This window comes from Drosophila santomea, chromosome 3R (genome assembly GCF_016746245.2).
Source record: "Drosophila santomea strain STO CAGO 1482 chromosome 3R, Prin_Dsan_1.1, whole genome shotgun sequence".
Taxonomy (NCBI): Eukaryota; Metazoa; Arthropoda; class Insecta; order Diptera; family Drosophilidae; genus Drosophila; species Drosophila santomea.
Window position 1 is genome coordinate 14,395,590 of NC_053019.2, and position 114,094 is coordinate 14,509,683.

General features: G+C 44.5%; 13 protein-coding genes across 21 annotated transcripts; 6 read left to right on the plus strand and 7 right to left on the minus strand.

Moving 5' to 3' along the window:
* The first annotated feature begins 21,017 nt into the window (after positions 1-21,017).
* LOC120452354 (single-stranded DNA-binding protein, mitochondrial) lies at positions 21,018-22,039 on the plus strand. Its single transcript, XM_039636528.2, has 4 exons — positions 21,018-21,065; positions 21,135-21,222; positions 21,282-21,390; positions 21,696-22,039. Exons 1-4 carry the CDS (start codon positions 21,045-21,047, stop codon positions 21,916-21,918), a joined length of 441 nt encoding a protein of 146 aa, XP_039492462.1. The 5' UTR covers positions 21,018-21,044; the 3' UTR covers positions 21,919-22,039.
* On the minus strand, positions 21,974-22,900 carry LOC120452353. Its single transcript, XM_039636527.2, has 3 exons — positions 22,644-22,900; positions 22,286-22,588; positions 21,974-22,227 (listed from the first exon to the last, which is right to left on the minus strand). Exons 1-3 carry the CDS (start codon positions 22,800-22,802, stop codon positions 22,018-22,020), a joined length of 672 nt encoding a protein of 223 aa, XP_039492461.1. The 5' UTR covers positions 22,803-22,900; the 3' UTR covers positions 21,974-22,017.
* A 349-nt stretch (positions 22,901-23,249) lies between these two features.
* On the plus strand, positions 23,250-28,364 carry LOC120452352 (organic cation transporter protein). Its single transcript, XM_039636526.2, has 3 exons — positions 23,250-23,558; positions 26,465-27,099; positions 27,162-28,364. The coding sequence occupies exons 1-3, from the start codon at positions 23,516-23,518 to the stop codon at positions 28,149-28,151; spliced, it is 1,668 nt and encodes a 555-aa protein (XP_039492460.1). The 5' UTR covers positions 23,250-23,515; the 3' UTR covers positions 28,152-28,364.
* Positions 28,365-28,855: 491 nt separating this feature from the next.
* On the minus strand, positions 28,856-39,989 carry LOC120451936 (protein sarah). Its single transcript, XM_039635957.1, has 2 exons — positions 39,676-39,989; positions 28,856-30,355 (listed from the first exon to the last, which is right to left on the minus strand). Exon 2 carries the CDS (start codon positions 30,347-30,349, stop codon positions 29,471-29,473), a length of 879 nt encoding a protein of 292 aa, XP_039491891.1. The 5' UTR covers positions 30,350-30,355; positions 39,676-39,989; the 3' UTR covers positions 28,856-29,470.
* Positions 39,990-40,086: 97 nt separating this feature from the next.
* Positions 40,087-40,828, plus strand: LOC120451937 (histone deacetylase complex subunit SAP18). The gene is made up of 2 exons (XM_039635958.2): positions 40,087-40,268; positions 40,342-40,828. Exons 1-2 carry the CDS (start codon positions 40,203-40,205, stop codon positions 40,726-40,728), a joined length of 453 nt encoding a protein of 150 aa, XP_039491892.1. The 5' UTR covers positions 40,087-40,202; the 3' UTR covers positions 40,729-40,828.
* LOC120451935 (probable fibrosin-1) lies at positions 40,742-45,826 on the minus strand. Its single transcript, XM_039635955.2, has 3 exons — positions 45,678-45,826; positions 41,159-42,024; positions 40,742-41,091 (listed from the first exon to the last, which is right to left on the minus strand). Exons 1-3 carry the CDS (start codon positions 45,696-45,698, stop codon positions 40,866-40,868), a joined length of 1,113 nt encoding a protein of 370 aa, XP_039491889.1. The 5' UTR covers positions 45,699-45,826; the 3' UTR covers positions 40,742-40,865.
* A 571-nt stretch (positions 45,827-46,397) lies between these two features.
* On the minus strand, positions 46,398-54,990 carry LOC120453573 (organic cation transporter protein). Of its 3 annotated transcripts, XM_039638332.1 has the most exons (7): positions 54,485-54,990; positions 52,451-52,642; positions 48,909-49,308; positions 48,178-48,445; positions 46,968-47,524; positions 46,762-46,907; positions 46,398-46,690 (listed from the first exon to the last, which is right to left on the minus strand). In XM_039638332.1, the coding sequence occupies exons 1-7, from the start codon at positions 54,845-54,847 to the stop codon at positions 46,598-46,600; spliced, it is 2,019 nt and encodes a 672-aa protein (XP_039494266.1). In that variant the 5' UTR covers positions 54,848-54,990; the 3' UTR covers positions 46,398-46,597. The 3 variants fall into 3 exon arrangements, with proteins under 3 accessions (XP_039494266.1, XP_039494264.1, XP_039494265.1); XM_039638330.1 differs by lacking the exon at positions 52,451-52,642; XM_039638331.1 differs by lacking the exons at positions 52,451-52,642; positions 54,485-54,990 and adding an exon at positions 51,546-51,564 and having other exon boundaries at positions 46,399-46,690.
* A 250-nt stretch (positions 54,991-55,240) lies between these two features.
* On the minus strand, positions 55,241-72,288 carry LOC120452832 (organic cation transporter protein). Of its 4 annotated transcripts, none has more exons than XM_039637257.2 (8): positions 68,790-68,944; positions 67,857-68,202; positions 60,078-60,496; positions 59,765-60,011; positions 58,824-59,091; positions 58,314-58,605; positions 57,007-57,333; positions 55,241-56,939 (listed from the first exon to the last, which is right to left on the minus strand). In XM_039637257.2, exons 3-8 carry the CDS (start codon positions 60,480-60,482, stop codon positions 56,784-56,786), a joined length of 1,695 nt encoding a protein of 564 aa, XP_039493191.1. In that variant the 5' UTR covers positions 60,483-60,496; positions 67,857-68,202; positions 68,790-68,944; the 3' UTR covers positions 55,241-56,783. The 4 variants fall into 4 exon arrangements, with proteins under 4 accessions (XP_039493191.1, XP_039493189.1, XP_039493188.1 ...); XM_039637255.2 differs by having other exon boundaries at positions 68,779-68,944; XM_039637254.2 differs by having other exon boundaries at positions 68,772-68,944.
* Positions 72,289-76,043: 3,755 nt separating this feature from the next.
* LOC120452948 (pancreas transcription factor 1 subunit alpha) lies at positions 76,044-77,645 on the plus strand. 3 transcript variants are annotated; one of them, XM_039637429.2, is made up of 5 exons: positions 76,044-76,179; positions 76,604-76,797; positions 76,857-77,127; positions 77,231-77,442; positions 77,498-77,645. In XM_039637429.2, exons 1-5 carry the CDS (start codon positions 76,133-76,135, stop codon positions 77,623-77,625), a joined length of 852 nt encoding a protein of 283 aa, XP_039493363.1. In that variant the 5' UTR covers positions 76,044-76,132; the 3' UTR covers positions 77,626-77,645. The 3 variants fall into 3 exon arrangements, with proteins under 3 accessions (XP_039493363.1, XP_039493364.1, XP_039493365.1); XM_039637430.2 differs by having other exon boundaries at positions 76,857-77,115; XM_039637431.2 differs by having other exon boundaries at positions 76,857-77,100.
* Positions 77,646-77,897: 252 nt separating this feature from the next.
* LOC120452946 (growth hormone-regulated TBC protein 1) lies at positions 77,898-80,385 on the minus strand. Of its 2 annotated transcripts, none has more exons than XM_039637428.1 (4): positions 80,051-80,385; positions 79,726-79,942; positions 79,018-79,649; positions 77,898-78,959 (listed from the first exon to the last, which is right to left on the minus strand). In XM_039637428.1, exons 2-4 carry the CDS (start codon positions 79,752-79,754, stop codon positions 78,628-78,630), a joined length of 993 nt encoding a protein of 330 aa, XP_039493362.1. In that variant the 5' UTR covers positions 79,755-79,942; positions 80,051-80,385; the 3' UTR covers positions 77,898-78,627. The 2 variants fall into 2 exon arrangements, with proteins under 2 accessions (XP_039493362.1, XP_039493361.1); XM_039637427.1 differs by having other exon boundaries at positions 79,726-79,958.
* Positions 80,386-80,673: 288 nt separating this feature from the next.
* Positions 80,674-81,761, plus strand: LOC120452297 (MICOS complex subunit MIC27). The gene is made up of 2 exons (XM_039636432.2): positions 80,674-80,985; positions 81,050-81,761. The coding sequence occupies exons 1-2, from the start codon at positions 80,834-80,836 to the stop codon at positions 81,585-81,587; spliced, it is 690 nt and encodes a 229-aa protein (XP_039492366.1). The 5' UTR covers positions 80,674-80,833; the 3' UTR covers positions 81,588-81,761.
* Positions 81,762-82,246: 485 nt separating this feature from the next.
* LOC120452295 (serine proteinase stubble) lies at positions 82,247-104,468 on the minus strand. The gene is made up of 11 exons (XM_039636430.1): positions 104,400-104,468; positions 104,016-104,338; positions 87,736-87,798; positions 86,396-87,052; positions 85,939-86,138; positions 85,530-85,846; positions 84,392-84,815; positions 83,707-83,896; positions 83,326-83,623; positions 82,912-83,061; positions 82,247-82,856 (listed from the first exon to the last, which is right to left on the minus strand). Exons 3-11 carry the CDS (start codon positions 87,774-87,776, stop codon positions 82,722-82,724), a joined length of 2,412 nt encoding a protein of 803 aa, XP_039492364.1. The 5' UTR covers positions 87,777-87,798; positions 104,016-104,338; positions 104,400-104,468; the 3' UTR covers positions 82,247-82,721.
* Positions 104,469-104,721: 253 nt separating this feature from the next.
* On the plus strand, positions 104,722-105,692 carry LOC120452296 (E3 SUMO-protein ligase NSE2-like). Its single transcript, XM_039636431.2, has one exon. It carries the CDS (start codon positions 104,835-104,837, stop codon positions 105,531-105,533), a length of 699 nt encoding a protein of 232 aa, XP_039492365.1. The 5' UTR covers positions 104,722-104,834; the 3' UTR covers positions 105,534-105,692.
* Positions 105,693-114,094: the final 8,402 nt, after the last annotated feature.

A 114,094-nucleotide genomic window follows, 5' to 3' on the forward strand; every position in this document is an offset into this window, starting at 1 on the left:
TGGCCAGGGTTGCCGTCGCCGCGCCTGGAAAACTCTCTGCGCTTTGGCAACTCTGCCACATGCGCACGTTGTTGTTGCCAGCTTTTCCGTCTCGAATTTTCGTATTTTCAGTTGCTCTGTGGAAAGCCACCAGGCTGGGACACAAGCGGCCGAAAGCCATGGCTCCAATCCCAATACCAAAACTTAGACACCACACTGCTCCCAATGTACCATTCCGCCCCTCCGCTCCCACCGCTCCGCCCAAGCTCCACCTTTTCATCATTTCCTGAACTATTTTAGTGGGCACAACCAACAAACAAAGCCAACTAAACTTAGCTCGGTTCAATTCGGCTTGCTTTAGCTCAGCTCGTATGGGGTTTTCTTGGCTCTAGCCGCCTTGCTCGTTTTCATAAAGTCGATAATTGTGATTGGCGCCTAACGGTTTCTGAACGATGTCGAGTAGATGTATCGATAATATGGTATCTTTGTTGATAAGGGGGGATCGATGCTTTTGTGTTGGAAATCGAAGTTCTACATGTCGTAATGTGTAAGTACATTCCAGTTCATATATTACTTATACGCAACGTTGGCTTTTAACTAATTTTCTTATTTTGGAGTTGCAGACTAAATCAAGATCCTAAACAGATTATTCACGATTCTGTAAGATAATGTGACAAGTACAAGTGAAAGCTACAAGTACTTATATATTTGCAGTCTGAAAGAGTAACAGGGCGTATGATTGATATAGTCAAAGTCCTTATAAAAATGTTTTTAGTCAGAGTCACATATTTCTAAGGATCAGTAAAGAGCAGATGTATGAGTTGTATTAAATGATCTTGAATTACTGTAAACTTAAAACATATCTTAGAATTAACCATCTCCCCAATACAGTCTCCAATGTATTTACTGAAATCTTAAAACATATCTTACAAGTAGCAATCTAGTTATAATTTTTAATGATGATCAAACAAATGAATTTTAAATCAGTTCATAGAGGATCCTAAGTGCTCATATAATTTTTACTGATTGCGAAGGCTGGAGGCGTAACGTCACACCTGATATCGCCGACTTTTATCAGTTGACAGTGAGTCAGGTGCTCTGCAGAGCGAAGCGACCACAGTGCCGAACGACCTTTTGCTGACTGATAAAAGTGGGCGGCTCGGGTGGCTAGGCTCTCTTTCCCCACACACAGTCACACTCACGAGAGAAATTCCCCGCCCTCCGACCCCGACCCCGCTGACTGCTGATTGCTTTGCTTGCTTCGCTGCACTCACGCTCACACACACACACATTGTTGAGGAGAGAGTTGGGTGGCTCTTTGTTTGGCCCAGGTTCTCCCACAGTTACCAACCAACATCGACCTCCACCTCCCTCCCTTCCACTCGCTCTCTCTCTCTCTTTCATGAGAGCTGAGCCGAACGGAGAGCCGAAGTTTCTGCTGCCAAGGCAAAAGCTAAAGCCGCACTTAAAGAAATACGGTGATTAAATTCTTTAAATTGTGATACAAATTTATAAAGTAGAAATACTCTAAATTATATGAAACTTGCTAATAATTTAGACATTAGGAAAATGCTTCAAAATTTTAGAAACATGTTCTTAATTTTTGAAAATGAAGAGTTCGTTTGGCAAAAGTTTTTGTTCAGTGTAATGCCGGATTTCTAGTTTTGTCGTGGTCGCTGCTGCCTCTCCTTCTGTCGCTGCCTCTGCTGGCGGAAAACTCCTGGTCCAAAGGCAGCCAAAACAACCGTCGACGGATGACGACGTTTTCCGACTAACAACGGACGCGCATTTTCCACCGTTTCGAGGCAAGAGCGCATTGAAATTTGTGCGACGCAGCGCAGCCTCGAAATTGGCAAAAGGGGTTTTTTTTGTGGGGATTTGTAAGAGGGGACAGCGCAGTGGTAATAGGTGGCTAGCAGAAAGGGGAGTCGGTTAAAGCTTTAACGATGTTGGCCACTCTGGCGGCTGTGGCATTCATTGTTCGCCTTCGAGCGCCAGGCGGTGAAAATGCCATTTTCACTGAAAATAAATATGACTTCCACAAAAAATAATTCCATAATGTTGCAACTAGAATGAAAAACAGCAGTTTAAAGTTTGTTAGTTTGAAGACAGAGCTCTTAGCAAATTCGAAGACTTCTGGAACAATATAATTTGTTTAAAATCATTGTTTTTCGAATTTTTTTTATTTTCGAAATATTTCAAATGTACCTTGTTAAGGTAAAGTATATTTTTTTCTAAGGACGCTTTAAAATTTAAAAGAGTAATATAGAATATTAAAACGTATTTTATTTAAGAAAAATAAGTTCCCATATGAATGTTTAATCGCGCAGTGTGGCGATGTTGTTGCCGCTGTTATTCATCCACTTTGCGTATCCTTTGGCAGTGCTGCTGATTTGTGCGCAAAACTTTTACAACATCGCAGTGGCAGTGGCAGCGGCAGAAGCAGGAGCACCAGCAGGAACAGAGGAACAGAATCCAAAGTGGCAACAACAGCAACGACAACGGCAACGGCAACGGCCACGGCAACTCGCAACTGGCAACCTATGGCTATGGCCATGGTATCAGCAACATTAACGAGTCTCAGCAGCGACAGCGTCACCGTCGACGAGCGCCGTTGTTGTCGCGTGGTTATTGCCGCCAGTTGCGGCTCTGCTTTGTCTACGAAAGGTCGAAGACGGAGTCTGTGGTCTGTCTCAGTCGCAGCTTCAGTCTAAGGGGACTCAGCCTGAAGTGACAGAGGCACGGGCAGGGGCAGAGGCAGAAACAGGGGGTGGGGCACTCTATCAGTCGCCTATGGCTTTGTCCGCTCTATCAAAAAAAAAAAAAGTTCAAATATGCATTGCCTTGGGTTACGGGGGACAGGTCATAGGAAGGATATAGGATATGTAGAGATGGATGGGGGCATAGTTAGTCAGCCGGAATTTCCGGAAAGTTACAACAGTTTAATAAGACAAGAGGGTATAACGTCTTTGATCAATTGATCACATATGGCATAGAAAGCTAAGATAAAAATAGAAAGAGCATTAAGAGATAGATAAGTTAATATTAAGATTGCTAAGATTATAAATGTATTTCAAGAGTTTAGAAAATAAGATTACTATACTAAGAAGTTGTGGTTGATAGGAGAGATTTAGATTTTATATTCGAAAATATAAGACTCGATTTGTAAAGTAGAAGTGGGAAATGAAATTAGATTTAATAAACTTATTATCCAACATGATCTACAAAAAGTTTGATTACAAACATTTCGGATTGATCTTCCACTGAAAGCCCCTCATATATCCCAGACACATTTTCTATTGCTCAACTTCCATCATTAAAGTCTTAACCGACTTTGCCTACGGAAGCCTTTAATAATTCTGTGTTTCTAATAAAATTCTCTTGATTGCCCGAAATGTTAATCATTTATTGATATTTCATTTCTGCCACAGGCCTTTCTACGCGCTTCTCATGCCCGACTCGAGCCGTGTCCACAGTCCACATCCACATCGCATCCCATGCAGCCCGCTTCTTTCGTTCAGCTGGCTAGCTGGGGGTTGACTGCTCGCTTTGATGATTTTGTTTTCGAGGCTTATCCACCCCACTCTGCCACAGTGGAACCTGGCTTGCATTCACCCTCATTTCAACGTTCGAATCTCCCCTCGTAGAAGTGAAAGAATCTTCCACCAAGGCATATCTGCCACCTGGGATGGGTGGCCATTTGTTGGGGGGATCTCGGAAAAGGATTTCACCTGAGCGCTGGTGGAAAGGCATTTGTCAGAGCTTTCACTGTATGTGCCACAGCTTACACATACATTTGCTGGCCCTTATATACATGCATGACATACTCAAATACATATGCATCTATATGAACACACACACAGAGACACACACACACCTCGGGCATATACACACATCTATAAGTAAGCATATGAAGGCAAACAAAACTGAAAATGCGGTAAGCCAGGGGCGTGGGCGTTTTGGTTGTTGAATAGGGACTTCTATAATCTTTAGAAATATTTGCCTGCCCCAAAAGTTTATCTAAGGCCCCTTGCCTCCCCTTGCAAATAAAAACATTTTTATTGTAAGATGTTTTAATCAATCAGAAACTCAAGCAAATTTAATAATACAAAACGGTGTTATGTTCTGAAACTAACGTAATATAAGCTTGGGTTTGTTTTATTTTGGTTTTGAAACACACAGTTTAGAATTCCCGATATTGACATTTCCAAATGTTCTGGCAACTAAAAGGTTTTTCTACAAAATCATTCAGTTATATACAAAAAAATTAATATGCCTACTTAAGTACTTTAAAAGTAAAAACTAGTAAAAAGTTCAAAGGCGTACTGAAAATATTATCGCGACTGAAATCCCCTTTGCTGTGGACGCCTCTGGTGTTGCTGCTGTGATGCGTTGCCTGCCCTTGTTGTTGTTATTGTCGTTGTTGTATTTTGCCGCAGCAACAACAGCAACGGCAACAAAAACATCAGGAAGAACAACAACGAACATTCGTTTCGTTCGTTAGATGACTGCCTCTGTGTGTATCTGTATCTGCGCCTGTACGTGTGTATATCTGTGTGTATACAGTCCTACATTTCCATCGATTTAATCTATCTGACTACGACATCACCCAAACACACACACACAAACACACACACTTACCAAACCCACCCAAAAAGGGGTGGAGGGAGTCGTAGAGTGGGTTAGTGAGTGAGTCAGTGGGCGAGTGGGCGGGTGGGCGGTTTGGTGAGTTGGCGGGTTCGTCGGTCGACGGTCGACGGTTCGACAACGCCGACGATCCGTACAAATAACGAAATGGCAATGGGGTGTACTTGTACTGCGAATGAAAATGGGATTGGGATTGGGACGAGATGGGAGTTGGGTTCCTCGGAGTGGGAGTGGCAATGGAACTGGGTGCTGTTTTTGCTGGTTGGTTGCTGTTGCCGTTGCTGCTGCCTCTGCCTGTGCCTGTGCCTTTGCCGCTCCATGAGCAGTGACACGATGCTAGGGCACAGTGGGAGTGGGAATCGAAATGGGTCGGAGACGGAGTCGGACTGAGACTCCACTCGGGGACTGGGACTGGGAATGGGAATGGGCCAAATTTCGGTTCGTTTTGGTGCGACTATACGTAGCTCCTAGCTTGGGTTCTGACTATGACTCTGGCTCCGGTTCTGGCTGGTTCTACGGCTTGGATTGGATTGGACCCAGTGCTGTGTGTGGTGCTTTTTGGGCTGAGTTGGAGCCGCATAAATTTCGCTCGTCTAGTTGTCTCTGTGTGGCATTGTGTATGCCGACAACTACGACGGCGCCACAATTGAACTGTCAGTAAGCCGAGTAGGGTATGGGGTATGGGGAAAGGGGGTGGAAAATGATGAAGGGGAGTCGATTGGTGGGCGGGGGATAGGGTCGGTACTGGGACAGAGTGTAACTCATAGTGCTGGAGTGTGCATAGTGTTGGAAAAGCACAAAAGGATTTCCCCCTCCAGCCAGGAAGCGAATAAATTCATGACGAAACTGCAGTCTCTAGTCGCGCGAACTTCTGTGCAGAGCTTAGCCAGAGTTGCCACGTTTCGCTGCGCAGTTCATTAGTGATTCTGAATGTGGATGCTCAGTCATCAATCTGAAGGAAATGCGCACGATATCTGCTCCCCCTTGCCGTGAATGCTTTTTTATATGAATGCTTCTTTTTTTTTGGTCCACGGTGGGGCTTAACTAGGGTTGCCATGTTCATAATGCAGGCAAATAAGCTCAGTGCATCATCAGAATTCAATTACATTAACAAAAAATATGTCTTATAAATGGACAGTCTTACTTGTATCTCTCTTAGAATAATTTTAAGTCAAATGAAAGCTTTGCTCCCAAAATTGTATTTGTATTTGACTCCTGATGAACCTAACTCCAAGGCTTGGTTTTGGTATCATTTTAATTATATTCAGTTCTAAAATGAAATTAACTACTTTTTGTGGGCCAGTCGTCCAGTGTATTCATATATTGCCATGGCGACAACAATGCAACAAAGCGATGCCTTTTGGTTAGAGATGAAGTTTTCCTGCTTGGTGGAGATTCGGAAACGGAGGTAGAGCTGGAGCCATGGCCATAGTCGCATAGTAAAAGTAAGAGCTTTGGGCAGCAGTTTGCTGATTGCCAGGGCAGCTGAGCAGACTCTGAGTGGGGAAGTCTGTGTGCTGAACTCGGGGGTCCCAACCTGAATAGAAGGCACTGTGGGGATGCGATGGTTGGTAGTTGCTACCACTCCAACAACCATGCTGAATTTGGCCAACGGTCACCGATGGTTCAGAACTCTGTACCCTGGACTCTGGACTCCGGACCCAGTCTGAACCGGAGGGGACATGTTGTGAGTTGGCAGGACGATGATGACTATTAGGACGAACAATTTTGGCATACCGCATTTTCTATGGTGATGGGGATGCAATAGTTGCATGTTACGTATACGTACTGTAGTCTTCTGTGCATACGATACGTTTCGTGTGTGTGTGTGTGTGTACGCGCAGACACAAATGCAAATACACAGATACGGATACGGACACCAGTACATAGATACAGATACTCATAAACATGAACACGGACATGTGCATATGAAATACTGAGCACTGCATAGGGAACTCGCACATTATGTTTGCGGCAAGCTCTCGGCTTTCGTCTCTCGATTTGTCCAAAGAATCGAGCTGGGATCAAAACCGACTGAGTTTTGCCATGGCAACGCTCTGTGTTTTTGCTGCTCCGTGGAACAATATAGATATAAGATGGCTCGGAAAGAATTTGAGCTTAAATTCATTTGGCGACAATGGCTTTGTTGTGGCTTAAAGCTAGCTTTCAGGTGGTGGTTTATACATTCTTCTAACGTGTATCTATGTCAGAATTTATTATAAATTTGCAGCTGAGATCAACACGCAGAGTATTTCATTTTACATTGGATGCTTCAATTAAAGTTTCTAACATTTTATGTTTTTTTAGGTTGTAATGTAATGATATACTTTTTAGTCTAACATTTGCAAGCACAACTACGCTGGATTTAAATTCCACATTGATTTTTGTTTTAATAAATGCTACACAGCAACTAGTTCTTCATTTCATCTATTTCATTTTGGCATACATACATTCAAAGACATCCCACATTCGTGAAACAATATTCTCGGCTAATTAGCAATACCGCCAATGTGGCTAACTCCACTTAACGCCATTCTTGTTGTGGCTTTTTAGCCGCAGAAAGAAAGACAAACCTGATTTCGGTTCTGGCCATAAAGGTGAGTTGGGGGGCAGAACCACTTGTTACTCGCGGGGGTCTCGATATATTTTTTCGCGCTGTCGTTTTGGGAAAGCGCCAAAGTCAAAGTGGCCGAAAGAGCATTGAACGTAACACTTTCGCTGATGACGTAGCAGCAGCAGCAGCAGCAGCTGAAGCAGCGGCAACTTTGGGGCAACAACAATAGCAACATCACAAGCACAACAGCAACATTGACTAATGATAGATGGATGGATGGCTGTGGCGGTGTGTTGTTGAATGCTGCTTTTTGGTGGTTTGATGTTGATGGTTTTGAGTGACAGGTTCGCCGGTTGTTCTGCCTGCCCCCTTGTCGCACCTTTTCATTCTCCTGCCACTTGCATACATTACAAAGCGGCAGCAGCAGCAGCAACACCCATAAATAAATAAATAAATAAATAAAAAGCAGCCAGAGGAGCAACAACAGCAAGTCGTGGGGCGGAGCGGGCCGTTTGGGGTCGGTGAGGCAGTAAATTGTTCAAGGTCGCCGCTTGTCTGCTGCTTTCGAGCATGAAAAATGCAAAACAAACGCCGCCGTCGACGTCGACCGCAGCAGCGAAGCTGGCGTCGGAGGTGGCGCTGGGCTTTAGGCGTCTGCAGCGACAACAAAAGTCTGTCATAATTCACATGCGAGTGCCGAGCCCCTGCGCTGCCCCCCTTGGACCCACCCCTCCACCCCTCCAGCCCTTGGCGCCACTTCACCCGCCCACCTAACTCAACGCAACGCGCTCGAAACGGCAGAACCAGACATAGAAGCTTTAGTTTAGCAACGCCAAACAGCTGGAAAAATGTATTAAAAGCAAACGCACTGAGCGGCAACAACAGCCGGAGATTCTGCGGCAGACGACGCATCAACCACCCCCCTGCAGCCCAACAACAGGCCACTCACCACCCTCTTTTGTGGGTGCACTGCCACATATGCACATATGCACATACAAATCCACACGAACATACATACATACATATATATCCTGGGTGAGTTTGGCTTCGCCGGAGTCTGAGTCTGCATACAAAACCATAAATTGAAAATACGCTCTGCCTTCGATGCTTGACGTCGGCGTCAGCGTCGACGTCTCTGCCGCTGCGCTGCGGCCGTCGACGGCAACGGCGACGCTTAAAGGGGTTGGCTAAAGTTTTTCACTTTTCACGGCGGCGCAAAAAAAATAAATAATAAAAACCGAAATTGCTGCCTGCCAAGGAGCGGCTGCAAAAGAAACTTTCGCTTGAAAGGGGATCCGGGGACTTACACAAAGGAAAAAGCTCAGTTAAAAGAATATGTGTTACAATTTGACTACTCAATACTTCCGTATTCGATTAATTTTAAACTGCATCCTTAAAGCTTGGTAAATATTTGCAGGTTTCAGCATAATTTATTCGGTAAATAAACACTGCTACAAAACGATTATTTAAACCCCAGAGCTACAAAATGGTTTATCACTGTACATTTGAGCAGTAAGTTTCAAGGGGTTAAGTTGTTTTAGTTTTAATTAAAATTTAAATTTATGCGTCAATTGCAGAGATCTTGTCCGCACTGCTGCTAAATAAACAGTAAATATTCTCTGCTGATATCACAATCTGGCTAACTGGTAGTGAAAACCAAGCCTATAGCGCCAATAAACAATGCTATATGATATCAGGTATATTCTTAAATGCTTTAGGTACTTTTTTTCCAGTCTACTGAGGAGATATGTGGGGTGAAGGACTTTCCCATCCCCACCCGCTGATTAAGCGCCGCAAGGAGTCGTCACCGTCTGCAGTCTCGCTTGGCATTGTTGTCCTCTGTTGCTGCGGTTTGCCAGACTCAGACCAGAAGGAATTACGTGCGGGGGGCAGGGGGTTTGGCGGTTAGGATCCCCGGGAAGGACGTGAAAGTGATGCAGCGGATGGGGTGGGGGGATGGGTCGGTGTATGATGGAGAGGCGCTAATGCACCACGGGGGTTAAAGGGGAAACCGACACGAACTCCTACACTTCATGCATTTGCATAACTCCTCGACGCACTTTGACAAGTGGCAGGCCAAGTGTTTGGCTTATATGAATGAACAGCCATTGTGTGTTGGTGCTGCTGTACATGTGTGTTTGTGTGTGTGCTGTTTGTTAGTATGTATTTGGGTCACATGCATACACGCACGGGGCCACAGACAGCCGACAACAAGGAGGCGGCAACAGCAGCAGCAGCATCAGCAGGAGCAGAATCATCAGCAGGACACGGCTGGTTCTCGGCCAAATTGCACCGCAACCTGCGGTTGCCTTGGCTGACCTTTCGCACAGCGGGTGATGTCAGTTGGGTGGAGGAAGGTGCGCGGGGTTGCGATGTTGCGGGCAGCGGACGGACGGAAAGCCATCAGTGCCTTCGAGGTGTCATCGCAACTCACCTGCTGCCTGCGAACCCCGAAAACTTTTACCAGGTCAAGTCATTTGGTCGCTTTCTGCGCAAACCAATTAGTGGGTCATGTTACCGAATGTTTACTTGCTGCAATTCGGCCATAAATATTGTTATGCGGGCGGGAAAAGGGGTGTGATGGGTCGGTCCACCAACAGCCGTTTAAAATGCGGAAACAGTTCGTTGAAGGACATACATTGCTAAGCACGGAAAACAAATAGCTAAACAATCTCTAGTGGTTTATTTTGTTTTTAAACCACTGATTCTTGCACCCTTGACTTAACTACATAAAAGTCTTACTGCCTTAAAAATTTTCGCAATGTCATTAAACACTCATCGCAGTGCAAGGGGTTGATTTCGAAAATGAAGTGTCAGCAGGGAGCAGCATGATGATTATCCTTCTTTTATCCGATCTGCGACACAGCTGTCGAAATTATAAAATGGGTAATACTGTTTACTGCTTTTCAAGCGCTCAAATAACGTTGTAAGAACTAAGATGCAGATTTAACAATTAATTATAACATAATATAGCCAGTATTGCAGTTACCTAATAAAGTAGATCACTTGTTATCTGGTAAAAATGTGAAGATTTTAAATCTTGCTTTAGAACTCATTTGTATGAGGATCTCATTGGGTATAATCCAACCATCAGCAGTCAACTATCCGGCATTCCTTCAAGATCACTATTATCCTGACCCCTCATTAAAAATATAATGCTCTTTCGTTCTGCTAGATTGCACTTTGATTCTATTCTTGTGCTTTGCTTTGTTTAGAGCGTCGGTTTTCCCCAATTCCAAACAACAGCTCCAGCTTAAATGCCAGAAATTTAATAAACAATTCTAGTGGAATATATTTTCGGTCTCTGTGCTGCTACCAGCCCGAGTCCTGCAACCCCAAGTCCTTTCCTTGGCCCCATCCCAGCTCGACCTAACATCAATTCCTTCCACCGACCACCTCAGCCCCGCTGCTGGTCTTCCACTTCTTCTACTGCTGCTGCTGCTGCTGCTGCCGCTGCCGCTGCTCCTCCACTGCTGCTGTTTGTATAAAAACAAGGAGGCCAGGATATCAGGGGCCGGGAATAGAGAAGCATTACGACAACACCAACGACAACAACAAAAACAATGTGGATTCTTGGCGTGTTAGACTTTGGCTCGGCAACAACAAGAAATTCGCTTCGAAATGAAACGAACGAAGCAAAGGACGTAGCTCTTCTTCTGCTGCTTTTCGGCTTGCACTTAAAGAAAAAGGTTTATACAATTTCCTTTCTCTTAAATTTCAAGTTAATTCTTTCTAATAATAACGTTGCCTACTTTTCGGTGCGATCAGCCAGTATTCCCTTGATGAACACAGATTTTTCTTAAATTGGGTATAAAATCAGACAAAAACTTTTTGATCCTTGATCGATATGGGTGTTATTATGTTTAAAATGAAAATTGTATGCTCCACTACAGCGACTGTTACTTCTTTGAGTTCCGACTGTGCAATCTATATATTAATCATGCTCGAAGAATTGGTAAAATATCCGAAAGCTCGCTACTGCATTTCTCTCGGTGTGGACACATCCTCAGATTCAGCTTCAGTTCAGCTCGCTTCTATCTCTGCGCATCTCTGTAATCATCATCAACACCAAGGCGAGGCAAGGAACGGAATGGTAAGGCATGGTAAGGCAAGGCAGCCAGGCAGCCAGGCAGTCAGGCAGCCATCCTGTCCTCGTGCGCAATATCCTTGTCGTCCTTTCACAGAGCCGCACACATATATACGAGGCAACTGCGAGACAGACCCGTACACATTTTCCATTTTCGTTTTCATTCTGGCCAAGTCTTCCTCTGCCTGGCTATCCTCGTCGTATCCTTGCCTGCCATCCTTGCCATCAGTGCCTTGCCTTGCCATGCCTTGCCTCGTGCTGAGTCGAGTCCTGAGTCGAGTCCTTGCTGCTTCATTATTTCAGCATGCGGCTGCTCGATGCCTTTTCTATCTGATGGATACGTATACGTACCGTGGGCCACGTTCAGACTGCTGCTGCTGCTCTCCTTGTTGTTGCCGTGAATTTGCAGCATTTTATCCTTCGCTCAAGCATGGCTCTCTGTGTATGTGAGTTGTATGTGTGTGTATGTGTGTGTGAGTGTGAGTTTGTGTCTGTTTGTGCTGACAATAAAAGTTTCGCACACACACACATACACACTCCGGGCAACAAACACACTCACATGAAAGCTTAATGCTTTGTCGCTGTTTGTTGCTGTGTGTGTGTATGCTTACCGGGTATGAATGTGTGTATGGTTGTGTATATGTGTAGCCCATCGAATTTCAGAGCAAGTTCCATTTACCCTATAACCATGAAATCACCAAAGAGGTTCAAAGCGATCCGTTATGGATTTAGTAAGGATGCAAAAACTAAAGATCGTCTGTAAATATTTAGATAACTTCATTTAGTATATGTTTCTTATAAACAGAGGTCTTAAAGTCATTTATGAAATTTTCTTGTGTGCCAAATTAAAAATTATAATACAATAGGATCTTGAAGAAATTACCTTAACTTAAAAAGTCATAATTTAAAAAAATATATTTTATTTCTTTAGTTCGGTTTATTATAGTACTGTCATGCCCTCTGCCACCAAGGGCATAATCCTTTTCGGCTATTCCCATCCTGTGCTGGTGTTCGTTATGCCGACAACGTAGCCCGTGCGGTGGAGGTGGGTGGGTGATGGGTGGTGGGTTGGTGGGTCGGTGGTGCGGTGGTGCGGCTGCCTGACGTGGTGGGTGGCAGGCTTGATTGGGTGGCCGTGGTGATGGCTCTGGTGGGTGGGTGGATGGCATAGCAAGGGCGGCGTGTGGAGTACAGGGAACAGTGGGTGGTTGGTGGCATTGCGTTGCGTTGCTCCTGCCTGTCAGACATTTGGGCTTTGGCTCTGGCTCTGGCTCTCTACCAGCTGGGGGAGGCAGGGCGGACAGGCAGGCAGGCGGGCTGGTTGGACGGGCGGTGGTGTCTGTGGGTCGCATAACGGTTACAGTGAAACTTTTGCCCTATTGTGACAAACAAACGACGGGGAGGGGAGGCCGGGGAGGCTGGCTGTGGGAGGACAAGCGACTGGCATTCACCCTTAGCCGTGCGATGTGCGCCTTGCGCCCGTCCTTTCCCCATTTACCCGCCTCCGCCCCCGCCCCGGGCCGTTGAATAGCAAAGTGAGCGACCGACTGACAGCCGAACCGGCCTGAAATGTGTGCCGCTAAACAGGGTGATTTTTCGTAGGATAATTTAAAGCATTCGCCTTAAATTTCTAAAATAAAACTTACTTAACATTTTCTTTTTATAAATTGATTGCTTTTTTATCCATTATGATATTAATTTATTTACTTTGCTTATTTACCCGTAATGATATAAAACTATTTACTTATGGCTTTTAGAAGACTGTTATTTAGATACAGAAGAACATATAGAAGATTAAGTTAAATGTGTTCATATTTGTTTTAAATTAAGTACTGTATTTTGTAATCATCATTTCTATCACTTCTTGAAACGATATTTCAAAAGTTAACCATTTATCAATTGTCAAGCTGATGTTTTTCTGATCGAGCTCACAGTAAAAGGATAAACTTTAAAGAGCTGTGCTCTAAAGGGTCACCCTCTATGATCTCCCCTGGCTTTTTATGCATTCGCCTGTGCGGCGGTGGAGGCGGAGGATGGAGGGCAGGGCAAAATCTACCTAACAGCAAGGACTGCTGTCCCGTTTTACCCCTACCCCCAGGAACTATTGTTTCTTTGGTTGTACGAAAACTAAATGAATGAGGCGAGTAGTGGGTGGTGATGGTGGTGGCGGTAGCGTTGATGGTGAAGCGTAGCTGATGGGCTAGAAGTGGGTGGCGTGGTCGAGATTGGTTTGAGGCGAAAATATCTGTGTGCGCCAACGGCTCGAAATCCTGCTCGAGGCTTGGTCCCTTCTGGAGGATTTCGACGGCGGCGCAAAAACGCTCCCCAAGGATCGCAGCCTGCGCAGTCCTGATTGAGCCATCGGCTCAAGCTCGCCGCTGGAAAGAGGGCATCACATCACATCGCATCGCATCGAATGACGCATCGCCAACACTTTCAGGTTTTTATCGGCTGTTTCTCTTTCAGATGAAAAAAAAAACTGAACATAAAATGGAATTTTTTCGCGCTGCGTTGTTTGCTTGCCGAGTGACGAACCAAACCTTACCGTACCGAGCCTGAACTCTGGGAACGTCCCAAAAAAATATCTCATGGCAGTACTACACGCAGTTGACTTGGCATTGGTTCAACACCAACGAAAACAACCACAGCCAGTCGATGGGGCTAGGCCCCATTGAGGCGAACCTAAGTGGGGCACACACTCCCAAGCACACACCGCTTGCACACACGTATTGGATTTAACTGTAATTCATGGTAGTACTTCGATGATTTATCGATTTTTGTAATCGATTAAAGTGCATCGTTGCAATCAAATAAAATCAAACAATCAGCAGAATTCAGTTATTGCCTTGAGTTATCGCCGAATTTATGATCTTAAGGCAATGGTAAACTAACTAAAAGAATGATCCATTGTTTAATTCAAATATTATGGCTCTTGAGAGAAATCGATGCAAGTAAAATACAAGGTTATTTAGAATAAATTTAATTTAATTTAAGTTTTAAAGAGAACAATAATTATCTGACGTGTTAAGCAGAAATGTCATTTGAATAGGTGACTCATTTTTGTATATGTACATATCCTAAGTTCGTTATTATACATATAATTTTATAGAATAAAGTTGGTTAAATGTGCGACTGCACTAATTTCCAACACTCGCAGTCTCGATTCGATCGCGCTCTTTATCCTTCCTAAACTGGTATTCGACATGTATTTATGGTGCCTGCTCTGCATCTTATACTAATACCGCCTTCATTTTTAATTGACCCATCTTAAATTTGGAGCAATCGATAGAGAGCACTCTCTATCTTTCCATTGCTTCCCGCCCACCCAGCTCTCTGCCCCAGAACCACCCACTCGCTTTTCCGCAAAAGCTGAGTCCGCTTCTATTTCTGTCCTCCGCGGCGGATCGATGCTTCAAGTTGTGTGTGCGAGTGAGTTTGTTGTTATTGCCGCCGCTGGTTCGGTTTGGTTTGGTTATTTTGGTGGCGTTGCGCAAATGGCAAGTGGTCGTCATCGTCGTCGTCGTTGGCCATGTGCTGGCTGAGAACCAGAACTGAAGTCGCGTTCAGCCAGGCGGAGCCTATAGTTCGAATCTCAAGCTGGAGCTGGGCTCGAGTGTGAGGCACCAGCAGAGACTGAAGTCGCACTCTAAACGGGATCGAGCTGCAATAATAAAGCTTTGCACTGAAAACAATCTTGGAACTTGAATTTAAATCAAGTAAAAAAACGAATGATGTAGTTTTTAACAATACGTGCTTAGTTATGGTAAAAAGTATTGTTTTAAAGTTAATTTCAAGGGAATAAGCTAAAATTATTCAGATTTTCCCGCTTTTCCTTTAAACTTTTGATTTATCGTTTAATTCAGGTTCTATATCTTGAATAGTAAAATAGAATGAAATGTAATTGTCAGAACACAATTAAGCTTGGTTTTGATATAGTTTGACCTTCTTCTTCCGTTTATTATAAAAAAATCTAAAAATACTTCAATAAATTATTCCCAAAAGGATATATCACAGATAAGATAACGAATTATGCAATGATGTCTTAGTTATCATCGTAAATATGCTAATATCTTTCTTTAAATCTTTTATAATCGAAGTCGTCGATCAAGGAAGCTTATATTTTATATATTTTATAAAATACTTGACTTGATTTTTTGCCGTTGTAGATTTGCAGGTTCTAGCTGAAGGCTCAGGGTCGCAGCACAAGAAGTGAAGACAGTGGCTTCGATCTTGGGACAGGAGGCGTCGTGTTGGGTTGTGTGGCTCGGTGCTTCGGTGGTTCGTTGGTTCGGTGGTTCGGTGGTACTGCAGCGGCAAATGTGTTGTCACAGTGGTGTAGTATTTCCTTTATCGCAGCAGAATGAATGGTGGTAGCCGAAGGACGGAGCAGGTGTGAGGGGAATATTTTAGGTATCCGTACACTCGATTGCTGCCCGGCAACGCACCACCCTCCCCACCTTCCCCTCACTTCCCCAGCTGAACCTCTCAGCACTTGGATCGCCCACCGCCCACTCCTTGGCGCTTCATTTCGGCCTGGCCCGGCACGGCACGGCCCGGTTCGTTTCGTTGCGTTCGTTTGTCTTGACATTTGCGTTTTGCCTCTGCCCTCAGCACCAGCGGCCTCCACTCTAAGAGCCCGCCCCGGCCCCACATCCTGCCTCCAGAAGAGGGGACAGTGGGACGATGTGGTTTTTGGTTAAAGAATGCCAGCAAATTAAGGCTAAGATGCGGTCAGCAAGTCGAGTCTAGGAGTTACTATTTTGGGGCTATACCCAGCAGAGCTTACGCAAACAACAGTATATGAGCTCCAAAAATATCTGTAAACAATTGATCATATAGTAAGTCTTCACCTATTAACATGCTACATTATAATATAGAAACAAGGCAAAGGATTATGTATCATCCAGATGCATACTTTTATGAAAACGTATAGTAATAGTTTCTACTAACTATATTCAAATATAGATATTAACTTCCCTATATCATTATTTTTCCACAAAACATATTTTAAGTATCTTAAAAAGTTCATAACTTAGCAGATCTTGGCGAAAACTTTGCTCCACCGTGCAAGGCTTAAGCGAATTTTCGTTTATTCTGATTACAAAAGGCGGCATGGGGGAAGGAAGGACGTTAGGTAGGGAGTGCTATGGATTGGGGCTGGGGACTTGGTTGGGGCACAAATTCCAACTTTACTTTAACTTTAATGTTGGGTCGGGTCGGTCGGTCGGTTGGTTGGTCGGTTGGTCGGATGGTCGGTTGCTTGTCGTTGTTCAACGCCGCTCGCTGGTCGCTGGTTGCTGGTTGCTGTTAACTCTGGGTTCTCGGTCTCGGTCCCGGTCTCATTCGCATTCTCATTCTCGTTTTCCGAGACCGGAGTCTCTGTGTGTGCTGAGACCTCAGAGTAGTCGGTGCGGCAATGACGACAACGCCGCCTTTGCCTTTGCCAGTGACTGCGACTTCGACTATGACTCTGGTACTGGCTCTGGCTCTGGCGATATTCTGTTCTTTCGTTCGGAATACCCTAGGGTCTCGGTGGGTATGCGTAATACGTTGTACTGCTATGGGAGTCTTAATGTTTAATCTTTCATTTCGGGCGTTTCCGTTTGGTCATTGTTTTTGTATTATGTCAAACGCCGTTTTAAAATAGCATTCATTTCTTAGAGTTCTTATTTTAAGGCGCGTAAAATAATTATATATATTTCTTATAAAAAACGTTATTAAAAATAGAGCTCGTGAGAAAATGTTTTCTGTTTCCACTTTATTTGGTATTGGGAAAAATGGTTTTTATATTTTTTTCTAAATTTTACTTTATGTTAAAGAGTTATAGGGATCTTTTTTTCGTAACTATATCATTAGGTGTATGATATATGAATAACGCATCGATCAGTTGGCAAGGGCATGGCCAGTTCGGCGTGAGGACCACCACTTGGAATTCTCGTTCTTGGCCAGGCCCGGTGCCTGGTGCTTGGTGACGGCTGATGTTGCTGCTGCGCTGCCACTGCCGCTGGTTGCAGTTGCAAGAGTCGCAAGCGACGTCCTCGCAGTTGTTGTTGCTGCCGCTTTCATTCAGCTGGTTCGTTGGTTCGTTCATTTGCTGGTTATATATATGACTTTTTTCTTCTTCTTATTTTTCATCAGCGACGCCGTCTTGCCTGTGGTACGGAGCCAGAGCCCGACCAGCCAGCCAAGCTATCCAAGCCAAACCGAACCGAACCGTACCGAGCCAGGCCAACCAACGCCATCGCATGCTTCACCTTCGCCCCACCGCACACACACAGATACACACGCACACACCGGCACTTTGTGTGGCGGCTGCCTTCCCATTCAACTCACCATTCATTCCCCCTTCCTCCATTCACCCCCGTGCCCCATCCTCTTGGGCCACTGCTGTTGGAGTTTCTTGTTTTCTTTCGACGTTTCGTCGTTGCTGCCCCCCATCCACTTGGCCAAGCAGCCAGCCCAGCCACCGTCAACCTTCTGCCCCATCCCCAACCCCATCCACATCCCCATCCGCATACCCATTCCCACAGCCCACTGCGCTGGCTCTTTGCCTTGTCGTAATTTTACTTGGATTTTGTTTTTTTTTTTGTTGTTCGTTCGTTTTCTTTTTCTTTTCCTTTCAGCGCGCTGCTTTCTGCGCTGCCTGCGACTCGGTTTCGAAATAAACTTTAATGCGAGCCATTCGTTCGGTTTTGGGGTCTCAGTTTCTGCTGCTCTGTTAAATTTTCTGGTTAAATTTTGTGCGCAGTCAGCTCGCAATGCAGTTCGAGGCGATGGCTCGATTGGGGCTGCTCGCGGGGCTAAAGTTGCTCAACTTGCTGGAATCGGATGGTTCCGATTCCGAGTTCTGGGGGTTAAATGCTGGGGGTTTCGAGCTGGTTCTTTAAAGCGATTACAGCTGTCGGGCTCTTTGTAATAACAGTGTAATCCAAATGACTATATCATGTCTTTGGGTGCTTAGAAATCATGCAATGGGTAAAGATTTTAGGGCTATTAGGGATTTGGCTTAGTATTTGCCATACCATATTGTAACTTAAGTTTACTAAAATATTTAACAATGCGTATAGCTAAATATATTGTATATGTGACTTTACCATCTTAGCACTTAGGCTGCCCACACATCATTGGGATCGCCCAGAATCCCAATTTCAAGGAGCATATTGACGTTCAAGGTCTTCTAGAAGACTTTAATCCTTTGGCCACCAGGCGCGACTCCTTTTGCGCAGTCTCGCACTGAACAGCAAACAGTGCTGTTGCCGTTGCCACTGACCGCGGCAGCAATGCAAATTGCCGGAATGCTGCTGCCGTTTATAGTTTAACTATACGGGGCACATATGAATTTTGCCATCGCTCGTTTTTTGGCACGCAAACGCACACAGCACGGCAGAGCCAAAGAGCCAAAGAGCCGGCCAACCCAGTCAGCCATCTAGCGAACGTCCTCGACAAGCCCAGTCAGCCAGTCAGCCAGGCCAACGCCAACGGCATCAGCCACAGCAACAGCAACAGCAACATCATCAAAAACAACAACAATAGCAGCAGCAGCAGCAGCAACAACCACTTCAGTACCTCCAACCCGACAACCTCTATAGCCATAGCCATGCCACTATACAATCTGAAAATATAGAAAAAGCAGCGACATTTGGGACGTTCGCTCGTTCGTTCGCTGGTTCGTTGGTTCGTTGGTTCGTTTGCCTGGTACGTTCCGTCGTTCGCTTTTGTTGGTATCGCGGTGCGGAGCGTTCCGAGCCGGAGCCCCAAACACCAGATACAGATACGAGCGCACACACTCGTGCACAGATACAGATACAGATACAGTGGCAGGCCGGCCAGCAACAACACAAACCTCCTATATGAGTGCGCCACGTACATATACGAATGTATATTTTTATATAGAGTCGCAGCAACACGCGCACTGGATTCAACCAACGACGGACACAGTGCTCTGTTTTCGGTCTGGCTACGACTGCAGATATAGATACGGACGGAGGGCTAGAATATATAAATATGGGGTTGGATCTTGTTGGGGGAAGCGTTTCTTGGGGAGCAATCAAGAAGGAAATCTGGGATTTCAAAAAGCGCGCCATTGAAATTGGTTGACTTTAGAATAGGCTCTGGTGGTTTTTCTTAAAAATCTCGAAAGTTTTCTAGTTGAGTTAGCAACTGAAGCTTTAAAATATACCTATATGGGGTGTTATATAAGTATTGGGGAAGAGAAACTAAAATATATTTGAAAATGTAAAAAAAAAGTGAAAAAACTTAAATATAAGAGTCTCAAAAATAATGACACAAAGTTCATAAGTATTACTTGGATCTGATATTACTAATATAATATTCAAACCTTTTAGACCCACATTCGTTGACCCTTCATATACTGCGGTTATTTCAAAAATTCCTAGAATTCAGTTAATTCTGCAGTAACTTATCGCGATATGATTAATAAGTGGTAACCCTCTCCGCAATATCTGCGCAGCATTATATCAGCTCCACAGAATTGCTCGAGTGACGCAGATGGAAGGCAGTTAAGAGACTGGACGGCAGTATGATTTTCTTGGGGCAGCGACACCGATGCGGACTGTGTGTCGTCATCCTCATGGCCTGAGCTGAATTTGAATGCAAAGTCGAGAGTTGCAGAGAGCTCTTGCTGCAATTGCTGCTGTTGCTGCTGCTGCTTGTGACGTTGTCGTTGCTATAGATGCTGCAGCACAAACAACAGCAGCAACAACAGCAGCAACAACAACAGCAACATCGGCTCGAGAGCAATGCGAATATAAAAATGGTGATTCTGTTCTTCCGCTCCGTTTGGGGGACGCCTCTCGGGTGTCCAGGTTTTTATTAGCACCCGACTAACGGACACTTGTCCGCTCGCTCTTCTTCCTCCTCAGCAACTTCAGCTCAAACAAAGCCGCCTGCCGCCGCTAACTGATTTTCGAAAAAGCCAAGATGATGACTACTCGTGGCTGGAGCGGGCTTAAGTTGTCGTTCTTGCATCCTGTTCGAGGTTGTAAAGTTGGAATCTTTGTGCATTATATTTGCGTTATAAGGTGAATGTTTAGCTGGATTCTTCTTCTAGCTGTATACTACTTTTGTTTGTTGTATTTTCTTCAATAAGAAAGTTTAAGTTTAAGTATATACCAAAATAACCTTTTTTACAAAATGCAAACAGTTTACTTTTACAAAAATTTTAATTTAATTTGGTGTATAAATGACAATTACACTGAAAAACCTACATCGTCTAGCCTTTTAAACTTAAATAGATATTAAACCATTAATTTTTCTAGTTTTACTTACATTTTAACATAATTTAAATGAAATTTGTAATTTTTCAATTCAAATCTCCACAGTGGCGCCCTCAGCAGAAGTTTATTTAAATTGGAAACTAAGGAAAATTACCAACAATCTTCTGTGACAGGTTTTCGCTCCACCTTTTGTTTGAAATTAGCAACAAGTGAACGCAGTTGCGCCCCCTTTTGGACCACGATTAAGCTATAGGTTCTTTTGAATTCCGCAAGAGTACAGTGTGCGGCGAATTCGCGCTGGAGTAGTGAATTTATATCTACAAAGCGAATTTATATACTAGAATAATTAAACAATTATTAAAATGAGTTATTACGAACCTTTTTTCATTTTCTTACGTGATGCCATTATCTGGAGAGTGACATCAATATTAGGATAAAAATAATATCGATATGCGATATTTTGTCAATAAACTTACCGCGATAAAAAGATTACTTTTTGTAAATATAATCGATACATCGATATTTGAGTATTACAATCAAGATGCAACACACAAGGCGCATGGTAAGTAATATTATTAATAAGCCGGTAAATTGGAAAGAACAGTACACAAACATGTTTTTATTTTTTTAGCTGAATCCCCTGTTGAGCGGCCTGCGGAATTTGCAGGCACGCGGGGCAACAACAACGACGGCAGCGGCGCCCGCCAAAGTTGAAAAAAGTGAGTAGTTCATAGCTTTAGTTATAAAATTGCATTAATTGTTGAATAAATAACCACAGCTGTCAACACGGTGACCATTTTGGGGCGAGTTGGAGCCGATCCGCAGCTGCGTGGATCCCAGGAGCATCCGGTGGTCACCTTTTCGGTCGCCACACACACCAACTACAAGTAAGTTCCTATGTGTGCGTGTTGCCGCACAGCATGCGTTTGCAACGGAACTTGAGTTCAAATCTCAGAGGAGGCAAGAACAGTTACAGTCTATGCCTCTAAAAAAACTATATAAATGTGGTTAGTTAGTTAGTTAGTTAGTTCATAGCTTTTACCTCCAAGCAAGATCACGCTGAGCTGCTAATTCGGATTTATGTAATGAGTTATTGGAACATGTACATAGTTGTATGTGGGCAATCAACTATAAATCATTGCTACCAGTTCAGTTAAAAAGCGTTAATTAACTGTTTACCATTGCCTTACAGATACGAGAACGGCGACTGGGCCCAGCGCACGGACTGGCATCGTGTGGTGGTGTTCAAGCCCAATCTGCGTGACACCGTGCTGGAATACCTGAAGAAGGGACAGCGCACAATGGTGCAGGGAAAGATCACCTACGGAGAGATCACCGACCAGCAGGGCAACCAGAAGACGAGCACCAGCATCATTGCCGACGATGTGCTGTTTTTCCGTGATGCCAACAACTAAAATTTAAGCCCAGAACACCAAACCTAATCTTAAGCGAAAAGTTGAACTTGCAGCATTGTAAGCATTTATAAAACTCGTTGGATATATTGTGTTATCAGATTACATGCGTAGTTGTATTCCACATACGTCTTTGGGCTTTAACTCCTTGATCTGTTTGTACGGGCACGGAACGTTGAATTTACTTGCATCTTGTTCGTTATAAAGCTGTTTGAACTCCTTTTGAACTTTCGTGACCTGGCTCTGCAGAGTTTCAATCTTCTTTTCCAGGGACTCCAGGGTATTGTTGTGGCATTCAATAAGCTTGGTAACCTGTTGATGGACTCACTTTGGAATCTAAATATATATAACATTAAGTCATCAATCTTACCACATTTCCGGGAATGGCGACCGCGGAGACCTCCTTGTTATACATCTCGATCTCCTCTTTCATCTGGTTGCACTGATGGGCTGTTTTTTCCGTGGACATGAGCAAACTCAGCAAATCCTGATAGGTGGCATGTGCCAAAGGATATGTTTGGCAGCCCACGACCTCAGGACTTGAACAACGCTGCTCTAATTTTGTAACTACTTTCTCCGCCTCGATCAGGTTAGTCTCGTTCTCATTCAGCTCCATTTCCATCTTAAGCATGCTGCAATGAGCTGATCTCAGGGTTTGATCCACGGAAAGTACCTGTTGGATTATGAGAGATTTTTTATTCTGGTTGCCTATTGACTTTGAATCTCACATTTTTGGCGTTGTCTAGGCAAATTTGTTCCTGTTCCTTGAGAAACTGCAACTTGGTGTTGAAATCTGACTCCATTTCAAGGCTATCCTGCATTAAAATATCTGCCAGCATATCCAAGTACAGGAATGCCGACGGATCTGAAAAGCTTGGCTCACACATAATTTTAAAATTTACTTCAGAGGATTTTCGTGTATTTTTATGATAACTAGAAAATTTTGTTTGCCGCAGGGTGTGAGAGAAACCCAAGCTTGCTGGGGTTTGAGTTTCCTGTTCAAAATCGAAGTTTAAGTTCTAACGGATTCCTTTAATGAGCAAGATAAAATATCTTATTTACAATGGTTAATATATTTTCATATATCAAGGATAAGAAATGCATGATGGTTACATTATTCTAGGTTCTAGGATTTAAGAAACCCATTTTAAAGCTCTCACCTACCGTCCAGCAGAGGTTGCTCTTGAGCTACCAACTTTGGAGACCCAATCGAGACATTCGCGATCCACAAGCTCTCTCCACGCGCGAGCTTGGAGCGACCTTATCGCCATACACCATATACCACCATGTGTGGGACCACTCGGGTTTCTCGCTGAGCGCACAGTTCGCAGTTAGTATTCGCCAGTTCAAATGCTGCCGGCGGTCGGAAGAGTTGATAGCTGATCGAGCGCTCCGTTTGTCGTTTTGATTCACTCGAGCACGTTGTTTATCCCGGATTCGTTTTCATCTTCGCGACCCGTAACTATCACTATCAGTAGTACCTCCAGTAGTGGTGCTCCATTCATACGTGCTCCACTTCTGCAGAAGATGACGATTTGTTAAAAAGTAACACCACGCAGTAACTTTCATTTATATCATTGTAATCAATAAATAGTCAAACATGGCTGTGGATTATGTGCTGGAGGACCTGATGGGCAAACTTGGTGAGTATAATGGGCTTTTGGGAAGGAAGACTTTGGAGAGATCAGCTGTTACGTTGCCAGGCGTCTCCATCCCGTGGTGATAAGAACTGGCGTTAGCTTATCATTTTGAGAGGTCTTATCAGCGCTGCAAGCTACTATGGATAATATTCTGTTTGAACGCCAGCCAATGTGGTTTATCGCCGAACCTTCTGTTCTGCTTTTAAAATCTATAATTAATTTTTCCGTATTATGTTTTTAATCTCCGCCTAATCTATCCGGCTGGCCGTCCGTCCTTCAAGTGCTCAAAAGAAGCCGCCTCTAATACTTTTTTAATTGCAACTATTTCTGCTTTATTTTTGCATTTTTTTAATTTAATAAATACTCGAGGCCGCCAAGTGACGGACATTTGTGACAGCTTGATAGAGACTCCACCCTCTTGATCCCCTATGTGTTTGACTATGTGTTATACCATATAATAGTCGACAAACGTTCGTGTGGGCCAAGTTCTGAGCTGGAGGCTGTCTGACACTTGTTGAGCTTTCTTGGTTTTAACACAGTGACGATAAAACGTGTGTGGCTTCTAGCAAGCAAACGAAAACGGGTGGAAATGGGGCGGGTTCTGTCACAAGACTGGGAAGTAGGCTCGTCATAAAGATCTTGGGATCTACGGATATCTGGGTATTTGCTTGTAATTTATTGTGTGTATAATCTAATTGTGCGGCTCAAACATTGCAGCTAGCTTGTGCGGGCTACAAAGTTAAGCCTGTTTATAAAAAGCAGTATGCAAAACAGTTAACAATAATTGTGGGAATACAGTGAGAGATCGATGGATGAAACGTTTTATTTGTCAGGGCTACAAATCACTAATTTCTGAGCAATAATACATACATTTGGTGCCATTGTATTAGATGGAATATAAAATTGGTGTCAACAATTGTACTGAAATTGTCGTTAATTAAAATAGAACAGTTTTTCATAGGCACAATCCGAAACTGGTTTTTTATTCGCACTCGCGAAACCGCAGCCTATAAGAAAGTGACAGGAGAGAGGGAGTAATAATCGCATTAGCGACTTTTTATTCGTAATATATTCGTATACATTTGTATCTGTAAAATGCAAAACCTCAAACTGGTTTGCTCAGACTCAATTGTATGGCAAACCCCTCAGCCATCAAAATTCACATATCGCTCTTTTATTTCTGTTTACTTTGTTGAAGGCCTATTGGCGAATAGCAACTCTAATTACTTCGAATTTGGAGGCGTGTTGCAGTGCTGAGTTCGTGTTTTTTGGCCGTAAGAAGGTTACCACAAAACCAGCAACTTCAAATGACTTTGAGAGCACTTCCACATGTGCTATGTGGGCAGCTCAGAACAGAACTCAATCGACCTTCAGGTGTTGGTAATCGCGGGAAGTGAAAATGTTTAAGTACGGATCGAAAAATAGCGAAGGAAGCCTTAAAGTCGTGACCTACCTCAATGATAAGAATCATAATGTTAGAGCACAAAAAAATCTTAAAAGTTTAAAACAAAATCAGACCTCAAATAATGCAACAGTTGATAGTTTATAATCATAGCATACTTGTGCAATATTATTATAAATATGGCTTCATTCTTTTTAATATTCCGTGCCCTTATCAATCTCACTTATCGCTTCAAGTTTAACCAGCGTAAACAACGGTCCAAACCTGCGCCATATTCATTTTAATGTGCATGTTGGTTTTATACATCATAATAACTGACGACGATCAAGAGAACTACAAACATTCGAACATTGACTGGGCCAAAAACCAATGTCGTATTCAAGGGCCACTTGGCAACAATTTTCTGGTAGTTGTACTGTACGGATGCAATAAATCTGGAGCTACAATAACACTGATATATGATCTACCATTTAGGGGCCTCTGATAATCCACTATGTGTTCCACATTAGTATTTACTATTCCTAGTTTTGTTATCACGATTTTTCGCTATCGATCTCCTAGATTGCGCTCAATTATACGCTGATTATGTCTATTGGGGGCGTAACTGAATTTCATTAGGTGTAGCGTAAAATTTTATAATTGAGATTAATTAATGTCAACTCGGTGACATAATTTTACACTTCACGAAATCGTTTCAATTATGAAAAATGAAAATTCTCAGACGTTTTACTCATGATTTGTCGATGGTAACGTAACAGGGGTGAACGTAACTTTTCATTTGATGGCAAGAGTTTCGCTTAAACGATCAATAAACGTAACCCACAAATCAATTGAAACGGCTGATTGAACATTGGACCGCTCAAGTGTCAAATTCTCGTATCTAGGCTGCATAGTGTCCATGTCGGTAGAAATTTACACAGCCCCTGGCCGCCATCAACGCGATCGCCCTGGACTGACTGACCAAAGTCATAATCGATTCAGTGCATTCTCCCAAGACATCCGAGTCTCTTTTCATGGGGTTCGCAAGCACATAGACTAAACCAAACCAAACTGTGGGCAAATATTGGACGGGCCAGGCGAATGCGTTTCAATTGAAATCGAATTGAATAAATTCCACTTGATTTAATTGCAAAGCCTTGGGCGTGACAACCACGCCAGCGATACCCATTAAAAGTTCCCATCTACATAAAAGTCGGGTGTTTCTTTTGGGTGTCATCTATTGCTGGCTTATTGCTGCTACGTGGTATTAGAATAATGATTTCAGGGAGATACATATATTTTTCAAATTCAATCGACCTATGACGAATAGGAGCCTTTTAGAATAAGTGCAGCTAGAACAACTTTCATTTTCCAAATAACTTAATTTCTTTCTATTATAGTTCATCGCAAAGTGGGTGATTCATGGCTGCTACAGATAATCACTATCTGCTATGTCGCCAAAAGCTCACATTTGCTGTGCGCTCATAACCTTTCCCAAGACATTAATAGTTGTGGTTTCCAATTCCAGGGGAGTTTGGAAAGTACCAGTTCCTGCAGTTCTTCCTGCAGGTGCTTTCCGGCCTGACCGCTGGCATGCACATGCTATCGCTGGTCACTGTGGCCGCCGTGCCCGAGCACCGCTGCTTCATCGCGGGCGTGGATAACAGCAGCTTGTCGGTGACCCCATGGAACTCGAGCGATATTCTGGCCGCCATTCCGCTGAAGCCCACTGGCGAGCTGGAGTCCTGCCTCATGTTCGATCCCACTAGTCCTGGCACCAATACCACCGTCAAGTGCGAAAGTTACGTATACGACACGACGTACTACAAGACCTCGCGCACCATCGACTGGAACTTTGTGTGCGACCGTCGCTGGATGGGGGCCATTGTGCAGACCGTGTTCATGCTGGGCGTGTTCACGGGCGCAGTCACCCTTGGCGGACTCGCCGACAAAGTGGGTCGCAAGACCGTGTTCTGCTGGTCGGCCCTGTTCCAACTGATCATCGGTGTGGGTGTGGCCTTCATTCCCGAGTACTTCTCATTTATGGTGGCGCGCTACCTGCTGGGCATTGTGGGTTCGGCGGGTGCCTACATCTGTGGATTCGTGCTGACCATGGAGCTGGTGGGACCTACCAAGCGTACTGTGTGCGGCATTACCTTCCAGGTGAGGAAGACTTCAATCTCTGTACATGTCTTATTTATACTAATACTACCCAATATTCGTAGGCTGTTTTCGCTGGTGGCATCATGTTGGTGGCCGGTTGGGGAGCACTCATCCCTGACCGCCAGTGGCTGCAGGTGATCTACGGACTGCATGGCTGCCTGTTCCTGGGCCACTGGTGGTGGCTCGATGAATCTCCGCGCTGGCTGTGGATGCAGGGACGTGCCGCAGAGGCGGTGGATATTGTGGCCAAGGGCCTGAGGATCAACGGATCGGGCATTCCGGTGGACAAGGAGTACTATGTGCAGAAGGCCAAGCAGCAGGCGGCGGCCGAGGAAAAATCCAGTTCCGGATTGAGCGACCTCTTCCGCACGCCCAACCTACGGATGAAGACTCTGAATGTGTGCCTCTGCTGGTTCGCCAATTCCCTGGTTTATTACGGACTATCACTCAGTGCTGGCAAGCTTTATGGTAATCCCTACCTGATCCTGTTCATCATGGGCCTCGTGGAGTTCCCCAGCTACATAACCATTGTGTTCGTCCTGGATCGCCTGGGTCGTCGATCGATCACATCCACCCTGATGTTGGGTGGCGGTTTGTGTTGCATTGTGGCCGCCTACATTGCCCAGGGCAGCACCACCTCCACGGCGGTGGTAATGGCAGGAAAGCTTCTCATCGCCGGATCCTTTGCCGTTATCTACAATTACTCGGCCGAACTGTTTCCCACCGTGGTGCGAAACTCGGCCATGGGATTGGGATCGATGTGTGCCCGTTTGTCGGGAGCCCTTACTCCGCTCATTACTTTGCTGGACTCCTTTGATCCGAAGATTCCGGCCGTGCTGTTCGGCGTGGTGGCCCTAATCTCGGGCTTCTGGGTGATGTTCCTGCCGGAGACAATGAACCAGCCTATGCCCGAGTCCATTGAGGATGGAGAGAACTTCGGAAAGGGAGACACTTGGTTCAGTCAGTGTGCTGGTCGCAAGAAGCGCCAGAACAGCGTATATCCCGACGATCCTGAGCAGATGGTGCCGCTCAAGAATATCGAGAGGAAGTAGAACCTAGCCAAAGATGATTGTACCCATGTCCTCAATCCAGTTCAAAGTTCTTGTTACCCTGTGTTTTTTGTTAAGAACTCTACTTTTTCGCCTAGTAGTAAGCTCTAATAGTCTCTATCCATTCCAAGTGAATAAAATGATGTGCAGAATGGGGTAATCCCCATATGTGGATTCACTCATTTCTATTTCTGCGTGTCCCTTTGTTGTTTGTAAGTATCCTTTCTTTTATTATTTCGGTGGTAAAAATGAGTTTAAGATCAATTTAAGTGCTTCATGAACAGTTAGTTGCACTGAATAGCGTTGCCTACTTTTAGGCTCGGTCAATTTAAAATCTACAGTATCATATAACTAAAAGTTCTTTTAATTGCAACTTTCTCTGCGATGAAACCAGTACACCAAAAATGATTTCCTAACTTTTTCCAATTAAAGTTTACACTGCGACCAACACAGCCAATTCGAATTCGCCTGGCCTTGCAAAGTTTCAGTAATTTCCACTCAATTGCACTATCGAATTGCCAATTGTCGACAGGGATTTCCAATGTCAAATCCATAACCCATCGTTTCCCTTTGCCCAGCTGATGTTTTTCCTGCTGCAGCACCCGTCAATTAAAGTTTGTTTAAAGAGATTCGTTTTGGTTCTTCTGTTTTTGTTTTGTTTCTTGTTTGGTAATTCTTTTTTGTATTGTTTGGTACATTTGAGAACATTCATTTCGAATTTGAATATATTTTCAATTTAAATTTTAACTACACATAGGCATATAGATTTATAAACGTATGTAATTATACCGATATCTGATGCGACATCGTTACACCATTTCGCTGGCTTAGAATTATATTAACATTTACATAGATATAGTAGCTTTATATCTGGGATTTCGGATCGCGGTTCTCGGTAGCGCCTCTGTCAGCGATTTCCCTTTGAAGGTACACAGAGATAGAGATATTGTTAGCAGGTATTTGCAATGGCTTAACATCAATATTCTTACACATAGACACACTCAAATCGCGAGATAAACACATCTAGATGCGGTTGCTTGCCAATGAACTTGTATCAGAAGCCAACTGGGGTAAATGCTACGCTTGAAGGAAGGGTGGGAAAGTATGTCGGGTATGGGAGTTCGAGTGCCTAGTAATACAAACATACGAACGTAGCTAAATATATGTATGTGTAAATTAATCACAATTGAATCGGAAAATATTTACAAAAAATACTCAATCAAAGCCCCAACCATCCGCAGAGCATGAGACCCAACCCGTTGCCCCGTTCGTTTGGCTTTAAAACTCGGGTTTTCAGCTATAGTTTCGTCTGCACCTAATGATTATGCCCGTTCCGGGCACTTGGTCTGGACAATTGGCGCCTTCACCTGGAGTCCCGGCCCGGTCTCCGCTAGCATGGCCGTGTGCACAATAATGGCCGGCTGGTCCTCGCTCTGAGGATGTAGCTCGTGCGACTCGCCGGGTGTGAGGCTGGCCAGCGCGGCGAGAAGATCATGGTTGACCAGTGGCTCGCCTTCCTCGCGTGGCTCCCAACCAGCTGGCGGCGAGGCGGGCGGCGAGATGAGGAACTGTTTGACCGGCGCCGGTGGCTGCAGGTTCTTGTTGCTGACGGGTGTCACCGGCTGGGCAAAGTAGCAGGTGATGACCGTCTTCTTGTTGAACTCGTACTGATGCAGCTTGATTCGAGCATTCGCCGCCGCAATGGCGTTGTCATAGTTAACCCGCAGGCGCCGGAAGCTGCGCAGCCACTGGAACGAGGCCGATTCGCTGAATGTGCGGAATAGCTCCTCCATGGCGTGCTTCAGCTCTGGATTGGTAAACACCTCGGAGTGGATGTTGGTCACGATGATCGAGGTGGGTAGGTCGTCGAACGAGTCTGCATCCACCTCCGGCTCTGTGTCGCTATCCACGTCTCCCTCCTTTGGTAGCGACGGATGTTGATTGGGAAGGCCGTCAGCGGCGTTGATGAAGATGTCCTGGTCCGGCGACAACTTGTCTATGCTGCCGCCTCCACTGCTGTTCTGCGTTGACTTCAGTTTGTTCTTGCTTCTGCCGTTGGCGCTGTTGTTGTTGTTGTGATTGCCACGAGGAGTTGTCGGAGTGGCTGCATTGGCCGCTTCAGCTTCGCCAGTGGCGTCAGGAGTGGCCGGATCTGGCGCATCGACGGACGCATTGTTGTTGGACTTGGGCGCGTCGGACATGGCTGGCTGCAAAGCAAAAAAAAATGTTGTTTTTCGTTAAATAGGATAGAAACATGGTGGAATTGGTGTTAATAAGAAGTCTCTCTACCGAATATAGCGCATATCATTCAAGCAAAGTACTCTTGTTCATTATTTACGAAGCATAAACCCTTTTTGTGTTGTTTAACAACTATTTATTGGGGTAAAATAAACGAATTCCTCGTAAAGCTCATTTAGTACAATAAGCTTGTTTTTAATGGCAAATGTATGTGGGAAGTAGCCGCTGTTCAAAGGAGTTATTTTTGTGATAACCATTACTGCTATATTTATGTTATACTCGTACGGCCTTTAATTATAGCCCAACGAGCACGGACTTTACAGTAATTGGATTCAACAAGTCAGTGACATTATCCATAAATAGAACTGTCAGTTGGCTAACCTTCACCTCCAAAACATTTTTAAAAAATTGGTAAACAGCACTCGCAAATTATTTCCACACATACACCGAGGGAGTTGGGCAAACAGCCAGGGTAAACACAGCGGAAGGCTTGGGTTTTTGTTAGCGTATTATATTTGTAATAAATTTGGAGCGCCACGCTACGACAAAAGAATTGCTACCTCTTTCCACGGCAGCCCTTCGAACCAATTACGGTACCAGAGACTACAAACGTGTGCTGGTTCGGGAAGGAGCGGCGGAACTGAAGGAAGTGGGTCTGCGGCAGGCGAGGACTTAAGTATCGACACGTGAAGCCAATCAATAGGTCTACCACGGGGTTGGAGCTCCAAGGGGGATCCCGTGGTGACGCACTGTTGATTCACAATTGCTCTTGATTTTATTGTTATGTCTGCGTGGCACAATCTTTTGGCGAAGGGAAAGCGCCAGACGGGTGATTAATAGTAGCGAAATTTTTATGAATGAATGAATTAGTGAGCAACTGGCGTCAGAGTAAAAATGGTGACGTGTGTCTGCTTCGCACCTGTGACCGCCACGATTCCCATTCCATGAAAATCCAAGCGAACTCTTAGTGGGTTTCATTATAATAACTGCCAGTCGTAGTTCTGGATGGGCGCCCATTTGTATGCTATAAAAATAGCATTCTTCTTAGTGTTTTATTGTGGCCCATGAATCAGCAATATGCACTGAGTTAATTATACGCTGTTTACCCAGCCAGGGTGTTATTTTAGACAAATGCGAATGGGTTCTTGTGCTAGCTTGGCTAACAAAACTGGCTTAGTTTTTGGGTGCGTAATTTGCTAAGTTTTTATGAGTTTCCTTGCAAGGATTCGGCCAACGAGCTGAAAATGTTTGCTTTGTATTTCTTGAATAATTATTTGGGCTTAAATTAAATTCCCGGGAAAATTCAATGGATTTTAATTGGGTTTTTAATTTTATTGGATAACTAGGGTTATTCCTGGCTATCTAATAAAGTAAAAAGTTTAAATTATTGCTTTATCGATGAAAAATGTTTTCTTTGACTTGCTGAATGAAAAGCTGGCAAATAAAGTTATTCTTTTGAAGTGAATTGCTTTTTATTTGATAAAATTGCAATACCACCTTTGTGTTAAGCTTATACTTATGATTTTCTGAAAATAAATAACCACTTGAAGGAATGAGAAGGCCAAGGACAGGATTTTAAAGCTCGACAGACGCGACGCAAAAACCTCATTCCCTCCTGAATTCCCATAGCTGATGCTTTGTTAGTGCTTTCACTTTCCTTTTATGGCAATTTTTTTGTTGACTTTTACCTCGACGCAGAGGAGTAGAGCAAAAAAAACAGCAAGCGGGGTAGCTAACAATAAAAACAAAGGCCAAAAAAGAATCCAACGACGAGTTGATCTATTTCCGGATGATTGATTTCCTTGAAAGGACACACCCACGCAATTGTTACTTTTGCTACCAGCGGCAGTTGGAGATGCGACTGTTGTTCATGACGTGTGCACTTTGTTTGCCGTGGAGCTTGATCCTTATCACAGGAGCAGCAAGGGAACGAGGGCGCCTGTAGGTGCAAGTCAGCATAAACGAGCTGCTGGCATGCAAATCGCATGGGCGCCGTGTGACGTCACCGTTCCTGCACGCAATCCATAAAAAGCAAAGAAAGCGGCCGATAGCGCACTTTTAACTAGACAAAAGTAGCTTTCAGCCCCGCCCACTTTGGGATGGGGGAGGCGCTGCCGTGGTTTCGACATGATGATGAATTGCCTGCCGGTCGTTAGCCAACGACCTTCACTCATTCATAATTGCTGTCATCATTATATCAAGTGGTTTCAACCCCCTCCCTGGGCCTCCTGCTCTCTATCCAACCATCCATATCCATGTAATAATTTGCCAATCCATCCATCCTGCTGCTCATCCCGCCATGTCAGACTTAGCAGATTTTTAGCCATAAGTAGCCCGCATGTGAGCCACCTCAAAGACACGCAAAAGCTCTTTAAATCATTTTAGACGGCCTCCTTGGGCCACTCAAAAAAAACCAGCAACAAAGGGATAAAAACATATTTGTTTACGATTTTAAGCATTGTCTTTTCCTTAAACCTTTCTACTAAATTATTTTATTACTTTCAGAATATGGATCAGAACCTCTGGGACATCCTTGAAACTGTTTAAACTTTTGAAGCGCTTAAATGAGTAAGTTGCTATTTAATTGAAACTCGCATCCCCTACTTAAAATTGATCGGATGTGTGCCAGCGAATACGAGTGAGTGAATTGTGGCCTTATTTACATTATCGTCCCGATTTCGTGACAAAAGGCAAATCCCACGAGTGCGTTTTCCACTCTCCATTACAGCTGATGCTTTTGCTTTTCCTTCTGCTGCAGTTGCAATTTCAGTTTACCCTATTTGAATGCAAATGCAAATAACGCTGGGGGAAGATTAATTTGATTTTCTGCTGAAATTTAAAACTTACTACTGGCAGATACCAGCCGTCTGAGCCAGATATTTGCGATTGATGTAAACCGCCTGGAATTTAATTAAATTGTTCCTAGCCTTTATAGAGAGCTCAAAGCGTAGCTCTGTTATTACAGCTCCTTGCGGTTGCCGGTGGAGGTTTTGCTGCTCATATTTGTGCCTGCAAGTGTCGGCTTCGTTTGCCACATGTCACATGTTGCTGCAACCGGAATCCTTTCAAGGCAACTATAAAAGCAAAAGGTCAGGCGGTCAGTTACTGGTACAGCTGGTACAGCTGGTACAGCTGGCACAGTTCGGTTACTGGTAGTTGGGCGTGTGAAGCGAGTATTACATCAGGAGTTCTGTGGCGGGGCAACACGTGAATCGTGTGCGAAACTAAAGATATTTTGCTGAAAGGTTCGTGAACTAAATTAATTGAATCCTAATTAGTTTGCAACTTTCCTTTGTTCACTGTTCAGCCTGTCCCGGATTGCTTCTGGTGCTGGCTTAGTAATTTCCCACACACGTTGTTAGAAATGCTTGTTAGGAATTTAAACACTCGTATCTATGGACTGCACCTGAAAGTATGCTGTTCTTCCCACTCACTTATACACACCCACACACAAGGATTCCCTGTAATTTAGCTCCACCAAACCAAACCAAACCAACTTTGCTTTCACGGCTGCTGTGGCTGGATAATTACTACCAAAGGTGAAACGTTCACCGAAAGCTTACCCAGCATGGGCGGATTTGCGTGGTAGTGGCACAGCCTTGGTGGGTGGCTGGTTGGGTGGTTGGGTGGTTGGGTTGTTGTGGGTGGAACGGAACAAAAACAGCTGATTGGCAGGACATTGATTGGCCGCATGAGCCATGTGTGTAAAATGCAAAATGCTGAAAGGCTTAGCTTTGGGCTGCAGATCAGCGGGAATTGTGTTTGCTACATTTTGATGATTCGGCTCAATATTCTAGTTTTTACAGATCCTGACATCTTGACGTTCATATGAACATGGGCGGATCGTTCCTGATCAAGAACATATAAACTTTAAACTTAAAATGGTACCCTAGATTTTACTCTGCAAGTAACGAGTATGATAACTGTTTAGGAAACTTAAGTTCAATATTTCAGGATATGCGAATTGTCCAGAATGTCTGGACAGCATAAGTATTTGTCTTACTTCTTAGTAAATGACAAGTTTATAATTGCCATTCAATTACTGAAAACTAAACATTTTCAATGCTAATATCAACGTAACGAATATTCCAACTAATTGTATGGGGAACTGTGTGGACTTGTTTTGGGGAAACATTAGACGAAATCCGTGTATCCATTGGCCAGTTGTTAACCACCTGTCAACCAGTCACAAGGGGCGTCCACGATAACAACTATATAGCTCTGTTTATACTGAGACCTTTGTTGGCTGCGCACAGCATCCGAGGGGAAATCACTGAATTTGCTGAATTTACCTTTGGCATTGCATGACAATATCAGGTTTTCGTAATTACCCGACACTTCCAGGCATAAACTGTTAATTAAATCATTTACACACCGATGAATCGCACCGCAATAGGATTGTAAACACATCTGTACCAAGCATCTGTACCAAGCATACAGCATGAAAAATGGTTTCTTTTTTCGGGGTCAGAAAATTCCTGGCATTTCGATTGACCTTCGACAGAATTGTAAATTCTAATGTGGCCCCCACTCACATACATACCATAACAGCCCATACACCCCCGCCCACTACTTTTACAAATTGGATTGTTATCACTCAAAGTCCTTGGGCGATTCCGAGGAGTTTTCCCTTGCCTCCGACTCAGACTCAAACCGATTCGACCAGCCCCTTTGTTGTCGCCTGTCACTCGCAACTGTGCGGCTCCAACTGCAAATGTATCTGTGTATCTGTGTATCCGTGGGTTTCTGTGTGCGCCCGCCTTGTCAGCGCACTATGGGGAATTTGACCTGTTTTTTTGGCATAAATGTATTTTTTGAAGTGTTTCAAATTTTGAAATTTTTTTTTTTAACATATTAAGAATTGATCAAAGATTTTTAATCTGTAACGCAAATGTTTAATTGACAGTCCACTGTTAAAATTAACAGCTGTAAAGTCAGCTGTTGCAAACACAAAGCACATGCCATCGGAGAGCTTCTTTTTTTAGTGCTTACTAAAATTAATATTTCTTGAACCACAAGGCCTAAACCCATCAAATTTGAAATGAATACTCATTCTTGAGGTGTGTACTATGTGTTTCTACTAATATGTTGCTTAGTTCGTGCGCGTAAACTTAACAATTTGTATATTTATCAAGTGATGTTCTCGTCCAACTTTCAAAATAAAATTTCAACTTTGAATAGAGTTTTAAAAAATTGTTCAAATTTGTTTAGTAAGTGTGTTAGTCCATGCTGTAGAGTGATTAATTCCCTATTTAGAACACATAGGTTTCATTTGCGAATTTTTGCGACTTTTCGCGAAAATTAAATTATTAGGTATCAACCTCTCAATTTTCAATGCGGCCCTCCTAGAAGCGTGGCGCACGCATTGTTGGGCATATCGACGACAGTCTTCTTGAAATTAATCAAGGTAACTTATGGCATGTTTCATAACACTTTTTTGCATAAATAAAAAATATAAATAAATAAATAAATGAAATAAAAAGCTTTATAATACCCGGCCTGGACGGAAGGCAAGGCCCGTTGAACATCATATGAAAACTACTACTGAAACGGCTCTGGCCTTATGACGAACAAAAATGAAAAATAAAAATTTCTTATTTTTCAACGTTAAAATAGATACTGAAAAATATATTGGGTAGAAAAAAAAAAAATCGTAAAGATAGGGGGCGGGGGGCTGATGTGGGCGGTTGTTCGAAGGCGGCGACACGCCCACTTTGCCAAATTGATTGTAAAGGTGTGTATAAGAATAGACAAAAAAATTATCATCGTATCTTAAATATTTTACGAGATATTAATTTATGCCAAAAAAACAGGTCGAATTCCCCATAGTGCAGCGCTTTGACACGAAAATAGTTTGGGCCAACTTGGCTATGCAAAAGCGATTTCTATTAGGAGCAGCCATCGCCGACATGTGCTGCCGAAATTCGCTGATTTGGGTAGGATGAAGAGATTACCAAAAGTTTACAGTGGTTTTTGGTCGCAGCATAAGAATCAATATCGCTCTCGAAGGAATTAAAATTCTGTACAGCGAATATAGCTATAAATCGCTTTTAAGCAAGTGTTATCAGCAGTTCAAGGTTGAGTTCAACCGGTTGAAACCCGCTGGTTATCGTAAATCATGGCCACGGTAGTCCCCTCGATTCGCTTCTTATCGCCACGACCATCCCCACTGACGCACCAAATGGACGTATTTAGACTGCATAGATAACAGTTGGCTATTGTTACTATGGTTAATTGAGACATTTACAGCCCGAGTACCTCAAGTCAAGCAGAACATACGTACGCGAATATATAGTCGAATGGAATCGACTTCGCTGCCAATCAGGCCGAGGTGTTAAGTGAGTTAGGGGCACTTTTGCTTTTGGGACGTGACGTCAGTGCAAACTGCAGCTAGATCCAGTCAAGCCAATTGACGAAAGAGCCGTCGGCAGCGGTCTGTACGTACTCAACTCAATTCATCAATTGGCAAAACGCTGGCAAAAAGGCAGCAAATCGACAGAGCGGCAGGCAAAGAAGCAAGAAAACAAAACAAAACAACATGGAATGGAACAAAAGCAAACGCAAACAGAAATAGCATAAAATGGACAACAGACGCGACAACACAGGCCCCAATCGTAGGGGCAAAAATTATGAGTTGCTTTTATTTTAAAATCGTTTCATTTATTTTGCGTCAGCAGCGCCTTTCAATGAGGAAACGCTGCGTATACATAATTTTCTGGCCACATATACGCACTCGCATATCTTTCGAACGTCGATTCAGTGTTCGATCCCAATCAAAAGCACAGACGAGTGATCTTTCCTTGGCCTTTTGCAGTCTCTTGAGATCGGGTTGTATTTTCTAGTGATTTTGCAGGAGGAAATAGAGTTTGTACCTGCACATTAAAATGTAAATGGTTTTGCTATTCGTCTTATCTTGAAATACTGTGATTTTATAAATTACTCTTTGAAAGTAGTTGTTTACAATTGAGTTTATCAAAGTTATTTTTTCCCCGAGCTGAATTAATCATCTTATTTTTTAATCTTCTATATTTCAAAGTAGGGTAAACAAGAGAACAAAAAACAAATTTAAAATAGATTGTTACACAGCCATTATGCATGAGTAACAACTAACAAATTGCGATATAAAGGAAATAATCTTTAATACTGCTAGAAAGTATAATACAATGTAAGGCAATTAGATGCGCAATTAAAGCTATTTCGTTATTAACATGATTCTATACAATAGTGTTCAAGAACTTAATGGGGTGATACGTTAATAACCAGCCACATTTCTTGGTTATTCCAAATGGGTGCTATCTGCTGCTAGTTCTTGCCAATATCTAATTCTAGATCTCCTTTGAATACGACCTTTTTGGCCATGAAACGATGATTTGCCACTTCATTCACAAGCCATTCACATTAATTTGCCATGATTCTCTTAAGCGTGCACTTTATATGAAAGTCCGAACAGCTGGCTGCAAAATGGAATCAGGGTTGGAAATGGCAAGTAAATCTGTCCTCGCTACAAGCAAGTGGGCCCCACTGGGCATTCGGGGAATAGGGATATGGATAGGAATGGCGTCGGGATTTACACCCAGGTCATTGTGTTGTGTGGCTGGCAGTAGAAACGCCCACGCACACGCCCCTGTCAACTGGCCGGTAAAAAATAGAATCAAATACATATGTACATATACAGAACAGGAGTTGTGGCAAAGCTCGCATTTTATTTGCATTTGTGAATTTATTGCTTTCGGTTACGTCTGTTTCGCCTTGCCACTTTTACAAAAGTCGTTGCTTGCTGCTGCTTGCGGAATTTTTTGGAAATTCGAAAAGATTGGGTTTGGAGCAGTAGCCAAGGGCTTCTACTGTTGCTCAAAGCAATTAATATTTGAGAAAAAATAACGAAAACGAAAGCAGCAGCAACAAAGCGACCGCAACAGTGGCAACAAAACGCCCCCTGCCACACGTCTTCATTTTTCAACCAAGGACTTGGCACGTTTTAAATTCAGCCAGCAGCCAGCAGCCGCAGAAAAGACCACGGACAGTGGGCGGAATTTATTTTCGAAAAACATATTACTTTATTGTTCGCATCTTTACCCACCTCCGCCAATCGAATAAATACGATTCCACTGAAGCCAGTAAGCCTTCACCTCAGAAAGAGTGTTGATTAGCAACAAGACTATAAAGTTTCTAGACATCCTCTTATTTTTGAAGTATTGAAGTTTTTTATGAATGTCGCGAATATCTCCAAGTATTACCATTATAAAAAAAAGTGACTAAAGAAACAGCTTTTATGCATCTAGCTTTTTATTGGACATCCCGACCACAGTGCACTAGTTTCCACAGTATGCGATAACAATAACATCGTCCACTACGTGGTCGTTGCTGGGGTTACGGGCAGTCAGTCACGGTCACGGCTGCAGCCCCTCCGCTCCGGCCGATACGAGTCCTCAGAACAATGGCTGCGGACAGGACGAAGGCCGACGGCCAAGGACGAAGGGGTGGAATTCAATAGCAACAGCAGGAACAACAAGCATTCTGCTCCCACGCAATAGCAGCAGGAATAGTGGCAAAAACAGCTGCTGCAGGATCAACGAGGTGGGAGTGGATTCGAGGACTTTAAAACACGAGCCAACTGAAAATATTCAGACACGCCGAAGCTAAAATACCCTTTTAGAAAGGCGATTTATTCAAGTGGGGGATTTTTCGCTCCTAGTGAATCTTCACTAAATAGTGTGGCTAATCACAATTACTGGTTCTTCCCCCTACATAGGGGGGTCTTTTCCATTTCTCACTTATTTCTTGGTATTTGACTAAACTTCAAAATATGCAAGTTTTGGACGAATTGAGTCCTTGTTGACTCAGAAGCCCCCAGATGAGCACCTTTTCCACACCACTGCAGAAATTTGAACATTTAGAACAACAAAAACAGCCTGGAACTATTGTTGGCAAATGATGGCGCGTGCATAAAATGCGCATATCGAAAGTGGGTGGTTGGGGAGGTGATAATTTTGCACTCCTTGTGATAAAAACAATCCGGTATTTAGCAGCGGCTTATTCCTGAATGTTTATAAACAAATCGTGCGAGAGAGCGTAGGATGGATGGCACAGGGGGTGGAGGGTGGTTGCAAAGGGGGTGACTTTTCGCAGACGCTGCGGCACCAACACAAACAACGCAACGGCAGCACAGCAACAATTTGCACGTAAAACTCAGCTGCTGCTGCTGCTGTTGCCGTTACATAAGAAACTCTTGCAAAAAGTGCAAATCTCAATTCGGTATGCAAATGGACCGCTGCCACAATGTACTCACCGTTTTTAGAAACTATTCAGTGGCGAAATTGCGTTTCTTCTTTTATGCGCCAATAACAAACTGCTCTTTTCCCCCGTTGTGGTGGTTCTCCTCCTTTTTGTTGTTGTGGTTGCAGCTACTGCCCAGCGAAGAATAACTGCTGTTGTTGTTGCGGCAGCGTTAATTTGCAAGTGCACCGCTATTGTTGAATGTTTTTTAGCCGATTGTCAACCCAGTGGAAGCTTCCAGTCTGCGTCATTCGCGGAGACGCGTAGTTTTACGTTCGACGACACAACCGCTCGCAGTGAATATTGTTTTCGGACTAGAGCTGAGAAACGGTAGATTTTGGTACTTCTGGAAACATCGATTGGCCTGAAACTGATAGGTAGGCGACAAGCGGTCACACTTGGTGATGTGCGATAGATTTGTTGCAATCGATTACATATTTATCGAAAAGAGCAAAGAGAAGCCGAAATATTTGGCATTATAAGATAATTTTGTATTAAACCTAAGAAAACAAGTTAAAATAAATCGCAGATCAGGAAGACATGGCCAACGTCGAGTCTATGATTGTGGAGGAAAAGACGCAGGTCAAGCAGATTGACCGCGAAAAGGTTTGTTTGATGCACCGGCCATGTTTACTTCGGTTTTGCTCTAGATATGCTAATACGTTTATGTATTTTTCAGACCTGTCCTCTGCTGCTCCGCGTCTTCTGTTCTACGGGACGGCACCACTCCGTGTCGGAGTATATGTTCGGAAACGTGCCCACCAATGAGCTACAGATCTACACCTGGCAAGACGCCACCCTCCACGAACTGACCTCCCTGGTGCGCGACGTCAATCCGGATACCCGAAAAAAGGGCACCTACTTCGACTTTGCCGTCGTGTACCCCAACTACCGGAGCAATCACTTCCAGATGCGCGAAATCGGAGTGACCTGCACGGGCCAAAAAGGAATCGATGATAACAAGACACTTGCTCAGGCCAAATTCAGCATTGGAGACTTTCTGGACATCTCGATAACCCCACCCAACCGCCTGCCACCCACAGCCAGGCGCCAGCGTCCCTACTGATTCTTCACGTTCATCTATTCTAATCATTTTAATCTTTCACTTGACACTCAATGGAGTATGGACATAATTATAAGTGGAATACAAGTAAGACGAACTACGAGCTGCTTGACTTAAGGGACTATATGTTGTGGGGAGTATCAGTTCCTGTAAATGCCGTTCGGGCGCTTCGACTTCTTCTTGCCCAATTGCGTCATGTCAATCTCCAGACCATTGGGCAGCACAGCGCGATTCTCTTCGTAGTTCACGAACCCGTTCTCTTGTAACTCCTCCTCGTTGTTGCGGTTGTTAGGATCGCACTTGATTCCTGTCTCGTAGTGGTACTCACGTTTGTTGCCATCTGGATCAACGTAGCCATAAGTGCCCCTGGTAAATGAGAAGTTTGGATAAGCATAATGGAAGACAGGAAATGGATCCAATCTGTTCTACTCACTTGGTGATGCAATCGGTTCCGATAAGCTCCTCCTTGAAGGATCCGTCGTCGTTCTCATAGCCCCATGTAATGCTTCCGTCCTCGTTTTCCTCACGCCACTTGCGAATGGTCTGGGAAACGGGCTGGCGGCGGCGCTGCTGCTGCTGGTCAACGTGATCGTCCTGCAGTTGATTTTGATCAATGATGGGACGCGGCTGGACGGGCTTAGGGCGTGGCCTGGACACAGGCTGTGGTGCTGGTGGCTCAGGTCGTAGGACAGCGGCTGACGCTGGTCTCGTTCGAATCACAGCCACCCGCTGGGGCTGTTGAGGCGGTGGTGGTGGCGCTGCTGCAGTGGGAGTAGGTCGCTCCAAGCCGAATCTCTGCGAGCTCTCAAACCGACCGATACCAAAGTCATTGAAGGCGGCGGGACGGTTCAAGGGCGTTGGAATCGAAGGACGTTCGGCGGGGAAGCGAGAAGGAGGAGGCAGGATGGCAGCCGGCTGGGAGTCATCGGACTGGAGGAACTGCTGCACCGGCGAGGGTTGTTCAACGGGTTGTTGGCCGGCCAGGAAGGCGGCAGCTGCCTGCTGAAACTGCGACTGCTGGGCCTGGGCCAACTGCTGTTCCCGCAGAAGATTCGGCAGATATGGCTCCGGCTGCTCATCCTCCGCTGACTCCGTCACAGGACGCGGCTCCTCGATAGCAATGCGCTGCGTCACCGCTGGAAGTATGGTATTCTGCTGGCGTAATGAAGCTCCTGGACGGCGTACTCGCAGCACAGGATGTCGGTGGGGCACTGGGCCAGGTGAAGCCACCGCTCCGGGAATGCTCAGACGCTGGGGATAGTTTTGGGCCTCTGTCAAAGCGAGCGCGCTGCAAATGAGCTGGATTCGGAGGGGAAAAATGTATGTCATTAGTGCATCCCATATGAGGGTCAACTGTGCCAGTTGTCGGTACAAGGCGTTCCAACCGCTTTTGGCGTGCCACAGGTGGCCAATTGGCCACTAGCTGTTAACTTGCTTTTGGCAGTGTCCCTCCTAAATAATTTTTTTTAGGAGCTCATTTTGGCGTGGTGGTTGACAAACGACTTCTTAGAGTTTTCATCACCGCTCTGCCGACTTGGGGGTGGAAAAACCCAAAGAATTTGGTAAATTTATTCGAAACCTACATAATTGGTCAATGGGTTCACAATGGTTCGATGGAAGCGTGTACACATATGTATTGCAAAGAAATATAAAAATGTAAGCTAACAAGTGAGGTAAATAATCTTAAAGCTACATAATACACTACTCTAGACAGAAGTCATAACATTCTATATTCATTGTACCACTGTAAGTTATTTTTGGCTAGAGTCTATTTTTTATTGTAGATATGAAACTATATATATTCCAAACATTTCTCAAACTTTTAGCACTACTAATTATAGATCGAATTCCGGGCTCGTAAAAAGCTCCCCACTTGCAGCCTGACTTTTGTGGCACTTCTTGGTTAACTGCTCAACTCGCACCTCTGTAAACTGGTTTAAAATTTATCAACCGCTTATGAGCAACAGCGATTTGTAGTTGTAACGTTGTGGCGGTGGCAACAACCACAGCAGCAACAACAACTGTGGCAGTACTGTAATGGCTGTAAATGTGGAACATAAAACAAATCGCGATTTCTACCCCGCCTCGCTGCCGATCGATCATAAAAGCCGAGTCCAAAGCCAAAAACAAGCTGAGCCAAAGCCAAAAGGAGAGACCAAAAACAGAAAAAACGAAAACATTTCAGACTTTGGCGTCTGGGTTGCGTAATTTGCATGGCCGGAGTTATGCGGCATGTAGCATGTGGCAAGCACATTGGCCAAAAGTTTCCGGTTCGCGAAAGAAGTCAAAGTCTAGGACAAATGACCGACCGCCTAGTCGTATACTTAATGCTAGCACGACTTTCAGTGTGACAACTTTTAATTAGTACTCGCTGTTGTTGCATAATTCTAAGACGGGTTGAGGGGCATTATTAGTCGGCTTATGGCTTTTCGCCCTCGGTTTCGGTTTCCATCTGGTCACAGATCAGATAACTATTTGGCCCACTTTGGTGTGGTAGCTTATATAAAAGAATTAATGATTGGGGAAGTGAAAAAAACCCAATACGGAATTACGGTTTCCATTTGGGTTCTTGGCAGGATTGGAAACTTAAGTAGGGTTACTAATTGAAATTGTGGTTTTTGCTGAAAGTATTACATTAGCAACATTTTTTTTGTTTTATTTCTTTTGTTTATCTTAAAAAACAGAGTCTTTGACTTTTCTCTAAAGAACTTTTTAAATTTTTAATCTTTGCTAACCGTGCTAATATTTATGATTACAAAAAACCATATATAATACCATAGCCATATACGCTATTATTCCATTAAATTCGATATTAAATAAATATTTCCTTGTGCCTCTAAGCAAAGTTTTAATCTAAACAGTCGCATATAATTCAATTGTTCAAACATAAACAACTATTACCGCTAATAATAATCAATCGAATCAATGAAGCCTTCGGCTCATGCAGATTTTGTTATGCATGCAGTCGACACATTTTTTTTACTATTATTAACCATTACTTTCCTGTATCTGAGCTATTGGCTTTGTTTTTGGTTCGTTTGTGTGTGTGGGGAACCATTCAAGCCAAACATTCCAGTGGCCAGCGGCTTGGCTGGCTGCCCAACTACCTGGTCAAGTGAACTACTTGGCTTAAACATTAATAAAAGCCAGGCCAGATAAAGCAAAAAAGTGTATGAAACTACGCAAGGCCTGGCAGACACTTGCAGCTATTTATTTGGGTGCATTGCTCGGCAGGGGAACTTGATTTGATTTAATTGCTTTTATGACTCCGCCTTGCGTCTGCGTCTCAGTTCAAGGAAACCGAAAATTTCGTAGCCATGTGTAACTGTTCGTAATGGAAGGTGTTCCCAGCTCAAGACCGAAATTGAAACCAAGCCAGGTGAACTTAAGCCAAGCCCAGGTGGAGCTGAATGCAAACGTGGGTGTTCCTCTGGATAGTGAACCATCACCATTATGATGCATCATAAGCATCAGTGAAAGACAACAAAAGATGTTTATGATGCGTGATCATTAGTAACAATAACTTGGCTAAGGACTTCTGGCCCGGCCTTGACTGTCCAATGGCCATTGACCGAACGAACGTACGAGTATGAGCAGCCGAATGAAATCGAAAATATGTCCTATTCCAACCGGGCATTTTTTAGCTCGCTGGACTCGTTGCGCTGGAATAGTTGTCAGTGCACTTTCGAGCCGGCTTCGGTCTGAAATATGTAATACTTTATGCATGTATAAAAGCCTTATTTATGCAGGCATACATATACTCCCATATACCCGTCCATTACGTAATCCCAGCACACTACGCCCAAATGAGTCGCGGTGTGGGCAAGTATCTGTATCTGTCGCTGTAGCTGTAGCTGTATCTGAATCTTAATCTGCAGCAGCGGCAGCCACTGAAAAATGAATGGAGAGTGCGTGCCGAGAATTTGCATCGCCTTGGGTGCGTTTTGTGGATCCCAATCGCGCATAACTAGTTATTAGCTGCGGCACCACCAACGACCTTGATACACATAATCGGGGCTAGCACAAATATGGTATCGTGACGAACTGCCCCCCAACAATACTCCTGTAAATTATGTCTTTCTTGTCATTAACAATTCATTTTCTGGTCCAAATTTTGGCAAGCTCATTAGGCCATGTCCGTAATTTGGCCAAGTCAATCAATCAATCAAGTTAAAGCATGAAAATCTAATTGTAGCCGCTGATATATGGTTTTTCTATACTAATTTTGGAAATTTAAAAAATGTGCGACTTAAGATGTTTACTGTATGATTGATATTTACATAAAATTATTTTGTTTTTTTTGGAAAATTGTTTTATAATAATTTATAGTTTTTAACTATTTTTCTGGATATAATGAAACTAAAAAGACTTTGATAATCTTTGGCAGTACAACAAATTGAACTTAAGTCAATTGTGTGCCAGTTTTAAGAGCCCAATATTCAGGTTAATAATGGAGGCCGGGGGAATTTTGCAAAGTTAAGGCGGAGCTGGGCTTAAAGCCAACAAATGCTCGTTAAAATTTCTGACCCGAGGGCTTGGTTTGGTAATTCCTCAAACGGAATTCTTTGGCCAACAGTGAAAAAAAACAATATATGGGTGATTGTGATTGTATCGCCTATTTATGATGCGAGTTCCTTTGTTTAGATAGATCTTAGGTTTTATGATGCCAAACGAAATGAAATGTCAATTGGCTAGCATTAATTGCTAATTGCATTGCATTGAGCCACAGGTACAGGTAAACACAACTCGCGCACTTTCTATTAAATGCAAATACTCGTAAATATCCAGCAATGTCTCAATCTAAGATAGAGCAGGAGCCTTAAGCTGGCAACCAAACGACCTTGGTAGCTGCATATTTATGATTCACTAGCATGCTAAGGTGCTGACATGACCGAGAACACTAACACTTTTGATCCTCGCTATTGATTGCCTTTGATTCGCGTCCAACTTACCGCAATTAGTTGAATCTTCATGATTGATGTGGACTTGGACTGGGTATCTCCTTTTAACTTTCCTGTCCCTTTGTAACACTTCCGCAACACGAAGAGAATTTAATATTCGGGGAGAACAATCTTATCCACAGGTAAACCTATGTAGTACTTCTTGGCCAACCGTTGATCGCTGAAATGCTGGGCACACCAGGTGCGCAGGCGGCTTTATAGCTCCAGCTCCAACGCCAAACGGAGCTTTGGCCAGCAGCGGAAAATTTATGTGAGGTGTGTGTTTGGCATGGATATGCAATTAATGACCGGGCCAAAAGTGGAGCGCATCTCTCGATGAAGTAACGAAAGTGACAGGGCAGCCTGGTTTTTTCTTTTTTTGCACTCTTTTGTGGACATGAGAATGGTTGGTCTCGAACAGCTCCGGGAACGTGATATAGTTTTAAATTACTTTTACCGTCTTTAACGGCTTTGTATTTATTATTCACCGAGCTGGCAACGCTCGTCCTCAAGCTTAAAGTTGAGACCTACCAAACTAAAGCCTTACCAACGGAGCGTATGCGCAATGGTTGGTGCATCGGCTATGTGTTTAAGCTAGAGGGGCTTCAGGCCCACCGTATTATAGCATTATTTTATAGCAACGTGGAGACCCTTAATTAATTATTATTAGATTCCAAAACACCCAGTACTATAAAAAACGTATTAATTTAGTATTTCATAAAAATACTTCGCTTTTAATGCAATGAAAGTATAAATAAAATCATATGTATATCAACAATATAAAATCAATGTTAATGATAGAATGAGAAGAAACGATTTAGTGCGGGTGCGCAATGTCCCCATAGGTCCAATAAATATCACAGTTAGGCATGTCAAAACGGAAAATCAGCTCTGGTTTCTCTTAAAATTCCAATTCCTATTGCAGCTCTTGGTTATTCCACATCCTTCATAAGGCTGATGGCAACGGCGCCAATCAGGCCACAAACTCCCATCACATTCAAGGGCAGCAGGGGATCAATGTGCTCCTGAGAAGGGGAAATCAGATTGGTAAAATTAAGAACATACAGGTAAACGATTTAACGATTTGAGGACCCACCAGTTGCCAGAGAAAGGGCACAAGGATTAGGGCAATGCCCGATGCCAGGTTGCCCATGCCAACGCCAAAGTTTCGAACTATTGTGGGATATTGCATCGCCGTGTAGGTGGGAATGATGGCGTTGTTGGCTCCAATGAGACACTTGGCTGGGGGAGATTATCATCATATACGGATTGTTAGGTCAAAGAAGTTGAGGTACAACTTACCTATGGTGGCCAGTGCAATTACACCCGTTTGATTCGACACCAAATTCGTGGCTAAGCAGCAAAGCCCAGGCAACAACATGTAACCAATGAGACTTCGTCGGATTCCGACTTTCAAAACCACCAGAATGCTAATGCAAATGGACACGGCCTCCACGGTTCCAGCCACGGCACTATTGATGTAGATATTACCACCCAAATTGCTGAGGTGCAAGGTGAGTCCAAAGTAAATGATGATCAGTGTCAGCCAGATGACCAGGGTTAGGCAAGTGGTGCGCCAGTACTTGGCGCTGAAAACCACCATCAGCGGATTCACAGGGCCACTTGCACTAGGATCCTGTGCATCCGCTTCGACTGCCTTCGACTCTACGCCCGTTGTAGCCGTTGCTTCTGGTGGAGATTGGACTGACCGCGGTACCGCCGCCTCCAGGGTCTTGCGATAGTTGCTGGGCAAACTGTCGCTGGTGCCATTCATTCGGGCAGCTCTCTCAATTAGCCCGCACAGCTCATCCAGCCGGCCCTGTGCCAAAAGCCAGCGGGGAGACTCCGGCAGCCAGAACCTGAAAGGAATGGAAGCGAAAGGGTGGCTTGGTGTTAGAATCAATGTCATGATCCGGTATTTATTGGCTTTAAGGAATTTTTTCATTTCATCTCCAAGGCGGTCAGCTAATGTGGCTTTCTGTGGCCCTCTTGGCACCCGAGGATAAACACTGAGGAATGTCCTGGACGGGGACGGGGCTTCTTTGTCCCTGCCGGAATCTAATTGATCCGACCAATTGTGTTGTGCTCGGTTTTATCTTGTCAATTCATTTACTTGACTGACTGCTGAAAATGTTTACGCTTTGAAGTTGAAATGCGTTCATCTGGGGTTTTAATTCTAAAGTAAGCGGATTTTTAACAGATCTAACGTTTTCTTTTGCCTTTAAAGTAGCTTTGCTATGCATAATTATTTGTATGAGAAATAGTAACAATTAAAGGTCGTAAAAAATGTCTCTATAATATAGCAACTTATACTGAAAGTATGTGTTAATTAGAGGAAGTAGATACATGAGTTTGATTATTAATCAAATTTATTTAATAAATATCATTTACCCATCAGAGCTCAAAGCAAAATGCATAAAGAGACCTCGATTTCCCTTCAACCGATTTTTCAATTACCAAATAAACGCCACACAATGGCACTGCCCCACCCAGGATGCCCCGCAGAACTTACCAAATGCTGAGCATGATTAGCCACGGCCAGGAGATGGCCAGCTGGAGGTGCCGCCAGTCGCGGATGAGGTAGGCCAGTCCGGCGGAGAGGACGTAGGAGATGGCCACGGGCAGAATGTTGAGAATGCCGATTACGGTGCGCCACTTGCCGGAGACCAGCTCCACCACCAGCACGAAGCTCACAACAGTCACGGTCATTGATGCGAATCCAATTATAACACGTAGCGACATGAACATGGCCACCGATGTTGAGAAGGCCAAAATTCCACCTGCAACGGAGAGCAGAGAACCCATGCCAAAACCCATGGTGGCCAAAAAGGGTGGCCAAAAGGGGTGGGGGTGGGCGGAATGTCAGTGGCAAGGTCGGGCACGTAAATAAGAGTGTAAAGTCAATTAAAATCGCAGCCGGGCCAGAGAGCAGGACAAATGCGAACGCAAATGCAGCTGTTAGTCCAGCGATTCACGGACAAAGCTGCATATAAATGACAATTAGAAAGGGAATCCCACTCAAATTGTCATGGTCAAAGGGACACTCGTCCTTCCAGCCCTTTTAATCGGACTGTTGCAATTTCAGCAGTGCAATCTGCACTAGAAAAAAATGGATCCTAATCCGAATATATGTTTTAAGGAAGTAAAAAGGATCTTTAAGCTAAGCTATTTGACTATTTCGAGTAATGCCTCGCCTTATAGAAACATGAATTTAGAATGGGTACCAATGGTAGTAATACTCACCAAACACGCTCTGAATAGTGACGAAAGCCATTAGCGTGTGCCTCCTGCCGAAGCGATCCGATATCCAACCGCTGAGAACAGCTCCCGCTGCTGCGCCCACCAGGAAGCAGGTTTCCACCAGGCTGAGGATGTCGCGTCCGCACACCAGTTCAAATTCCTGCACCAGCGTCTTGGCCGATCCATCCTCGTCGGAGAACTCAAAGTGCCAGCACTGCCGGTAGCCCAGATTTGTGGCATTCTCGGGCCAGTTGATGAGCTGGTTGTTCTCGTAGGTCACCTGGGAGTAGTCCACATCAAGGAGCAGGCAGCCATTGGAGGACTGGCTTATGTTGCGCCATTCGGATACGCCCATCTGCTGGAGGTTTTCCGGTCGGGCACACCAAAAGTCCTTTGGGGCAATCTTTAAACAAAATTTGGTTTTTAAGTAGTTATATTATAGGATTTATTTTTCAATACAGTGCTGCTAGCATAGTTTAATTGTAAATTCATTTTGCCTAATTAATGAGGTCTTATCTTTGTTTTTTAACTAATTGGTAGTGTTTCACAGTGTTATTTTTAAAATTAAAAAAAACTATTACTTGCTGACTGAATTTAGCGAACGAATGAAGCATAATAACTATGTGAACTCTATAAGAGTAGACTTTCATAATAACTTTCATAATAAGACTTTCATAAATAACTCTGCGTATAAAAATCCTATTAAAACACGAAAAATAACCTTTTCTTTAGAATTTAGACTATTAATTCCCAAATGAATTTTGAACGTATTCAAATTCGATTCACGTTTGTAATTACGTGCACTAAATAAGAGATTTCCTCTTTAAAAGCCAACTTTAAAAGCAGCCAATCAAAGCTGGAAAGCAATGATTGAGTGCTTGTGGAGCCATAAATAGAATCGCAGATCGGGCGGCTGGAAAACATTTTGTCGGGAAAACATTTAAATCGGTAGTAAGCCGTTTAAATTTCTTCCGCATGTTGATTGCGGTTAACTCGTAGTTAGTTTGTTATACAGCAGCCCCATTTGTCATTTGGGCTTCGATTGCGAATGTTTCGTGACAGTTAAACACGGCTGAAATTACTGAATGTTGTTACAACACGAACGGCCATCTGATTGATGATCGCATCAATGAAAGCGGCTTATCAATCGCAATGAGCCGAAAAGCTTGTTATCCACCGCCCACTCCGAGACTCCGCCCCATAATCGAACCCCAAAACAACTACGAGTACAACCCACAACAGGTTGATAGCCTCGGCCGACATTGAACGTGCCTCAATGAAACATTTAGTATGCGGTCCGAGGAAATGGATTCAAGTTCAAGTTGAAGTGTAACAAGAAAGCGAAACATTTTCAATAATTGATGGCCGATGAGAGTGGCGGTGCAGTGTGAGTTTTTCCTTTTTCGCACAGGTTTATGCCTCAAATTCGGACGACCGTTGATCGCGTGGCAGGCTCTGATGTCATTTGTGGCAAAATGTGGCAGTTGTTCTGTCGCCAGTCGGTTACATGTCACGTTTCAGGCATTTGCATAGCGACACAGACTCTCGACCAACAATGGATTTCTGCGCCACAACGTGGGCAGCACTCTAGATACGACTTTGGATATGACTCCACGCGGGCCATGTAAATTTCGCTTGATAAATTGGTTTGCAGCTATGCACGAGGTGCACCTGCGAGTGACAGACGGACAGATAGGCACACTGGTTAAGGCTCGAGTTACTCGTGATTCCTACTTTACAATCATATGAAGGTAGCTATTTGTCAGCCGAGTTTCTAAATCGTATTGCCCTTTAATGAGCACTGACTTTAGTCCAGCTTGAGGGGATTTAGCAGGTCAAGCACCCAAGCAGGCCAGCTTTGCATAATAGATATCTCAATCGAGATATGCAACTAAAGGCACGATACGTGACATTACAAAAACTATTGTTTCTAATGAAGTTCTAACGAAGTATTGACATATCCGTAATTGAATGGTTCGGAAAGTTCAGATTGATTTGCATTCAATAGGAAGACGTCAGTGAAGTTTCTTTTCTGAGTCATAAAGATAGTTTCCTGGATCCTTGTCCCATTAAATTGCGTCATTTATAAGAATTTCTCGTCACACTTTTCATTAATGCTATTGGTAAAACTTATAGTTTGTAATTTTCCAGAACACCTTAATAGTATTTTGAACATCTCAAATGATTAAAGAAAATATACGTACTACTTGTATTCTTGTATTTACTTTCCCTTTTTTGACTATTAGGATTAACATTGTCAGGCCTTTAAAAAACAATTCAATAAATCGAATTGAATTGATTTGACTATTGACTTGGGTATAGGAGTATAAACTTACGAGAGATTTCCGATTACACAAAACCGTACTATTAAATATAGTACTAAGCATATGTGGTCTAGGTTCTCATGGGTGATCGTTAACTTAATTGTTACAGGGTCATCTACCGACCCTAGATAGAGAAAGTACTAAACTGCTATTTCAAATCTGAATTTGAATCCGATTTGGTTTCTGCCGCGAATTGGAGACCAGTGTGCCAGACAGAGTGTGGCTTACAAAGGTGTTTCTGAGCATTTTATTATTATTGTTTAATTAATATACTTAGACAGTTAGCGGTCAATATTGGCCTGTGGCAGAGAGTAACCTTTCAAAGGCAACCTTGGGCTGGCTCGAACTCGGAGGAAACCACCGACGCCACCGGCACCACTAGCAACACCAGCACCACCTGATATGGATCAGATGGGAGTGGAAACTAATTGAAAAGTCTTGCTAGTACGGTGGGAAATCGTGTTGTCATGGTGTCGACCGCAGCGCCTAATCCACAAAGCTGTCGTCTTCATAGCAAATAACACAAAAGCGTGCAATTTGCGGACATAGTCAATTAAGATATGGTTATTCGGCACGAAGATTGTTTCAAATAAATATGCCATTAAATCAGTGTAAACAAATCAACGACTTTTGGGGTGGAAAAGTGGGCATATAGCAAACTCGTTTCGGCCTAAGCCAGTTCAAATTTGTTATTACTCCGCAGGCAATTAGTGTGTGTCAATAATTAAGTCAGAAGTGGAACAATTCAGGTGGAAGAGTCCAAGGCGCATTTCAGTCGCATGAGTGTGTTAAAACATAAAGCAAGCCACTTTTATATTTTATATCTGGTTTTTAATAAAACGAAATGGCAAACCTTCAAACCAACCTATTAAATCAATCTTTGTTCAATAAGAGTACAAATATTGTATCTGAAGTTCACGCTACCAAGTTCGCTTAATGAAACAGAAATCGTCATCAATCGAGAGCACGAATACGGGCAACAGGTTTGAGTAGCACAAACACTTGCAATCGCAGTCACTTGAATTCGCGTTATCACGAGAACGCGCTGATAACTGGCATTGGGGGAAGGCACACCATAAAGGCAATAACAGAACCTTGTCAACTACGGTTGCGTTGTAGTTGGCCAGTATTAGTTGGCAGTGGAGGTGCCATGCAGGCAGGCGATGGAGCGCAACGATGGCTAATGTTGTTGGCCAAAGGCCGACGTACCGACCGACTCACCTGGAACACGTAGACGAATATGTGGAAGGTGCAGATGGCCTGGAAGATCGAGAGCAGGGCGCACCACATGCCCTGCCAGGGCGTAAGGCAGCCCAGGAGCCGCTCCAGGAGCTTGGTGTGCAGGTGATCTAGGTTCTCCATGTTCCCATTCGCCAACATGGGCGAGGCCTCGCCCGATCTCACATCCGTTAGCTCCATTGTGGCCCGGTTCGAGGTGCAACCGCTTTCGGCTTGCGTTGCAAGTCAACTGAGTTTAAACGTTGACTTTCGAAAAAGTATCTTATGAAATTCAAATTGATTTCGGATGCAAGATTTGGTAGGTCGGCGTTCTGAAGTGCTCTGAGGTGTTGAGAGCCGAGAGTGCGTATGTCGCAGAGATTCGGCCGTGTCTCTGGTTTTTATGCAGGCGCGGCGTTGTTTCTGATTTCTGTGGGGGACCCTAAGATAATGTCCGAACACAGCGCGATGTTGCGATAGTCAAATTACTTGTTAGCTCCGTCTTCACACCCGGCCAAATGACTCATTAAAGAATCACTTGATGACTTTATAATGTTGTAGACTGTCGACCTTTCCGGGGAGTGCCTTGACCAACTCCTCCCACAAGGTTGATGCACACTCTGCGACGCGTCAATTTCATTTGGAGCATCTGGCCAACACTAGGTAATCTTTATAGAACCGAACTTTCTTTTGGGTTGACGGACGTTATCTTATCTGCGACTGTCTATTTTTGATTGGTTCATGTAAATTCCGAGGATAGTTTTCAAAGACTACATTCTTAAACACTCGCTTATTGTTTGTCTTCCCAAGATAACATATTGGTTATCAACAAATAGAAAGAGGAATACCGACAATCAAATCAGTACCTCCCATGCAATAACTTTTATCAAAAACGCTTATTTATTGCCTATTTCGCTACTAGACAATTGACTCTCCATAAGTGATTAAAAAATACTTTTATATTTCAAGCTGATAAATGGCTTTCACAAACTAGATTGTATCGGAAATGTCTGGACAAATAAAAACTGTAATATTGGGAGATGACAAATCATCTCAGTGTAACTAAGTGTTTTATGAAGTTTTCCAAATGAGCTAACACTTCCTCTCAGTTGCATCACACAACTTGTTGAGCTTGACCAATCCCTATACTTATTCCCCAATTTACAGCCGCTCAAATCGTGTAATTAGCCTCTGCAAAATAACTGTGCTCAGACAATCGAACTTCTTGGGTTCTGTGAATGACCATTGCAATGGCCATTGGTTCTGGCCAAGCTCTATTACCCACCGTTCCGCAGATCGTGTGTGTCAAGGTCGCATGTGGTTTTTGCTCAGCTCCCTTCGATTTGGGTCTACTTTTTCACTACTTTACTTGGAACATTAGCACGATAGCCGATTAGCCGATGATTACGCTGATTACCTGTGGCATCGAAACTTCAAACCATAGGCAAATGATGCACACGCAACCCACACGCCGATAAATGGCTCCTAAGTACCCAGTGTAACAGCCTCCCCGAAAGTTGGTCAAATGCGCTCGAAGGTCGAGGGGCATTTCAAAAAATATTCAAAACAAATTCAAAGCCAAGTGGGGAAAATTGCTGGGCCAAAATTGACATGCGCGCGACTTTAATTGCTGGTCAGCCACCTCAAGTGGCAAACTCTTGAGTGTGTTATCATTTGCTTTGGTCGTACGTTGTTACGGTTACTAGTTTATGGCAAACTCATTTGTTGATAACGCTTTTTAAATCAAGACTCTCTTTCACTTCCCACTCATTGTCAACACCTGTCAGATGATGTACACATCCAATTAGTTGCCTATTATTAATCAATTCACAGAGTTTACAGCTATCAATCAAACAGTTGCATAATGTTTTCTTCCGGTCTAAGTACAAACATACAAAAAAAAATGCGGGAAAGTTTGCGAGGAGGTTGGTGGGTGGGCTTAGGTATCAAAATATTTGATTGCAATGTTTTTGGGGCGACGCAATCAACTGAGCAAGTAACCGCAAATATTTGCCAAGCCATAAAACCGAAACTCACCTGGAAGACAAACATGAACAGGTGGAAAGTGGTGGGCAGCTGGAACAGGCAGAGCAGCAGGGTCCAAAGAAAACTCCAGCGGGTGTAGTGTCCCAGGAAATTCGATATCACATCGCTGTCCACATCCTGGCTGAGATCCCTGCTCGGCGGCTGCTCCCCTTGCTCCGCTGAAGGTGGTTTCTTCAGGTCCTCGGAGTACCGTCGAAAGTCCAATGCTATGACGCTGATTTCCGGAGTCTTTGGGCCCGGCCTTGTTTCGCGATATCCGCCATACAGGTTCGCCTCCAGGCTGCCCCTGCCCTTGTCCCGCGGTCCGCCCACGCAATCGAAATTCAGGGAACCGCGACGCAGAACGCCACTCATACCGACGAGGTGGTTGAATGTACACCAGTAGTATAGACGATATCTAGCGATTTGGCAAGACTCCGAGTTTATTACTCCACTTCGGGCGCCAATCGATCGATAGGAAATAAGTACAAGACCGCGTCGATCGTTAGTATCTCAGCCGTCGGCGTCGATCTGAAACCGTTAACGGTTTGGGGAGCTGTTATAAGCACTCTGTAAATCTGCAAGAGAGCGAAAGCTACGTGCAGGGCATTGCCAGTATCGAAAAGCTCAACTTAAAGCTTGGACTACCCCACGATCAATCGATTTGGCATAGGCGCCTGCGGAAGCTTTCGCTCGACTTGAGTGGGATTCACTTCCTCCAGGACTTTCCTCCATATGAACACAATTGTTTCCGTTTCGTTTTTATTAATTTATTTATTTATGTTTTATTTTGACTCTATAATTGCGTTTGCTTTGGTAATTTTGATTTACAACAATTTTCATAAATTTATGCAAGTGTTTCGCTCAACACTCTAACTTAACAATTAATTTAATGTTGTTTTAGATTCGGGAATTCCGTTTGTTTGCAGCTCAATGAAATCTCTTACTAATGTCAAATACATAACAAAGCTGATATGATCTTAGCGGGTAAGTACAATAGGCAACAAAAAAATAAATGTAAAATAAGCGACAAAATATTGCGGAAAATAATACAAAATACAAATGAGCAACTAGGCAACTAAGCAAATAACAACTTGGTAGGTAAGTACAACAAGTAATTCAACAGGTTGGCTTTCTCTAATTGATTGTTTTTGTTTTTCTCTACATATACATATACATACACAAACGCACACATATCCATATACACATAATTGTATACATTGTTAAATGCATTATATTGAAAATTGATCTGTTCATTTCATATACATATATTCATATATTTGATGGCTCCAAACAGTAAAACTCCTTGTATGTCCTGTGCATGTCCACACACAAACAGACAATATATACAAATCCATAATTGACCGATACTTAGAAACTGATCTGTTGTAAATACGTTTTAGGGTAGACTATGGATTAATTGACTACAATTACTAGAGATTACAAATGGTCGCTTAAATCTGCCATTCTCATTTCTCTGGAAGATTGAGCTGCTCCTCTGCTTATTCATCTCGTATTTGGAAAACATTTATTAATAGACAACAAGAAGACGACGACGAGATTATGCATACGTTGAGATATTGACAAGACATATTGACAACATTATAATTTGTTATTTTTCTTCAAATTTTTGTTTGTGTGAACTTTAATTCGTTTGTAGTTGAATTGGAAATTCCGTAATTAAAGCGCTCTGTATTTACTGGGTAATTTCAAAAATGTTCCTTTTATTGTTCTTCCTAGGGAGGTTCCAATAGCTTCTGGCGCACTTTCATACAAACAAAACACTTCCATTTAAATAAAAATTATAAAATTATAATATAAATATACATAAGCCGTAATAAAATAAATTTGTAAGCTACCATTGCAAACCCTCCCTAAGGTTGGGTCAAATTTATAACCTTCGATGGGAACCGAAGAACTTAAGCTACTTCGAGTGTTTTTGGTAACATTCTGTGTGTTCTGTTCTCTGTTCTGTTTTCAGTACTTAGATTATGACATAAGCTACAAGCCATTGTTAGTTAATTGTTAAGATACATACTCACTACGTGCTACGCAAACAAGGTCCTGCCTGACATGGGACATTCTCTAGCGAATTGGCATTACTCTTGGACATTCATCGAATCGTTACCATACATTTTAGGTGGCTTCAGGCGGTGGATATGTCGGGTGGCGTGGCAGGTTGGGGGTTAAGTGGGGGGCAGAGAGGCAGCAACTGCGTTGGCTACGCTGACTTCTAATCGGCATACTTTGGACCAGCCAAAATACTTTGTTCCTCGGGGGCTGAGCAGGCTAGGATTGGCAATGGCGGTCATTACACCTGCTTGGCGGCACTGGCATTGGCATTGGAGCCACCCTGGTTATCTGTCTTCTGACGCACAGCAGTTTCGGGCAGGAAGAGCACCACAACGCCGCCAAAGATGCTCCAGGCGGTGAGCAGGGTCATCAAGAGATGACCCTCGATCTTGTTCTGAAAGATATACGTTCAGGGTTATGGGTAATCCTTATGGGTATGTCTCCGCAAAAGGAAAACTCACCAGGAGCGATAGGTAAGGAGTGAGGATCAGGGCCAAACCGGCGGCCACATTGCAGGCACCCACGCCCACATTGCGTATGGGCGTGGGATACAGTTCCGCCGTGTACACCGGCATGATGGTATTGCCAGCACTGATGGTGAACTTGCCCATCATCAGGAATGTGATCTTCAGCCAGAGCAGATCCGCATGCCCCTCGGTGATCGCCGCACAGCAGCAGGCGACGCCGGCACAGATCAAAGTGGCGCAAAAGAGCCACTTCTTGCCCACTTTGGTGATGATGTACATGGCCACGGCGATGGCGGGTATTTCGACTAGGCCAGCTAGCGCCTGCGGAAAATATAGATAAAACATAGTATTCAGGAGGGGATGTGGACGAGCAGGGCAAGTGGACAAGATGTCGGCTGGGCGCATTAAATCAGAGCGGCATCAAAGGTGCGCCCGGCGCTGTCAAAATAAATTATGCAATAAATTAGCCGAAAACATCGCTGTCACGCCCATTGTCGACTGCTGGACAGTGCTGAGCAGTTGGCTAGGAGAAGTCAGGAAAAATCGGACAACAAAGTACATATGTGCATCAAGTAAGGAGATGGATTTTTAGCCGATATTTCTAATTTTGTAAGAAACAAAAATGTATATTAAAATTTAAATGTACAGCACAGCTATTATATTATTCATATAAATAATGTTACCTGTACGGAAATTTTAAGACATGACGAACCTAAGATCTTTAGCCCACTTATTCCATTAGCTATTAGTTCCACTCAAAAAAAAACAAACAAACAGACAAGCATGGATTTCTGACTACATTAGATGGTTTAGCGCTTTAAAGCAATCAAATCCCGAACAAATGCCAAACATGCCGAGCATTTTGAACACTCAAGGCCCGCCAGCACTGTGCTCAACATTCTGCTGGCCAACTGCCAGGTGGAAGGGGCTAAGATGGCTGCGGGTGGAGCTGCGACCGCGGCAGGATTTATTTACTATATGGATGGTGGGTGAATGGGCGGTGGGTGTTGGGCAGTAACATCATAATTCGATTGCAAGCACATTTTCACGCCGTCCAGCCAAAGAACACTTGACATCGAACAGACAATCTTTAGTCAGCGTCTGATGGAATTGCTGACAAATCCAATTAGGGGGCCATCAGTTGGTGGACCTCTTGGCCATAGCTAAATGCCTGATTGCTCCTATATGTTGACAAGATTTCGGATGATGATTCCCAGGCCGTCGCCGATGATTTGCCTAAGTGGATTTCCCTGAGCCCAATCTGCGTATACTTGGCACAACTGGAAAGCAGCACAACTCACCGAATTCAAGTAGACATTGCCGCCAAAGGAGCTCATGTTGAGAATAATGCCGTAGTAGACCAGATTCATGGTGAACCAGATGCAGAAGAAGCAGATGGAGATGCGGCGCAGGTAACTGGAACGGAACAGGTAGGTAACATCCTGCGTACTGCTCTCCTGCGTCGGCGGCGTCAGCTGATAGTCGGCGGGTAGCTGGCGACCATTGAACTTGGCGGCCGCCTCAATGATGCGACGCACTTCATCGATTCGACCCTTGACCAGCAGCCAGCGCGGCGATTCCGGCACCACAAACCTAAAGTACACAAGCACCCAAATTTAATCAAAGAAAATTTGGCGCAGGAAACATGTGCGGCGTGAAATATGCCACTCTGTTTATAGTGGGCTACCACCCACGCGCTGTTTTCTTATTTATTCACATGTGTTCACATGTGATCTATAGTATATACACATCTGTCTTCGTGTCATACATTATGCTGTTAGTTTACCTGTCCAAAGCGATCAAAGACTTACCAAAGAAAGCACAGGAAGATCCCCGGAATGCCGATACACAGCTGTAGGCGTTGATAGTCCTGGGTCAGATAGGCCAGGCCCGAGATGATCATGTACGAGATTGGCAGTGGAAACAGGTTGTACATTCCGGCGATGGTTCTCCACTTGCCATCCACATACTCAATGGCCAGGATCAGACCGGAGTAGGTGACCGATACCGACACCAAGCCAAGCAGGGCGCGAAGTGTGAGATAGAGCTCAAAGGAGCTGCAGATATAGAGCCAGAGACCTAAAGAGAATATACAAGGAAAATACACATATACGATTTTCTGATAATTTAAACAAGTTTAGGAAATGGTCAAAGATGAGAGAATACCACGTATACGAACACGTAATCCAAGCCAGTGCTTGAAATTCAATTCTGCAGATAGCAATTGCAATAGCAATTAACTTTTATTAAAGATTTTACATTTATAGTAAATGAAAGTTAGGGTGGTCATAAGTTGAACAGTTAATTAACGCTTTAAGGAATTTACTTGGAATCCCCAGCAGCCTCGCAATCAAAAGCAATTCCGCACACGTGCCCACCCTCGATGCCAGTCCCTCATTAGTAATGTCCTTTCGAATGCAAATTTCAATTATACATTGTGAGAGATTTAATCAACAAGGACAACAAGGCTGCCAAGAGCCAGGCAGCCACAACTGCAGCAACGACCACCTCCACCTGACAGCCCGGCCCCACAAAACCCGCAGAGAGGCACTCGATGTGCTCGTGTTGACCCCCCGACATGGCCAAGTTCACAGTCAACGGAGGAGGACATCGTCAGGGCCAATGTCGGTGTGACTTCCGTATATTCAGGGGTATCCATGAGGTGGGCTGAGGTGGCCATAGTGTGCATGTGTGTGTGTGTGTGTGAGGAGGGGGGTACTGAAATGGCCTTTATGCCTCGAGAGACACTCACCGAATATGGTCTGCAGCACGGCCGATATGAAGAGCATTGTCTTGCGGCCGAACTTGTCCGATAAATAGCCGGAGATAATGCCACCTGTTGCCACGCCCAGCAGGAAGAACATCTCGGCCACGTTCTTCAGGTGTTCCTTCTCGCACACCAGATCCCACTGCGACGTCCAGGTGTTCCCGACATTGTCGTTCGTCTCGTACTCCCATTTCTCGCAGGCCACCAACTTTTTGTCCATCTCCGGCGGAGTCTAAATCAATAGCGATGTATATTAGCAAAGGTTTCTATCCTGAACCACTGGTGTTTAGAGTCTCACCTTCCAGTCTGATGGCAGCGTGGTTTCATTGCTCACTTGACTCCAATCGATACCCTCCCATCGCCGGCAATTGTCGACGGAGCCACTCAAGTTCCGCCAGGTGGCCACTGGCATCTGCTGGAATTGCGCTGGCCGCTGGCACCAGAAGTCCTTGTTGGCCGCCTGGTAGATGGACGAGGATATGTGGAAGGTGTTGGGCACCTGGAAGAGCGACAGCAGCACCGTCATCAGCAACTGCCACTTGCCGTAGTGGCCCATCAGGTCGCCGATCACGTCGGTCTCGTCCTCATCGTCCGCCGGATCCAGTCCGCTCACCGCCGCTGCCGGCGACTGAGGCGTCGCTGTCTGCTGTTTGGGCGGGATGGTGGGGCTGGTGGTGGGAGATGGTTTGGCGGAGTCGTGCATGATGCACAAAGGAACTGAAATGAGAAACGAGACCATGAATCATCAATGAAAGAACTCTAATAGGCTAAATTTTAAGGATCTTTAAAGTATAGGCAATCCTTAATTAATTTGGGGTTAACAAGTTCTTATATTCCTCAAAATATATGTCACGAATATAGTTTGTTTGGTAGTGAAATTAATGATATCATAGGAACTAGTTACTAATGCTTTATTTCTATATCAACCGTTGATAAATAACTGGCAAAGATGCAGATTGACTTAAAGGAACATGCAAATAATCGACTTCTGCGGGCAGGGGAATTAATTTTATTGCCCGTGTCAGGAGCACACAAAGGAGCAATTAGTTAAGTGGTCAGTGACTGGCCATAAACCAACTAGGAGTCGAAGACGGAGGCCAAAGCCTCTCAGAAACAGTCCGAATGCAGTCAAGTCAAGCGGCTCTATTTCATTTATTAGGACAATCCCCCCGCTTCCATCTGCCCCCTTGAAGGGTTCTGATGCCCAAGTCCGAGTCCGGTCATTGGTCAACCTGCGTTCGATGGAATTCAATCACGTTGGAGGCGATTAACTACAGCAGCCGGAGACCAGCAAAGCAAAAGCAAAAGTTGGTGCTGAGCACCGAGAATGGCGAACTGAACTGAACTGAACCGAACCGAGCTAGCACTACAAAGTAAAAGAATAATAGCCAAGATTTAATGTAATTGCGTCGGGGTGGACGGAGGTAGGAGGTAGGAGGAGTATGAGGCGGATGAGGAGGAGTAGGTTGCTCCTGCCATGTTCGTGTCCTTTGCTCAGTTTGCTAGTTGAACCTCTACCCCATCCATTCCGTTCGCATCCTGCCTCCGCTTTGCTCTGTTTGCGTTTTCTTTTGTGGCCACTGACCAGTGGGGCTTTTGTAGCGCATTGGCTTTGTCTGGGATTTGCCCGGAATGGGTCCATATATACCAGATATGGCTGAATTGAGCCCGCGGCCCAAGTAGCCGAAGGTATCAATGCCCGAAAGTAGGCAGCAGGCTGGCAAAGTTTTCGTCTTGAATTAGCCGACTTAAATGTTTAATTCCGTTCAGTTGATTTATCTGCGGGGTATTAGTAAGCCAAATTAAGCAAGCACGCAGCTAAAGGATTTGGAATTATTCAATAAGCTCGTAGTAGACTTACTCCACTATGTGTCACTAAGTAGGATTTTCTTAATCCCGTTTAGGAGTCCACACTTCCGCTAGCTCAGTAACAGCTATCTAATAGTCCAGCAACTCTTGTTTCTTATTAAATCTAAAGTAATTAAGTGTGCCTAAATTATACACAAGTGAATCGTACTCTTTAAAACTATGAGCAATATCAAATCTCTCTTTTCACATGACTTGTCAACAGCATGGATATCACCATGTGTCCCCATGAATCAAGTTCTCGCACATATCAATCAACGGAGCCAACATTTATGGCACAATTCCCGGGAGCCGTTAGTTAAATTTGCAAATGCCCAGGCGCCGGGGGGCGTGTCCAAACCCCCGGAAGAGATATTCCATTTAGGAGGGGACTTAGCATATGTGGCCTGTGGCCAGTGGCCGCCACACCGCATCACAGTGGCTGAGGCAGCAGCAGCAGCAACAGCAGCAACAGCAGCAGAAGCTGCAGCAGTGGTTGTGGCAGTAAAACTCACGCCATACGCCGCACGTGATAAGCAGTTGAGCGCACATTTTCACGCACTTGTAAACAGGAATAAGCGAAGCGTGTCCGCGAAAAGCCGCGGGCTGGAGCGACCACCCACCCGCCCACTCCATCCTATGTCGCCGTTGCCTGGCAGGATAATTAATTATCAATTTTATGGGCCACCCCTCCACCTCCTGGCCAGCTGCAGTTTGCAGTTTGCAGTTGGCTCGAGCTTTTGGCCAGAGTTACTGGGAGTTACTGGGCGGCTGCTGTCGCAGATGCAAGTGCCACTGCCACTGCCACTGGTGTCCGCCGAAGGTCGTCGCTACGTCGCCATGTCGTGTATGTGATGTGGGCACAACGGCTCAATTTCAATGCTATAAACTACGTCGTCGTCGTCGTCGTCGCCGTTTACCTTCAACTCGCGGCGCACATGGCGTATGTGCAATATCATGGCACGCTGAAAATAACGCTAATTGCATTCAGCAGCTGTTGTCGCTCTGGTCACACCCCAGTTGTCCATTCGGGCCCCTATTCCTGCCCAGCTTCCCATTCGCTAGAAATTTGCTGGTATGACAAATCGACAGATTCCTGGTTTGGGGAATTAATCAATTTAATAAACTAATTGGAAGCTGTCGAAGATGAATTAGTCCTATAATTCGTCCCTGCGCAGGCTTTAATTGCAAATAATTGGCGCGCGGATTTAATTGGCTCAACAAAATATTTCGGAAAGTAAGTTAAATATTGAATATGTTATTGTTATCCAATAATAAAATAAAAGATTTTATAGAAGTTAACTGTCTACTTTCTAGAAGTGATGAGCTCTTAAATGTATTGAATTTGTGTTCTAATGTGCACATTAATATTAATGGGATTTATTTATACATTCAAGCGATATATGAATGTTCCACTCAATCAATTGCCTAGCTTAAAGCTAAAAACTGGTTCAAATCGCTCTTTCCTATTTTGTATGCATATCAGAGCCCATTGTACTGCCATAGATAGTACTTTATAGACAGTTTCACACCCCATGCAAATCAAACAGCAATGGCCCATGTAAAATTGCTAATTACGATAACATTGCAGCCATAAATAATAAATTATAATGCCAAGCAAGATCATAAAAGTGCATGCACATCCCGTTCCCACTGGTGGTGTCCACATATCTGCGAATTCCCAGGGAGCTGGAAAAGATCTGGAGGCGGATGCGTCTGGGCGCGATCTCTTGACACGCTCCACCAGAGCCAGGGCGCCTCAATTGAACACGATCCACACAAGCTCCTCTAATAATGATTTGTTTCAATTGAAAAGTCAATGCCAGAGCTCTCTCCCACTAGCCATTAATAATTCGCTTAGCTTTCATTCGTGGTTAATTAAAAATAGCGACGAAATACGGCGCTAAAGACAATTGACAACGGGTGATAGAGAGTGTGCGTCTTTCTTGCTACTCATATTTGCATAGAAATGCGAGAAACTATTACCGCTGGTTGTAAAATATTAATGAATAATAAATTTAATTAGCCGAAAGTGTGTGTGCGAGCGAAGTTTCCCTAGCAATTATGGCGTTTTGTATTTCACACAGATAATGAACACTTTTTTTGGTATTTCCCTCTATGAAATATAAAAACCTACTAAGGGATAATCAAATAAAGATTAAATTAAGTTTTGATGTATATGTTTCGGTATCCGTTGTTAAAGATTTAATAATATGCTCAATAATCAATGTTTATTTGAATTCCAGTAGATTTAACATAAGAATTCTTTCAATACTTTAGCCAGTACCTTACATTTAACTAACTGATCCCCGTCCATCGGAGTTTTTAAGGCAGTTTAGGTAGCACAATGACAAATTGCGGGGGGCTTCCCCAGGCAATTACGACTAGCCGAGTGTAGATAATCAGGAATGCGAAAGAATCTCATAAGCGTCATAGTCACAAAAGCCGAAATGTGCTAAATATTTCTAATACAAAGGCAAGCGTTTAGCTCTGGGGAGCGAAGAGGTGGGGTGGGGCGGCTTTTGGGTGGGTGGCTGCTGCTATGGCTGCTGGCAGGAGAGGCAGACAAATTGCCGCTGTAATTAGCCGTCATGCATATAAAAGTGCATTCACTTTCATGCCATGATAGAAAAGAGAATGGAGAGTGCCGAGGGGCGGGACGAAATGGGTTGGGATGGTATGGGTTGGGTTGGGTTGGTGATGATGATGATAATGATGACGCCTGCATCTGCATTTGTGCAAGCGTGGCTCGGTGACGTTGCCAGCTAATTTGCACATTTATAGGATTTGATTTGTTTATTATGCATTCACCGCTGCAGGGGGCGAAGGGGGGGGGGGGGGGGGGGGAGAGAGAGGTACGTGATGGCGAGCGAGTGCTGCCAAGTGGGTAATAGTAATCTTCAGACACTTGCACGCAGCAACGAGCTGCGCTTCCGTTTCTCCGACAAGTGCCCTCAGTGCGGATGAGCGATGACGATGGCGGCTGGTGGTTGGGGGTTTGCAGGAGCGGGACGACATCCCGCCGGATGATTGCCAGTCATAGTATGGCATTGGCCAGCCCCACTTCATCACTTGTCAGACTTATTGCAGCTGTATGACAGCCGCTTTCGGATAAGTAACATCAGCGCTGCACCACGGGGCGTATGCGCAACGTCTAACGAATTGCATTTAATTCTGCCGGCTTCTGGTTGCTGCCTGCTGCCTGCTAGTTGCCTGTGGCGATAGTAAATAATGGCAATTCAAATTCGATTTACGCCCGCACAACGCACTATTTTCAGTATAAATAATGCCACTTTAACTTTCTATATCGCCGATTTGCGCACGAACGTGCCCGAAACTACCGATAATTGTTCGATCTTCTGATGGGTGAAATTTACGACCTCACGCCTTGCCATTAACACAATTGATTTTGGCACTGGGTAAACAAATTCAAAAACGAATCCATAAACAACACGAATCCGATCCGGCCGCTTGAGCCAGAAAACTAATACGACTAATTTCGAAGTAAATCAGCCAATAAATGAATGAATTTACTCCCAAACCTTGCGTTTTACGGCCATTTTTCCGGAGAAAAACAAATGCAAAGGAAATATACGAATCGACTTCGAATAGGCTGCTTCTCCGTCCAAAGAAAACTTTGACCGTCATTAAAATCCAAATTTCAGGCATCATAAATTTTGAGAAAAACAAGTCTAGCGAATTATTCATATTAAAATTGGTGTTAACATATTTTAGATGATTTTTCGTAAACATGTGTAAAACATTGTTTGAATATACGACGTATAATTTGAAAACCATTGGTATCGTTGAATTCTTACATAATTTTGTCAACTAACTCTCAAACTGAGAAGCACTAAAAACATTCACCTAATGTTTGGCAAATGAAGTCCTGGCCATAAAAAAGAGCATATGTCAGCCATTTTCATATCAATGCGAAAACACATTTGCAACTTTATAGGCCCGGCCAAAGCCACAAAGCCCTCGAACACATTTGATTGCCACAAATTGAAGGCAGCTTGACAATTTTGTGTGATCGGATTTCGTAAAATGGCACATTTTCACAAATTTTCAAATGCCAAAATCATTACAATGAAGTGTGCTCCCCTTCGCACAAGCCCACTCACGAACAAGGATCAAATCAATTCGAATCAATTGCAAAGGCAGCCACAAAGTATTTGAAAGTTTTTATGAGGTGGGCGTTTTGTTTCCACATCTGTGCGTGCATGTGTGCCTGTTTGTCGATATATTATGCAAATTTCAGCTACCTTTGGGTGGCTCATGGCTTATGGCTCATGGCTCATGACTACACCCCGCCTACATCACTCACTCACAAGTAAATTCATCTCAAAACCGTTCATCTGCGGATATCTTTTATTTAGCAAGAATTGCGAGTGGGGCAGCATTTGGGGAGGTGGAGGTGGGTTGGTGGAAACATTGCAATATGGCAATTCCGTTTTGTACTCGTTCACTTTGGAAGGGTCCTTACTGGCTTCCTTCCGCTTGCCGCCTACCGTGCAGCTGCTGCTGGAATGTCCTGCCCAGTTCAGCTCAGTTCAGTTCAGTTTGGCTTGGTTTGGTTTGGTTTGGTTTGGTTGGTTCGGTTCGGTTCAGTTGAGTCCGGCCCTGGCTGCATTTTGCTGTAAACAAAGTCAGAGATGCGATGCACAGGATACAACCGGACTCGCAGCCGGAATCGGTCCAGTGTTGTAGTGTACTACAAAGGAATATAGGTCATCCAGCCATGGGCGAAATTGAGCTAACAAAAGGTATATGGGTACTCCATTTAAAAGTCACATGCTATCCGTCAATAATGTTTACTAGTTAAACAAATATTTTATATTCTGGTAGAAAATTGTTTCCAAGAAAGCTCTTTGGCTCTAAGAGGAAATCTCATTCTACCGAGAAATACTCAAGTGGTCAAACATTTAACCACTGTCAATCAAAACTATACTTTCGCATAGGGTATTTCCCATTTCGTTGACCAGTCTTTTTTTTGGATTCATATTTGGTATCTGTTTAGCTACACTCTTAATGTAAATCCGTATGGATGTCTAAGTGAGTGCCCGCTGCCGATCCATTGTTGTCAACATGAATTCACAATTCTATTTCCATTTGGACTTGTCGGTCGTTGGTGATGGCTATAGGGCCCTGCCCTTGCTCCGCGGCTCGTGTCTTGTTAATCGAATAGCAAATCGTTTGGCAATTTCAAATTTTGCCAGCTAAGCAGTCATCTGCCGCCCCAACAGCCCCCGTCCCCACCATCAACCCCGCCCCTCTACTGTTGGGTCGCGCGCCTTTTTGATTAGAATTTCCATTTCAAAGTGCGCACTGATTTGCTACTTTTATGCGCTTCCAATCAATGGCAAGTCGGGAGTCAAAGCATCCGCCATTAGCATAATCTTACGGCAAGGAGTGGGTGGGCCAGGCGCCAGGTGATTGCCAGCTATGTTTGTTTGCCTGCCCCCCCTTGACCTCCGCACCTGACAGTCAGTGGCGTGCATTGTCAGGACTCCCATGCCCATTGGAATATGCTTGTGAGCTACTCAATATGTTCAATGCTGGGTTATGTGTCTCGTGGCTCAGCCTTGTGGAGTTTTCTATTTCATTTTCACGAGCCCTTTTTGCTTCTTAGCCTTTTGCCTTGAGTGACCTTAAATTGTCAAAGGAAAATCATGTTTTATAAGGTCTCAGTACTTAAAACAATATTTTTTAAATAATGTATAACTATTTTACTAAGGCGATAAGACTTTTCATAGAATCATAAAAGTTGCCAGTGTGCATGTTAGTCGATATGAGCTGGCCACTTTTAAAGACTATTTCCGTTTATGTCATTTATGGTTACCATTAAGGGGGAAATCCTCGAGGCAAATTCGGATCCTTGGAGTGGGATGAGCAAATTCTACCCGAGGGCCTGAAGCTGGCTTCAACAATCTGTCAGGATAAAGTCATTGTCGTTGTCATTGTTGTTATCCCGCTGTTGTTCTTGTCGATGTTGTTGTTGTTGCAAGAGCCAAACAAATAGACTCGGGCGGGGAAGACAAAAAAAACAAAGTCACAGAGGCAGAGGCAGAGCAAGAAGGCAAGGAAAAAAAGGCGCACAAATAAACAAAGGAGAGCAAAGCAAACGTCGCTGGCGGCACGTCCGCGAGCAAGGATGCCAGGACATACGAGTATATTCACACATCCCCCGTTGCCAACGTCGCCAGGCAGCCTGTGTGCGTAATGAGCTTACCTTATGGAGAGACAAAACAAGTTGCTGCGGGTGTTGCTGCTGTGCTGCTGGTGTTGCTGGTGTGGCAGGTTCGGGCGCAGCCAATCCTGCAGCACGCGTCCTGCTGCACAATTGGCAGGGCTGATGGCGACTTCCTAGCGCGTTTCCTGTGGCTGCCTCTCGTTGTTTTGATGGTGTGTGTCTGTCTGTCTTGGCGCGGAAATCCGTCGCACGCTCGTCGTTTTATATTATTTTTTTTTTTGTTTTTTTTCACTTTTTGAATAAATTTACGGCTAGAGGCGCACTAAACGGAAGCTGACACATAAAATGCTGTCTGATTTTACGAGCGTCTACGGCCCTACGTTCTCTAGGGAATATGCGAATATACACGTGGTTAGGTGGGGGAGCACAGCATTTGCTTCGCTACTAATTCGATGCATTTCGGTTATTACTCATACGCAGCGTGGTACGGGGCATGGAAATTGATTCGCGCGCGCGTTTTCCCGTTGCTGAAGCAAGAGCAATTTGCAATTTGGACAACCGTAAATAAGTGACGGCGAGCAGCGGCACTCTAGTAAATAATAACGCGAAATTATAATAACAATAATAGGTTGATATTATGAAATGAAATTTTAAAGCGGTGGTGTGTGGGCTGCCGCTGCCCGCTCGCATTATTTATGGGTTGTCCAAACATTGTCTGGCGGAATTGTCTTTGGGCGGAATCATGAATCTATGTGTTAGCACATCTCAACGGAACTCAGTATATATAGCATGATTGTTGCCACTCGCATTTGTTGCTATTGCTGTTGCTGTCGCTCTTGTTTTATTTATTTAATTTTATACTATGCGCACTCACGCACCCACACCACGGATATCGGGATCTCGGAATCCCAGAATCTCAGAAACACAGAATCTCAGAGTTTTTGATTTTCGGACCTCGTACCGCTCTCGTACCGCTGGTGTTTTGGCTGTTGGCGGCAACAACAACGCTTCCTGCTCTTGATTCGCACTATTTCCTAGGCGCTGATGCTGAAAATGCGATTCGACTGGCGACGGCAAAGGGCGACTGTGGCGACCGTTGCGGCGTTCAAGTTCATCACACAACGACTGACCAAGAGCAACTGAGCGCTCGTCTCCAAAGCGAAGAACTTTTATAACCTTCCCCCCAGCGCCGCCCCCCGCCCAGCCTCACCCTCGCCACCGCCCCCACTGAACTGCGACGCCGGCAGCGGCGTCAGCAGATTCGTTGCTCGGATGCTGCCGCTTGGACCATTCTTTGCCAGCCGACGACGCCGTTGTTGCCTCTTGCGTTTTGTTGTTGCTTCTGCCTCTGCCGCTGCACCTGATGCGCGTTCTCTTCGAACGCTCTCTTAAGCTCTCTTCGTTACTCGATTCGGATTCGCGTGGCGCGCAAAACTGTTGCTGTTGTTATTTAATCGCCGGCACCGCTTCACTCGGCATTACTGCCATACACTACGCCCCACGGGGACTCCCCGGAATATCGAAGCTCATGGAAAAGGTAAAAAAATGTCATTTACGAACTGATTCGCTCGAGTACTTAATGTCCAAATCATTTTAAGATATTAAGTACTTTTTACTACCAAGCAATGCAAAAATTCTATTTAAACATAGTCATAGTTCAAATATTAGCCTGTTAAAATATAATACTATTCCCTTTGCATGAAAGAGTATCCTTTAATACAGCAAAAAATAAATAGATATGTGGAAGTTCTTCCACAATCCCGATTTGTTGACTCCAACCCACAACCTATCAACCGAAATAAGAGTGTTCAGTTTTCGACATCAACAAAGCGTTTTCGCTCCTCCTCTTGCACTTCCGCCTGAGGTGTAATGATATAAATCAATTGATGAAGGAGGAATGACTGTAGTTATATCCGATGTGTAAAGTGCAGTTTGACCGACAGCTGAACAGCAAACGGTGGCGGAGATCGAGGAAAATCGGCGGAGCGTGCCGAAAGATCGCCCGCCAACCGGCGATCAGCGGGTGTTTGGTCCTAATGTATCTATCCGTCAGCGGTCGAGACCAATTTGCCAGATAGATCACATCAAATATGATTCTGACAATTTGTTGACACTTCTGTATGTATGTAGTTTGTGGGGCTTTTGTTTTGTTTCTCGTATTTATTTTGGGGTAGATAGTTGACGATGATTGTTTAATGGCAATTTTCAATGCCTGGTTGTTCTGGGCGTTATAATTATAATATTGACAGAGATCTCCCCATCATGCATATCTCTGCCTCGCTTCTCTTTCGGCAATGGTCGAATAATTGTTGACGGAATTCGGCCACTGAGTGTGCTGCTTTGCGATTGATTTATGACTTCGGGGTCTGTGGGGTGCGCGCTTGTTTATTGTTATTTTGTCTCATTACGCGAAAATTTGTTATTTATTTGCTCAGAATATTACGAACGAAGACTAAGTTGCAAAGGTATTCCCACAACCGTCAAAGATAACAAACAAGAATCTTTGTTCGGCGGCTAAATTGTTGCTAATTGAATGCCATAAATGGTGTTAATTGTAAAGGCAAGCCTGGAGACTAAATTACTATTGCGATATCATTCAACAGTTAACATTATTAAATATTTTCAAAGCGTTATCAGCTTAGAAGTGGAAAATATTTGTTTTCTGTAAGGTAGGTAAGTCAATACTCTGATTAGCAATGTGATTCATTTTAAATATAATTCGACGTAAATGAAATCATGATTCATTCATCCTGTTGATTTCGGAAACGCCCTCATTCTTCTCAATGTTCTTAAAGAAAATATAATAAATTTCTCATCGCCGTCGTAGATTGTCAATTGGGAATTTTGAGTGATTAGACTCGTTAAAATTAGGTCACAAAATATATGAAGTGTTCATAAAAAATGTCGTATATGATGATCGATTGTATGTTGATTTAATAACGTTTATTTTCTAATTTGTATAAATTTTGTATTGTTACAAACATATCAATGATATTATTTAACTCTTTTAGTGTAAAATTGGAGCTCCCACGAGTTGAATGTTAAATAAATAAAATGCCATTGTTTGTTTTGAAATGTTTTATCAGTTTTTATACTTTCTTATTACCTTTCTGTTCCCACCCAACCCAACTTCCCACCCTTATTAAACATTGATTCACAGCTCAAAAATAAGCAGGGTAAATTATCGCATGCGATTTCTTGCCTTGCCTGCTAGAAAAAAGTACTTCCTAATCAATTTAAAACGCTCGTACAATAAAAATCACTATTATTTGCTGTTGTTTTGGTTTGGTTTATTGCTTTTCTAGCGGGGCAAATGGAATGCAAATTGTGCTGGATTTATTTATAATTTCCCAACGACAGAAATAATTTGCTATTGAGTGGGAAATCAAACAACACCGAGCTTTTATCAATGAACCAAGCTGAAATGGGGTGGGGTGTTTTTATATAGGAACAGCAATAAGGGAGGGGCTCGACTTGGTTTGGCTGACAGTCGTATCGGTTTCAATTTCAATTTCAGTCGAGAGTTTTGTTTGCTTTGATTTATACTAATATTCTAATTGGATTGGCGCTACACGTTTTCCATAAATTAAGTGGCATACAAATAATTCGCATTCACATTCGATCGGTGGGGATTACAAAGCAAAGTACGCAGTATGGCAGTATAGCACCCAAAAACCCCTGCATGCCCCTTCCCCCCACAAAAACTCCTTCTATATTGCAACGTGCAAGTGTCACTGATTTATGGCCAAGTGCGAGTAAATGTGTGTGAGTGTGCTGTGCCAGTTAGCTTGTTTTGACCAAGTTAACTGGTTTAATGGCCCAATGGGGAGCAGTGGTGGCAGTAGTGGCAGAAGTGGCATACTCACTTGTCCCGCTCCTGCTCCGTTGACTCCGCTCCTGCGGCGCCAGCAGCGGCAGCTCCAGCTCCATCGACGGGCTGTCGTGGGTTAAGCTCTTGCGTTTGGCCATCGCACTTGCCCGTCGTTTTGTTTATACTTCTTATATTGCCTTTTGATTAATGATCATATACTAATTAGCGAGATACGCGAATTGGCAAGGCCAGTTTTGATTTCAAATTCTATTTCCAGTTCTGGTTCGATTTCTGCACACTCGATTTACGACTTGGCGCCTTCTTCCCGCTCTTATCACGCTCGTGCGGCGCTTATCAAACCGGCATTGGCTGGGTCCCGCTGGGGGACTGTGGGGACTGACTGAGCGACCAGCGGGGCACTAGGGCTAGGGTGCTCGGAATAGGAGCTATTCACTCCGTTGCCCCACATAAATCACGTTCCAATTAACCGAAATTGGCCAGACGTGTTGGCATTCGGTGGCATTACTACTGTCCAGTAGTTCCACAACAATAGCTCAATGGGATCCCCGATAAAACTCGGGATGATCCAGGCACTACGGCGGGATTGGTACTGCCTCTTGGCGCGACGTGTGAACTGAACGGCGAACGGGGGCTAACTGACCGACCAACCGACTATTGGCTGGCTGGCTGGCTGGTCAGCAAAGCCCCCAGAGTCTGAAGCGATTGGCGTCGCCATCGGCTGGGGCTACCAAAATTCACGATTCAACGGCAACATTCCGCCGCAGAAGAGGGTACTGTATGATTTCTCATATGCTTGCAGCACGCCAGAACGAAATCTGGCCAAGTGCCTGGGTTGTTAACACCCCATCAGAAATTCTTTAAAAAATCGTTTCACTTACTGTGGCCTATGCATGTGCCGATCAAAACTGTTAGCTTAAGCGGTCTTTCCTTCTTATCTATTTAAAAGTCAAGCCAAACTCCCCTTTATACGACTTTAAAGCTCCCCCAAAATATTATAAAATGTGTACAAACATAAGAGCAAATTATCATTAAAATTATATTAAATTGTAAGAACTGAAATAATAATTTTAGGAAGTCTAGTATGTTGCAAAGACAATACAGGTACATGAACATAAATTCATTATTTATTTAATTTGTTAGAGTATTTCAACTTCGCCTGGTCCCCAAATGCATTTCGTTTTTCTTGTGTGTACTTTTTTTGCATGGCTTGTTTGTTTTGGTTTTGTTTTACAATTCACAGCAAAAAGAACAGCAGCAAGTTCGTATATTTGGGGGTTCATTAAAATGTATTTACACGTTCATTGATTACTAGTTTCGAACCGAAAGCTCGCATGTTTGCTCATTGAGAAGTGATGTGAAGTGCGCGGGCGACAGCTGAATGCCATATGCCATCCCCGCCTGAATCTGTAAGCCTCATTGAACTCGGTCGGCCATCAATATTTTTCTGTGATTTCAGGTGGTCTTGATGGTTCCGACGTGACAAGATATGCAAATTTCAAAGAAGTGCCCTGAAGTTTGCCAAAACCGAGGTCAGTTTAAATCACCTTAAGCGTAGATATTTTTTGAAATATTTTATTTATGAATTGGCGTAATCTTATTCGTTTAGCCAAGGAAATATAAAGAACCCAAGTTTAAACTTTTGTATTTGCACGCCAGGATGTCACAGAGAATTCGCACTTTAAGCCCCTGAAATAAGCCCTGTATGAAAAGCTCAAACGAAAAACCAGGAAGACAATTTTCCAACCAATTTTCCATTTCAAGCTCCCACGAGAAGCTTTCCGGTTTTCAAGCTGAAACTCACCTCAACAGCCGGCGCCAAGAATGTTTGCTTTTCCCAGGATACTCTGGCACGGCGAATCGAAGCGCATGGCTTCGAATGGCAGGGACTTAGCACGCATTAAACAACATCAAAATAAACAAACAATTTCGCAGACAATTGCTCCGAGGCAGTTTGAAGCAGCCGCAACGAATTGCGGTCGAGGAGCGGAGGGAAATTCGGAGTGGTGTGGGATTATCCTTGCGGAAGAGTGCGCGGTGCTTGGGTGGTGTGCCACCACTGAGATTCACAAACTGGATTGGCTCTGGTTTGGATGCAAGGCGCTAATCGATATGTACCAGACAAAGGTCCTGCGTCCTGCGGCCTGCGTCCTGCCAGTAACTTCAACGGGGATGGCCTGCGGTTGATGGGTGCGTTTGCAACTCCTTGACACCATCAATCTGTTTTCTTTATTGGGCCAGTGTGTGAGAACCATTTGATTCAATTATGCCGACTGACTGATCTCAGATAATCTTTTGGTTACTCACAAAAGAACTCTGTCAGAAGATTTTAAGTTTATGCAGTACTAACATCGATTAGGTTTGAACTTTGATTTAAACTTTAATTTAAACTTTAATTTAAACTTTGACGACAACTTCAGCAGTGCATGCATATACAAAACTAATTTGCTTTTAATCAGTTTGATTAATTGATTGTTGTTATGTGATTGTAAAGCACAACGTTCTAGAGATTAGTTTCACAATATTATTTTAGGAACTTTTTTGGCAGATAGTTATGGTACTAGGTTCCAAGTTCAATCTAAGCTAGTAGGTCAAAATACGAAAGCATTTTTACTATATTTCCACAACTTTCCCACTCAATTGGCCATAACCCTAACTTACGCTTATAACCCTTAGCTAAATTGGCCTGTTCCGTACAGCTTAATACTCTTATATGCAAATCAAATGGGTTTAGGATATTCATTCTATTTATTTTTGGTTTTCCCACAGTTCGTGATTTACACTTCCTTGGGTGCACTCGTTTGAAATGCGATAATTTAATTGTGGTGCGATGACAAGTCCACCTCAATGGGCTTTGGTTAGGGTTAGGGTTAGGATTAGGGGAAGTACCGGTCTGAGGGGCGGCTTTCCTGCGGCAATTGCAAAAGTTAAATTAACAATCGTGTTTACATTGGTTGGTAACAAGATTTCACTTAAGAATGTCAGCTTTGTTCGCGGCACCACATTCATATCTCCAGCTCAATCGGTCCTAACTCGGATGCTGCACAGGATTCGGGCACTTACCCTCCATCAAAGATGATTACTGTCATCAGAGCCCAGAGTTCTGGGTGCGAGGGGTGTGCGAAGTGTGCGCCGACGCGTGCGACAAGCAAATTTGTCTGGTAATGAAAAGGTTTGCGCATCCGCATCCCTGACATATTGCCGGTCCTGTTCTTTTGTTCTGCGGATCGGACTGCTCGGGATTTTCGCGCCTCGGGTTAGGGCACGTGACCAGGTCGCCCGGCTGGGCGGGGTTTCTCCACTTTGACGTGGCTGACGTAGGTAATTTGCGAGCAAACCAAAACATCAAATAAACATAATTCAATTTCAACAATTGCCCCGTGACGACTGTTGTCAAAGACTGCGGCTTCGAGTGGTGCCAGATCCCGATCCTGATCCTGATCCTGATCCTGTTTCCTGTTCTGGTTGGAGTAAATGGGCCGTGAAATGTAGCGACCAGCTATCTGCCTTAGATCTAATTGCTGTGACTCGGCTTTGTCCTCGTCCCGTGGGAATCAAACCTTGGTCGAGCCAAATCAACAGGTCCATGGGCCCCTATATTGTACTCTGATTACTGGCAGATTTCATGGCATAGCTCTTTCCGCAAATGGTTGCAGAAACAGACATTCGAGGGGGAAACAAAACGGCTATCTGAGGTAGGAGTAGACAGCTCCCCCGTCTCCGGAAAGCTCCTCTTGTCCTCCCCCTTCAGCAAAGTGGTGGACTCAAACATGGCGACTTCCTGCTGTGCGAAATATAATGGCAGAATGTCAGAAACAGGTGAAGGATGCACAAAGCGAGTGGAGCTGGATGTTAAAGGGGAGTGGCTGGAATGGAACGATGTGGGTTTATGAGACTTAAGGATGTCCTACAATCAACTAACCAATTTTGGGTCGTAATGAATTAATTCCCAATTAAAATATATTTATTTATTTATTTTGCTTTAAGTTTTTATATATATTAAAACTCCGATTTTTAATAAGGATAGTTTATATAAAACACGTCTGTGAACTGAGATCAGAGTCCTTTCTTCATATTTCCAAGTAGCCGGGCAATTCAACTACCATAATTAACTCGAAATCCAGATATACGCCCTGCAATTGAAGTGTAGCTTGAGGCGAATATGCCCAACGAATTTCCCACAGCATCCGTTCCATTTGCAGGGGCAATCACCCTGTACTTGCCAAGCTCCGCCCATCTAGTAGAGGCCGCACGGTAACTGGCTGCAAGGACGTTTAGGGGTGGAAAGGTCCTGGGCAGAGTTGTGGCATTTCCAATTGGATCTGCGGCAGTATAAAAGGCTCGCAATTCCCGGGAGATGGACTCACTAAAGTTTTAAACTTATTGGACAGCGGAAGTGCGCAGAAGTGTCGAAAAAACTAATAGTCATTCTATATTTTAATTGAAAAAAATTGTTTAGTGATAAAATATTAAATTTAACAAAACAATGTCGCGAAATCAATTACCAGATTCATCGTCTTCGCCGCCCATTAGGTACGGAGGTTCCAAGGAATATTTTTTAAATAAATACTCATATTATTCAGTGATTGCAATTCAACATAAATCCTTGATAAATTTTCAAAATGTTCTTCTGTGCGACATAAACGCCAAATTTATGCAATCTTTATTAGACAAATAACTGAACTAACGGAATTAATTATTTTTGAAAATTTATAATATAACTTTATAATGAAATAATACATATTATTAATATTCGTATATATGCGCAGAAGTGGAGTCACACCCAAAACCTGAATTGACTTTCGTCTGTGCCGTCGGTATCTCGTTTTGATTAAATACACGGATACCAAATGTCTCTACATTTACAATACTTTGTTTTATCATCAAATTTTCAATTATTACCTTTAACAAATTATTTAGTTTTTCCATAAGTAATTCGATGTCTTTTCGCCGACAGCCATTTACCCTTCCACAATTTCGACGACGATCTGATCAACGATTTGCCCTCCTGCATTTATGCGGGTCAGCATCAAGGTGGGGCCGCCACCGGTGGAGGTGGTGGATCAGGAGGTAGTGGTGGCAATTCTGGGCTGAGACTCAGCTCGAACAACCTGCGTCACATCCAGCAGCATTATATGCAACACAGCGGAGGTAAGAGGAAAAATTAATATATTTAAAGACCCCTTGAATATCTATATGAAATCCTTCAGAAAATCTTCTTGACTCCTCCACCAATCCGATGGGGGTGCACAATTCCGGGGGAGCAGCACCCCTAATGTGCAACAGTCCCAGTGCGAGCAGCAGTGGCGGAGGGTGCGGCAACGCAGGATCTGCTACTCCTGGCGGTGCAGGTGGTCCCAATCCCGGTTACGGATCCGTGGGAGCTGCAACGGCGTCCAGCTACAAAATGCAGCGACAAGCGGCCAATGTGCGGGAAAGGAAACGCATCCAGAGGTCCGCCCCAACTGGGTACACCAAATGGTCTTTTCCATTTTACAACTTGCTATTCCACGATCTATACACCACAAGTTATAACTAACAAGCGTTACATTTTTTTTTTTTTTTGATTTTTTGCGCTTTGCAGTAGCATCAATTCGGCTTTCGATGAGTTACGGGTCCATGTACCCACTTTTCCGTACGAGAAACGCCTGAGCAAGATCGACACTCTGCGTCTGGCCATCGCCTACATATCTCTGCTCCGTGAGGTATTACAGACCGACTACGATCCTCTTACCTATGTGGAGAAGTGTCTTCGCGGGGAGATTAAAGCGGATAGGGCTAATTGGAATACGAGTGGTGAGTACGAATTCTTGTCCGAATATCTATGGTCGATAAACTGTTCGCTTCGCAGATCTCACAGCTCGTCTGTCCTGGATCAATTGGGAGAACCTCGGTGTCCATCCGGGTAGGCGTACTCTGCTTACCTCGTTGGCTCTATCCTCGGAACCCATGTGCGGAGCTCATTGCGGAATGCCATAGATTGAGCCAAGAAATTTGAGGCTTAGCCTATCAACTGCTGAAAGCACTTTCCACTTAAGCTTCTGATCACAAGTCTTCCCCTTTGCTTTTGGTCTCCCAATTTAGTTTAAGGCTGTACATATTTCTTCAGTTACTAACAGTTAGCAATAGTATTTTATTTGAAAAGCACCTCGGCTGCACGAAATACAAGACCCGTGTGCCATTAAAGGCCAGTACTGTATCTAAGAAATAGTTATTGGATTTAATGGCTCGCGGGATAATGCATTCACAAATCAATTCCACAAATTATATTTCAGGATAAATCTTTTGTAAATAGTATTGAGTATTGGGCAACCGATTCGACAAACCGACAAACCGGTTGCGGCTAACAGACGTTTTACAGTTAGTCAACTATGTAACAACTTTAAAAGCATTTATATATATAAAAGTAAATACATGTTTCATCTAGACGTAGACATTAACATAGCTTCCTATCAAAGTACATATACTCGAAAATAAATACTTCTTTGATCAACAAGATAACTTAGAACACAAACTGATTGTTGTTGGGCGAAACGAGGGCTAAATGCGCTGCCGATGGTTAGGCATGTGTATATATGTACTTGCTCTATTTGGACTACATGCGGAAGATATCAACTAGAAACTTTTGGCTACTACTCCTACGGCATAGTTACGTATGTAAATATGCGTTTAAACTAATCTGTTCAATTCTGTTCCATTTTAAATTTCGCTTTGGTAACTCGATCAGAATTCGTTGGCTAATACTCGAATTGGCCTTGGCTACTATTGGGCTACAATGGTAATACAAATGCGCGCACATATAGGTATAGGTACTAATTAGAAACGATTACATAATGCACACTCACATAATGAACATAAACACAATGACACGGTTGAACTACGCTCCTAATAATTGAATTTTCGATTGCTTCTCCAATTTGTTTTTGGTTTTGTTGCTGTTGTTTGATCAATTGGTCATAGAGCCCTTTCCACACTGGCTCCTTAGGCCGGATTAAGCACGGCCACCTTGCGTAGGCTCTCCAGCTCGCTTCTCTTCAAACGCAGACTGAACATGGCCTCAACAAAGCCATGACAGTCCGTCACAATGTTATCCTGGATCATGGTGTCCCGGAATAAGTTGGCCAAAGCAGCAATGTCATCGCAGCCCAAAATGGCGTTCTTGTGAGTGACAAACATGGCTAGCGCAGCACGAAAAACGATCTTGTAGCCCTCAGCAAAGACGCAGTCCCAAATACGCAGCACAGTCTCCACGGGCAGCACCTCGGCAAAGATGCAGATGAACCATTTGCTGGCGATCACCGGATAGGGCAGGCCTACAATAAAATAAGTTTGCAACCGATTATGGGATTTGTTCATTAGCGTAAATCGTACCCAAGTTATCCACATGCCGGTTTACGGCGGGAATTCGCCGGATTACCAATTCCCGAAACACGGCCAGATCCCTCAGCAGATTGGCCATGTTATGCGAGTGATACTGCGGCACGATGTTTTCAACGATATGTTTGAGCAGCCAGAAGGACTTCTCCTCATCGTCGGTGACGATCAGCAGCAGGCCGGCTATGTAGTTGAGACCTTGGCAGTAACCCACGTCCCGATTGTGATGAGCGTAGGCGATGAGAATGTTGTACAGCCGCTGCTTCTTCGTATCGAAGTGAATATTGTCGGGGAAGGTACGAGGTAGATCGATTGATATGGAATCGCTGATTTCTTTGTCGAAGGGCTCAATGCGCAGCAGATTGCGGAAGAGATCAGGCGCACGATGCTGGGCGGCGGCGGCGCCTGATATCTTCATCCAGACGTCGGGACGGTACGGACCGGGAATGCCCTTCCGAATGTAACGCTTCAGTTTGGCATCCACCTGGGTGAGATCGGTGTTTTGCTGCAGTATGGCCTCCCATTTCATGCGGCGTCGCGTTAACGTTTTCAGGTAACCATCCATGAACTTTGAGTAGTTTTTATAGTCGAAGTGGTCGCCACGCTTGAAGCCATATTCGTCCACATCGCTAACCACGTGCGGTTCGAATGGGTAAAGATATGCGTAAGTGATAATTATAGCTGTGTATATCACCGACTGCTCACCTGAACTTTGAACTGGGGGTAGCTTCCATATGAACTATTGACTAGAGCCTCTATTGCCGCTCGCAGTGGAGAATTGTGGATTTTACCGTCGATGGCCACGATTTCCTGTCAGCCGCTCGTGGCTCGTGGCATGGCCCCAAAAAAAGTTTTCGTATTCAGCGCACGTTGTGCGGTTACGTCGCTGCCTGTGCCTCTGCCGCTTCTGCTTCTGCTGCAACTGCAACGGATTGAACCTGTTTCAAAAGTCAATAAATATTGCCTTTAACTGGGGGCCCTTCATTTATTTATAAGCCCATTTGGCCTTGGGCGGCACCACCCCGCCTACCTCTGCCTACGCCTCGTCCTTGAGCGTTGGGTGGCCTTTTGTGCGCGCCCACTCGATGTTGTTGCTGTCTCTGCTTCTAAACTGATAACATTAACGGACCGACGGCCGATTTGGGTGGGCGGCCAACGGACAGGTGACAAGGGGGTGGGCGTGGGCGAGTGGTTTGGCTCCGCTTAACGCGCGCTTGCAGGTGGTCGATGGCAGTTTATCTAAGAGTAGTGATTTCATTGAAGATTGCTGGTCCGCTTATCAGTGGGCTTAAGTTTGCTTATTTTTGTTTTTACTGGCGAATAAAATTCGCGTCTTGAAAAGAGTGGCCAGAGTTAGGAACTGCAAAAAAGGGCACAACGCCGAACTAGTTCCTTTCTAGCATGTTTCTGATGCGATATATCGAACTGCTTTGCCATCTATCGCTTAAAATCGTTTCAATATATAGGAAATAACCTGTGATGGAGTTTAAATCCGCATATTATGATTTCAAAAAATATTTCGAAATAGAATTAGTTTTTATGGTTGAATGGTACAATGGTAATAGCGGTGCATGCCGATATATCGGGTAGCGACCACCCACACGTGACAGCTGTTCACTTCTGTTGCACGAATCACCCACTACCCTCATTCATCGTCATACGTCATTCAGTCGCACCGTGCTGTGACAAATTACGCAATGTCTAACAACTGATGTAAAACAAGCAATTTACCCAACAGTTGGCCAAATTCCGTGTGTACACACACTCCGATCGACCCAGCGAGGCAGTTTATCCAGCTCCTGACCACTTCGAGATGCTGCGCAGGACGGCAACGATGGGAATTATGGCGGCGGTGGCCGTTAAAGCGGCTCCCGAGCCCCAGAAACCAGTCGCCAGTGCGCCGGACTGCAGCCTGGTGTGCCGGCCCAGCGACCTGCCCATCTACGGCAGCTTGCGCAAGACAGAGTGAGTGCTCCAATGCAGGGAAAAGATCCCAGTCTAATGAGATACTCCTTTTATGCTTCCGCAGACCCAAGCCAGAGCGGCATCCACCACAGGACTCTGTGCTGCATAAGAACCTGGAGGCCGGAGTACGCTATGTGCGCGAGGAGGTCCAGTCTGGATATAAGGCAGTGGCCGATCAGGCCGGCATTGTCGGCCATTACGTGGAGACCGCCAAAGCACACACCCAGTCCACCATCGACATGCTGAACGAGCCCCAGAACTCGCTGCACCGCAGCGGAGCCATTGTGGTGGGCGGTCTGGCTGGTTTCATCTTCGCCGCCCGTGGAGGCTTCATCAAGAAGGTGGTGTATTCGGGCATTGGAGCAGGAGCAGTGGCCTCCCTGTGCTACCCCCGCCAGGCGGAAGAGAACTGCCGCGTGGTTCTCTACGAGGGCCGTAAGATCTTCGCCGTGGCCTACAACTTCATCAAGGGCGTGAAGCCAGGAGACGAAGTGCCCTTAGAGCCTATTCAGAAGTTCCCGACCTCGCTGGAGGACCTTAAGTACATGGCCAGCGACCTGTACGATGAGGCAAAGGAGCTGATCTTCCCCAAGAAGAAGTAGGAAGTGCCCGCCCCCTGAAAGGGAACTCCTAGTCCACCTCCATCCGGCCGTGAAGTGTGCATCAATTTAAGTTGTATGGAGCTTGAATTCTTTCCGATTATGTGATCAAGCTGAAAGTAGTTATCTCTTTTCTTGTTGCCAGAAATAAATTGGCCTCGAGTCCCATAAGTGAAACCCCGGTTTGTCTTGGCAAATGTGTGTGGGCCGTGGCCAGAACGCGCTCTCACATGAATCTTCGAGTGATTAATTGTGTTGTTGGTGTCAAGTCAAATGTCACGCCAATGAGCTGTTGAAAAGTGAAATCCGGAGGAAAGTGTCGGCTGCGGATGTTTCCCATCCTCCATCTCCCGTCTCCCATCTCCCCACGTGCAAAACCGATTGTGCCAATCATCATCGTCAATGATCATGGCCAGCAGCCGAACATGGCGATGACTGCAAATTGTGTGAATGGTCTTGGCCGTTCATTCGCGGTGCCCTCGAGGGCTGTCATTGGGCTGAGGAGGAAATCGGCGCTTATAGCGATGGGTATCTCGAGCGGAGCAATTCTCCGATTGCGGCACTATTTATTAGACAGTATTTTCATTAATCTTTTATTGCTCTCGAGCTTTCGCATCGCTATAGATAGACTTGTTCTTTGGGCAAGATACAAACAACGTTCGGATGTTTGCATGCATTTGTTTACAATAAATATAGATTTAGTTAATTGTTAAATATTACTACACTAAAATACCAACAACTTGTGGACATGCAAATGACTCCCAATCCCCCCTCCCCAACCCCCGACCCCTTCGGCTATGTACAAATAGATAATCCTATTCGAAATCCGACCGATTTCCATGTTAGACAACTTACGGTGCTAACATTTCGCTAGACTAACTTAGTGGGCGTTGACTGTGTGTGTTTTTGTGTGAGTGTGTGTGTGTGCGTATGTGAGTGGGTGAGTGTGTGAGTGCGGATAGGGGCGTGGCAGTGGCCCACAAGGCCAAGTCAAGGTCTATGCTGTTAAAATTGTTAAATTGAAGCTAACTACGCTTAACATTCCTTTAAGTTAAATCACACAAGACTTATAGCTACAACTGATAAATTAAAACAAATAACAAAAGTCGATCTGCCAACGTCAGTATCTTCTGATCATCATCTGACATGCTCCAGTATCCACGGCGTAAACTTGGAGATTCTCGTACAGACTCCGGGCAAGTTGGCCTCGGCACAGCCAATGCCCCAGGAGATGATCCCGGCCAGAAAGAAGCGTCCATCCTGCGACTTGGCCTGCAGAATACATGTTAGCATATATCTTATAGGGTTACTACAGATTCCATCTTACCTGCAGGGGACCTCCGGAATCGCCCTGACAGGAGTCCTGCCCTCCCGTTTCATAGCCCGCACATAGGAATATATCCGGAATGAACTCCTGGCGACCGGCTCGCATGAACATCGATTTGCAATTGTCGTTGCTTACAATCGGCACGGAGACCTATAAATTAGTAATAGATTAGATAGAGCATTATATTATATAAGCAAATACATTTCGGTCTCGCATTTAATTTTTTTTTTAGGTTTATGCTACAGATCTTTATATCCATGGATGGATGGAAATTCCTTTTTATGATTCTCTGACTGCTCCTAATTGCTAACTCCCCATTAAGAACCACGCCGACAATCTCTTGCGTTCGATTCGCAGCGGTTATCATTGTCGCTGGATTCTAAAAATGGGCCTTAAAGCCGTGTTAACACTCACCTCTTGGAGGACGGAGGGCAGGGTGCCGCCCTCGCTGAGACGACCCCAGCCGGTGACCGTGGCGTTCATGCCAATTAGAAGGCTCTCCGTCTCGGGCAGGCAAATGGGACTGACATGCGGCGCGAATTCGAGCGGCTGCTCCAGCTTGACCAGCGCCAGGTCGTACTCGTACGTGAGGAAGCTATACTTGGGATGCACCACCTTCTTGGCCACCCCGCGCTCTATGTAGGGCAGCTGTTCCTGCACATGCGAGAAGTCGTACTCGCCCACGCGGATGCGTATCTGCGAGATGAGCAGGCTGCAAATGGAAGAGGGAGGCAGGGATTAGCTCAATGTGGATCTGGATCTGGATCTAGTCCGGTTTTGGGCTGATCCACTCACTCGTCCACGCAATGTCCGGCGGTGGCTATCCAGTTCTCGTTGATCAAAGCGCCACCGCAGCGGTGGGTGCTGGAGAATCCAAAGAAGGAGGTGCGCCGCACCGACACCTGCCAGGGCCAACGACCGAAGGCCGCGCTCTTACCGCCCACGATCCGCGTCTCGGGCCGCGCCAAAGTCGGTATTCCGCACTCTGCAATTGCAGCAATAACAAATTGCAGTGTCACGATGGGTGCTTGCGAACTTAGGCATACATATCACTGTATCTTACTATATTTGGGAAACTGTATCTAGAAACCTCACAAATTGATTTTTTAACGTTCTACGGAGTTATTTTATTAAAAAAGAAAACTCTTATCGAAATTTGGCTGCTCTTTTATCATTAATAAACTAACGTAAAACAGTAATGAAAACTTGAGTCAAATAAAATATATATGAATATTAACTATATTTCAATATATGAGTGTCAAAAACAACCAATGGGCAATATAACTGATATTGCTAAGCAACAAAGCTAAAGTCGTGAGAGTTAAATTATATCTTTAAACTATAACCAATTATTTCAGATTTTTGAAAACATATTAATTATGTCTAATAAGCTATCTACAATGACCAAGCATATGTATATTAAACCTTGTTTGAAGGGTACTCTAAATGGCATCGCCAAGTGCAAGGACTAGGTACTTACCGCTGCGAGCCGCCGAAATGGTCTTCACATGGCCCAGAGCTCCGGCGTCGGGGATGGAGGAGTCAGATATCTCGTTGGTCTCGATGCCGGAGGTGGCCAGGACCGGCGGACGGTGCGTAGGCTGCGTTGGCCGTTGGCTGCTGGTGACGATTGCGCTGGTGCTGCTGGAGCTGCTGGAGCTAATCGGCCTGGACGTGGTGGGAGTCTGGCCCGAAGTGGTGGAGGTGCTCGAGCTGGAGATCGCCGTGGTGGGCCGCTGGTAGGGCCTTGTGGGCTTGTTTGTCGTGGTCCTCCTCGTTGTGGTCGCTGGTGTGGTTGTGCGTCGTGTGGTTGTTGTCGTGGTTATGGATGTGGATGTCGTTGAGGTGGTTGACGTTGGCCAATGCGAGGACGAGGATGCGGCTAATGATGTGCCCGGCGACAGCTGCAAGGCAGGCCAAAGTGGTAAACATTATGCTAAAATACTCGACCAGGGTCGTCCGGCGGCAAATCATTCTCCATTGCCGGTTCCCGGTTCCCATTCCATTTCCATTCCCATTCCACGCAAAGAATCAATTTTTCATTTCGCCGCTAAATCTGCATTAACTAAGAAGCTTTTTCAGAGATTTTAAATGAACGTTGGGATGCTCTAATAAAGTTATGTGTAAAACGATTTTCAAAATAGGTCTGTGCACACTTTCATACAACCCATTAACTTTAGAATTAACTGTGCTGCATAAATGTTTAGCCAGCTCATTTCAGTTTTCTTCGAAACCCCATAGCCCCATATGCAAATCCCATTCCTGAACTGTAAGCTAACAAGTGGCATGCTCTGTTTAAGGTACCCTTTCCTGGAAGGGTCCTAAATTCCACACACACCCCTGAGTGCGGCAGGCGAATCTTACATCAACTTTTGGCTTCGGCACCGCATTGTGCAAACAATAAAATGTCCCCCAAGGCTGTGGCCTGCCATTATGGAGCTGAGGTTGGAGGCCCAGTCCCCAGTCCCCAGTCTCAGTCGAGGAGTAAATGACCTCGTGGCTCGTTTGTTTCGCTTTCGACATCAATGCATCACCCAGAACCCAGAACCCAGGACCCAGAACATGAACCTGGATATGGACCTGGACCCAAAAGCCGAACCAGACTCGTATTTACATACCTGCGGCCTGGTGGGGCGATGCGGCTGGGGGGGATGCGTCTGCCCCGGCCAATACAGCGACGTTGATGTCGTCGATGTGGATATGGACGGTGGGACGGACGGAGGCGGCGGCGGTGTCCGGTCGTAGACAATCGGTTTCTTTGTGGGCTTCGACGGCTTGGAGGGTCGCGCGGGCATTGGCAAATTGACGATGCCGGGCTTGGTCCAGCCGGTGGGTCGCGGCTTGGTAATAAAGCTAGGCTCGGTGGTCATCTGCCAGTGGTTCTGCTGATGCTGCTGCTGCTGCTGCTGCTGGGTCGATGTATGCCAAATGCTATCTGCGGATGGTATTTGTTTGTTACAATTCATGCTAACAATGCATCACCGTTGGGCGGGGGCGCCAAGCCCAGCCTCCTTCAGCTCCACTTACTGGGATTCAAACTAGAGCTGGAGCTGGAGCTGGAACTGGAGCTGGGATGCGAGGCTGCGCCCTGCAGATCCGAGGCGGTGGTGGGCTTGCTCTGGTAGGGCGGCGGATGCGGGCGCGCCAGTGTGCCCTGGTGGTGCGGACCCGAAGGACGAATCACAAGGGTGCCAGAGCCGTGGGGACGCTCTATGGTGGTCATGCCGCTGCAGACGGTAATTCAACGGGAAATTAGTAAGGCAAATAAATCTTTACCAAAATACACAGAGTATTATTATACGTAATATTGCATGTATGTATGCTTATAAAATTATAATATTTTGCATAGATTATGCTATCTTTCAAGCCGCTATTATAAGCAATATATTTGTTAGTCCCATGAAGTGGTACTGACACAGAGATCTTAAATGTTTATTGACAGTGGTAACCAAACACAAGTACCCATCAATTGCTAATCTCTTACCTGATCATCGGCTTGTAGGGCGCTGCCGGCGGTCGCGGGCGGAGCGTGAGTGGCTTCGTGGGCCTCGTGTAGGAGAATGCCGTCTGGGGCAGGACGATGTTGTCGGTGTAGTTGTGCGTGCAGCAGGAGCCGAACATGAAGGAGTCGACGCACATGCCCACGTGCTTGCCCTCGGACTTGATGCACTCCCACACGAACATGCAGGTGCCCTCGACGCGGCCAAAGGAGCACGGCTTGGGGCTGATCTTGAAGTTGTGGCCGCGCTGCAGCTGCTGCAACTGCGGATAGCCCTCCAGGCGGTGCGGGCTGCGGTAGAAGCCGCTAGTCATGTCATCGTCGTCCTCAGAGGAGGAGGAGGAGGCGAAGGAGGATGACGGGATGCCCAGTGAGCCCAGGGAGCCCAGTGACTCGAGGCTGTCGGGCGGTGTGATCAGCGCCGCTGCTGCTGTGGCCAGGCAATTGACTACGATTAAGGCTACTAATACTTCTACTATTTGGTCTAGACTGCGCCTGCTCCGCGCCGCCGCTCCTCCTGATCCTCCTGATCCTCCCGATCCTCCCGATCCTCCCGATCCTCGCGAGCCCGTTGCTCTGTTGTTGACTAGCCAATGCCTTTTGGGACACATCGTGGTGGCTGCCGTTGGTGTGCTTCTTCTGCTGCAAGGAACGGGCATGACAGTTTTCGGACATTAGTCTTGTTTCGCCTGCCGGAACCCATCCACCAGAACCCTGTTTGGGTTTGGGGCCTCCCCCCCGCCGTTAGGTCCTCCACTAATTAAGCGCACTTGTCGCCACAAAAAGTGGCAGGAAAAAAAAAAGCCAAAGTCAAGCAACGATTTCTACTCTTTATGATTGTTGCTGCTGCAGTTGCTGCTGCAGTTTGTTTTTGCTGTTTGTGCCGCTCGCCGTGCAGGCAGTCAGTGACTGGTTTAATTACAACTTTTCACTTTTGCTTCATAATCAGCTTTGTTCGTGGCTGCTGTCTTGTTTTATTGTTGTAACAAGACTGGAAAAAATTTATTGCGATCGCACGACGACGACGAAGACGACGTCAAACGACACATGCTACAATTAATAATTTCTTGTCCCAAAAGCAAGTGCACTGCTTCCCCGCCCCTTTCATACTCCTCTTCGCTGCAGCTCATCAAAGCGGAATAGCTAGAGTATTTTTTCTATTCAACAAATTTAATTAAAGTTTAGCCAATCCATTGCTGGCCAAATTAGATGTTTGCCTTTATGGTTTGTAGCCTAAACTGGTTGCACACATCGCTGCCTCCCCAGTTGCACGTGCCCCCTTATTTACCCCAACTCCCCCCATTCCCCTCGGGTTGTCAACTCACCTGTGTCTGAGTCTGGGTCTGATTAAAGTTGCTTGCTTCATCGGTAACGTGCCGGGCGCATGTCTGCAATGGATATGGATTGCACGGAGAATAGTAATAATCAGTATGGTTAGCCAAAGTTTGTTGTTAGAAAATCGTATGCTCTTTTTTTTATTGTGCCAATCTATGGTTTATGTTTGCACTGCCAGCCAGAATGCCGGGCGCAATGTGCTCCGGCTGTAATTAGTAGGCTAACTGCAGGATGCCTCACTTAAGTTAGGAATGCATGTGGTGGTGCCGGTGGAGTTGGTGGTGCTTCAAATGGCCCACCCACCAGACAACCCACATACACGAGATGGCGGCATTAGCCGGCCACAGATCGTAATCACACGATCGCCATCATCATGATGATGGCCATATGCAACGATGATAACTCATGGAGGGAGGAGTGCGGAAAGGAGCCAAGTGAATGGATGTGCTGACAGCACTTTGGGGGCGGGATTGTGGCAATTAAGTGACACTTGAACACATTATGCAACTCATGGGGGGCTGAGGTGAAGGATCTTCAGAGGGAAGGTTTGGTAGAGTTAATGGCCAGTAATTGGTGGAACTTAATTTAAATGGGATATGGACACAGCAATCAATTATGATTAAATAAAAAAAAAACAAAAGTGGACACTATAGTTGAGTTAGTATAGTTGAGATAGTAAAGATAAGAAGAATCATTAAAACCAAAAATGTACTGGACTTAACTTAACATGCCCAAATTAATTTATATATTCTTTCAAATTTGTATGAGACAAAACTCTCTCGTGAATTTATTCATAATTATCCGACATTCATTGAAAAATGTAGATACCCAAACATCACTCAATCGACACACTCAATCGATACTCAAAGCGCGGCCCCAACCAAATCCCGTTTATCGCCTAATCATCTTAATGTTGATTATAATTACAAATCGTTTGAATGCAATTTGATACCAAATACTTTGTGCACATCATTGGCTTGGAAAACGCTCCATGTCCATGTTGATTGAAACCGAAATTGATATTGATGTTGGAGTTGGAGCTTGAGTTGATGTGGATATGGATGTGGATGTGGATGTGGAAGCGGCGGATGAACATGTGCCTCGAGATTAATTTCAGCTTTGGTCCGAACATTTTTCCCCACATCGTGTCCGACTTGGAGCCGAGTTCTTCATGGGTCGCTCGAATCGATTCATCAATTGGCCGGGTCTGCAGACTCCTTTGAGCCAGAAACGCAAACGAAACGTTAGCGCTGCTCATTTCTAATAACTCTATTTCCAATTGGGAGCGGGGGGTAAAGATGTGCTTGCCCCTGCCACACGCCGGTGTCTATATAGCGTTGGAACCGTTGGAAATCGATTTCGTTACGTTTTCATTTCCTCAACGAAAGTAGCAACAGCAACAGCAGCAGCAGCAGCCGAGGCAGAGTTTAGTTTTTACTTCTTTTCAACTTCGTTGGCTTCTTTAATTTTGGGCTTATTTTTCGCAGAGAACTGGTCGAAAAATACCCGAAACGTAATTACCCCGTTTAAACGCCCAAAAACAGAAGCAGAGAAGAAATAGTGGCAGTAGTAGCAGCTATTCGAAGCAGCAACAGCAATCTCTCGTGCTAATGACTATCTTTAGGAGCCCAAAACGAGCCAAAGACGGGTAGCACCAGTGCTCTGACAAACAGTCAAATGGGCAGACATCGACTCAACTCACCAGACAGACGAAGACTCAAATCCAGCCCATGGTCCGAATGATTTTCCGGCAAAATGCTGGAGCTATTAGAAAAATGTTAGCCCCAATGTTGGCTGTGTTTCAACATGACCTGCCAGAGTTAGTCGGCGCTTTGGGAAGTCTAAAGTACTCACTGCTAAAAATAATCTAGACCTAGAGTGTATTAATTAAAGGTAAGCAGTTGGACCAATATTTTTATGCTAGCACCGCATTCCCTAGATTTCTTTGGTTTCAATCGGCATTGAAGCGCAGACAGAAGTTGGCTTAAACTGTACTTTTATCGAAAGTGGCTTCATAATGGTTCTGCTCTGGTTTTCACTTTCATTAAATCCGTTGGCTGGATACTTTGAATTTTTCCAAGAATTTTAATTTAGGAAATACTGCAGTTCAAGTTGTAGAATGTTCACCCCACTTTCACACATTGTCTTCGAAGAAGCTCACACCTTTTTCGCTGAGTGCAAGTACGTGCTGAGTAGCTGACTTGAACTCAAAGCTGGGCCTGCAGCAGCCGACTTAGTGAAAAAGAGTAATTGTAATAACAATTGCGCAATTTGCGTCAGTCACTTAAGTTCCTCAACTCCCCTAACTCCCTGCCCTTTTTCAGCTCTTTTGGCGTGTGGTAAAGTGAGGAAAAGTCTCAGTTCGTTTAGTTAAGAGCACTCCCGTCCGGGGGCATCGGCATCTGGGCAGCCCCCAGCCCCCAGCTCCCAGCTCCCTGCTCCCAGCTGTCATCTTCATCTCCAGCTTCAGCAAGTGGTATCTGCTATCAGCTGAGGAGGATGAGGAACGCTCTTAACCGGTAGGCGTTTTGTCAATCGACAGGCGACGGCACAGATGACAGGCCGCCCAGCCTAATGAAAAAGATAAACAACTGGATTGCACAGGCCACAAGCGACTTAAGCAGGTAAGCCTGATACGCAGGTAAATGGTACACTGAAAACTAGTTACTTTGCATCCCCATACATATTGATTTGTTTTCTAATCAAAAAGGTTACGGGACACTAACAAACACTACTTAAGAGTACTTTTTTTGTGTGTACTCGTATGTTGTGGGGTTTCTTTGGGGGCCATACAAACCCAGATGAAGCTGGGCTGGCGGCATCTTTTGAGATAGTGAAAGAGGGATAGTGAGCGAGAAAAATTGAAGAAGGGGCTCGAAGCTTGTTATAATCACTGCGCGTAACGCAAACACAATTTTTGAGTGGCCGGCCATGTGAAATCCATGCCATCCATACCTGGAGGCAGTGGCTCGACGCTACTTGGCTAGCGACTAGCACTTGGGATGGGGAATGGGAATCCGAGTAAGGGAACGATATGAGTACTGAGAACAGTGAGGGGAAAAAGTCGTTGCACCTGAGTCGACCGCTTATCAATGTGAAAATCAAAAAAAAGCTAAGCGAAACGAGTCTCGAACAGCGGAAGCGCTGCAGTAAATTGAAAGAAGTGTTTAAAATCTCGTTATAACTGAGAATAGCTGTTGGAAATATGGAGCTCTATAGTCGAGCATGATAAATGACAGCCATTTGATATAGGGATTAATGGCCAGAAACCGTTTTACGAGCTAAGGCAAAAGTCTTGATGAATAATGTATGACTCAGAGACTCAGAAATGCAGTTATGATTTAACAGTGATTCCGTGATGCATGACATCACTTTTACCCTACATCAAATCAATTATTCACCTAGGTCATTAGCTTTAGACAGTAACAATGTTACATTTTACGAGTCTATCACATTTGAAACAAGGCCTATAAAGCCGAAGTTTTTGCCTATTTTGCAGAAATTGTGATTTAATGTGGAATGTGTAATGCATAAATCCAGTACCTGAGCACTTGCTTATTAAGTGTTTACATCTTGTGCCATTTGCAATTATTTTTTTGCAACTTTGCTTTAAATTATTTCGTTTGCAAGTAATAAACACCACAGGATGCCGTTTATTCGCCGACTTTCCTTTTTTGTGGTCGTTCGTTAACTTTTTGGAGCGACTGTTACAGCCTGGCGCCTGTTCGCTGATTGAAATCGAATGCGAGCGCTAATTAATTGCGTTTGCCGCCTGTTGGCGCATTACGCATACGCAATGTGTAACGCATCCTCCGGCGAGTCATTGGCCGGGGCATTAGTTTCGGCTTTTGCCGGTCTAAATGCCGATCTTTATGTCGGTCCGAAATTAAGGCACAACGTTTCCAACCTGTTAAGTTTCCGAGACTGGGCCACAAACATAAATCACCTCGAGAGTGGGCTTGGTTGGTTTCCCCTGGTTTATTAACCTCACGCGGCTAATGGCCAATGGTCAGCCAGTCAGCCAGCGGTTGGTGGCCACCAATGGCCAGCGGGCATGGTCAAGTGCTATGCAACTCCACTCGCTGCTGCACTTGCACCTCTGACTGACCGCAAAGTTTAGCTGCCCCGAGGGCCCCCAGCTGTTATTGTTGTCGGTTTGTTTGTTTGTTTTACTATAACATCATACCTCCTTTTCTTCACTTTGTGGGCATGGGCTTTCCCGCTGCCAAAGAATCACATAAAAGGGGTGAGCTGGCTGGGCATTGTCCAAACATTTACTTTGTCTTCAAAGTTAGGCTCAAGCCGCATGACGGGGCAGCTTTTGAGGTCGGGTTCTAAAGTGACTTCTCGTAATTTATTTTCCATTCTGCGGCATAATTAATTCGGTTTTCATTTCCAGTTGGCTTTTCTCCCAGCACCAAGCACACAGCACCCAGCACCTATTCTAAATGGCTTCATTTTCGATTTCATAACGGTCGCTGAGGGCCAGCCAGTTGAATGGATTGGTAAATTGGTAAATTGAAAGACCTCATTTCGTTCACGATCATGATCGGGCCCAGTTCCAGTCGCAGTCCCTTGAGGAAGTTACGGCAACACGTGCGTAACCGTAACGCTCCGAATTGACCGTAAATGAGGCCCTCAATCGAGGCAAAAAAAAAAAGAGTTTCGAAAAGTAACAGTCTCTGCATCGCAAGCGTAACACTTTCGGCCTGTAAAAATGCCAGGCAAAAATGTTTGAGCCAAAGTCGTGCAGGGGCAATCACTTTTTGCCACTTTTAGTTCGGTGTGTGACAATTTGACAGATTGAAAGTGAAAAGAGGCCGAAGTAAATGTCCCTAAGTGGTGGTACTGCAAGGGATAGCCACCGCCTGCCTTATCGTTAATTTGCATGAAGTGCACGTTGCCATCACTTTTGAGCATGCCCGCAGCGGATGGATCCCATGGCCATGGATCCACGGACCCATCCAGTGGGTCAATCAGCATTCACTTGTCCCATTCGCGGACAACTCGAGTGGCTGCCAAGAGGGCCTCCGGGCAGATGAGCTGCAGAAAGTTAGAAAAGAAAAGTGGCTAAAATAGAATGGCTATTGCTATTGCTATTGCTCGAGAGGGAGTGCCACATTGCCACATTGCCAGCCGATTCATTGCCATTCACACCTTAGGATTCATTTAAACTGGGTCTTCGGCTCGCAAAATGAGTGTCAAGAGTGTTAATTGCTGTGTTCGCAATTAATGCAGAAATAATTATACATCTGCGTTGGCCATTCATAATCACAGGCCGCTCGTTCATTCATTCATTCACTCGCCACTCTGGCCATTCATTCGGAGGCTCTCTGTTGGCCAATGATTAATTCAGCAATTGCATTCGTCGTCTAGACTTTGATTGCGGCCTATAGCTGTAAATTGTATCTGTGTTGATGTCATAAAGTCATTTAAATGGATAATAATCAAGGCAGGAGTAATGCTCGATTTGGATTGATTGTGATGTGTGCTTTTATGTGACCCAAACCTGGTAAAGATTATATTGTTCTAATTTATTGTTTGACTGCAAACGACATTTATGCAGTAACATAAGCCACATGAAGCCACTTAGATAATTCTTTTAAAGTGAACCTTCCTCTTGACCCTGATTGTACTCAAAGTCATTCCTTATTGCCATTGTTTTTGGTGGGAATTTCTTGACTTATGTCATACATTTCTCTTTATGCTGCAATTCAGAGAGTCACAGTTGCTTTATATTACGTTAAAGTACTACTTAAGCATGACTCTTAAAAGCAGGAATGTCAATTAAAATGGGAATACAAATTTCAATTTAATTTTAAAAATTAAGGAATGAAATCAACTTTTTATGACATATACTGATTTATTGATGTCCCAGGGACTTGGGGATTGTCTTTTTAATCAAATTTCCGAAAATAGAAAATGTGAAAAGCAAACAATCAATTTAACTGAGTGAAGCCCAAGGGCACTGCACTTTCGTTGTATAACTGCCCGCAGAAACCAAGGTCTTTCCCAATCGGCGTAATAGTCAGAAATTATACTATCGCACTGATATTATTTCACCATTTCCCAAAGCGACAGAAATTTTTGACGCATTTAAATAATTTTGCGCCTGAAGTTGTACAAATGGAATAATGGGTTCGGAAAATTATATAACCGCCGGAGGCATCCGAAAGACGGTCACAGTTTGCTGATTGCCGCTTGCCGCTTGCCAACACTGCAATTGGTGGGCCAAAAGGCCCAGAGACACCGAAATTGGTTAAGAGCAGGAGGACAAATTTGGTTTTACGCGCAAGTGAATTGCGCTTTATGAGCGCTCGCTTTGATTGCCGCATGATGGTATGATGGTGATGGTGATGGTATGGGATCTTATGGGATTGTAAGGTATGGTGTCTTATAGGATGGAAGTGGTATTGGTATATGGCTTTTGGAAACGGAGGGAAGACGTTCATATTGCAACAATTATTCTGCTCGATGACTTTCGCTAATAAAACGACACACGCTGTGGCAAAAGACAGACTGAGGTTGACACAATCCAGTCGGCCTGGAAGACGACTTCGACTTCGACTGGGGATTGCTGATTTTATAACACTCCACTCCGTCAGATAACCGCATGCAATCTGGCAGACTCTGATTTACAGACAAGTTATTTGATGGGGTAACTATTGCGAAATTAGAATGCCTGGGCAAATTGTGCGGGGCCAACAGCACAATTTAATTAGTTAACTATTGGGGTAAATGGCACCTGCCAAAGGTGCCAACCATTTTGGGGGATTATAAAGCAAATTTTGACGTTAATTTCGCGGTAAATACATAATATTTGGGGAGTACTCAAGCGCCAAGAATAAATCGTAAATTAGGCATCCGACCTAACGGACGATTCCCTAATTAAGAGACTTGGTAGAATGGATGGGGTCATTAAAAATATTAGTCTGCGATGAGAACCGTGAAAGAGAGGGGTTTGTTAGAGGGGTTTTGAAAATAAGAATTCAGGTGTGTTACATGAGACGTTTTCAAGCCAAAGTTTATGCTCTATCTTATCTGCGAAAAGCATCGTTAATTTGGTTGGTGCTACATAGGTGAAAGCTTGGACAATAAAGATAATAAAGACTTCAACTCACTAGTTTTTCAGCTCAGTTCAGTTTCGGCTATTTGCTATTTAGCTGCGATTGTAAAATGAACGCCTTTCTTAAAGAGTCGGTTTAATGTTTAATTATCTTTTTGTAGAACGGCAAACCTTTTGCTAGATTTTTACATTTGATTTTCACTCCTTGCCATTTCTTTCACTTGGCAGCTATTCCATTTACAATTGAACTCTTTTTACTTCTTACTTTTATTCGAATTATTTGCACGCACAAGTTGGCGAATTTTCGTTAATTACTTTTAAATAGGTATTTTTTAGAGTCGCGTACTTTTCATCGTTTTCATGGTCAATAAAACACATCGAATCCTCGGGTGATGGCAAACCAAATTTTAACTAAAATTTCTTTTCGATTATAGCGTGTTGTTCCTTTTTTGTTTTAACAATGCATATGGTGTTTAATTGATATGCATTTCACTGCGAAGTCGTAAAACTCTTTTGTAAATACACTGGAGATAGCTCTGTTTTTGTTTTTTTTTTTTTTTCGTTTTGTTTAACTGCACCACACTCTTAATTAATTGTTGCTGGGGCCTTAATTTTTTTTCCCTCGGGCTTTATTTGTTTTCTTTATTGCGGCGTCTCGAATTAAAAATATTATTTCTCTTGCTATTGAGTTAAACTTTTATTGCATCGTGATTTTCCTTGGCCTTTATTGTTTTTCACTTTTGTTTCGGTTGATTTCTTTTTATTTCACTGCCTTTCTTCAGTCGTGGGCGTATGTAGTGTGGGCTGCAAAACAAAACAGAAGTGGAGCTGTTAATGAAAATGGGCCAACGATCATCGAATTAGAAATCACCCAGCCCAGCCTAACATCGCTTCGGCTTCACTCTTGGCCAGCCGAAATTTATGCAAAAAGCCCTCGACAGCCATGTGATTAGGCCAAACACGCCGGACCCTATTTGCATTCGGTTAAGACTCGCTGGTAGCCGATCGGAATTGCCAAAAATTGCCAAAAATTGATGCATATCAGCTGCCCGATCGGATCGTGGGGAGTCCGCTCCATTGAACAGGTTGGAGCTGCCCAGGCTGCCAGTTAGCCAGTTAGCCAGTTAGCCAAGTAGCCAGTTAGGCAAAGACCCAAAATTGACGGCTATCTTGAGTTATGAGGCGTTATGGAAATGGAAATTGCATTTTACATTCGCGGACCACTCAAAAGTGACAGTTGAAAGCGTCGACGACGACGATTCAACGAATTAATGTTTCGTGTTTATAATTTCAGATCTCTGATTCGAAAGCGACAAGCAAAGGGGGTCCCCTCCCAATCGACGGTCTCTAAATGCAAAGATGCTTTACTGGGTGAGAGGAACATTATCACACCTGTAATTGGGCTAACCAATTGTGTTTTCTCTGACGCCAGCAAATTAGTCGATTTAAAAGGCACATAAAAAGCAAACCCGATTCATGATTCATTTGGGTAAAATGTTGGAAATATACAAAGAGCAATAAAATGAGCACCTAAACCAAATGATGCATTAGGCTTAAGTATATCATTGTAGTAAGCTAAAATTTATAGTTAAATAATAATGCATTTGCAGCTTACATTTCCGAATACAGTGAGGCCCAATAAAAAGTAATATAACGGGCAATGATAATTAAAGCGTTAATGATTAGGCGAAATCCAGAATCTAAGCTCGAAAGAACTAGTTAAAATGAATGCTCTAATCATTTGTTTTATACTCTTCCATTTTATTCAAATCGATGGTGTTCTATTCTAATGAGCAGTAGAATCATATGTATGTGTGTGTTGATTTTATCTTTATAATTTGCATCTTAAGTGAATGGAGCGTAGAAAGAATGAAACTGTAAACAAAAGGGAGTGGGCAAAATGCTGAATAGTTTTCATATTATTAAATTTCTTTATAGTAATAATTTGCAGTTTACCACTTATTTCCCTTGTTTATCTTTTCTTTGTGGCAATCGCAGTGCGGCCGACCACAGGAATCACTTTCAGCTGGCTGAAGCCGCAGCTTCCTGCCCCTTTGCCCCTTCCCCGCGCCCCCCGTCTGCTGCCCGGGGGCTCATTAAATGTGAATTTGCACTTCTTTGCCGCTTAATGGTATGCTTCCTTGTGGCACGAAGACGACGACGAGTGGAAGTTGTCAACGGCCAACAATTAACTGGTGCAGCGCCTCAGCCACGCTGCTGCTGGCTAGTTAGCTCTCGGCCACTTGGCCACCCGATCTTTTGTTGCCCCATCCCCTTGGCTTAATTGTGCCAAAGTGGTGCCAATTTTTATTGCCGACTTATCGCTGGAGATTTCCCTGCTGTCCCCACCCTCTTTTCCACATTTCCAGCGGCTGCTGTGTTGTACTTCACTTAATGAATCCCGTTAGGCAGTTGCAGCCGCAAGTTGATTTTTCGCAACGCATTTGCAGAACAAACATCAAACTGCTGCTGCTTCTGGTACTGGTAGTGGTATTGGTACTGGCGACTCCGTGGAGCGCTATCAAAACTAATTTATATGCAAATGCAGTTCAAGTAGCTGCAACAAAAGACAAAGTCAAAGACTTTGGTGTGGAGTGCCTGGTGAAAAATCCACGACACCAGCTTTGGCTTCAATAAACAGTGGGAAGTAAGCAGTGTTCTGATCGGAGTTCTTCTGCCTTCGGTACACGGCAAGAAATGGGATCCTCATATTATATATACAGAAAAATATTGCCTAAATATATGGCATATTTTGATTTGACAAGTGAGCTTTTCGTATTGAAAACACGGATTTGTAAGTAAATATTCAAATAATATATTTCCAAGAGTTCTTTCGTTTAAAAGAAGGTTGTTTTTTTGCAGAAAAATTTCTGACAGGCACTTTTAACGGAGATTTAGATCGAAATATAAAAGACTACAGAACTTAATGAAACATATTCTGTTTTAACTGAATAATAACTGTTTTATGATAATTGTTTAATTTTTGATATTGGGAACATCTAAAAGCCCTTCATACGTGTTTTTTCCGTATGTGCCACTTGTACTCTCTGTGCGAAAATTCTCCCGACGAAGCAAAGAGCCAACACACACGGCATGATTTACCGTAGAGAACAACAAAGAAATTAATTAACTGCACTTGTATTAGATCCCTGACCGGCTGGCAGCGCGTGTGCCAGTGTGTTGGTGAGTATCTGTGAGTGAGTGCATTAGCTTGGCAGTTAAATGCCTCACGAGCAAGTCGCCCAGCCCGCGAGTTGGCATTTGACAGTGTCGGGAGCAGGAAAAACTGGCTGCCGCGGCATTAACTCACTTTGCATTTGCAGCTGAAGCTGATGCTGAAGCTGAAGTTGCAGCAATAGCTATCGCTGAAAAGCGAAGCGTTTTTCGTTGTTCTCGGTTCGTGATTTTTGTCTTAGGTTTTTGGTTTTTTTTTTTTTGGCCAACAAGTGCCAAGTTGAGCGGCGATTGCAGTTTGCATTTAGCAGGGGTCTGTGACTAATTAGTGCTCATGTCGCCTGCCAAAAGTTATCGACTGGCAGCTCGGGAGTTCATTATCCTGTCTAGCTCTGTTATCCTGCTGTCAGCATTTGCTGCGCCCGATAAGGCTTTATTTCTTAATTAGCAGCCCGAGTGCTCCAGTTTGTGCGCCCCTCGGGGTGTTAATTTCAAAATCTCAACGCGTGCCGCAAGCAGAAAATGCTGCTGCCTCAGCTGCAATGCGTTGACAGCGAATGCAATTTGAACTTGATGGCCGGCAACGTGACACGCATATTAAGCAGATTGTGGAGCTCCGGTTTTGTAATATACGAGGAGTATGCATATGTGAGGCATAAGTTGTCGAGGCGGCGCTTTAAATACGCACAAAGCGGCCTCGCATGCGCAATTAGTCGTGATTGAGTCGCAAGTTTGTTTAAGCATCGAGAAGAGGGAGCCCAAGATGAAGAAACTACGGCAAAATTACCTCGAACATGGGCACGAACGAGGAAAACTCTCACTTTTTGGCGGCTCGGTCTTGGACTTTATTTCTTAACAGTTTCTTCCATTTTGTGTAATTTTCGATTAGCAATTTCGATTAGGTTTAGCCTAGTCTTTTTGATTGATTGAAATGTCTTGTCGGTTTCGGTTACTTCTTATTATTTTATTTTTTATTTTTTTTTTTGTGTCTTTATCGTTTTTTTTTTTAGGATTTCTAGCCGCTGGGCTGAATGTTAAAGTGTGTAACAAAATTAGGCACCTTTTTGTGAATTTCTTCTTGTGTTTTTTTTCCCCCACATAGAATGGAGCTGCAAGTGTGCGAACCGAAAAGCGAACAGCGAACAGCAAACAGCGAAATCGAAACCGAATCCGAATCGGAAACCGATCTGAACCGCACTCGAGCGCTGTGAAAACCAAACTGCGGCCGGCAAAGCATCAGCCAGCGCATAAAACTGCGCCAGGTGCCCAGAGAAAAGCACGCTCGAAGAGTGCTGGAAAGAAGAGAGCCGAAGCCAGACCGCAGAAGCAGACTTTAGCCGACTTCAGCGCCGAAGAGAGATTTATGACGGACAAGTTTGTGCCTTAAGTCTTTCGTTTAAACAGCTGATTGCGAGCTCTTTGCCTGGCAAATTGATAAGTGCACAAATGTTTACGGCTGCGGCGACCTCGACCCCCCCAGGCTCGCTGGTAAACAAATAGCCGTGCGCACACACATATTTGGCCATCAATTAGGCCCGACTGCTTTTGGCCACTTTCCCGCCCATTCCCAGACTTTGTCACTGGACTGGCAATACCGCCCTCCCCCACCCAGAAAAGCACACCCCCACCTTCTGGGGTGATTCATGGATGGGCGATTATTTAATCTCCGTATTAGCGCAAGCTCTTTTATTTTCGACCCGTGTGCGGTTTCTTTATTGACTCACCGCCTTTTGAAAGTGGGTCAGTGTTAAAGATTTTTCGCCTCTCATTTGTTGGGATTTTTTATGAGTTATCAGTATAACTGTTACATAACACTGAGTGCAGCCTATTGTTGACGTTTTTATGGGGGATGCCAAGAGCGGTCGAACCGATGATTCAGTTCAATTCACGCTGGGATGCTGAAATACTGGTAGCACAGGGGGAATTATTATGGCCACTCCTGGTTCAGCTGTTATTCCACATTTAAATGGGTTTTCCAAAAAACATATATTTAAATACAGTTAGCATTAAAAGCGTCTTTTAAATAGGAGAAATCGCCCATGTAGATACTATAATTACTTTTAGGCCGATTGCTACATCGCCATCTCTTAAGGAAGAGCTTACTTTTACTTTCATGAAATAAAAGTAAAACATAAATTATTCGCAATATTTCTCTTACAAATGGGGTAATTAGTAATCACATATCTAAAAAGCAGACGTTTATGTTTTTGCACATATCATTTATCACTCTAAGTTTCTGGAAATAATTACGATTTGCATGACGGCGTTCGCGAATTCCTAACAAATTCAGATGAAATTGCCCATAATCTCTTATGGCTAACCGGCTTGAAAAATTAACACTCGAACATTGTAAATGGTCTGCTGATCGGTTTAGTGCAGTTCAACGAACGTTGTTGGATTCTTGGCCAAATGAAGAGAAACATTCATTCATGGATGACTGCGCGCTGATAAATAGATCTTCCAATGGATTCCAGCACAGCACAGCAGTTCAATGACAGAAATCTCAACACTGATCGTTGATCGTCGACGACTTGAGATCGAGGATCCATGCCGATTGCTGAGTTCTTACTACTGAATTACTCAGACATCGAATGAGCCCAGATCATTTAACACTGTCTTCCCTTAACGATCATAAATCAGCTGAGAATGAAGTTGTACACATGGAGTAACAGCGAGCTATTGCAAATGAAAAAAAAGTTTTTTGGGATAAAAGTTTTTCAAATTTCACAATGTTTTATTTACGCATTAGTTTAACCAATTAAACATAATTTTTTTGTGATTTCTATAAATAAACAAACGAAATAAGCATGTATCTTATATTATAAAATTGACTGCTAATTCAGCTTATCCGATTTAATGGGTCTGGTTTAACGCTTTTTCTTCTACCCACATTTTTCCCATTTTTTTCCATAATTCCAACTGTTATGGGTCTGCCAATTTAGCCCGAAACTAAAATATCTCAATTCTGCCATAAAAACTCCCCATGACATCTTTTTTTTTTTTTACCAATATTTAATTTGGCTCTAAGCGTTCGATGTAAGCCGAAAATCGAATTCCACCTTACTGACCCATTTATCCAGCTCCTCAACCCCGCGGCTGGCGAACAAAACGCAGCAAGTGGCACTCTTCGGCTGGCGAAGAGGTGGTTACCAGTGGTAAAGGGGCAGGTGGAAGGATGGGAGCCAGTTGGAGTCGGACTCTCAGCTTGGGACTTGATTAATCGTTTACACGTGAATCAAACATCGTATCGTTAATTTAAATGGGTAACACAATGAATCGAGCTTGAAACAAAATGCTGCCAATATATTTGCCAATTATGCTGGCTCCCATGGTTGCGGACTAACTAAGTTTGGGTTACATTAAAAGAAAAACCTTCCAAATCTTATCTAATTTCTAGCAGTATACTTTAAAAAATAGGTAGTTCTGTTCCCAACAAAAAATTATCATTTTAAAATGTAATTATGAAAATACTATGTTACGTTATAAAATTTTATCAACATTTAGTTTCGTGACAATTGTTGAGCAGAACTTGTGTTAATGCTAGTGTAGACCTTGGTGCTTAGGATCCTGTCAACGCTTCTCTGATTGACATTTGCATAATAAGGAAGATCGCTGAAGATCTCGTGAGCCGTGTGTGAACTACGGGCTTTGGGTCTGGGCTGGTTCAAAGTGAAAGTCAGTGTCAAGATTAATGGGTCGTAATTTGTCATGCCAATGAGGCCTCACTCCACTCCTCTCCAGTCGATAGAAGAGTATGCTCTGGTTAAGCCCGATCTTGGCGTGCACATCATGTCATTTTCATTTGGAATCGTTTTGTGCTGTCAACAATGCCACAAAAGCGCTGCAAATGACATGTACGAACTCAATCGATTATCGAGTAGGAAGTGGAAAGCGAGGCGAGTTTGTGCCTTAAGTCTTTCGTTCGGGTTCCGCAAAAAGAGAGATGCGGAGATGTAGTTGGCTGGCTCGATGGCTAAAGACGGTGGAATGCGGTAATTAATTAAGCCAAAAGCAAGAACTGCCAACGGCAGCAGCAGTCGAAGAATTTTTCTCTCATTTCCAGCTGGAAAAGCGAGCAAGCAGCGGTGCGATAGGGCGACGTAGGGTAGGACATGGTGGGCGGTCGATTCCTAAGAATCCAAACATCGCATGCATGAAATGAGCGTAATTATTAAGTACAAGCCAGGCAGCTGGGCACTAAGCCCCATTGCTACCACCGTCTCTTGGCCGTCTTGGCCATGTCTTTATTTAATAGTTGTGTAAGTATTTTTCACAGCAATATTGAATTTTCCGCACACACATGTGACATGGGTCAGTAACCTAGAAATGAAAATAACACCTTGCTGGGGCTGCGGCTTTGGCTTTGGCTGCGGTTGCGGCTGTGGCTGCCAACTGCCATAAATGTGGACGGAATGGAGATGGACATGGGATGGAGCCGGGACTGGAGCTGAAACTGAAGCTATAGCTGGAGCTAGAGCTGAAGCTAGAGCTGGAGCTGCAAACGAAACGAACCCACCTAGCCACTGCCAGCGACCCCCCTCCGGTGTGTGTGCGAGTTTGCTAACGTTTCAAGACCATATCTATATCTAAGCAAGTGTACGGCAGCCCAAGAGAAAAACTGCCAGCGCAACAGCGACAGGGAGAACCTGTATGGAGAGACAAGACCGAGACAGAGAACGAGGCGGAGGCCGAGACCCAAGCCAAGACAAGAACCAGGCCAGGCCAAGCCACATCTCCAGAAAATTTGTTAAACCGCAGCAGAGAAATGTTGAAAACATAGGCCAAAAACCGCAAAATGTGGCAAAAAAAATAATAATAATACACACCATGTGGAAAACCAGCAGTGGCAGTAGCAACAATGAAAAGAACCATAACAACAATAAAGTGGTAGCAAGCTCGGGGGGCAAATTAAATTAAAAGCGCTCACAAATGTAAACCTAAACATTGTCTAATGGCCAAAAAGAATACAAAAGGCCCAAAATGTGAGGCAATGCGAGGGAACAGACATCCAGAAGGGCACGAAAACAGGAAGCCATAATTATTACGCAAGAAATAGAATATTGTATGCGCTATCCAAAAGGCTATTATTTTATAAAAATCTAAAATACCAAATTAACGCAAGCTTAAAATATAAAAAATATCCCCTACCATTTTAAACCATTTAAATTACACAATATTTTGTCTAAGACAACTCATAACGGTATACTGTATCATTGAAATGTTTTGAATTATAGAAATTATTTTGAAAACTAAAAATGATACAAAAATGGTGGAGCAACCATGCAAAAGGTTGTGCTATAAACTTGACGGAATATTCTTACGCAAATATTTCCTCCCGAGCCAGCCAACCTATGATTAATATTCAACAGAAGGCCTATTAATTGCCATTCACGTTGTTCCACTTTTGATAAGCCCACCTCTCCTCGAACCTCCACCATGCCACCAACATGCCACCACCATGTGCTGAACCCCAAGATCGGAGGCCGCACTGCCAGAGTACGAGTATAACCGGCGGGGCAGTGACTTTCCTGGTGAACTCTTAGTCGGAGGCAGACGGTCACAGTCAGTTAACAGTTGGCGTTATGATGATATAATAAACAGTGACGGTGCCAGCGAGTGGGACGGAGTGCTGGGACCGGGTTGGAACAGATTGATGGGGTAGATTAAAGCCAGGTCATGTCAGGGAAGAATTGGAGTCACAGCAGTCAGCGCTTTGGCATGCGTTTGAATTTGGGAGTCAGAGCGAACATAGGAGGAGTAGTCGCAAACAAATCACCCAACACTCTGACTCTGGATGGCGGACTTGTGTTGGACGCAGATTAATTTCAGGTGACAAATTACACATGAATTTCTAACGGCAGTACAATATTTATGGGAATCTTCCCACTGGCCCGCAAAGTCATGCGTGCGCCCCAACCAGATCCCCAACCTGAAGTGGAGCGATGTGGAAAAACACTCTGCCAGGTTTCTACTCCGGTTGACAGCTGAAATTGAGATTAATTGTGCTAAATTAAGTGAGTGAGAAATTACGAAATTATTGCAGCGTGTGTTGCAGTTAGAAATCGCAATCAGTTTGCCCGAATCAGTTGGCCTCGTCCACTGGACTGGACCGGCCCCAGAGGGTCCTACAAATTGTCTTCGTCGCGATCCGTAAACAGGAGTTGAGTTGGGTGTAAATTACAGGTGTGTGGTGGCCAGCGCGAAAGGTGTGAAGCCGGATGGGATCCCTATTCCCGATCCCCGAGCATCGAGCATCGAGCATCAAGAACCCAGCTCCAGTTGAGGGAGAACGTCGGTGCGATTGGGTGAACGCCCAGTTTTCGACCGGCGGAGGAGGATGGGGCAGCTGATGACTGATGATAGAGTTGATTGAAAGTTAACAGTCGGGCAAAGGGATTCTTGGGCAGGCATTACCTTTAAATGTACCCAAGGGATAACTGGCGAATTTCGCACATATTTCTCTAATGGATTGCACACTCAACTTGCTGGGGTTGAGAAGGCTAGTTGTAATTTTGATCAGATAGCTTCGTATCGTAAGCCTGTAATTTTACATATTTAATTTCTATTATAGGTAATTAGAAGTACTTAACAGGATCTGCATGTAAAATGCCCGTCCTCGAAGAAGTTCATTTCAACACATTTAGATTGATGATAGGGCTGATAGAGCTCTAAGTCACTGCTGCAGCTATCTAGTTCTATTTCAATGCCAAAGTTAAAACTCAAAGTAATACGCGAAGTATTAAAATTCGCAAGATAGCGATTTGACCTTCGATAGCCTGCCTATCGAACTATCGATATTAAACATCTGGCTCCAAATACTCTGCATCTACATTGAATTTAGGCTTTAAAATGGAATTTAATCGGCATGTGGATTCCGCACTGACCACTTTTGTGGACAACACAAAGTTCTTCAGGGAAATGGCAGACGTCGTTTCCGATTTCAGTGATGACGGGGAGATCCAGAAGCTGCTGGAGGAAAGCGCGCGTCTGCGCGTGGAGCACGCCGAGAATCTCATCCGTTTGAAGAGCAAGCACCAATCACTTAACCAGGCTATGCAGCAGGTGCAAAACTCGAGCTCCACCATCGAGCAGTTCGAGGACCTCTGGAAGGAGACCTCCGAAGCGGTGGACCAGAAGCGCATCAATGTCAAGAACATAGCCGAGTTTAAGAACTTCAAGAAAACTGTGAAATCTGCAACTGCCCAGCTAGGTGCGAATGGCGCCGACCAGGATGAGGACCTCATCATTGAAGGAATCGAAGAGACCGGCGGCGAGATTTTCTCGCTCTATGATCCCTGGTCCAAGGCGCTGATGAAGAACCCCGTGCGAAACAAAGTGTGCGGCCACATCTACGACCGCGACTCGGTGATGCTGATCATCAAGGACAACATTGGCATCCTATGTCCGGTGCTCGGCTGTGCCAACAAGACCTGCATCCAGCCAGCGCACCTGGTCGAGGATGCCAACGTCCGGCAAAAGGTGCAACGGCGAATGGCCGAAGAAACTGAGGATGGCGCTGCCTCGGAGGAGGACGAGGAACAGGATTGAGTTTTGATCCGAATTCTGTTGAGCTATGCTCTTACATTTTCATCTGTATTTGTAAAATGTATTTCTTGTTGTGGACTAATAAGAATATAATAGGCTCCTTTAAACTCCTTTACAACGTCCAGTCTTGTGAAAAATAAACTTTACAAATTGAAGGTTGTACACGCACTGAGAAATTCCAGGCACGCAATTAAATATTTTTAGATGGCAGATAAAACAATTCTAGAAAGCTTCAAGCAGCACCTTGCAAAGGTTTATTGATCAAGGCCAGTACTAGATTTATATTCAAATTGGAAAACTTGCAACTGCAAGTTGGAAGAGCTTCCAAATATAAGTTTCATTGTTGTTTATTGGACTTTTTTATCTGTTGGCCAACCTCTAAAGTTGTGCTACTGAATTAAATTGAACGAGTGTTATTAGAGTTGATTGTAGAGAACGTCGCTCCTAAAGGCATTAGAATTCTTTACTTTTTCAAAGGCCCCCTCTTGAAGAAAGTATCCACACGTCCAGAACCGCATTCCACGTGCCACAAAAAGCAGCCAAAGCAACACCCACTATTCCCAAAGGTGACACATCACAATCGGAGCAGCAGCAGTAGCAGTCCAGTGGAAATGGGATTTGGCAAAGGCCATGGCAAGAAGGGATTAAAAGGGCGTGGTTCGGCAGTCTGTTGCAATCCGTTGCAGTCCGTTGCAGAAGCAGTTGCATTTTGCAGCTCCCGGCTGAAGGAAAAGCGGATAATGTCACGGGGGCAGGTGGCACGGGACGGGGGCAGGGGCCGGGAGACAGGGGGCAGCAAGCGTCAAAAGCTGTTACAAATTGTGCAATTGGTTTTGGGCTAATGCCAGGCAGAAGGCACATGGAAAAGCCAACCGCCTGTGCAACTCGGAGGCCGATGCAGCCAATACTGCAGTTGCATGTGTGAGGAAGCGCAACAAACCGAAAATGGTATACGACCACTGCAACCTGTTTAGGCCATGGGGCTGGATGAGGATGGGGCTAAAGCTGGAGATGGAGTCAGAGACCGCGTCGCACTTTACAGTTTGATTTCTCACGAGGCAGACGCGGCATCTGCCGCAGGACCGTTACTTACATGCATCTGGTTCCGCACTTCAAGTTCAGGTTCGGGCCAGGCCGGCCACTTTTCGGCTGAGGGAAGCGACGAAGGCGGGGCTGGGCGGGGGTCCGACTTGGATACGGGTACTAGGTTTATGGAGGGAGCGATTTGAATAGGGATTTTGTTTTCACTTGTGTCTGGGTCGCCGGCCAGCCACTTCAAGTGGCACAAGGTCAACTGTGAGCTGTGAGCTGTGAGCCAGATGTTGAAGATGAAGATGTTTTGGGCCAGGGATGCCAAGAGATGTTGCCACGGGAAAACCGGCTGCCCGTGAACATCTTCATTGCCAACTCCTTTGCCGCTCATAATGATGTTGCTCTTCAGGATCATCATGTTCAGGATGATAATGATGATGAGGATGGGGATGGCGGCGGGGCAGCGTAATGAGTTCAAATCACAGTTGCATCCATGAGATATCGCTGCTCGTGTAATTGTTGGCATTGGCATTTGTCAAACGTTTTGCCCAGCAACTAACCGACCGACCAGCCGGCAGATGCAGTGCAGCAATTAAAAAAGAAATAGAATAGAGTCCAGCACTGGGATTCGAACTGGGATGCTGGGACGTTGGGATGCTGGGATGCTGGGATGTTGGGATGTTGGGATGTTGAGATGCTGGGAACTTGAGATTGTGGCAAACTGCAGAAGACGGACGTGATTGAACTGCAAGTGGGGAACCTGTTTGCTTGTCTATATTAGATATGAGGCAGCGATAAGTGGAGCGTTCTCTCTCTGTCGCTCGGTTGAAGCCAAGAGTTGAGATCGTCAATACAAACATGGCCAAGATATCAGCGACAAGCTGACATTCTCTAATAATTGGCCACTGGCATTCCTTCGCGCTTTGAATTTACAGAATTTATGGTCAGCGAGGAAAGATCCAATGCGATTGCTCGATGGCTCGATGGCTCACCCAAATCCAATTCCCATCGTCTTGATGCATCCGCTGCTGATCAAAGCCCCCTTTTGCATGAACCGCTCCCAATCCCCAAACGCCAGCCCCAAGTGCAAGGCCATTACTCCAAATTAAGTGGCACAGCCGTATGCAAGTTTACAGCCTCGCAACCCATTAACGCAGCCAACTCCTGAACTCTCCTGGGCCCTCATCTGATTTCTGGAGGCGCCTCCAGCTCGGATCTGCGCCAGGGAGCCGCCATAAACACAGGTATGAATATATGGCCGCACAGCCATGTTGGTCCCATCACTCAACGCCACTCTGGGCAATTAGCCGAGTGAAATTCAACACTCGCCAGCGGTACCATTGTCCAAATGGGGCTGGGTTTGGCCAGGTGATTTGGTCATCGGGCGAATGCCTTTCGGAAAAGTGGATGCAGGCCGATTTACTTGATCACCCGTTTCCTGTTTCGCATTTTTCGGATATTCTAGGCGTAGTGATCTGTTTATTGCAATATGTGATTAACTACTTTGGCTGGAACTAAAACCGAAAGCCATTGCGAATTCGGGAAAATCAAGAGGTGAAACAGACACATGCACATAAATAAGATCTAAAGGACCTATTAATTACAAGCTAATTGGAACAGAAATAAAGTATCAGAATATTGTACTTCTTACTGCAATTCTGGTTAAAGTATTCATCCCTTTAACCCTTAAAACAAAAATAAATTCCTTAATGCTCCCAATCTTCAAAGTCATGCATAACTTTTCCAAGAAGTCCCTTGAATTGCAACGCGCTTCCCAGTAAAACGTAAACACAGTCGCATCCAAAGTAACTTGGCAATGGCAACAACTTCATTTACCGCTGCGGCTGGCATCTATTTTTATTAGCCAGGCAATTTGGCCAAAGGCAACAGGAAAAATAATAAAATAAGTCTGCGAAGAGGAGATGCGCGGGAAGGAGACTATGTCGGATGATGGCAAGACCTCAATCCAAGAAAACCCAAGAAAACCGCTGGGACACAACTAAAAAAAAGTAAAACGGTTCCTGGAGAGACACCTGTCATGAGAGCCTCTTAACAACGGCCATCAGCGGAGGCAGCAACACCTCTATTCAAATAAGCCACAGACTCAGATTTAGGATCGCGTCCGTATCGGTGTCGCCACTTGTCGAGTGGACTCGCCGTGGACTTTAGTGGATCGCAGCAGTCTTTGGTCCATGCATGGCACATGGTCCGTTGTATTTTGTCTGGGCCATGCGTGGTCCCATTTCCCAGCGAAAACCACTCGCGGTTGACCCAATGCTAAGCGGGCTAAGTTGGACAATGGCCCACAGCGCAGTTTAACGGATGCTTCCTCATCGCCGTTGCGGTGAAGAACATAAAGGGTGGAACGGGTCTGGAGGCATGTTGCTCCATGGATCGCGAAACGCGGATCGCGGATCGCGGATCGCCACTCGAACTCGTTCCGCGGAAACGTGTTTGCTATTTGCTGTTTGCAGTTTGGTGCCTGGTTGACCACCACACGAGCGACCAGGCCAGGCCAGGCCAACCAAGTGCAAGTCCAAGTCCAAGTCGCGTCTTGGACCAGTTGCATATGGCCAGTTGGGCTGTGCCCCGAAGTGTGGCCACAAATCGAATTGTATTTAATTAATAACAGCGAAACACCTTTGTCTGGGCCCCCATTCCCAGTTCGCTAACCCCTTCCCCTTTCCTGCCACAAACAGGTGCTCCTAATTTGGGGTGGCGCCCCAATGTTGACGCCCTTTTCTGGCTTGGTTTCGGTTGCGAATTACTGGCGGTCAGCTTGTTAGCATGGACTTTTGGCCACAAAGTCCAGTTAGCCAAGCACTCCCAGTCGCGCAAATTCTATCGCCATCTCTCTCCCGGTTAATTTGTGGCATAACTCGTTTCGTAATTGAGAATTACATTAGATTCGTGACGAGTGCGTGCAACAGAACTAGTTCCACCAGCAGCTACTATTGAGTCATTTGCCAGCACAGAAAAGAAAACAAGAAAGGCACTAGTTGGGGGTATTGAAGTATCTAATACCTAGTAATGGTACGCCTATAAAAATAAAGCTTTGGCAGAATTATTTACACAATATTTGTTTATTAACAAGAGAAAGAAACAAATGATTCAGAAGCATTAAAAATATGGGAGTAACCTCCACTAGGGTATGACATAGTCGTGACTACCAAAGATGGCCAAGATAAGCCGAGCGTATGCCAGGCGGTGCTCTCCACTCGTTCTGATGACCAACGGCTGATAGTCGGTACCCAAACATATCTATCTTTTATTGCACGCAATTTCCTTTCAGCTCAATTCGTTTGCCAAATCATTTCCCCAGTTCTAGGCAAAGATTTGGAGTGCTCCGCCAGCCGCTCCTGGAGATAATCAGCGTTTGCAGTGGAGCCCGAGCTACCAAAACGAGCTACCTGATTGCCCCTGGAGTGAGAGTGCGGAATGGAATGATAGCTAAGTGCCAAGTGGATCTCGCTCTGTGTGGGTATTAGCTTGGGTAATCGTAGATGGGGCACAGCCCCCTTCGAATGAGGGAGACTATGGGGGGAGGCAAAATGGTACAGCAGAAAGGTTGATAGAAGCTGCCGATGGGAGATAATGAGAGCCCAAAGGATACAACACCATATAACGCAGATAGGCATAAGATTTGATGAGATAAAAGGGCGATCTAGAAAGCCTCTCGAGTGAGGTGCCTAATGGTGAATATATTTCTAATAAGAAAAAGGGATTATTAATGTAGAAGTCAAAGTAAAAGGAGTAAGAACTGCTGACGAGGCAACTAATACCGTATCGCATTGAAAACATTCCGACATTCTCATATTGATTTCCTACCGCAAAGTGGAAGAAGGCAGTGGTTTGCAAATCAAATCATATATAAAATCATCCATCAATGGTCGGCTAACACTATCGGTTTGAACTTCCTGTGTGCCAGTGGCTTTATCCAACTGCATCCAGCATCCACCACCCTAGTCACCTTTATTACGGCTAACCACTGGCCACTTGGATATGGGCCGCCAATTGATTCCATTGCTAATGACCGCTAACGGTTCCACAGACACTTGCCGCAGTTTCGATTGCGGCTGAGGAAAGGAAGCCAGCGGTTACCGCTGCAACGCCCAAGTCGCCGGGAGCCTCTGCTCCTCTGCCATCTGCAGATCTCGACGCACTTCACCTGCGGCACAGTGAGAACGGGCGGGAAGGATCGGTGATCAGTGATTGTTCAAATTATTATTGATCTGTTGTAGGAACTATTTAATGATCATACGAAAGACAATACACTACTTAAAACTACTAGGTAATTAACCAATTACGCCCTAATTAAACCACAAATAATTATTGGATGTCTTATTTTGTTTCGCTATCTTAAGATATCATAATATAAGAAGGATGAGCCAACGCTGCGCACGAGTAATTAAATTAGTTCTTATTCTTCAGTGAGATTCCTCTGGGACAAATTTACGTCACATATCCCATTTCACCTGTTCTAGCAAAACCCTTCTGAGATCCTCCTTCTCGAGACCCCACTGTCTCGCAGCAGCAGCACGTTTGCGTGTGGCTTCCGCGGCCGCCTGTCCAAGATTGATTGGGCACTCGGTTATTGTCAGTGGAGCTGTGCTTATCGCATCAGTGCAATTTGTTTGCGCCGCTGCTGCTGCGGCTGCTGCTGCTGGTGGTGGTGCAGATGCCCCTCAACGCGAGCTGCTGGCGCAACAAGTGGCCTTATGCCCGCCCCTTCGCCTAACTAACAGAACTAAGGAGTGAGATTGAAGGACGGTGCAGGGATTTCTCCACCGGCAATGGGATCGCACGCAACGAGGCTTAATGACCCCAAAAGCCTTAATTAAGGCCCAAACTAAAGCAGTTTGATTGATTTACGCTTGCCAACTGGCCGACGGCAGGAATAGTGATGTGGGGATGGCCACAATTAAGGGAGCGGTGGGGATGGAAGACGAATCCGGCTGCTTGCATAATTACCCCGTAAGACTCAATTAACTGTAAATTAAAGAAAATGCTCGCTTACATTATGGCTGCACTTAATGTCGCGTGTGATAATGGTGCAGATCTTCTCTGGCACTCAGTGCGACTTTGCGAAGCTGTTCAAATTGGGAAACCGAAGCGGGGAATACTTTGAGCAACAGGTGCACCATTGTATATAATACTATATATGTAAAACATTAAGTTTAAAACCAAAATTAAGAAAATGTATGATTTATATACGCACTTTGGCATATAATCTCATAGGTAAATAGCAGATTTTCTGGATAAAATGAAACAAGTTTGAAAGCTCGGCTGAGGAAATTAACCAACCTGTTTAAGATGGTTTTCGCTTTTAAAAATTGCAAGTACCCGTAGATAGGGTAGGGTACACTTTAAGATCATCGCAGAGTAAGAGCATTTTTTGTTGCTTCCTTTGGTTGCTTTTGTTTTTTGCTGCCACTGCGGCAGTGCCACCGCCCACCCCCCGCGCTCACACACAGGGAATTAGAGCGGGTAAAAATGTACGAGGAGATAAAAGAGAGGCGAATTAAGTAACAAGGCACTTAACGTTAACACTTAACAAGGCAATGTCGTGGCTGTCTTGGCCGAGGCCTGAAACTCGGGCCATGCACCGTGCACGGGGAAGCTGGCCATAAAAGTTGGAGCTGGAACTTTGGCCGGGACGGGAAGCCGGAGGAACGAAATGCCATTAAGTGTCATTGCTCATTCCGGCGAAAGATTGATATCGGGCTTTAAATATGCGTACCCCGATGGGATAGTATGGGATGGGATGGGATCGGATAGGATAGTCGGATGGTACACCAACACTGTCACGGGGTCGCCAGAAGTTTGAGTGACGGTGACGGCGCTGGTGACTGCAGATCCCGAACTGCATGGCCAAACTTCCCATTAAAGCTGGCACCAGGCGAAAGCCATTCCGAACGGAAGCAACTGCTGCCGGTAATTATGTACTTTTCGAGGAATGAGGTATATGTCTGCAATTCACGAACAACATTCCCGTGGATAATTACTTTTTTATACAAGCATGCATAAACTTCAAGAACGAACTCTTTTTTAAATTAAACAATATTTCTAACACATCCAACATATCTCAAAGAAATGGTTTCCCCTCTTTTGTATGCAAAAATGTTATTACAGAATAGACTTCAATTGTACATGAGAGTGGCATATTCGTTTGAAAGACCTGCCCAAAAGCTGTGATTGATTGTAGCTTTGCAAGCTGAAGAACCGCAGAACTGACGTTCGAATACATACCAAAAAGTGATCGCCAGGTGGGGCCGCCAATTTTGGCCCACAGTGAACTCCAAGCTGGCTGAGAGTGGCAGCCAAAGGCAGTTTGCGGTTAAAGCGGCTTATCACATTAGCACACTTCCAGGCATCCAGACTTGTAGGCTTGCCTTTGAGCGAAGACAGAAAGACCCGAACGTGGCTAAAAGTGCCGCTGGAGAACCGTTAGCGATCGCGACATTCGCATCCTGCTTGGGATCCTTCGCACACACGCACACGTAGAACCGAACTGACTCAGATATATCTTCGTACTGGGAGGAGATGCTGCCGCGATATACGAGTTCGAGTACCGGCCGGCTGCACTTAACTCTTCGCCTGGACGAGATCTTAACAAAACTAACTCGATCGCCATTGATCGGACGCATTTCAACTTAAAGTCAAGTGGAGAATGCCGGCGCTGACGTCGAAGTCGACTGCGACGCCGACGACGACGCCGACGACGACGCCGACGTGCACGTCGACAGCGAACTGCATTCCCAACCCAAATCGCGTTTTACTCACAAAATAAATAAGACAGAAACAGAAACAGAATGATACAAACACAAAAAACAAAAAAACACAACAACAGAACAAAAAACTAAGCCAAACCGAACTGTGTGCAGAATTTATGGCTTGGGCTATGGCCGTCCGGAGAAATGCTCTACAAGGCAGCCACTCAATAGATCGTGGGACTTCCCAATGAATCAATAGCTTTCCCGGAGCCACAGAATGAACCTATCGCTTGCGTAAGACAAAAGAAACTGGGGAAACCCGCCTGAATTCAAGATCAATCTAAAAGGTCCCAAAGAAAGTGGCGCTTGAGTGGGGGGACCAGACCACCCTATGGAAGTGATGGAAAACCTGAGATCGTATTCAGAAGATTTCGGGTAACGTTGCTATTGTCCGCATTTTGAGAAAGAATTTAGAAATATCATAGAAATTTTAGAATGTTTCTTTACCTCTCTTGTAGTTTATAATCTAAATTATTAAATAATGTTAGCAATTTATAGGATATTTTCTACATTAATGGCCAACTGCAGAATGTAGGAACACGCAACGTATATAAAGAGCTTAGATTGCCTCGAAAATGATTCATATAGCAGATTAAGTCCTTCTTCGACATAATTCACAAAGGAAAACCTGAATGAATTCCCTCCACGTCATAACTCCAATACTTTGTGCTGATCCTCCGTTGACATTATTTATGAAAGCTCTTAGAAAACCGAGGAGCCCAAAATACCTCCATGTAGCGCACAACAAAGTGTGGAAGA

Excerpts from the sequence above, each read along its gene's own strand:
- LOC120452295 (XM_039636430.1), bottom strand. The coding sequence starts at position 87,776 with ATGAAGCAAGCAACTTTAATCAGACCCAGACTCAGACACAG. Across the intron at positions 84,816-85,529 it reads ATCGCCCCACCAGGCCGCAG|CTGTCGCCGGGCACATCATT; the intron begins GTATGTAAATAC and ends CCTGCCTTGCAG. Across the intron at positions 83,624-83,706 it reads GCCGGACATTGCGTGGACGA|CCTGCTCATCTCGCAGATAC; the intron begins GTGAGTGGATCA and ends TTCCATTTGCAG.
- LOC120452353 (XM_039636527.2), bottom strand. The coding sequence starts at position 22,802 with ATGTGTGAGCCAAGCTTTTCAGATCCGTCGGCATTCCTGTACTTGGAT. Across the intron at positions 22,589-22,643 it reads GCCTAGACAACGCCAAAAAT|GTACTTTCCGTGGATCAAAC; the intron begins GTGAGATTCAAA and ends ATAATCCAACAG. Across the intron at positions 22,228-22,285 it reads TCGCCATTCCCGGAAATGTG|GTTACCAAGCTTATTGAATG; the intron begins GTAAGATTGATG and ends GTCCATCAACAG.
- LOC120452296 (XM_039636431.2), top strand. The coding sequence starts at position 104,835 with ATGGAATTTAATCGGCATGTGGATTCCGCACTGACCACTTTTGTGGAC.
- LOC120452354 (XM_039636528.2), top strand. The coding sequence starts at position 21,045 with ATGCAACACACAAGGCGCATG. Across the intron at positions 21,223-21,281 it reads GCCCGCCAAAGTTGAAAAAA|CTGTCAACACGGTGACCATT; the intron begins GTGAGTAGTTCA and ends AAATAACCACAG. Across the intron at positions 21,391-21,695 it reads GCCACACACACCAACTACAA|ATACGAGAACGGCGACTGGG; the intron begins GTAAGTTCCTAT and ends ATTGCCTTACAG.
- LOC120453573 (XM_039638332.1), bottom strand. The coding sequence starts at position 54,847 with ATGAGTGGCGTTCTGCGTCGCGGTTCCCTGAATTTCGATTGCGTGGGC. Across the intron at positions 47,525-48,177 it reads CTAATCATGCTCAGCATTTG|GTTCTGGCTGCCGGAGTCTC; the intron begins GTAAGTTCTGCG and ends CATTCCTTTCAG. Across the intron at positions 46,691-46,761 it reads TGCCCTTTCTCTGGCAACTG|GAGCACATTGATCCCCTGCT; the intron begins GTGGGTCCTCAA and ends TCCCCTTCTCAG.
- LOC120452946 (XM_039637428.1), bottom strand. The coding sequence starts at position 79,754 with ATGGAAGCTACCCCCAGTTCAAAGTTCAG. Across the intron at positions 79,650-79,725 it reads ACCCCCAGTTCAAAGTTCAG|CGATGTGGACGAATATGGCT; the intron begins GTGAGCAGTCGG and ends GCACGTGGTTAG. Across the intron at positions 78,960-79,017 it reads CCGGCATGTGGATAACTTGG|GCCTGCCCTATCCGGTGATC; the intron begins GTACGATTTACG and ends ATTTTATTGTAG.
- LOC120452297 (XM_039636432.2), top strand. The coding sequence starts at position 80,834 with ATGCTGCGCAGGACGGCAACGATGGGAATTATGGCGGCGGTGGCCGTT. Across the intron at positions 80,986-81,049 it reads GGCAGCTTGCGCAAGACAGA|ACCCAAGCCAGAGCGGCATC; the intron begins GTGAGTGCTCCA and ends ATGCTTCCGCAG.
- LOC120452832 (XM_039637253.2), bottom strand. The coding sequence starts at position 71,786 with ATGGCCAAACGCAAGAGCTTAACCCACGACAGCCCGTCGATGGAGCTG. Across the intron at positions 60,497-71,683 it reads ACGGAGCAGGAGCGGGACAA|TTCCTTTGTGCATCATGCAC; the intron begins GTGAGTATGCCA and ends TTCTCATTTCAG. Across the intron at positions 59,092-59,764 it reads CGTGCTGCAGACCATATTCG|GTCTCTGGCTCTATATCTGC; the intron begins GTGAGTGTCTCT and ends TATTCTCTTTAG.
- LOC120451936 (XM_039635957.1), bottom strand. The coding sequence starts at position 30,349 with ATGTCCGACGCGCCCAAGTCCAACAACAATGCGTCCGTCGATGCGCCA.
- LOC120452352 (XM_039636526.2), top strand. The coding sequence starts at position 23,516 with ATGGCTGTGGATTATGTGCTGGAGGACCTGATGGGCAAACTTG. Across the intron at positions 23,559-26,464 it reads GGACCTGATGGGCAAACTTG|GGGAGTTTGGAAAGTACCAG; the intron begins GTGAGTATAATG and ends TTCCAATTCCAG. Across the intron at positions 27,100-27,161 it reads TGTGCGGCATTACCTTCCAG|GCTGTTTTCGCTGGTGGCAT; the intron begins GTGAGGAAGACT and ends CAATATTCGTAG.
- LOC120451935 (XM_039635955.2), bottom strand. The coding sequence starts at position 45,698 with ATGAAGATTCAACTAATTGCG. Across the intron at positions 42,025-45,677 it reads TGAAGATTCAACTAATTGCG|CTCATTTGCAGCGCGCTCGC; the intron begins GTAAGTTGGACG and ends CTCCGAATCCAG. Across the intron at positions 41,092-41,158 it reads GGAACCGATTGCATCACCAA|GGGCACTTATGGCTACGTTG; the intron begins GTGAGTAGAACA and ends CTCATTTACCAG.
- LOC120451937 (XM_039635958.2), top strand. The coding sequence starts at position 40,203 with ATGGCCAACGTCGAGTCTATGATTGTGGAGGAAAAGACGCAGGTCAAG. Across the intron at positions 40,269-40,341 it reads AGCAGATTGACCGCGAAAAG|ACCTGTCCTCTGCTGCTCCG; the intron begins GTTTGTTTGATG and ends TGTATTTTTCAG.
- LOC120452948 (XM_039637429.2), top strand. The coding sequence starts at position 76,133 with ATGTCGCGAAATCAATTACCAGATTCATCGTCTTCGCCGCCCATTAG. Across the intron at positions 76,180-76,603 it reads TCGTCTTCGCCGCCCATTAG|CCATTTACCCTTCCACAATT; the intron begins GTACGGAGGTTC and ends TTTCGCCGACAG. Across the intron at positions 77,128-77,230 it reads CCAACTGGGTACACCAAATG|TAGCATCAATTCGGCTTTCG; the intron begins GTCTTTTCCATT and ends TGCGCTTTGCAG.